Source organism: Bicyclus anynana, chromosome 4 (genome assembly GCF_947172395.1).
Source record: "Bicyclus anynana chromosome 4, ilBicAnyn1.1, whole genome shotgun sequence".
NCBI classification, from domain to species: Eukaryota; Metazoa; Arthropoda; class Insecta; order Lepidoptera; family Nymphalidae; genus Bicyclus; species Bicyclus anynana.
The window spans coordinates 6100847-6207169 of NC_069086.1; the positions used below are offsets into that span (position 1 = coordinate 6100847).

The 106323-nt window shown below is 37.2% G+C and overlaps 3 protein-coding genes across 14 annotated transcripts; 2 read left to right on the forward strand and 1 right to left on the reverse strand.

Moving 5' to 3' along the window:
* Nucleotides 1-780: 780 nt before the first annotated feature.
* Nucleotides 781-55780, reverse strand: LOC112058430 (GTPase-activating protein). The gene is made up of 16 exons (XM_024099272.2): nt 55220-55780; nt 39277-39397; nt 22468-23269; nt 21941-22056; nt 21223-21415; nt 20640-20788; nt 16369-16585; nt 14845-15048; nt 13404-13547; nt 11798-11892; nt 10091-10198; nt 9042-9190; nt 7726-7864; nt 6415-6593; nt 5718-5850; nt 781-5334 (listed from the first exon to the last, which is right to left on the reverse strand). Exons 1-16 carry the CDS (start codon nt 55302-55304, stop codon nt 3921-3923), a joined length of 4248 nt encoding a protein of 1415 aa, XP_023955040.2. The 5' UTR covers nt 55305-55780; the 3' UTR covers nt 781-3920.
* A 2744-nt stretch (nt 55781-58524) lies between these two features.
* LOC112058459 (histone-lysine N-methyltransferase SETMAR) lies at nt 58525-60549 on the forward strand. Its single transcript, XM_024099312.2, has one exon. The coding sequence runs from the start codon at nt 58667-58669 to the stop codon at nt 59486-59488; it is 822 nt and encodes a 273-aa protein (XP_023955080.2). The 5' UTR covers nt 58525-58666; the 3' UTR covers nt 59489-60549.
* A 5006-nt stretch (nt 60550-65555) lies between these two features.
* Nucleotides 65556-103250, forward strand: LOC112058428 (inter-alpha-trypsin inhibitor heavy chain H4). 12 transcript variants are annotated; one of them, XM_024099264.2, is made up of 29 exons: nt 65556-65713; nt 70444-70569; nt 71232-71434; nt 71643-71753; nt 72949-73202; nt 73684-73787; nt 74475-74618; nt 74952-75152; nt 76442-76607; nt 77206-77343; nt 77827-77964; nt 78850-79016; nt 79092-79238; nt 79753-79941; nt 80550-80637; nt 81410-81511; nt 83436-83483; nt 85494-85529; nt 85660-85680; nt 86269-86301; nt 87593-87610; nt 88660-88689; nt 88818-88859; nt 96664-96714; nt 98268-98327; nt 98882-98923; nt 101181-101362; nt 102362-102522; nt 103159-103250. In XM_024099264.2, exons 2-29 carry the CDS (start codon nt 70453-70455, stop codon nt 103202-103204), a joined length of 3039 nt encoding a protein of 1012 aa, XP_023955032.2. In that variant the 5' UTR covers nt 65556-65713; nt 70444-70452; the 3' UTR covers nt 103205-103250. The 12 variants fall into 12 exon arrangements, with proteins under 12 accessions (XP_023955032.2, XP_023955033.2, XP_052747594.1 ...); XM_024099265.2 differs by lacking the exon at nt 98882-98923; XM_052891634.1 differs by lacking the exon at nt 86269-86301.
* Nucleotides 103251-106323: the final 3073 nt, after the last annotated feature.

Genomic DNA, 106323 nt, shown 5'->3' on the forward strand with positions numbered 1-106323 from the left:
ACCCATCAGAATACAAAAAAACACCTGAATTTTGAGTTTAACCCATTAAATTATACTCCTAGATGTTTAAGTCTGTCGGATAGGACCGAAATTGTTTGTATCGTACTGCTTCTCGGGTGCAGATTACGGGGATAAAACAGCCTATAGCCTATAGCACTCGGGGATAGTGTAGCTTCCCAACAATGAAAGATTTTTAACATGGTTCAATAATTTCAGAGCCTATGCAATATAAACAAACAAACAATCAAATTTTTCCTCTCTATAATATTAGTAAGTATAGATAATTTTTATGCGGGTTGAGTATTTTTTACGGATAGAACATAGATGACATGGGGATCTTATTATTGGTCAATGGGATAGATGACATGGGGATATCATTGCTCATTATGCCTAATGCCATTATTATGGAAAACATTAATTACACTTTATACTTAGACGGTTGAATTTATAAATTGACGAAGGTCTGGGGTTCACGGGCTCTCTGTCTAATATCCTCGTAATTTTTTCACGTATCCATAGGCAACTGTTTAACCGGTAGAGGGTGGGTGGGGACACTTTAACAAAAAGTAGCTCCTAAAGCTTACTATTTTACAAACGGATAACTAAAAAGCCGCGGACAGACGGAATCTCAAAAAAATTCAACCAACTTCCAACACGAAAATTATCCTACCCACTAAACTATAAATATAGCAAAAAATAACATAGTATGTGCTACCTTCTGATAGGTTTGAAGGTACCAAACCAGTGATGCAACTAAAAAACCATAAATAAAAAACATAGTTAAATTGGAACTTAAATATGTAATTTTATTAACAAAGTGAAATAGGTGAAATAAATAACATAATAATATACTTTAAAGAAATATTAATTTGTACATTACATAAATTTTCTTACAATTAATTACTTCAATATTTATAGGACAACAATGTAATTTTGTAACAATTTTCAATTTCCTTCAATTATTTAGGTGCTTGTTATAAATTAAAAACAGCTACAAATCCATTTTATTTTGTCAAATAAAGTGCTTTGTATTGCAATAAAATGTAAATTTTATACAGAAAACACAATTATAAAATATCAGTTGAGTTTGTATAGTGAATCACAGTTTAAGTATGGTGTTCCTGAAGGCCATTGATACAGGCATGTTACAATGCTAAGGCCATCGTAAGTCATATAACATTTAGAATATGCATTATTAGCTTTAATAACAAATTCTCAATAAAACGTGAACCAAAATATTACATTAACAATATCACTTTTTAAGTACATCTTAGATTAGTGCAAACTTTTGATACAAGCATGTGTCATTTATATGAATCGGAAGTCAAGAACAATATTGTTTTAGGTTTTGTCTTCCACCTACACATTATCATTATTTGTTGTACTATATTACAAAGACAGACATTATAATGGTTAAAGTCTAGATTAAAGAGAGAACAAATATATCACATGTACACAATATTACGATACCTACTGCTTTATCACTTCCCTGAGCATGCAACTCACGTCGATAATAATTAAATTGTATAATTTTTTATTTAATAAAATTGCATTAAATAACATTTTATATTAGTATTTTTTTACAATAGTCAGTGCACGAAAGGTTTCTTTACCTTCAAGTTTTTATGGCATTATACTACAATTTACATAAAGTAAAATATACAAAATACATAATTAAAGTACCCTATTTAAATATAGATACTAGATAGATTAAATTTTTTTGACATCAACACCAATCACAGAGGAGACAGCTATTTTCTTTATTATACACATTGATCTTTTATAATAAAAGGACGCACAATCATTTAGAAAATTTCACTTAATAAATGGCCAATTTTTCTTTGACAGTTTTAGAATTATTGATAAAGAAAATTATGCCTAAAGTCCTTTATTTTATCTAGGCCTTTAAATATAGTCCAATATTCAATAAAATCCCAAATTCAGAGCAAATTCAACCTTAAGGATTGAGTTTAAGGTTGAATTTGCAAAATGCGACTAATTAAATTGAGTGCCAAGAAGTTGTGTTTGGCATTGGGGACGTTTTTTGGCCACTGATTGTGCATCCACTTTTTAATAGGAGATCGATAATTATATGTTACAATATCTTTGCTTTGCAATATTTACTGTGCTAGAGGAATGAGAGTGGAACCGCCAAAGTGGCAGTTAGTTTAAATACTTGGCACTTTTTGAGTATTAACGCTATCAAACTACAATAACATTTAACCGTATCGGTTAACATTCGTTCAAAAATACTTCTACAAACTAGAGGAGGCACATACTTCAGGTCTACGATAAGAAGTTCGAAAAATATAGCAATAAATACAACCATAGTTGAATAATAATTTACAATCGCACCGTCTTTACGTTACGCCTTATTATCTGTCGATGTTCGTAAACATGGACATTTTCCATAATCACAACAAATGTCTCCCACAGACTTTTTATATACATTTTGAATTGGTGTATGGTTATTAGCAAGAAGATGCGCTTAACAAATCTGCAATAGTGTATAGGGTAATGGTGTATGGTAAATAGGGTAGCAGGACTGACAAAATGCCACAAAATAGTCTGATAGTCTGTGGTCCGCAAATGAGCCTAATTTTCATAAATTTTGAGTGATTGAGCAGGTACCACCATCAAATAAAATTTTGGTTGCCTGTGGTGATACTCTATTAGACCACAAGCCTAGAAGACCTTTGAAATTTTATAAAACCTGAAAATTCATCAGGTCATAGATGTCATAGGCTTTTAGATAATATTGGGCTTACAATAATATAGCAGCTATCCTATCCATTTTTAACCAACTTCCAAAAAGGAGAAGGTTCTACGTTCGTCTGTATGTATGTTTTTTTTGTCTATACATTAATCAATGTAAACTACATACAATTTATATTGTTTGCAATATATTATTAATGATAATTATGTCATTTATGACTTTCAAGAAGGTTCTATGTTTGGCTGTATGAATGCTTTCTTTGTCAATTGTTATTGGTAGTTTTCATAATATATGAAATTAGAAATAGTACCAGATGTGTAGCTTTAGAGATTTAATAATACCAGCCCATCCCTAGTTCTACCTTAGAGTTGCCACTAGAAATAATGTTGTCATTAAAAAAATGGTTTTAAAGCTATCACATTTAATAATTTATGTCTTTTCGTTAAAGTGACAGGGAAGCATTTATATCCACTAGAACTCGTACAAAAATTACAGCTGCGACAAGTAGATATATTTGCGCGAGCGGAAAAATGGCAAATATCAAAATAATTTGAAAATGACCTCACAGATCCTTGTACTTACATTTCTGCGTTGACATTAAATTTGTTGATTTATATTCTACATTTCATATTCGAGGAAGTAAATTATGTATCAATCAGTTTGGGACTATAATACTTAACACTAAAGATGAAATTGGACACCACAGTCGCACAGCAACATATGGAAAATATCGAATTAATATAATACACGCTAATTACCGTATTCCTTTATGGAAATGCGAGACAGGCGCGTCAAACGCCAAGCACCCAATGAAAATGCCAATTCTATGAAGGCAAACCTTCATAACCTCACCTAAAGACTCATCCATTTGGGTGCATTTTTTTGCATGCTGCATATCGAAACATTTTGAACGACCGCACACGTACAATTGTAAGTTGGCTGACTATCGAACAACTAAATTGTTTTCTTTAACAATTTAGTCGGACAACTTTTTAATTGTACATAGTCGAAAGGGAATCGGGATTCTGGTGCAATAGGTTTCCAATTTATTAGTTGGAAACAGGTGCTGGGTCTCATATATCACTATTAGTTTTCTGAGATTTAGTCGGCCAACTTACAATTGTAAGTGAGCGGATGCACTTAATGTCATAGAAAACTGTTTCAGTTTCACAAAACTACACACAACACTGAGTACGTTTCACTTTCACAGTCTGATGTCCGTGGTTGCAGCGAGGAGGGGTCCGTGCGCGCGCCTCCAGCCCTCCTCCCCCTCCGCGCCAGCACTCGCCTCTTCCTCAGTGTTCCGCACGAACGCGTGGCACTGCACGTCATCCTGCGCTCCATATCGATGTAAGGTCAGGAATTTTAGATTCGCCACTATTGAGGAGTTGATGGGCCTTGTTGGAATGTTCACAGTAGTCGCTGAGCGTTCTATACGCTTTGTTTTACTCTCTGGTGCGAGCTCCAACGATTGTCCCCGTCCATAGAGTCGCGACTGACTGAACCGCGGCGTCAGCCTCCCAATCAGATTATCCTCTTTCCGCGAACTTTTAGATGCCTGGTCTTCCGGTGGCTTCGGTTTCTTCTTCAGAAAAAACGGCGTCAACCGCTCCGCCAGCGGCCTCGAGGAATGAGATCCGGCGTCGTGAACGTTCGATGTGGAGTTGGACGTCTTCAACGGTTTCATAGACCCTGACTGAGTTTTAATAGGGTTAGATTTCCGCTGCAGGCTAATCCTCGAGAACATCCCGCACTCTTCTTTTTCTTTGACCACAGAAGGCTCCTCGCTTTTGTTGTCCGCAGACTCAACTTCGGGGCTTTCGTCCTCGCACACTTTTAATACGCAGTACGTGTCGCGCTGCAGCTCATCGAGCAAACTGTCGTCATTGGATACAGTGTCTATTTTACTCGCAGGTCTAGATTCGCCTGCCTCGAAATTGGTAATTTGGGACCTTCCTTCCGGCAGACTGGTGGTCGAGCCGCATATAGCTTCGTGCCTGAACGTGGAATGCTCATCTGACTTGCTGACGTCGATATCCACCGGCTTGGGCAACATACGCACGCGCGGGGGAACCGCCGGCGGCGCGTCGTCGTCAGACGCATGCGAGTGGCTCATAAAGTTGGACATGAGCTCGTACTCCTTGCACCGGACAGTGACGTCAGTTTCCAGCCGTGTGAGCTGCGCTGATAGGAAAGCGAGGTCAGGGCGAGGGCGACGGAGCGGTGGCTTGAGTTCGACGTCGACGTACTCGCAGGCGGGGGGCAGAGGCGCGCGGGACGGGGATAGACGCGCTGGCTTAGGTGGACGCGCGGGGCGGTCGGCGGACGCGTCGCTGTCCTCGGACGGCTCGTGTTTGAGGCAGGACATGGCGAGGTACCCGCTGCCGGCCGACTTGGTGCTCTTGCCCGAGGAGCGCTCGTCGGCGAGGCGCGCCAGCCGCAGCGACTCGGTGCTGGAGCACACGTCGGGGGAGGTCTGCAGCGGTAGCGTCTTGCCGTCGAGGTCGACGGTGGGCGAAGAGCCGCCGCGCCACGGTCGCCAGAACAGCGAGCCGCTGTCCGCGTTCCCCGCGGCGCCGGCCAGCTGCAGGTAGTTGTCGTCGCCGATAGGGGCTTGTCTGCAACGATTCATAATAAATATTATTAATCTAATTTACGAGACTTATAGGTTAATACTCCTTGGTTTAAACTTATTAATGTTGTGACGTCGTCTGCTACATTTAGGTTCAGTATATTTCTCGCAGCCATCGAATTGAAAAACCAATTTATAGGACACCTAGGCCATTCATTGAACTAAATAAAAATCAACTGACCAAATAACTGATCGCAACGTTTAACAAAATGGCTATTTAACAATATCGCGAGTCATATAATCAATGATAATGCTATTGTCATTATTCTGTTATTGATGTATTTTTGGTTACAAGTTTCCAAATTACATAATTTGACATACCCAAAATTATCAATAAAAATAAAAGTATTCTAAATAATAATGACTCACTTGCTGCCATATTTAGTTTCTCTAGCTAACGATCTTCTGTATATACAATGTCGGTGCTCGAGGTCGAACATAATTTTTTGTAGTTCACGCAACGTCACCGCTTCACCTTCGCGCTCTTCAGGTGTTGCGTCATCTGCAATGGAAAATCTGCATTATCAATACTGCTTACTGTCTGTCTGTTTTCAATACTGCATTATCAAAACTGTGTATACTCGATTTTAGTAGTTTTAAATTTGTAAAAATACAATGAGTCTGGGCGCCTCCAAGATTAAGTTAAAGATTAAGATTAAAAACCCCACATCTGGGTGACGTCAGATATCAGGGACCGCGTCTTCGCCGGCGAAGACGCTGTGTAGCTTGTTTGTGTTGCCTGGGAAGCATTGGTGGTTGTCTTATGTTTGGAGGAGGTTGTGTAGGTTTTTTTAATTCTTCACAAGTTAGTGCTTGACTACAATCTCACCTGATGGTAAGTGGTAATGCAATCTAAGATGGAAGCGGGTTAACTTGTTAAGAGGAGGATGTAAATCCACACTCCTTTCGGTTTCTGCACGGTATCGTACCGGAACGTTAAATCGCTTGACGGTAGGGTGGTAACTAGCCCCGGCCGAAGCCCTGGATCAATTAAGAAAAACCTCAATCAGCCCAGCCGGGGATCGAACCCAGGACATCCGTCATGTTTGGTCGTGAGTCGCCGTACCTGCCGGGCGGTGCAGGCGCTCGTCGAGCCGGTGCACGTGCGCCACGAGCAGCGCGTGCAGCCGCTGCAGGTCGCGCGCGGGGTCCAGCCGCAGCGCCAGCGTCGCCGGCCCCCGCTGCGTGTCCGCCTCGCCGCCCGCGCCGCCGCACCCCTCCGCCTCGGGCTCCGTTCGCCCGCAACTGTTATCATGCATAATAAACAATCAAATCAAAATTCATTTATATCAAGTAGGCTCAATTTACAAGCACTTTTGAAACGTCAGTTGACTATTTGTAAAGATTCTACCACCGGTTCGGAAGGCAGGTTCTGCTGAGAAGATACCGGCAAGAAACTCAACAGTTGCTCTTTTGAAATGAAAAATACATACAGTACTATAATTTACAATTGATAACAATTACAATTTCTTATAGTTTTACTTCCTGTGTGATGGTGGATGCTGATCCAATGGCCTAGCACCTTTATCGTTAAGGAACTCATCAATCGTGTAGTAACCTCGACTAAGTAAATGTTTTTTAACACATTGCTTAAAGTTGTGCATTGGCAAGTCCATCACAGTCAAACAAACTTAGACCAATAAGCTAGTTGCAGTGGCGTAAACAGGGCTGTGCCACCGGTGCCCAGACACGGCGTAGACTCTCGGGAGCGCAAGAATAGACAGAATAAAGCATCAGAATGGGCAACGCATTTGCAGTAGTGAACCTGCGTTTGAGTTTTAGTGAGTGAGACACAGTGGATGGTATGATAGACAAAGGGTCTACCTAAATAGGGCGCAGTTGTAGAAGCTTTCACAGGGCGCGGAAAAGGCTATTTACGGCACTGGCTAGTTGGAACTTTTTTTTAAATACTCTTAAATAGTTCTAATAGTTCACTATTATTCTACTAGACTGAAAAAAAAATTTCATATTTTTTTTACCATATTTATCAAACATATTTTTTCGAGACATGATTACATGAAAATTTTAGTTTTTAAATATGTTTTTGACAATACATAGCCAAAACGCCTGCCGGCCATGACAGTCTATATTTGACGTCACTTTAATAAATCCCATACAAATGAAGCGTTTGACAAAAAAATTAGTTAACAATTAGTTCGACAAATAATTGATACATCAAAAGTGTGTTAGTGACGTCACAAAATGGACAACAGCGTTTTTGACGTTTGGAAAATTTGAAAAAATTCGTGATATTTTAATTAAGTTTTACGGAGGAAGGCTATTGGGCTATATATTATCCCTGTAATCCTACGGGAACGAGAACCACGCGGGTGAAACCGCACGGCGTGAGCTAGTATTTGATATCTGTGGTCCATACCAAGTCCACTTGCAGTCGGCGTAGTAGCCCTTGTGCGGCGGCGCCAGCGCGTGGCGGCACAGCGCCGACAGCAGGCGCAGCCACTCGGCGCGCTCCACGCAGTTGCTCGCTTGCACGAACAGCACGCGCTCGCGGTGCACTGCACACGAGAATTAACACTCAAGCTCATCTCTCTCTCTCTCTCTCTCTCTAAAACTCATCATGATCAACCCATATTCAGCTCACTGCTATGCTGCTACTGCCGAGCGAGTCTCCTCTCAGAATGAGAGGGGTTAGGCCAATAGTACCACGCTGGCCCAATGCGGATTGGCAGACTTCACACACGCAGAGAATTAAGAAAATTTTCTGGTACGCAGGTTTCCTCACGATGTTTTCCTTCACCGTTTGAGACACGTGATATTTAATTTCTGCACATAACTGCAAAGTTGGAGGTGCATGCCCCTGACCGGATTCGAACCGGAATCCGGAATCGGAGGCAGAGGTCATATCCACTGGGCTATCACGGCTCTCAAGTTTACTCACTAGTTATTTATTATGTAAGTTTTCAAAACTGTTGTTTGCTGACGCAAGGTTTGTATTTCGTGCGCTTTTGACCTTCTGTTACAAGTTCCTGAATTACAGGTGGTACATACATTCATTATGTATGTTATTGTAGAGGTATCAGTGTTGGTATAAATAAGAGGGTATTTGATGTCTTGAGCTCAGTTGTTTGTAAGGCAGCGTATACACCGTCACGCTGCCAGTCGTATTACTGATTTTGAGCTGTAATTATTGTTCATCACAAGTTGTTTAGTGTGAGCACGGACAACATGTCGGGCAGGGAAGGTGAATGTTTTTGCATTCTGAAGGGATTCTTTAAACCTACTCTCAAGGTCGCAAATAAAGAATTTCTAACTTGTGAGTAGTTACTGTTATCGCCGCGTAGACCGCTTTTTTTACATGTTTTTAATAAATAGTGTAGGAAATAGTAGTGTGTGACGGATATATCGCTCGATCTCGTATTGGCTTCAGTGTGCTCGTGGCGTTTGAGCCGTACACATCTCTTGTTGTGTAATTCTTCATGGGTTACTTGGGATAGGAGGGTAGTGACTTGAGTGGAAAAGGGGACAGATATCTGTCAAAGGCGTCTTTAACCCTACGCACATAGTTCACAAATACGTGACTTCACTCAAGGTCATTCTCTGCCATTCTAGGGTCTTACTTTGGTTACAGTTTGATTTGTTATTAAATTGTCCTGACAAGTGTTGTGAATCATAACCTTTGTTCGACATTAGTTTTCTTATATTTGTAATCACTTTTGAGACCTATAATATTACCTATCTGGAATATGTTATTGGCGTCGAGCGGCGCGCCGGCGGGCGGGCAGTCGACGGGCACGACGCTCAGCACGCCCGCCAGCGCCAGCCGGTGCGCGCCGCGCGCGCCCGCGCCTTTCGCGCCGCACCGCGACCACGACAGCTCGCCGCTGCAACGATCATGAGCACAATTCACAACTATTATCTAATTGAAGGATAATTATTGAAGGATAATCATCAAATTTAACATTGATTTTAATTTAATTTTCACATCACAACACACTTCCTTGAACCGTCCGATATCAGATAGCCTTGTCTCGTTTCTTTACAAAGTTTATGCTTAGGTTTACTCTTTTTTGAGAGAATGTGACAAATGCTGTGAATTTCTCTTTCTATGTTCAAAATATATATATATATATATATATATTTTTTTATTTTATTACAAGTTAGCCCTTGACTTCTTGAAAATCCACACCCCTTTTGGTTTCTACACGGCATCGTACCGGAACGCTAAATCGCTTGGCGGTACGTCTTTGCCGGTAGTGTGGTAACTAGCCACGGCGGAAGCCTCCCACCAGCCAGACCTGGACTAATTAAGAAAATCTCAATCTGCCCAGCCGGGGATTGAACCCAGGACCTCCGTTTTGTAAATCCACCGCGCATACCACTGCGCCACGGAGGCCATATATTGCGCGCAGTCACTTTGGATGTAATGGTATGATAACAAACCAAGCGCGTTTGTGTATAAACTGAAGCAGCGTTATCACTATTAACACACTAACACAAATGCTAAACGTATACCTTACCACTACATTCAAAGCTAAACAGACTCTCCAGAATAGTATAATGTATGTAGAGCAGTCAATATGTTAAAAAAAGTCTTAAATAGTATTAGCGGGAATGTGACACTTTATTGGACTTTGATCATGATCCCACCATGTAGACGTTAATCTCTGGATGTACAGAAACGATAATAATTATTGCCACGTTATTTGTGACTGTCATAGGGTCCATTTTATTCCCGTATTCCCATGGGAACAGGAAGTATTTGGGACAGTGTAGACACAAACCTGGTGAGCCTGAAGTGGCGCCGCTTGCAGTGCGCGTGCGCGGTGCGCGCCCAGCGCCGCCGCGGCGAGCTGTTGCCGCGCACGCCCTCCGACCGCTTGATCATCGTCCTACACAACACGACAACATTATGCCACACCGACAACTTGTTATTTTTTATTAGTGGCATAGGCAAAGATCTGCGACCATACAGCCTGTGAAAACAGACTACCAATCAATGGTTTATTATTGAAGTAAAACTCCTATAAGCACGCTGGAGTAAGCTGCTGAATGCATTACAAAAAGTGTAATCAGACGTTGACAGGATAAGCTAAAGAAGGTTTACTTCAATTGTGTGGTCTAAAGCACAATGTTTCTTTTTTGTTTTTATTATTTTCTCAGGGGTACAGGCAAAGATCTGTAACCAATACAGATCGCGCCAAACTTCGAGTCCACCCAGAAAACGAGGTTGCAGTTTGGTGTGACCATGGTAAAATATTCAACTGTTATAGATCTACAAAATGTAATGGCCTGACAGTATACCAGTCGAAGCATGGAAGTGTCTGAAAGTGGATGGATGGAAATGGCTGACTTTATTTTTCAATAAGTTGTTGCACGAGGAGTCAATCCCGGAAGAGTGGTCGTGCTGTATGGATCAGAATGTTGGACGGATAGTAAACGAATGCATGTGAACGAAATGCGTATGTTGAGATGGATGTGTGGTGTGACAAGAATAGATAAAATAAGGAATGAGTATATAAGAGGTAGTCTGAAGGTGGCGCCAGTGACAGAAAAATTGAGGAGTAGAAGGTTAGCTTGGTATGGACATGTAATGCGTAGAGAGGAAAGTCATATTACTAGAAAAATGTTGAATGTGCAAGTGGAAGGTCATAAGAGGAGAGGAAGGCCAAAGAAGAGATGGTTGGATTGTGTGAAAGAGGACATGTGTGTAAAAGGAGTGGATGACGAGTTGACGAGTAATAGAGACGAATGGAAAAGATTGACATATTTTTCCGACCCCACTTAAGTGGAATAAGGGTAAGGAGATGATGATAGATCTACAAAATGTACACGATGCCATAAATTTATCCTTAAGGAAAGCTTACTATACCCATTCTGTCTTCTAAAAACCAGCCAAGTGCGTGTCTGGCCACGCGCAGTAAATAAATAAGGTTAGCACCTCACATCATGGGTTAGACGATGACAAATTCATCCTCACATGTAGGTAAGGAACCCCATATTTTTTTAAATTGTGTAAATTAATCCCTAAATGGAAAAAAAATGATAGAAGACCCCATATCTTTCAAAGACCTATTCAACGATACTCCACAATATGAAACACCGATTTTCTCGCGGACGAAGTCGCGGACGTACGCTCTTGTTCATAATAGTTTAAACTTAAAAGGCTCCTTTCTATGCAAACGAACGAATACGTAACTTATAAAATGGTTCTTTAAAATTTGTTTAAAAAAAATCAATTCAACAAAAATACATACATGAGCTTTAGAACCATTCAATAATAAAATACAAAATCAAATACAGTATGACAAAGAAATGTATGAAAAAAAAATAAGGGTAAAAATCAAACATACATACCCATAACTGTTCCAAATGATGCACAAAAAAAGCAATAATATTCGATTATAGAATCATTCCGTAAGATAAAATGAAGTGCTAAATTGTGAGAGATAGAAAATTTAAATAAATAATAATTTTATTAATAAACTCACCCTTCTTTGAGTAGAACAGGCGTCTCTTGTATATTGTTGTTCTGTGTGTCCGAACTGGTTGATATTATTTCTAGGAACTGTTTTATAGCTTGCACCTGTAAATTGAAAGAATATTTTTTCATTAAAATCAAATTACAGCCCATTTTAACATATCACTACAGGCGTATGTAAAAATGTCATCCAGGGCTCACTGGTGGATATCACACAGTAAATGACATTTTGTCAATTGATTTGATGTTTATATTTAATAGGTTGTTAATAAAGCCCAAAATAATTAACAGAAGGCCTCTTATAATAAAAGGACGCACAATCATGTACAAAATGTCACTTAAAAAATGCCCAATAATGATTTGGCAGTTTTAGAATTATTGGTAAAGAAAATTATACCAAAGGCCTTTAAATATAATCCAATAAAACCCCAAATTCAGAGCAATTCAACCTAAAGAATTGAGTTTAAGATTGAATTTGCAAATGCGACTACTTGAATTGAGTGCCAAGAAGTTGTGTTTGGCACTCATTGAGTGGGGACGTTTTCGGTCGCTGATTGTACATCCACTTTTTAATAGGAGATTAATGACAGAAGGTCATTATTTATTTTTACAACAAAGGGCCAATGAGATGCCCATTGAACCGAAAGGTGGTTACAAAAACCCACGAAACTGAAAATTCCCAAGGAGGGTTGACGTCAGGCAGGCGGCCGGTCATAAAATCACTAGCCACAAGACTGTCATTTTTTGAGGATTTTTCTGACCCCACTTAAGTGGGATAAGGGAAAAAAGATGATTAAAAACTTATAATGTTAACAGTTGTTAGTCTTATAGACTTTAAATGGAAAAACTAATTTTTGTGACCTTATCAAACTATCGAGAAAACTTTTATAACAAACTATATACATACACGACATCGTCGAAACGTCGCAGCGAGTAGTGTATTTGAGGCTTCATATAGCAGAGGTACAACTTTAGACAACAATATCGATTATATTATTGACACCCTTTTGTTGTCGACATCCAGTCAACCCAAACGAAACATATTGCTTCAAGGCAAGAGTGAACAGGTATCTTCTAGGCAAGCACGCTTTATCTTGGACCTCATCATGGCTTTCAATCAGGCATGATTGAAAGCCATGAACATATAAAAGATTGCGTGCAAACAACCACAGCCGTATTTTATACATATGTATGTTGTCCTATTTTACCATATGAAGCTACTGGAGTGTCTCTCAAAAAGTTCCAAGTATTTATTAAACGCAAGCTTTTGGGAAAGGCTTATTATAGTGTTAATGATTATATTAATGATAAAAAAAGATTGGTATTAATCTGTAATATACGACTGTGTGCTTAGTTTTAAATAAGTTTGTAAAATGGTGGTAAACAAAAAGAAAACCTTGGCTGAGTTTGTTGTGGGCTCTTCTCGGACCAAGGCGCGTTTGGAACCCTCGTAACTTTAGTTTTAAGTTTTCGACTACTATTACCACCATTAGATTAAATTAAATTATGACATAATCATGACCTTTCAAAAGTGCTTGTAAAGTAAGCCTAATTGAAATAAATGAATTTTGGCTTTTGACTTTATAAATTAAAAAAAAGAATAAAGCTTGGCTTACATGTCGAGGCGTGCAGAAACTCCGGTACAGCTCGGCCATGTACTCCTCCTTGCAGACTTGCTGCGCCGACCGACTGCTCACGAGGTTGCCCAGCGACTGGATCGTCTTGGAGATCAGCGTCAGCGTCCGGTTCGTCTGGGGGTCCTGACATACATGAACCATTAATACAAGGGGACCAATGGGGTGACTAGGTTTGAATATACTGATTTTTATAAGACGTTCGGGTAAATAAGATCAATATTAAAACAAAGATTGATTGGATGTTTGCAAAATATTGGATAGAAGCAGGCGTTACTTTGCGGAAGTTCATCATGATTATATAATGATTTATTTATTTTGCTATCATCCGCGAAAAGTCGACGAACCCATGCGACAACGTCACCCAGGTCCGACAAAATACTCTCTACGTACGTTTCACCCCGAAACCGGAGCATCCTCAGGAGATGTTGACTCTACAACGTGCAATTGCAAAGTTGCACGTTGTTGAGAGTTGTCGCATGGGTTCGTCGACTTTTCGCGGATGATAGCAAAATAAATAAATCATTATATAAGTTTGCAAAATAAATAAAATTATAAAATTTTAATAACTACTAAAAATATTTTATTGTAAATAGATGAAAACATTTTTTGCTTCCTTCGATTAACTATAACTAACACAGATATATTATGTAAGATTGTTTGAACGCCCATACAAAATTAACGATCACTGTATTTAACTACGTCATTAATTCGTGCCATTTTGTATGGAGCATATTTCAGGTATCCGTGACAGCGCCGCAAATCTGACCCTTTAATCCCTGTAGCTCCGAAAGTAATGATCGCAGATATCATGTTACTTTTAGAAAATTTACTCCTAATTCATCCTCCTTCATCATCCCTATAGTTTTAACAAGGCTCTCGAGTCCATTTCGGTTGCAAGACTTAACTAAAGGTTAGATAATATAATCCACCCATCTTTCTCTATGGGGCTGAGACGTGGACCCTAAAATCTGCAGACCGCAAAAGGATTGACACTTTCGAGATGTGGTGTTGGAGGAAAATGCTCCGGATTCCATGGACTGCATTTCGGACTAACACATCTATAGTTGCTCAACTCAAAGTTAAAATAAGACTCTCTACCATATGCCTCAAGCGTATTTTAGAGTACTTCAGACACATTGTCAGAAAAGACGGAGATAATCTGGAAAAATTAGTTATTACTGGCAAGGTGGAAGGAAAAAGATCGCGGGGCGCAGCCCGATGCGTTGGTCCGACCAGGTCCGCAGTACACTCGAGTCAGTTTACGATGCGCTTCGCGTAGCTGGAGATAGGAAAAAATGGCATAACATCCTAAGGACAAGGATCAGAGATGGAGGTGGTCACGACCCTCACACATGAGGATTGCGACTCACGGAGGAGGAGGAGATAATATAATAGTTATAATGTATGAAGTCAAACTCACAATTTGCTCGGTGGTGAGGTCAAAGAGCCGCGGGCCGAGGATGGCGGGCGCGAAGAACCGCAGGAAGATGAAGCCGGACACCACAGAGTAGCGCACCTCCGCGTTGGCGGGGAAGTGGCGCACGGCGCACTGGCGCAGCGCGTCGAACAGCCGGCACATGGCGGCCGGGCACGACGCGTACGACGACGTGATGGCTGCGAACACCTGACACACGCAACATCGTCAACACCTGACACAGCCAACATTGTCAACATCTGACACACGCAACATACTCAGCAGCTGATACACGCAACATTCTGACACACGCAACATTGACAATTGACACAAATGACTTCACTGACACAGGCGACATAATTAACACCTGGCACACTCAACATCGTCAATACCCGACAAATGCGTCACAGTCAACACCTGACACACGAACATCGTCAACACCTGACACATGCGACATTATTAACAACTGACACAGGCGACATTATCAACACCTGACATGCAACAACATCAGTCTATTATGGTCAAAATATAGGTCTCTCTTCTTTCGCAATACGCAGTCTCTTACGACTTAATTACGTCATGTGCCAGGTGCCAGACCCGAACACACTTAAATGTTTGTAATTATACGCGTATACGTTTTAGGACCGCTGGAGGGGTGACGAAATATTATATTATTTTATTGTAGTCACAGAATAAATATCATCCAGAATGAGTCTTTAAAAGCAGCATTGTGAACCTGGTGAAACCCATAAAAAACACAAACGTCGCGCGTCTCCGTGATATCCGCATATACAAAGTTTTTTCAAAAATTGTATTTCAAAATTTAACACTAACAACATTTTTGTAAATTAAAATAATCAATAATTACTTCATTTTAATTCTTTAGTTTTTGTAAACAGTATTTAAAATATTTAAAAACGCTTCTGACTCCGTGACTCGAGAATGTATTCGTTTTTGAATGTGATTTTGTATTGTGAATTTGTATTGTGAATGAAATTTGTATTTCGAGCGGCTACGACACGGTGTTTTTTATTTTTTTTATTTTTTATTCCTTACAAGTTAGCGCTTGACTACAATCTCACACTTGATGGTAAGTGATGATGCAGTCTAAGATGGAAGCGGGCTAACTTGTTAGGAGGAGGATGAAAATCCACACTCCTTTCGGTTTCTATACGACATCGTACCGGAACGCTAAATCGCTTGGCGGTACGTCTTTGTCAGTAGGGTGGTAACTAGCCACGGCCGAAGCCTCCCACCAGCCAGACCTGGACCAATTAAGAAAATCTCAATCTGCCCAGCCGGGGATCGAACCCAGGACCTTCGTTTTGTAAATCCACCGCGCATACCACTGCGCCACGGAGGCCGTCAAACAGTATTTAAAATATTTAAAAACGCTTCTGACTCCGTGACTCGAGAATGTATTTGTCATTTGTATTGTGAATGAAATTTGTATTTGGAGCGGCTACGACACGGTATTCCATGCGCTCTATCTGCATATTATTGTTTAATCAGTGATTGTAGTGCACTGACCCGCTCGACGTAGTCTTTCAGGTTGGCGAGGTTGGCGGCGACGGCGGCGGCGGGCTTGACGCGCGCGGGGTCGATTTCGCAGGGCCGCCGCTCCGCCAGCACGGCGGCCAGCGTCGGCCGCAGCACGCCGCGCAGGTACGCCGCGCCCGTCAACCGCATCGCCTCGTCCATCATCTTCGACACCAGCGTGTTGCCGCGGAATATGGTCGTCGCGTCACTGCATAACAAAGATAATTCTTTATTAAAATAATTGACGAGTAGTACGGAATGTGAATCTCACATTGCACTGATGGAAAGTAGGCGTTACATTGTCCAAAGTAAACAGGACCTGTTTTCAAGAGGAATATAGGTAGACCAAACGAACGTTGGTCTGACACCTTTAACCGAAAAGGGGCTCATATATCATAACCATGTCTTACAAAACATTATAAAAGCATATTATCGTACTAACAACACCTTAAAATGTAAAGAGATTTGAGAATAAATAGCTTTTTTATTTATGGTATAGCTTGGCAACTTCATTTGTAACAGTCCCGATGTAGCGATGAATGAAAAACCCACGTCTGATGCACGTCATTCCCCGCACGCACGACTTCATACCCGTTTCCCCCTATCGCCCGCATATTTTGGGAGTGTTATCAATGAACTTGCCAGACTATAGGTATATTATTCATGGACCATGGTGGTAATTATAGTCGAAAACTTATAATTATAGTTACGAGGGTTCCAAAGCGCCTTGGTTCGAGAAGATCCCACAACAAAATCAGTTAAGGCTTATTTCTTTTTCGTTTACGACCATTTTACAAACTTATCTAGAACTAAGTACATAGTCGTATTTATTGTTCAGCAATGGACGTCTATCGGTAAATAATGATGATTGATGATAGACCATAATATTTCATCCCAACCCAGGAATTCCAGATCCAAAACCTGGGCTAACCACTGGGCAACGAGGAGTTTAATAAAATGCACACACAGAAATGCTTACTACGCTATCAGTAAACAATAATAATTCAAATTGTCGATAGGTACGGCACATTATCAGCGTTATTACATTCACTTCCTGTGGATACGTCGAGAGGACATCGCATTTGTTGGTATACGTACGTACATGTACGCAATTACTTGTCTTATCTTTGCGAAAATAGATATGTACCTACGTGTTTACATTCAAACAAAAAATGTTAATAAACCGCTTAATCATAAATACTGATAACATTACTTTGTAAGCATTATTTTTTTTTGTTTATTATTTTGATGAAGGAGATAGTTTAGGGCATTTTTTAACCGACTTCAAAAAGGAGGAGGTTCTCAATTCGGTCGGTATTTTTTTTTTTTTTTATGTATGCACACCGATTACTCAAAGACGCCAGGACCGATTTCAAAAATTCTTTTTTTGTTTGAAACGGTATAGTCCCCATTTGGTCCCATTGCCATCATGTCAAGATCTGATGATGGAATCCTGGAGAAATTGAGGGTAACTTTCGAAAATTATATGGCCGGTGTTGTCTTAATTTAAGCCATTTCTGACAGGGCCACATAAAACAACACTATCTGCAAAATCTAAATCTATAAGATATTCTCACATGGCTTGAATTATTACATCACCGGCTTAGCACCGCCTTCATACTGATCAGCAGGTAGAACATATTATGATGTTATTTTTCGCTTTTTAGTTTAGTGGGTACGTTTTTAGGTTTTGAAGTCGGTTGTATTTTTTTTATTAAAATTTTCATTATATTGTACCTAATGAATATTTTTCTTAGTAGGCAAAAAAATTCTCTTTCAATTTTCTCGAGAGAACAAAAGATCACCAGTGACAAATGGGAATTTTTCGAAAGAATTCTTTATATCTGTGTCAATAAAAATAATAACTAGATGTAAAATAAACAATTCGGAGATTTAAGTTAAGGCGATGTTCTTTTTATAAACACTGAAGAATAACACATTTGTTATTTTCAGTCAACATCATAATTTCCAATTGTGTAAGGACTTTGTTAGTGTGTTATATTTTTAGACTAGTTTACTGTTCGTTTAGGACTCGTCCCCGAGTACGGAGTGTTTAAAACTAATAATCTTTTTATCATACAAAAGGAACCGACTCCAAAACAGTATTTCAGTTATTTTGATTTTAACACAAAATTACTAAACCGATTTACATAAAATTTTAGTTATAGAAGTTCATAAGATAACGATATTAAGTATTGGGAAGTACTGTCAGCTTAATAAAAAAACTCGTTTTACTACAGGATAATTTTGAGTGCGTAATTAAAAATACGAGAATACATAGACGTGACATCCCAGTGGACATAATCTCAGCCTTCGATTTTGAGGGCGTAGGTTCGAATTCAGTCTAGTGGTATGCACGGTGGATTTACAATACGGAGGTCCTGGGTTCGATCCTGGGCTGGGCCGATTGAGGTTTTCTTAATTAGTCCAGGTCTGGCTAATGGAAGCCTTCGGCCGTGGCTAGTTGCCATCCTACCAACAAAGACATACCGCCAAGCGATTTAGCGTTCCGGTACGGATGTCGTGTAGAAACCGAAAGGCTAGGTAGGTACTCCTAACAAGTCAAGCCAGATTGCATCAGGTGAGATTGTAGTCAAGGGCTAACTTGTAGAGAAAGAAAAAGGAAAAAAAAACAATAGTAGGTATATGTGTAGGTATGTAGTGTATGTGTAGGTAATGTGGTCAAGGCGATTGTTGCGATGCGATGGAACGAAACCGTTCACAAAGTTCACACAAAAACGTCGCATTGCATTGTGAAGAAGGCGGTACAATTTCCACATTTTAGTAATTACGGACGTTAATGTTTATTACTCCTCTGAGATAGTCATCGTGTGCCCGCAACGATAATATGGGAGATTGGTCGCACGCACCCTCTATCTGTTTATTTAAACTTTATAATGACAGAGATTACACTTGTGAATGTAAGTGTACCGTGAGCTAACATTTATGATGAAAATATTTCATTCAACAATTTACTGTGTATTTAAATTATTTTTTAATGGCACGTTCACAGGTTGTTTGTGTTGTCACGCAAGATGTAATTTTGAGTCACTTTTTAGCAGCAGAGCGTAGTCTCTGAGTTCTCGAGAAGATTCCATAAATGTCGAAAAATGCCGGTGTAATCGAAAATATTACTCTGTCTTTTGTAACGGATGAAAAAGATTGATAATAACCCGTCTTTAAAATCCGGACGTCCTTTCTATACTCGATTTGTATAGTTATTATACGGCCAATACTCTGTTTGCGTGAAAATTCATTTTTCATAAATCCCATTAATCCAGGATCTGAGGCGCATTTTTACAATTGATTATACTATCAAGTAAATTTTCCATGAGTCAGAGCCACATTGTCCTAAAAATTGAGTGGTACATTATCTTCTACGCCCAGATGTTTTTATTACCTAGTAACCCTGTTGGCTACCAGAATCAAAAATTTTCGTAGATAAATAAGTTGAGCGTCTCATCAAGATGAAGATACCCTTGATTGAATTTGATATTTAGCAATTGTAAAGATGCTCCCCGGATTCTGGACTACATGGGAACCATGGGATACCAGGGTATAATTTATCTGAATACCAAAATTTATCAAAATCGTTTCATCGATTTAGCCGTGGAAAAGTAACATTAACTTTCGCGTTTACAATATTAGTCTGGATTTGTTGTTTGTGGTGTGTGTGCCGAGCTAGTGTAGCCCTAGGTCAAACCGCAACCTTCAGTTTAATTACATTAAAAATTAATTAAATGCCCATTCATTGCAACTAACACGGATCGGCGAGTGGTAAATGACCGGAACCGCGGAATTTGTATGGAATATTATTTTCCTTGAATGAAAATTATTACGTACGTAGTAAGGTAAAGGTAAGATATCTTTCAAATTATAAACTACTAAGTACTAGCAGACGTCCAATGGTTTTCAGTGATTTTAACGTAAAGTGTTCTTTTGATTGTCTGATTTTGAAACAAGTGGGAATGCACTAAAATCGATCGGAATCCAATATGATCAAGAGAATCCAGTAGGTCACGACACTATCTCACCCACTGACATAAATGAATGATTGATTGAATGAACCAATAGATGAACTCACGTCAGCACGGATATCTCGGCGTTGGCGAGCTCCTTGACGATGGGCATGATGAGGTCGTGGTGCGTGAACAGTCTCGCCAGCGGTTGCGCCGCGTCCGTCTTGCTCCACAGTATTTCACTCAGGAGGTACCGCTGACGTGAATGATCGAACGATTAAATGAACCAATAGATGAACTCACGTCAGTACGGATATCTCGGCGTTGGCGAGCTCCTTGACGATGGGCACGATGAGGTCGTGGTGGGTGAACAGTCTCACCAGCGGTTGCGCCGCGTCCGTCTTGCTCGACACTATCTCACCCAGGATGTACACTGCCGACGTCGTTATTGGCTGCAACACAAATGTCGATATGATTCATTCGTTCTGTAAAAGCGAGAGCCATACTTATGAAGGCTGAAAGTTTGAGAGCCCGCTCCTACCATGGCCACCAGTAGAGTTTGTTAAGAAGATATTTAGGTAGCAAGGTTCCAGATCCTCAACTGTCCAATTATAACTTGGTATAATATTTTGATGGTCTTTATAAATGGGATTCATCAGAAACGAAATGAAATCCAGAAGTGTGCCAGTTTCAATTCAAATCATAGGAGAGGAGATTTGGATTCGGATAGGATCATTATCAGCTGATGACCAGGACAGACGGCTTATCGTGCTCTTCGAGAAACGGCATCTTTCTAACTCTTTGCTGCTACTGAGAATTTGTTGGAACAAGTCAACGCGTGTGTGTCACAAAACCCATGTTCGATGGTAAAGAAGTGGCAAGTCACCTTCTGGTGCACGCTGCGCAAGAACAGCTCCTCCAGCTCGGTGTAGTGGTGCAGCGGGAAAACGTGGTCCACGGTGTACTGCAGCAGCAACCTCAGCGATCCCAGCGCCGCGCTGCCCGCCGCTGATAGCCGCGTGCCCGGCGGCGTGGCGCCTCGCGACAGCGCTCCGCCGGCGCGTGATCTCAGAAAGTACCTGCACAGGGAACATCATCATCATCGTCATCAGCCTATGAAAGTCCACTGTGGGACATAGATCTCTTGTATGGACTTCCAACGACCGCAGGAAGTACCTGCACACGACAGGACATCACCATTCGTGCGCAGATTTTCGAGAGATAACATCACAACAGCATCATCGTTCTCAAGCCTTAAATACAATACTCGCTTCGACGAAGTTTTGAAATCAGCCGGATTTCGGATTTGAATCTCGGATCGCTTCAAGTCCTTTGACTCAGACGCAAATTCGACAACGATTGGAAGTTGAACGAGGCGAGGCAAAGTTGTACAAAACGAAGCGAAGTTAGTTTCTACACTATCATATTCGATTAACTTCGATCAACTTCACGAGTATCTGTCTGGAGATGTCAGCCTCACATAGGCTTCTTGAGTAGACTTCTAAACACCATGGTTTCGAGCCCCCAAAATCCATAAGCTCCTGCAACTCGATTCACGTCGGTGTTCCATGCCTAGAGAATAACAATTCATTGAGATTTCTTACCATGCACATAGTGGTGAAGGGGCAGGCTGCCGTAACTGCAACCGAACTTCGCCGAGAAATACTGGTGTGGCTGCGTCGTGCCAAACGGAGACCCTCGCTTCGCACGCTACTCCTGCCTGCAATGACCATGTACATTAACTTTGAAGTGGCACAACGTTCTTATAGACACAAGAATCAAGACCTTATCATCATCATTTTCAGCTTACAGGGCCAGGACCTCCTTATAGGAGAAGGGGTATGGACCTTAGACCCAATGATCCAACGCGTGTTGGCGGGCGTAGGGTGATAATGTTATTCATTAACGACCATTATTAGATAAATTATGACCGGGACGTCACGTTTAACGTGTTCTGCGAGGCACGGGGGTGTAACACCACCAACTTCCAACCTCAAGCTGAGAATTCTCATCTGATAATTTCTTAGAAAAAAGAAAACTAAGTAAATAATAGCCAAACCCAGGATTCGAACCACAAAAATCTGAAATCACATAGGTTAAACACTGGACTAAGTTAAAGCAAGACACTTACCGTTTGTGAGCCGTCCTTGTCTTTCGGATCGGCTTCCATCACGAGATCGAAGCAGAAAATCTCATCAAACTGCGGGTTGACGGTTTTCTTTCTAGGCTTTGTACGTCTCTCGACTCTCCGCCCGTTCGAATACAACAACGTAACGAGAGCGAAGGGATCACACTGGCCGTTCTTCGTGGTGAGTTCCGAACATTCCAGAACTCTTAACCGTATCGTGTCGGGGCCGACGCGAGCCGCACAATGTCTCTCAGGGTCCGACCAGTAGTCGGCTGCGGTGGGTGTGGGGGATGCGTCAGACTCTGACATTGCGTGCATCGGGGGTTTTGTCCTCACCGCCCACTGCGCGCGATCTTTGAGGCTCTCTGATCTCGAGAGTGCCAAAGCTGGCTCCGTCGCGACCGTACTGAGCTTTTTGCTCGTAGAACTCGAGCTCGTCCCGAACCTCATACTTTCCTTACAATATTCTGACAGTCTGGTGAGATTGTTAGCTTTCGTCTTCGACGAGCTGTTGTCGGCATTCGGGTCCGGATCGGGCGGTTTGGGGTCCATGCGCAATCGTTTCCTCGAGTCCTCCAGCGTGAGCTCGATGTATGCCTTGCCCTGGACCTCAGAGTCCGCGTCCACCGGTCGCAAGGCGAACCAGTGGTCTTTGTTGTTGTATCGCTGCAAATCTTCGCGTTTGATCGCAACCTTGCCGAGCACCTTATCTTGTTTGAGATGTTTATCACGGTCGAACACGTATATGGATAGGTATCTGAATCTACGTGGTACTTCGAACTGGAATTCCTCGCCGAAAAATGGGCTGTAACAAATTTTTTTTATTGAATACCACAGATTCACAAAGTTATCCTAATAAAGTAAACAAATTATGTACGAAAACCTACATTCAATTAAACTGTCTGCCTGTGATTTAAATTATGATTATATAGAAGATTCAAAATAATATGTAACTGTGTTTTCGCATGTGCTTTTATAGTTATTTACACGATTAAAACCTTTTTTTGAAAATTTTATCTGTCTGTTTAACCGATTATAGTGGGTTTCACCGGAATATAGAGGTGGTAATTAAGTAACATATAGGCTATGTGAATGAGTAATTACAGACTTATTTGATTCAATAGATTGAAATGGTGTTCCATTATTTCTTATCGGCAACGTGGCAAGTGGCTACATAATTTTAAATATTTGCTTAGACATATTGGGTGGAGAACATATTAGAGCATTTGTAAGCAGTAAGCACGATATGTTTAAACAAATCATGGGTACATACAGCATGACACCTAATACCTTACTATGTAAGGATGTATTGGAAAGTAAGCAAGCGAGCATCATTATGGTAGTCAATCCCTTCGAAGTGCACATGATAATCATCGCGGCACGAATGTGCGTGGGCTCCCATCGTTCACGTCGTGGTGAAAGTTTCAACTCTCGCCTTTATTGTCGTACAACAGAAATTTTGATGCACAAAGACATAGACTTATAAAATAGGCAGACGGTATCACACTGTCAAACAACTGAATAACCATAATGGTGCCGAGTATCTATGTGTGAATATGAATTGTATTGCCAGGTATGTGGCGGTCTGTATTCATATGTGCATGTCGGCGAGTACGTATATAAGCGAACTGGCATCATTGGGGAGCGTCACTGTTTAGTTCAGGTGACGGTATCTGGACTTTTTATTACATCTATGCGCAAAGACTATTAGTGCAGGGACTCGTAATGTTTTTCCAATTGCCCTTGATAGACCAGCCGAAATTATGTCCTTAGGAGTGTCTGCAGGCTACACACGTTCAGTTTTATCTAATGATATTTCGATTAGACTGTCGGAACAGCTGTGCACTCTGCGCAGTTTTCAGTCTTACCTACACACAAACGTTTTAACTGTAGAGTTCGACTGATCACTTACAACGGCTGTGCAGTTACCATTGACACGCACAAAACGCTTAATTGAATTTTGCATAGCAAGCGACAGGGTAACGCCGACTAAACTCTACGACGGATAATTCCGTCGCTGAATGTTGTGTCAAACTTTCCTTAACTCAAAGACTTATTTTTAGGCTAAATTCTATCCCCGAATTCCTACGGAAACAGGAACTAATTTCGAAACTAGCCAGAGTCTGAATCTATATATATATTCAATATCTATACTTATAATAAAACTGGTCAAATTCTATACATTACTTCGCAATTTGAGATTTTACTTTTAAGTAGGGGTTGAAAGTTTGTATGGAAAGTCCATCATTTTTAGACTTACAGTTTTAAAAATTTTACACAAAAAATTGAGTGTCATATTTTGTCGTCGTATTCCCACGGGAACGGGAACTACGCGGATAAAATCGCGGGCGTTGTCTGAGATCATACACCTACTTACAAAGCATTTTTATTACCAAAGAACTAAGACGTTTAGTCATTTCTAAACGTAATGAAAGCGATGCCTTGCACGGATCCTTTGTCCAACGAGTGTTATTTTTGATGTTGTAATTAGCATGTGTCATATGACACGATGAGAACGTTCGTGATTATTCATCACAATCAATCACCACGCTGTTGGCAGTTTGACGTTGAGTAAGATCTTCACACATCAGATTGGAATAAGCTGCGTTACCCAGACTATGCCTAGCCTATGCTTCTATTATAAGTAAACTAGCGGACGCCCGCGACTTCGTCCGGCTTCCCTCGGGAACCATGGATTTTTCCGGGATAAAAAATAGACTATGTGTTAATCCAGACTATGATATATCTCAATACCAAATTTCAGCTAATTCGGTTCACTAGTCGAGGCGTGAAAGAGTAACAAACATTCATATCATCAAAATCATTAGTTTTCGCAAATCTCGGAATACCATGGATTTTTACGAGATAAAAAGTAGCCTATGTGTTAATCCAGAGTAAAATCTATTTCCATTCCAAATTTCAGCCAAATCCTTTCAGTAGTAGAGGCGTTAAAGAGTAAAAAACATCCAAACATCCATACAAACTTTCGCGTTTATAATATTAGTAGGATATGCCAATAATGGAATTTGGACTGTGGTGGCTTTAGAAGGTAGCAGATTTTCAAGGTAAGGACCTTCACCCGTCCAAGTTTAAAGCATAGATACTTTTTATTATTTTTGAATATAGAATACAAATCACGTGACTTAAGAATCACTAACAATAGCTATTTGGTAATTAACACGCTTCTATTAACTTCACTTGTAAACTATGTATGTAAGAAAATCTTGGAATCTTAATTTGACCCATTTCCCAATCTTTTGCACACGCTCTGAGTTCTATTGACAATAGATGACAAGCTAAGAAACGTCATTACAAATCCAATATAGCGGCCTCGACTACTGAAATGAATGAAATGGCGGACTGGTTGTTTGAAATCCACCCCCATGATATGGATATCAAATGGAAGGGTTTGCTGTCAGGAATACGAAAATTAGTGCGAGATAGAAGCGTGTTTTTAAGTTTTTTAAAGTATTATATTTTTATTTTCGTGTATATTATAGTTACTCAAAGTTAGAGAATCATTGACCTTCCAAAGTTACCGCAGTTCAAATAACATAATTGGGTACCGTACTTACTACTTGTATTACTTGTACGTACGTACACCTATGGTAGGGTCATCGGCTAGATATCTTTTAGCCTTTATAAAATGAAGTATGTGTAGCTCTCGCAGGCTCTCGTTTGAGATGCCTTGAGTCAGCGGATCAAGTATATCTTTGATATCAACTGGTACATCTTTTATTTTCAACATATATTAAAATTTATATCGATTCTATTGTTATTCTCGCATCGACGTATCTTGCTACACAGAAGATAATAATATAGACTAGCTGTGCCCTGCAGTTTCATGCGTAAAGACCCCGTTCCATTCTCATTGGTAACGGGGCATAGAGTACCCAGTCTATGTTCTATACCAAAACCTAGTGTAATAACGACAAAAATGGCACCAATCCTAGCTTAAATAAATAGACAGCATAGTGGAAAACATCCATGCTTATCACTGAAAAATTAATTTTTAGTTGGTGGAATCGAATCCACGTCGAATACAGAAGGCTGGGTCACAGCCCACTGCGCCACTCGGCTGCCTAAAATAATTCCTAAAGGCGTCATCCTGGATTATAATTGAAACAGGACACACCTATACTCCTTCTCATGGTATCAATCGTATAGAATGGATTCCACCTACAGATGTGGGAACCGTACCCACGTCGAATACAAAAAGCTGGGTCACTGCACACTGCGCCACTCGGCTGCCTAAAATAATTCCTAAACGCGTCATCCTGGATGATAATTGAAACAGGACACACCTACACTCCTTCGCATGGTCTCAATGATCCTATAGGACGGATTCCACGTAGCCGTACCAACTCGCACTCATCCCGTTTGATTAATGCAGAGTAATGCACTCAGAGCCGCCGACTGCCGGCTGCCGGTCGCTCGTTTGGACGCGATGATCATTTTACGCGCCACGAGGTTCCGGCGTCAATTTATCACTTATAAGCTTCCGCTAATGCACTACGAGATTTTAGTGTAAGAGACCACCACTAAACAGTCAATAGTGTGTAGTCGTTTTTGTACGTAATGACTACTACATCAAAACGTCCCGCAAATTTAATTAAATTCATTTAATATTTTCCTTGTGGATAAAGCAATAAAATAAACCCACTAAAATAAAATAATACCTATGCTTTGCGGTCGAACAAGCTAAAAATAACGCAGATTAAATATAGATTTATATGAATCAATTAACTCGTATGATTTAAATTAAAATGTTATAATAATAAGCTACATATTACGTAGCGGTGTTTATAAACACTATAATTAATGTTTCCCTTCCCAACAACTACGTGAAAAACAACGTACAATAAGTTGTAAAGAGAAGAATTAAAATCTAAGACATCTCACATTTGAGTCTGATGTATACGATGACGTAGATGTTTTAAATGAACAAGTTCGTCTCCTTGTCTATTAGGTTTTTACGACGTTCTCAAGTTGAAACGGCTCCTGGAAATGACTTCATACACTGAGTGTGCCCGGTTAAATATAGGGTTTCGTCCGCTCACTCCTTATTCATCAGCCCGGCATCCAATTCATTAATTATTATTATTGTAATACTTAATTGATTCGTCCGTAAATCACAAATTCTTGATAATTAACTGTAGACCTAATGACGTAACGAGTTTATAGGTAATGTATGTAGAGTACGCATGAATAAGTTATCCACAAAGATTGTCTTCTCGTTACAAGTATGACGTGGTGCAGTGCGCGACCTACACATCCGATCCGTTGAGGCTTAGGCATGTAAAGCATACCATTTGAATGTAAAATATTATGTGAACTCGGATTTTATGTAAGCGCAAAACGGTTTTAGTAACACGAGATCACATTATTTTTCGAGGTTTAGTGTATTTATTTTTAATTCTATACAGGTTAGCCCTTGACTACAATCTCGCCTTAAGGTAAGTGATGATGCAATATAAGATGGAAGCGGGCTAACTTGTTAGGACGAGAATGAAAATCCACACCCCTTTCGGTTTCGGATGTTTGGATGTATGTTTGTTTGGACGTTTGTTACTCTTTAACGCCGCTACTACTGAAGCGATTTGGCTAAAATTTGCAATGGAAATAGATTTTACTCCGGATTAATATATAGGCTACTTTTTATCCCGAAAAAAATCCATGGTTTCGGGAGATTTGCGAAAACTGATGATTTTGATGATATTAATGTTTTTTACTGTTTCACGCCTCGACTACTGAACCGAATTAGCTGAAATTCGGTATTAAAATATATTATAGCCTGGATTAACACATAGGCTACTTTTTAACCCAGAAAAAATCCATGGTTTCCGAGGGATTTTTGAAAAAATAAATTTCACGCGGCCGAAGTCGCGGGCGTCCGCTAGTTGGTCCAAAGTTTTGTAAGCATGTTGTTATTCCTAAACCATGTGAATCTGAAAATATGTTTTACTTTAAAACGCAAAATCGAGAACCAACCAACCAGAGGGAAGTATCCATATCCATTGTCTTGACATAGAAGAACAACCTTAGATACAAGTTAGACAGACATACATTTACCAAACACCCCCACAAAAACGCTCACGCTCTCTTGGGATACGACAGCGAGTCGATAACCCTTGTATAACATAACGCTTATCTAATACTTACAAATAGGCTAACGGTGCTGGGCCTGTAACAATGTTGCACGTCGATTCTCTTTCTACAAACGCTAACGCTACGAAAATTACAAATGTATGAGAATGACATTCACTATTCACGTGATCAAATTGTCGATCGGATCTGTAACTACCATACATTTTGTAAGTTTTCGAAGCGTTAGCGTTTGTATAAAGAGAATCGACATGCCACATGGTTAAAAGCCGTAAATGTAGGGTGAAAGAGTATAATAGGTGTTTTACTCATATGAAAACAATATGAGTAAAAATAAAGTTAAGGTATAGTGATAGTAGTACATGCAAATACAGTTGGATCTCACTTGATCTCAAGTGACTATGCAGTCTGATTTTGTATTACTAAGAAGCAGTATGATTTATTTACCGATTACCTTTCATTTAAGTAGCTACATGATATTGTTTTGTTGGTCCATGTACAAAGAATGTGTCACATGTACAAAGAAGAAGGCTCAGAGTCACACAGCGGGCGATGGAACGAGCTATGCTAGGAGTGATCAAATTGGAAATGAGGTGATCCGCAGATAAATCAAAATCACCGACATAGCTCAACGAGTCGTGAAATTGAGGTCCCAAGGTGCTGGAATGGCGTTCCCGCACTAGAAAGTGCGGTGTTGGTCGAACCCCTACTAGGTGAACTGACGACATCAAGCGAGTCGCAGGGATTCACTGGATGCAGGCGGCTCAGGATCGTGATGTTCGGAAGTCCCTACAAAAGGCCTATATCTTGCAGTGGACGTGCATTGGCTGAGATGATGACGATGATGATGATATTGTTAACCGAAAATTGCCGTTCGTATAGAAGCTATATGAATACTACACTACCTACCGAACAAATTAAGTAGCTTGGCTATAAGAGTAATGTTTCGAGTCACAGCCGAAACTTAGCATCAGAGCAGAACAGAACCAATTTGGAAAATATAAATTCCCAAATTGATTTTAGCTGGGAATGGAATATACTCGTAGGACCTCTCTAGTAAACCAAGGCATCAACTTCGCAGGAGTGGTCGTCGCTGATAAGGTATCACGAGACAAAGAACCCATTAAGTCGCTCGGAGTGATGTGCCGTTTCCTTCGATATCCTCGGTTGTGTCACCTTTCGGGTCACAAATCATTATCTCGCTTCCGCCCAGTCAATTAACAACACTATGATTTGTCTAATACAAACATTGTGTAACAAGCTACATACTCTGTCAGTAAAAGGAGTAACGCCATTCACACACAGTCAAGTCTGCAGTGCGCTTATGCGGGTTACAGATCTTTAGTTTTATCTAGTCAAAATTTCAATAAACAATCATTTGATAAAGTTGTTTTTTGTTTTTAAATTTTTTCTACACACGGACCTATTTTTGTAGATTATAAGGTTTTATAGTGCTAATCTAATCTACAGAACCCTACACTGCGCGTGACCTGACACACACTTGGCCGCTTATTCATTTTATCTTAGGGATAATATAAGAACTCATGCCCTTAGTCTGTCAAAAATAAGTTTACAAAGTTATGTACAGAAATAGTAATCAATTGTCAATTTACAGAATTCCTTAATTTAAATATGTCAAGTAGGTATTACACTTGATTTGATCGCTAACTATGGGCCTCATCAGAAGGCTTAGAGTCACACAGAGGGTGAGGGAAAGAGATGCTCGGAGTATCTTTGCGTGATTGAATCAGAAATGAGGAGATCCGCAGAAGAACCAAAGTCATCGACATAGCTCAACAAGTAACGAAGCTGAAGTGGCAATGAGCGGGGCATATAGTTCGAAGAGCCGATGGACGTTGGGGTCCCAAGGTGCTGGAATGGCGACAACGTACTATAAAGCGAAGCATTGGTTGAACCCCCCCACCTAGTAGACTGACGAAATTCAGCGAGTCGCAGGGATTTCACAGGATGCAGGCAGCCCAGGAAGTTCCTCCAAAACGCGTATGTCCTGCAGTGAATGACCATCGGCTGATATGATGAGGATGATGAAATAGGTATTAATTTAGGCCGTATAGTCGAAAAGTCGGCAGGAAATTAAGTTCCTCTTTTAAAACAAATGAAGTAGCCAAGCAAAATAAGGAAACTCTTATGAAAGTCAAGCAAGTTGTCTGTCTGTTGAGTAGTGACTGGATAGTCGATCATTTGAATGGCAGATTCTACGGACAGGAAACCGTTGTCCTCATGTTTTCCTAATCTCGTGCGGTAGAGCCCGTTACTAAGTAATGTTTATGATAATAGATTATGGAACAGTTGCATAATATGCGTTGATAGAACCAATTTTCAGCCAAATAGGTTCAGAGTTGCGGCGTTAATGAGTAACAAACACCCATACTAACTTTCGCGTTTATAATATTAGTAGGATGGGACTACTAGATATAATCTATACTATCTATACTAATATTATAAAGCTGAAGAGTTGTTTGATTGAACGCACTAATCTCAGGAACTACTGGTCCGATTTGAAAAATTCTTTCAGTGTTCGATAGCCCATTTATCGAGGAAGGCTATAGGCTATATATTATCCCCGTATTCCTACAGGAACGGGAACCACGCGAGTGAAACCGCGCGGCGTCAGCTAGTAGGCTGATATTGCTGGTGTTATGATCGTGGACGGTGCGGACCGGTAGTTGTTATAGATAAATGGATGAATGAGTCATCATTGTCTCGAAGCAATGGATATCCGCTGTTAGAAATAGATCTCTTGTAAGGATGCTGATGAAACTGTAAAATGATATTTGGTTGAATGCAACAGATGAGCTAGCTATACAAGAAACGTCACGTTGCTAGCGATTATCTTATTATTAATCTACTCGTAATTAACAAGTGCTTCGGCAAGATTTTTTAGGAATTTCGGAAAAATATGAATAAGCTCAAATGTGTTATTCGATTTGGAAGAAAGTGTTGATGTTTTTTTTACCGAGACGTCTGCAAATATCTTGAAAATTAATTGAGATTTTTAAAATAAAACATAAATTCAACAACATGGGCATTTTTGAATTTTGGCGTCTTACTTGATTTCATTCAGGTAATTTTCAAGTTTTTAGTAAATTATTTGTTGTAAGTCGATACTATTTGATTATGTATGAAACGGTATTTAAATAACTTTATTAGCATCACTAGCTCAGCGATAAGACCACTTGGACTCATCACCGGGGGGTGGTGGTTCGATCCTCGCCCCGTTGGTCTGTTGTCGTACCCACCCCTAGCACAGTCTACTTGGATGGGGAATGAGAATATTAGTAATATTATAAAAGATATGGCTAATATTCCTTTAAAAAAACATCGTATTTCTATCATAAAACTCAATTCGTTCGTTTTTTAAAATCCACTCGTGTTTTAATAACCCCCTATTATGCAACTGTTCCATAATCTATTATCATAAACATTACTTAGTAACGGGCTCTACCGCACGAGATTAGGAAAACATGAGGACAACGGTTTCCTGTCCGTAGAATCTGCCATTCAAATGATCGACTATCCAGTCACTACTCAACAGACAGACAACTTGCTTGACTTTCATGTAATATTTTTAAATTGATGATAATTTTAATATTTCTTTCTTGACCTAGCGACTTTTAACGACATATAATACGTTATTCTACAACCACTATGAGGCAACTGGCGGCAATTTTCATCGAATAAAAAAAATTGTTAAATTTATTCAGATAAAGACGTAATATTTTGTCTGTATTAAATATACACTTTTGAAACATATTAAAGCATATTATTTCTAAATCTAAATTATTATGAATTTATATATTTTTTAGGGGGACAACTCAATAATTAAGGCGATTTTAGGAGTTTTTGACAGAAACTTCAGGGATAAATATTTTGGAGAGTTGGTAACACTGCATATAGTAGGTATTAGAACGTATAAGTTCGCGCGGTCCGGGGTTATTTGTCATTCATTCCCGAAACTGAATGGCGCGAGGGGTGTACCGGAAGCGCCGCAACGCGCCGACGCACGCACGCCGGAAACGCATCCGGGACGTGGCGCGCCGCACCGCTCCGCCCTCCAGTACAACCCTCGATATCCCTAAATTATCACACGCTTCTCTTTTTACCCCGGCCATCGCAAAAACAGACAAAAACTGGGTATTTTCGCGTAAAATTAACTACATGTAGTCTCGTCATCTACACTATTATAAAGAGGAATGATTTGTATATTTGTATGTAACAAATAAATTACTGGACCGATTTAAAGAAAAGAAACCTACAGTATGAGGGAGGAACATCGACTATATTTTATTCCTGTATTCCCACAAGAAAGGTTCAGTTAACGTTCGTTCGTACAACCCTCGATATCCCTAAATTATCGCACGCTTCTCTTTTTACCCCGGCCATCGCAAAATTTTATTAGTATTTTCGCGTAAAACTAACTACATGTCATCTACACTGTTATAAAGAGGAATGATTTGTATTTTTGTATGTAACATATTGTATGTAACTGGAGCGATTTAAAATAATCTTTAAAACTTAGAAACCTACAGTATGGGGGGGGTAACATTGACTATATTTAATTTCCGTATTCCCACAAGAAAGGTTCAGTTAAGTTCAATTAAACGCATATTGTTGTTACTAGGTTAATTTATATTTTTAAGGTCAAAACAAATCTAAAGTAATATTTATTAGTTTACATTTGTTTTGACGTATAAAAGAGGTAGACTATTATAGAGAGGTGGAGTAGAGTAGAGTATTTTTTTTATTTTATATTCTCTAAAAAATCCCTTGACTACAATCTCACCTGATGGTAAGTGATGATGCAATCTTAGCTAAAAGCAGGCTAACTTGTTAGGAATAGGTACAACACAACATCATACCAAAACGCTTAATGTCTTTGTCAGTAGGGTGGTAACTAGCCACGGCCAAAGCCTCCCACTAGCCAGATCAGGACCAATAAAGAAAACTAAGCCAAGCCAGGGATCGAACCCAGGACCTCCGACTTATAAATCTACCGCGCACATCACTGCGCCACAGAGGCCGTATTGTAGAGAGGTTTGTTTGTTACGAACAGGCTCCTACTGGACCAATTACGAAAATTCTTTTACAAGTGGAAAACGACACATATTACATGTTATTCACGAGTTCGAACTGAAACTATGCTGGTGGTGGTGGGCTTTAGGTAGTAATAAAAGGATGAATAGTTTAGTCGCCACGGAGAAACATACATATTCGTATATACATGCTGCTAAAATCATGACCCTTTGTTTTGCATTCGTCGTAGCCGGTTAAAAACATATTTTATCGCTGTCACTCAATGTATGTGAGCATAAACTAAATAAACAAGCAAGAACATTGCAAACTTAGATTACCATAACAATAGGTCAACGTTCTACCTACTTACATATCTAAGAACATTTATGAAATTAGCATATTATCACCGACGCAGTTTCCTGCAGTGGTTATTGAAATGTGTCGTCATATCGGTATCTTACAATAATCTGTGACCTGTGAGGCCAACTTATAACAATAGATTCCATTACAATAGTAATAATATGCTCCCGACCGACTTTTCAGTCACGGCGGCTAATCTCATGGTGAGATTAACCATGTACGCAGGAGATTATTATAGTGCACAAGTGTGTGTGCACTCTCTCTTCCCTCACTCTCGAAATCCGACGTGACGGCAAACCGACACGACTGGTGAGAGATCAGGCGCAGGACCGACGGCTTTACGTGCTCTCCAAAGCACGGGGGTATACTAACACCGCCAACTTCCCAACTCCAGGCTGCTATTAAGATTTTTCTTGTAAGAAAAATCCCAAAAACATATTTTTTGTTTTATTGGCTTGACCCATATCTTACATGCTTAGGTGAGTTTCTCTGCGTGATCGAATCAGAAATAAGGAGATCCGCAGACAAACCAAAGTTATTCACTCAGCGCGTCGCGAAGCTGAAGTGGCAATAGGCAGGCCACATAGTTTAAAGAGCCGATGGACGTTGGGGTCCGAAGGTGCTGGAATGGCGACCCCGCACCTTAAAACGCAGTGATGGTCGACCCCCCACTAGGTGGATGTCGTATTATGCAAGAGGCCTGTGTCCAGCAGTGGACGTACATCGACTGATAATGATGATGATGATGACGTGCTCAGAAGCGCTTGAAAATTTTATGGGTATATGTAAGAGTATATTAATTACATGTAAGTCGGGCTACAGACCTTCAGTTTTACAGTTTTAACTAATCGAAATTTCTCTGCCTGCCAATCCGCATTGGGTTAGCGTGGTAGACTATTAGCCTAACCCCTCTAATTTTAGAGGAGATTTATGCTCAGCAGTGAACCGAATATGGGTTGTTATTGATGAATCTACATAGCTGTACTCGAGGCATGGCAGAAAGTTTTTCAATCAATATTTTTTTGCACCTACCGAAAAATATAACCAACTGCGCAGGTCCATTTTAATTTGTTATAGTAGTCGTAATATAAGAATATTTAATTAAGTGCCTATTCATTGCAACTTGCACGCATCGCTAAGTGCATATGAGAGGAAGTTATTACGCACGGCCGATGTGCAGTGGTACGAGCAGTTAAATTTATAAATACAAGATTCAAAGAAAGCAAGAGTGAGCCGCTTTATCGAGCAGATGAAATGGTTTTCATAATATGGACATACTAATAGAAAATATTATTTTTAAAAACCGTAGTTGCCTTAAAAAGAAATAAATTTAATTTTTTAAATATATTTTGAAAAACATGCTATAATTGTAACAGCAGCGGGTTTTCAAAGACAAAACTAAATTACTTTAATCTTATTCAGTGTATTATTGTAAAGAGGTTAAAGTTTTGGCATTGTGGATCTCTGGATTTACGGAACCGATTTTGAATTTTTTTTATAACTGGAAAACCACGTTATTTGTGAGTGTCAGCCTATTTTTTATCCCCCTATTCTCAAGGGAACGGCAACTATGCGTGTGAAACCGCGGGGCCTCGGCTAGTAACTTATAGAGCTACTTTCTCTATTAGCGGACCAGCCCTATCGTATTTGATAGGCAAGTTTATAAATAAACTAGCTGCCGCCCGCAACTTCGTTTATACATATACAATTTAGTTTTCCCGAATCCCGCGGGAACTATGTATTTTTCGGCATAAAAGTATAACCTTCTCTATCTTCCAGTAAAGGCTCGTTAAAATCGGCTCAGCCTTTCCAAAGATTATGCCGAACAAACATACATACAATAATTTTATTTTTCTTTTTGATATAAAAATGGAATCGACTTCAAACACGTATTTCAGTTATTTATATTTTAACAAAAAAATACTAAACCGATTTTCATGAAAATAAAATGGTGGTCCCATTTCAGTTTCATGACAATCTAGAATTACAATCTTTCAAACAAAAAAGGAATTTTCAAAATTAGTCAATAAATTACGAAGTTATGAGGTAACAAACGATAAGGACCGTTGAGCACCTCCTACTTTTTTTGAGGTCGGTTAAAAATCTTGGTTGTGTTTAGATGTCGAGAAAATAACTTGGGTATATTTCCATTTTGTTTATATGACTGATAAATAAATAAAAAATGTTAAATTATCGCGTATAACAGAGCAACACTCCATCTGGGAACACCTGCGTTACCCTGCGCGTGCTGCGTTATGATGAGACAAAGGTGTAAAGCCTTATGTGCCTGTGTATAGTGATTAGTGTAAATTCTCCCAGTGAGGAGGATTTAATAAACAATTGAGGTTATGGACGACCGCCAGACATATTTGCATATGACATATATTTTAGGAAGAATGAAAACAATAGTGTGCCAAATACCACAACACGCACACAAACAAAATTGCTGGAATGCTAGCGTACTCTTAATTATTCTTAATTCAACGGCTCCCTACCGTATAATTTTACATCCATTCACAAATGTTGTGAACCTTGACCCACTATTTATGTTTGACTCCCTATATTTAACGTGTTAGTGAGTAGGGTTGCCAACCTGACAACCGTCCGCGTGAAATTTAGTTTTTAACAAATCCCTCGGGAGCCATGGATTTTTTCAAGATGAAAAGTTAATATGTTTAAATATTTTGTTTATATAATAAAAAAATATGTTAATCCAGAGTAAAATCTATTTCCATTCCAAATTTCAGCTAAATCGGTTCAGTACTTGCGGCGTTAAAGAGTATCAAACATCCAAACATCCATACAAACTTTCACGTTTATAATATTAAGTAGGATGAATCGCCAAATGTTTCTAAGCGCTAAACCGATTTGGGGATTTATCTTTCATATTTTCGTTAAGGCAGAAAGAAGGTTCTGATGTAGGGGAAAAGCCAAAAGGACATGTGTCAGAAAGTAATTTCATGATAATGGAACAATATTGATATCTTTTCGATGATAATAAATAATAATGTAGCTTTCTGTAGGTAAAAGATTTTCTTTAATGAGAAATAAGCTCGCGCTTGACCACGATTTGGCTTGATGGTAAGTGTAGATGTAGCCTAAGGTAGAAGGCGCTTGCCTAGAATATGCCTATTCACTCACACACACTCTTTTTAAGATGCCCAGGCTGTAAGAATTAGGAAACACTGACTTCGGGAGAGAGTTCCTTACCCTGCCATGCGTATAAGAAACGAAGAACAAATCGCTGAGTACTAGTTCTAGGGATTTCAATGACATAGGGATGGAGTTTTGCAGTACGATGATAAAAAGTAAAAGTATGTACTTAATCAGTTCAGAACTTTTTGAGTTTATTCGTTACTCGTTCGATCTTTAATCTACTCTTTCCCCTTTATAATATTAGCATAGAAGAGAACAATGGGATCATTTTGAATCAAAATATATTTTTCTAATTAATATAAACTAGAATAGTTCCTGCTTTTGAACTAATATCTTATTTTCGTTAAGCATCAGGATAAATATAATTATAATTCTCAAAAATGATCTAAGTATATAATGACTGTTGAAATAAAATTTTACATTCAAGTAATAGAGAATAAACCATGAATATTCCCTAAGACCTTGGTTCATGGGGTTATTGTTTGTCAAAAATTATAGTTGACAACCCTGTCACTAACGTTTCCCATGCAAGCGGACCGGAAGAGAGGCCGGAAGCTTTACAAAGAGACCGTTATGTTAAATTTATAAATAAAATATTAATATTTTACTTATCCGTTTAGTTTACATTTTTGTACATAAAGGTGCTGACAGACTTGGTCATTCACTTGTAATGAGCATTCGTGCGTCGATGTTCTGTTACAAGTGAATGCTCAAGTCAGTCAGCACTTTAATACAAACATAATTACTATAGGTGAGTCTTTGCCCAGCGGTGGGCTATTAGAAATAAGCTGATAAGCTGATCAAAACATGTACCACATTCTAGCAAATAAATTATTTGATTGATTGATTGATTGATTGATAATGTTTGATATGATAGATAATAATCATTCTGTTTAAATAACACCAGCAAGCGAATGATATTTGATCGAAGTGAAGTAGCTGGCTAAAGATATCGTTGAGCCATTGTATTTTGATACAATACAAACGAAATGTAACTTTACACCGCCACGCTATAATATGTATTATTTGTGCATGTATAATGCATTGCTCGTATTGTTTAATGTAAATTATACCTATATAATATTAAATTACAATATTCATTCAACTTTTATCGTAATGTGAGTGAGTTGTTATTAAAAACTGAAACCACGACACGTACTCCAAATATGCCTACTTAAAGAATAGAGTACGTGGATTTTTTTGGTAATTCTTGGATTCTTGAAATGAAATAGACCTATTTATCGTCCCCGAAACTCCCTGCATACTATATTTCATGAAAAATATCTTATGTAAAGAAAAATGTTTGCCGAATTTATGGATGATCCATCACTACTGGCTAGAACGAATACGTATAATTCGAGCGCGTTAACTTAACACTCAGCGAGTGTCAAGTGATCATTCGAACCAGGTGTCAAGTTAATCCGCACGAGCTGTATAAGCTACGCTTGACTATAATCATGATTGATGGAAAACAATGACGAGGTTAAGGTTGAGTCCCACTTGCCTGGAAGGTACTGATTCACTCGTGTTTTGAAGGAGCACAAATCATACGAGTCAGGAAACTGATGTCGGAAAGGCATTCCACATCTTGGCTGTTCTAAATAAAGTGAAGTGAACCGTTTTGTGCGAATTTGTGCGGATGTCAATAACATATGAATGTAAATGTACCTAACACTGCACCAGAACAGAGATGGAGGAACTAAATGGGCTAGTTGACACTTTTTTTAATGGTTTTAAATAGTTCATTATCGTTCTACTAAATTGAAATTCTTTTTACAATAAATTGTGACGTCACAAAATAAACGACAGCGCCCTTGACCTTTGGAAAATTTTAAAATACTTGATTTTTAAATTACGAGTAATTTTTATAAGAAATTCTCAACTTTTATTATTAATTAATATCTATATATTTCGGATCCTTATTCCATGTACTATGTGAAATTAAAATGGTTTATTATATTAAATTTGATATGAGTCAACTACCTACAATTTTAATCGGATTAAATAAATAGTGAATACGAAATAGCTAGTTCGTATAATGTTCACTAACATAAAGTAATGTTAGTGAATTGGCCTGCTGAAAAAAATCTAACATACTCCTCTTACTTTGCCTAAGGCCCACTTCACTAAGATTTTACGAGTAATAGCATCACTCACTTAAGTGTTCTCTCCATTGTGGATGTGCGGAATATCTCTTCTTGGTCGAGGGACAACACGCAGTATATGTCGCGGTAGCAGGCGGCGCCATTGTTGCGAGCTGGGAGATTCTTGGCTTCACCTGTAACAATGATGAGGGAAATTAGCACACTTTTTGTTACCTAACTCTAATATGTGACAACAAAATTACGACTATATTAAGGGAAATTAGCGCGCCTTTTCTTACCTAACATTTAATATTAATTAATTGTCATGTATTTGACATGACAATTAATCCGTAAATGAAGACCAATCTGGTGGTGAGTATCTTTCATAGATTTAAGAGTAGGTATAGAGGTATCTTTATTATTTCCGGTTAGTTAGATTTTTGAAAAACGTAGTGAAATCAACATTATCCCTATTTAACAATAATTAACTGTTAAGTAGGGAAGCTATCGATTTCACTACGTTTTTCAAAAATCTAGTTATCATGAAATCTCGACGTTTTGCGGCCCTATATTGAAGGAATTATTTTTATGGTGGTGCCTGCCTGTCTCTCTGTATGTGATTTTTTAACTTCATCAAACACATTGAAAGAAATTTGCATTTTTGAGCTAAAAGAGTTCTAAGTTTTGACCTCTTATTATAAATTTAAGCGACATTTGGAATGTTTTGTACTCTACTTAAAATTAGCGGGAAGTTGCAGGAATGGCCTGGAGGGTCAATTAATTTACCATTTGTCGGTGTTATAAGTCGGTGGCACCACCATAGCCCCATAGCACCATAGAACGGATGAAGTGATTTTAATTTAGTTTTTTTTAAATGTTACTTGTCTGCAAATATACTCTCGAGTGAAAGAGACTAAGACATGATCGAGAGCGTAATTAATAATTTCATGACATTCGGGGGTTTTCCAAAGTGTTTGGAATATATAAATGTTTTGTCTTAATTATGTGCGGGTTTGAAGTTTTTCCATATCACCCGCGTAGTTCCCGTTTCCGTAGAAATACAGGGATAATATATAGCCTATAGCCATTCTCGATAAATGAGCTATCTAACACTGAAAAAATTTTTCAAATCGGACCAGTGGTTCCTGAGATTAGCGCGTTCAATCAAACAAACAAACTCTTCAGCTTTATAATATTAGTATAGATAGACGTCTTTAAAAAACCAACGAGCTATCGTAAGTATTTTTATTTGCAGTATCAAGATATTATCTACACGTTTTCATAAATGCTGATTAGGCAAAACCACATTATCCAAGGCACTGACAGATTATTTCATTCAATACACGTGTGCAAAGATGTAAACGTCACCTCACGAGGTATCTTTAATTACGCCATTGACCTACACCGTCGATAATAATCTATATTATATCACAACTATTGGTAAGTGGACAATTCAGGTGGACTGACCGACAAGCGAGTCGCAGGCATTCGCTGGATGCAGGCGGCTCAGGATCGTGATGTTTGGAAGTCCCTACAAAAGACCTATGTGCTACAGTGGACGTCCATCGGCTGATATGATGATGATGATTGGTAAGCGAAGAGAAAAGTTTGTGCAACTTATAATTTAGATACATTGTGTATATTTCTATTTATGTGTAATTCATCATCATCGATAACAACCCATACTCGGCTCACTGTTAAACACGAGTCTCCTCTCAGAAAGAGAGGGGACTCCACGTTTTTTACCACGTTGGCCCAATGCGGATTGGCAGACTTTACGCGCGTAAAGTTTCAAGTAAATTGTCAGGTATGCAGGTTCCTTCACAATGTTTCCCTTCACTGTTTGAGCCACGTGAAAATTTCTGAAAATGCATACAACTGTAAAGTTTGAGGTGCATGCCCTGTACAAGATTCGTATCTACGGTCTCCGAATCAAAGGCAGAGGTCATATCCACTGGGCTATCACGGTTCTATTATAAATTGATATTGATGATATGAATGCGGTTTATATAGTCTATGGCAGGACAACGTCAACGTCTGATAGTAATTTAAAAAAGATTCAGTACGCAGTTCGGCCTTCATAGCTACGTCTTGAGACTTGAATGAATGGCGTGGCTTTCATGAATAATGTTCATTATAGTAAATTGACATTTACGTGTTGGCATAAATGAGATAACGACTGGTCAAAAAGCGTGTCGGCACACTGTTAAGGGTTCTGTAGAAAATCCATACTAATAAGTATGATAGATGAGTTACCTTTACACGACCAAACCGCTGTATCGCTTTCGATGAATTCGTATTGAATTTACTTGTTTTATACAGTGAAAGACAGTACAGGGATTGCTAGAGATCACAGATTTACATTATGTTAACCAAAATTCTGAAAACACATGGCAAGGTACATTTGCTAGAAACGTCTATAATATACTGCCTTCGTCCATCTGCTATGAGGTATAGGTGTCAAACCAGTGCTTGTAATTTCACCAAGCAACTATACAATTCAGATAGGAACACAGTAATGTCGCTTAAAGCTCCACAACTTTTGGAACGGTTCGTTGCGAAATCGTGCGTTGCGAAAGAGGCCTACACGGAAATAATTAAGACCAAAAGTTGTAACGACACTTTTTACCCGACTGCGTAAGAAGGAGAGTAATGCTTAGTTGTAAGTCGTGACCTGAAGACATCTGGTGAGCTCCAGGGCCCTCCGACCACAACCCCCCCCCCTCCCCCCGACAACCGACAACAAAAGGCCCCCTCCCCAAATTACCCTAGCGTTTGCGGTAGCTAGTAGTAGTAAGTAGGTAGATACCAATAATAGTTATAGCGAAGGTTCCATCGTTCCATCCGGGTGCCCCTTGACATAGTTTAATGGACTACGCAACCCTAAAATATCCAGAAGTCAAAAGCGCAAGTATACGCGCAGTTATAAAATTAATAATATTGTTAAAATGGAAGGTCCAGTGGTTGTGCAAGTCCGTGACCTCGTCAGATATCGCTTTATATGGCGAAGCGAGGCAAGGCAGCCATCGTGCGTACCGTACCGTACGTACTTGATGCGGTACGCATACCGTAACTGAGTCAGGTCTGTAGTATGAACTTACTCGTTACATAACATGACCAATGATGATAACGCATCGATTTATAACATCCGTATTAGAAACGACCTTCACCCATCTGTTTAATGGATGAAATATCAAAATAGCTGACGCCGCGAGCTTTCACCCGCGTGGTTCCCGTACCCGTAGAAATACGGAGAAATATATAGCCTATAGCCTTCCTCGATAAATGGGCTATCTCTAACAATGAAAGAATTTTTCAAATCGGAACAGTAGTTCCTGAGATTAGCGCGTTCAATCAAACAAACAAACAAACTCTTCAGCTTTATAATATTAGTATAGATTTAGGATGTTGAAAAATATATTGCTAGTAGGTTGCCTCAGAAACTCCTCGCCAAGCTATCACTAATAATACTTAATAATAGTCTGGCCAGGAAATTTTTAGGCAACTTATTTTTAACGTACCAAATTCAATATAAAAAACTGTTCATCCAATAAACAGATGGGTGAAGGTCCTTTCTAATACGGATCATCTACTATAATAATACCTGACATGATAGAGTAATTAACAATTGAATATTGTATAGCTTGGCAAATTCGTTCCTAACACTCCCGATGGTCCGCGCGGGATGAAGGGCGTGTAGCGATAAATGAAAAACCCACTCGATACACGATTTCACATTTGCGCAGTCTTTCTCCCCGTCGCCCGCATATCATGGGAGTGTCATCAAAGAACTTGCCAAGCTATAGAGCAAACGTCTCCAGTAGGCCTAAGATGCGTACATCTCAATATGAGAAAATGACGAATGTCGACCAGCATTCGACCCAGAGTCGACAATATAGCTTTCTTTTTTGTTGCGTTGGGACGAAAGAGTGAGCGCCCCCGCCCTATTGGTAGAAAATATTTATTTTTCTCTTCACGAGATATGACGTCGCATGCTGCAAATATGCGATGCGCGTAAAAATCGCAACAAAAGAAACCGATATTTTCGATTCAGCCGCTATTGATCGACTATTTGTGTTCTTCTCTACATGAGAATCTCGTGATGACATATGTCGTGTCTTAAGCCACCAGAGGATGCTCCGGTTAAGGAGTGAGACGTAGACAATTTTCTGTCCGATCTGGGTTGCGGTTGTCGCTTATATTCTTGGTCAATAAGTATCGTTTTGTGATTGATTGAGTTTCTATACTAAACTAAATAAAGACGTAATAAGATTTTACTTTTCTATCTACGCGATTGAAACCGCGGGGGTTTGATAGTGGTTAATAATATACTCAGAGGCACAATATCATTCGCCTTCTTTAATATGACGCGAGTATGTTAAAGTGGGCGGATAATTGTGCTTCTGAGTATGCTATGGCTATGTATCCCATCAAGGGTTGTCAGACAATATCGAGACCACAAAAGGGATGTGACGAGCTGTGGTCACTGGGTATGCCGTATGGGTTCCATATATAAAAACCTTTGCCATTGTTATCGTACGTTTAAAATTTAATGGCCGACAAAAAGTACGTACTTCTTTTAGATTGCCAGCGTCGTGATCGTTAGCAGACAGGAAATCTTAATAGCAATTGTGCACTGTCTACTAAAAGTCTGCGACAGAATTTATTTATAAACTTTTTGAAATCGCCAGCCGCTCCGTTAACGTATGCAGGTTACAAGGTATGATTGGAATCTAAAGGTTTTTAGCATTTTCAGGAGAAGACTGATATTCTATTTAATCACGGATAGTAGATTTAGTTGATAATATTTAAATATTCATAGGTACTGACAATGCCTGTACTATTCGAAATAGTCATCTGGTACTCATACTGAACCATTGGCTTAAGTCCTTGGGCCAAGATGTACGTTAGGACTTGCAGGTAATTTTTTTTTTTTAAACTTTGACGTACCTACGCTAGTTGCAAATATACGAAATTGAGATTCTATGTAACAAATGTCATCCAGTGCCTACTGGTGGATATCATACAGTAGGTAGATGACATTATTGACATTTCTCAAATGATATGATGTTTATTTTAATAGATTCATTATAAAGGGCAAAATATTGAATAAGCCCCAGGCCTTCGTATTTTGCCTTTATCTTTCCCTGGATAATAAGCTGAAGCAGGCCATATTTGGAATTTCGCATTACAAAAATCATTATAGTTCAAGATATCAAAATATTTAGTCAAAGAAGAATATCATTACAATTATCTTCACGCGAATCTAGGCGAACGTTACGTCAAGAGTCGTTAAAAAAAATAATGTTTTGGGAAAGTGCGCCTAAGCAGAATATAAAAGATTTCACTTAAACGCTCCAACAAAATCGCCATTCATCATAACACATATAATGCACGCGACAAAGAGAGATCACAACGATTGTTAGGGCCCAAACAAAGACCTTGTGGCAACTTTAACCGCACACACTCCCACAAATTCGTAATAATAATAATTGGCCTGACGAGAGAAACTAGTTGCGACAACAAACTGTACATAATTGCTGATGCAAAAACAACAGTCATCACCAACGGCGGTAGCACACGACACCAAACTGGATCGTGGGAGTGAAACGGGAACCTTTTGAATAACACCATCGGTACCTGAGGAAACGCACAATATAACGCCTGCCAGACACGATCATGTTTACCGTGAAGCATTAAGTCTTCGCGTAGACCATGCTGTGCTGAGCGCTTTAGACATTTTTGGATGGGTGAAATGTCGTGCGTTCGCGTCAACGATATGCTTTTAACAGTATATCTGTAGCTATACAGGTGCTGTGTATACATTGATTTTACACTAGAGATATTATTTTTTTTAATTTATTTTGTACCAATATTAGTAACACACAAAAGTATAAAGAAAAACAGTGGACAAGGAAACACTTATCTCTATAAGAGATCTCTGCCAGTGACCCTTGGCAGTGGGAGAGATTTTAAACAAAAGAAATGGATAGGTACAACAGAAAAAAAGTGAGGAAACATATTATACTTAATACATATTATGTTTTCATTCGGTAGCCTCTTTAGCTGACAAAGAGGAATGCCCACCGATCAATACAACGTCGGCCCTGGGAACCCAGGCATGCCCCTATAAAAGTACATATGTATATGGAAATGATAATAATAATGATCTGCTTAAATAATTGTTTTATTAAAAGTATGTATCTTGAAGAAAATAACCTTTTCATTTATCACTCTTTTTGCTCAATAAGTTCGCCGGTAGACCAAAGCGACGAAGTAACATTTGAAGCTGTATTATATTGTTTTCTGTTACCAACAAGAAAACGAACAAACAAACCAATCTTCAAAAAATGACGTAAAACTCAGGCTGTATGGTCATCGATCTTTGCTTGTCCGTTGGGGGCAAATTAAAGATTAATTAGAAATGTCGTAAAAAGTTGTAGCGAACTTTTTTTGATAAAGTAATGATTTCATTGTTAAAGTAGAATTGTCAAGATTTTTTTAGATATTAAGTAAATTGCTTGGTGGTTTAGGGTAGGCCTGGGCATTTCCTTTTGATCGTGTGTGGCTGGCGTTACATTGTGCTCAGTGCTCACCGTGGGCTGTGCTACAATGGCGTGCCGTCATCGTGTTGAAACACTGTTGTGCGTAGCGCGAGTCGCGACTCTTTCGAAATCGAGAGTACCTAACAGTGTTTTAGGAATGCCGTACACAAATATGGGAATGCTGCGACTCCGGCAGACGATTTGGACATTTTTTCATATTGCATTATTATTACACAAACAAGATTCCATCTCAAGTTATTAGTAGCGTTTGTTAGCTTCATCTCTCAATCCTTTTAGGGTACGTTGTGGGTATGGTGACAGATCACGGTCGCGGTATTTCCCCTCCAACGGAAAAACCGACGACTGATGCGCCTGCAGTCGTCGGTTTTTCATTCATCGCTACACGCCCCCCGGCCCACGCGGCCCGTTGGGAGTGTTACGAACGAAGTTGCCAAGCTATAGTAAACAACACAACGAACAGACATTAATGCAGATATGAAATTGAGAGTGCAAGGCATCAAAAGAAAAAAAAATTAAATCCTTATAGAATCACTTTGTTTTCAGTCTGTTTGTATTTTAATGCCTTTATGTCAGTAACCACGGTTCCTTGAACAGTTGAATGTACTTTGAGTTATCGAGTTGAAATTATACATTTCAATGAACAACTAAAGGTTTGCTTATTATGAATATGGGTATAAGTCTTGGTACCCATTAATAGACCCTGGAATAAATCATTATAACATTAATTATACTACCGAATGGGTCATATTTCGTCCTACGTACAATCCAGCGACAGGTTTGAATCTAGGTCCTCACCCACATTACACCTTCCTATAAGCAGGTGGGTTGAGTAAGTCCATACTTTTACTTATAGCTATAACTATAAATTATAATTATTGTCTATACCATAACAGTTACTAGTCCGGAATGCCTTGCGCCCGTTTACAATATTATCCATCCAAGATTGAAAATTGAAATTGAAACTTGGTCGTTAAATATGGGCCGCATAAGCAGGTTCAAAGTCTTTTAGCTCACTGAGCCGTGAAGCGAGCTATGATAGAAGTATCTCTGACTGATCGAATCAGAAATGAGAGGATCCGTAAAAGAACCAGTCATAAACAGATCACGAAACCAAAGAAGAAATGTGCGGCATAGAGTCGCGAAACCAAAGTGGAAATGTGCGGCAAATAATTCGAAAAGCTGATGGACCTTGGTGTCCCAGGTTATTATAATATTCGACCTACACTGCGCTTTCTGAAGCGCAGAATAGGACATTATACGTGTTGAAAGAAAGGAAAGAAAGAAAATTTCAAAAATTGTGCAATATTTAACACCTATTGTAGTGCCTGATACCTAGACCAGGCAAGTCAAAAACCAAAAGTAATCTAAGCATCAGAACACCACTATGTTATTTTTGGCACAACCTTTAAAAAGATTCAGTTCAGCATTGTTGCAGAGAACTAGTCACAGAACTGTATTCGCTACAGACAAACAATCAAACAAAGTCGTTCCCCTATTAGTGTAGACAGGTACATACTAAAAGGGATTAAGGATTTACGTCCTACCTAAAAATAAGCGCCGGAAACGGTAACCTTCTTTGTTTACCTTTTAATCTAGAAAGGAAATCGATTCGTGCGAAATATCTTAAGCGTTTCCCATTAATCTATCAGATGCTTATAGCACGATAGCGTCCTATCTTATCGTAGATATTGGGTTTGAATGAAAAACGCGGCCACGTGAGTAGAGACGGCGAGGGGCGCGCATCGATAGCTGCGACAAATGAGGGCGTTTTTCATTAACGGAGCGACGGGTTTCCATGAATGGGCCGCTCGCACTGAATGGAAAACGCTAGCAAAGAGTTCGCCCCATTCACGGCGTAATGTGAACTACTTCTAACAGTCTATTCGCATAATAGCAAACTTGAAATTGTATAAGCTATAACTACTGTTAAACGAAAAGAGATAATTAAACAAAGTCTTATAGCAGTTTTATGATGTCAACGTTAAAAATCATATCATATACCGTATGACCGTAAAAAAGATAAAAATAAGTCTTCGAGTAATAGTGTTTACACTTGCAGTCTAACCATTTGCAGAATGTTTTTTTTTTACTACTACTACTACAATCTCACCCGATGGCAAGTGACGATGCAGTCTAAGAGGGAAGCGGGCCAACTTGTTAGGAGGAGGATGAAAATCCACACCCCTCTCGGTTTCTACACGGCATCGCTCCGGAACGCTAAATCGCTTGGCGGTACGTCTTTGCCGGTAGGTTGGTAACTAGCCACGGCCGAAGCCTCCCACCAGCCAGACCTGGACCAATTAAGAAAATCTCAATCCGCCCAGCCGGGGATCGAACCCAGGACCTCCGCTTTGCAAATCCACCGCGCATACCACTGCGCCACGGAGGCCGTCGATGTAAATGTGTTGTTATCTTGAAATTAAATATATCTATGGTTAAACGAAAAGAGACAAAAATAAGTCTTCTAGCAATATCATCATAGCAAAATGCAAAAGTGGTATTAACTTGGAATTAAATAAGCTTTAACCTAACTAGAGACATGATTAAACAAGTCTTATTTTATCACGTTAACGTTAAAAATCATATCATATGCCGTATGCTGACCGTATTTTTTCCCCTTGATTGATGAAAATAATGTATTCGTCCATACATGCATAAATGTTGCTTACCTAAAATTTACATGCACATCTTTTTACTCTGTTTTTATAGTGCCTGCATAGTTCATTTCACAGGTCACATATACTTAGCCAATACGAAGATGTATACAAGAACAATTTGTATTATTTATGAGATGCATGCATTTTCTTGATAATGATGCAAATACGAGTTACGACTTGCCAGCCAGCCGTTAGGTAGATACAGTTGCGAATTTCATTTTGAAACTCTTTTATGGTTGCATACCCAAAGATTTTATACTATTAGATAGGATACTAACGCGTCGAAACTAAAAAAAAAATATTTTAGAATTTAAACTATCGTGAGTGTTATTCATATTAATTGATTATGATGGTTCTTGGGTCGTGCCGCGATGCAAGAACCAGCTCATGACTAAGGGCACCGTATGGGTTTGAAACTAGTCGGGCATACTCCGACCTAATATCACGTGAGTTTTAGCCGTGTTTCATAATCAATTAATATAAAAAATATTTTGGTAATGTTTTGGTGTTAGGGGAGTATATCTCGATTTACTGAATTCTTTTACCACTAGAAAGCTACATTATTTGTGAGTGTCTTATGCTATATTTTAGCCCCGTATTCTCAAGAGAAAGAAAACTACGAGATTTTAAAAAGGCGTAAAATATACAAACACTCGTAACGAACTCATAACTTCTTCGCAGGCAAGTTATAAGCGTCACAGGTGACAGCCACGCCAGAAACAAAGGTGCGGTCTAGATAACACAGGCGCGGGCCGTAGCGGATGTTATGCCTAAACGTTAACCCGAGTTTTATCGCTTCGGGCATAACAATTTTGAAGATTTTTAAATACCTTTCCACTATTAGTTACTTACAAATTCTGACTATTTTTACGATGGTGTCTATCTGTTTGGCAAAGGTTTGAATTTGCAAACCTTTCATATCATTATCATATCAGCCGATGGACGTCCACTGCAGGACATAGACCTTTTGCACCAAACATCTCGGATACTAAGCCGCCTGCATCCAGCGAATCCCCGCGACTCGCTTGATGTCGTGGTGGGGGGTCGAAAAACACTGTGCTTTCAAGTGCGAGGTCGCCATTCCAGCACCGGACCCCAACGTACATCAGTTCTTCAAACTATGTGCGCCGCCCATTGCCATTGCCAGGTCTCGTTGAGCTTATGTCAGTGACTTTGGTTCTTCTGCGGATCTCCTCATTATAGTTACCGCAAAAAATACAAGACTGGTACCGAATCATACATGGATGAAGTCAGGGGCATCTGCGAGTCATTAACATAAAGCAGGCGGCGAGAGCTTAAAATTTGAAGTAAAAGCTTGAATTATTTGAAATATTACTTAAGACTTGCAAGACTTTATAACATCCATATTATCATTGTTTTAACTGCCTCATTGGTCCCGTGGTTAGCTGGTTCAGCTACGGACAATGAGGTCCAGGGTTCGAATCCCGGGTCAGGCCAACAAAAACAAATTGGGATTTTTCTTACAAGGAAAATCTTAATAGCAGCCTGGAGTTGGGAAGTTGGCGGTGTTACTACACCCCCGTGCCTCGGAGAGCACGTAAAGCCGTCGGTCCTGCGCCTGATCTCTCACCGGTCGTGTCGGTCTGCCGTCCCATCGGATTTCGAGAGTGAGAGAAGAGAGAGTGCACCTGTGCTTGCGCATACACTTGTGCACTATAATATCTCCTGCGTACATGGTTAATCTCACCATGAGATTAGCCGCCGTGACCGAAAAAAAAAAAAAAAAAGTCGGTCGGGAGCATATTATTATTATTATCATTGTTATTTAGCTTTAGAGTATGAATCACCACAATGATCTTATAGTAAGAGTACATGTCCAGCAAATTAGGTTATCTTGACATGTTCCTAATATAAACTCTACCTACACATATTCAACATTGTATTTATAGCACATATAAATAAATATGTGAGAATTATATATATAATTTGTGAGAGTTAGGTACTATAAAAATAAACTAGTTCACCTATTTCAGATATTTTAAAGACTTAAATTGATATTTTATATTACTTTGTAAGTTGTTTTAAGTACCTAATAAGTATGCTGCCAAGTCTGTGTGTGGCTGACCTTAAATACCATCTCACCTGATATTAAATGGTATGTAACTTTTTTAAGCTGTGATAGCCCAGTGGTCTGCCTCCGATTCCGCAGGGTGTGGGTTCGAATCCGGTCTGGGGCAAGTTCATTTTAATTTATTTTTTTAATATAATGTTTTGCACCTTCTTGCTCTTTCTTTGCAAGTCCTCTTGTCAGGGGTTGCCTGGTAGAGATTAGGTACTTATAGTAATAAGGCCGCCTTTGCATGCTAAGTGTATGTTCATTTTGTATGTTTTTAATTTTTATTGTATTGTTTGTATGCAATAAAGTATTTCCTTTTCTTCTACATCCAGTATCACAAAAAGCTCGTATAAAATTATAAATTTGACTCAAACATTAATAGCTTTACTAACGTCTTGATATTGCATGCACTAAGTTCATTGTATGATATATCTAACAGTTCAGTTAAAAGGGCCAGGGGTCATGCTCCGGAAGGCATACTGCACCCTTATCGCGTCAGACACAGTTTGCTTTATTTATCTAAGGATTTATGTGTTCACGCGCTACTGACAAATCAATCATCTGCTCAGTCATTTATTTTATTCTTATTGAACCGAAAATAAAAAATGACTCCATACATTCATGAAATTCTAGTGCCTTGAAATACGTAAAGAAAGATTATCAAACGCACTAGTCGTACGATTTTTGAAAGTGTCCCTAGATTTCTCCAGGATGCCATTGTCAGATCAATGAATAAAATGGGACCACATTTAAAGTGGTGAGTGAGCAAGTGAATTTTGAGCCGAATTAAAAAAATTAGAAAAGAACGAAACAAACAGAACAGAAAAAGTAGGGCTAACCTTTAAGTATGGACACAATTTTTTCTTAATACTACTGTGGATGTGGAGTCTCACAGAGTCCTATATGCAGACACTTTTTTAGAAAATTGATATAACATCACTTTAAAACTGACTGAGTATTAAAGTTATGGGATTCAGCATTAGGATAACGTGCTAATAAAATCAACTTTTACTTCAAAAATTATAGAAATTTTAAAAATCAAAAATGATGGTACTTTTCAGTCTAAATCTACATTTTTAGGTATTGAAAACAGTCAACTTATTTCTTTAACAAAATGAGTAATTTTTGTCAAAATATAGTATAATACAATCCAAAAACGTAAAACATCTCTTTCTGGTAACAAATGTTAAAAATTTTGACAACAGTCTAATAACATAAATTTACTGACAGGCTCCGGTCAATATTTCAATGGTTTTTTATTATGTGATATGCATCGGAAGGCACAACCTCCTACCTTGTTGGTAGTTTTACAACTAAAACAGAAGCTACTAAGCCACTCAATTGCGGGGAGTGGGGAGGTGGAACTAAGAAAACGAAAACATTGAGTATCCTGTGAGACTACGCTCATACTTAAAGGTTAAAACTCAATCTAGAAAAATCTAAGAGTGATGAAAAACGGAAGCAAAGAGACGGTACACCTAGGAAACATAGGACTGTACACCTAGGCTGAAGAAGATATTGGAGCTTGAAAGAGGCTATGTAAAACAAAAATCATCATATTGACATCAAGAGCAAACTGCTTAACAGCTGCATATTACCCTTAGTTGTGTATACTGTCAGGTTTTTTAGTGTTACATTATGAAACGAAGAAATTGTCAGAGATATGGAGTAACCTTGCTCTCTAAACCTTCTTTTATTATGCAAACAAAATTAATTACAGGACAATCTTAATTTATAAAATTAAGTAATGACAATTGAAACTTTTGTTGTGTTAATATTTAATGCATATTATTAACATATATTAACATAATTACACTGTACTTAATATTGGTTTAAAACTGGTATTGGATTCATGTTGCATATATCAGTAATTTACATTATAGTGATAATTACATGCTGTTATGACAAGTATTATAAACATAGTTGAGAATTCATGGTACAGATATAAAGGTTGCTTTTAGACCAGCAAACATAAAAAACCAATCTGTCCCATGATCTACACCATCTGATAAGAGTAAAAAATGAATCCCCACATTACATGTAAGAACATTTTATGCAATTAAAAATATATATGTCTACATTTTTAATTGCATCAAAGCAGGCTCAATGTCAAATTCGTCTAGTAAGCCCTATTCAATACTGGATTCTGCACCTGATTGGACTTTATTAGTATGAAAAACTTTATATAATCCCAGTCGCTATATTGAGAGCAGATCTTGAGACATTTTCCTTTTGTCCAAACAAACTAAGCGGATAGTACTTGTTGAGCATAGTGAGCCATGGGAGGTTAACATTCCGAAGGACCACAGTATAAAAGGGAATAAATATTATGACCAATTAAATGAATTAACTAAAAATATGTATGTGGTTAGTCTGTACGCCGTAGAAGTAGATGCTAGAAGATTACCAGCAAAATCTCTCTATAACTTGCTAAAAGTCTGGCCAGTGGAAGTCTCCAGAACTGCAGCAAGTTCTACATTAGAACTGATATCCAAAACTGCAATAATAGCATCTTACCAAATTTGACTAGACAGGGAGAACAACATGAGCGAAGAAGGGGAGTTTTAATTGATTGTCAAGGAATTCCAACCCTATTGAATCCATGGATATATATGGCCACATTGGGGCAGAGTGGTGAGTCTAAGCTCCAATTCCCCTCTACAGTAAGGAGGGATCACCTCCACACATCTATTAACTGCAGTTTATGTTGCACCATGGTTAGCCTTAATTTGAATATGTATTTTGTAGAATAATAATAATTTTAGTTTTTTCTTCTCGGTTTATTTATTATATCAATAAAATAACTAAAAGCATGTTCTATGATAACTTTGCTATTCAAGTGCATTCCCCAGGGAGATCATCCCCTCATTGTTATTATATTAATAGATTTAAATAATATGCTTCCTTTTAAGCCTGCTCTGATATGTTCTGTGAATCAGTTTTGCAGTCAGAACTTTTGGATGACTCATTAAAGCTGTCAATCTCCAGTTTTCAGCTTTAGGTGCTCGTGAACTAGTCATTCTTTATTGACAACAAAACACCACACACTTCTCAAAATAAGTTTTGGGTCCTTTGCAGGACTGATATGTTAGAATTACTGGAATTCCCCATAGCTCAATGCCATACATCTAGACCAGCTTCAATATTACTTTACAGAGTTTGTTATCAATCAATAGTTTGCTATTCCGGCCTGCTATCCAGTGTATGTTCTTATATCTTAAGTTTACCTCTTGTCTTTTAGTTTCGATATGGTGGGTGCCAGGTCAAACCCCTATCAACGTGCAATCCCAGATATTTGACAATCTCTTTATGTAGAAGATCAATTCTATCTAGGAATACAGGAGAACAGTTTTCTTTACGCAGCATATAAGTGACTTGCGCAGACTTGGAAGTGAATAATAATAATTAAATAAATAAAATAATTTCTCTAATACATAAATGCAACCTGAGTCTAATGATAATCTGCAATGACATGCACTCCTAGAGATTTTCAGGTAAGAAATTGCCTGTAGCTACAGCAAGCTGTACTGGGGAGAAATCCAATTATTGATCATGTTACAATGAAAATGTCATGGATCATCATAATCAACCTACATTTGGCTCACTGCTGAGCTTGAGTCACCTCTCAGAATGAGAGGGGTTAGGCCAATAGTCCACCACTCTGACCCAATACGGATTGGCAGACTTCACACACGCTGAGAATTGAGAAATTGTCATGATGTTTTTCCTTCGCTGTTTGAGACACAAGATATTTAATTTCTTAAAATGCACACAACTGAAACATTGAAACACTGAAACAAACTCCAATACGCTTCCTGGAATCAGAGGAAGAGGTCTGGTCTCTACTGGACTATCACAGACAGATAGTAGATCAAATAGCTGCTCTAATTATTATTAGAGCAGAGTAAGTTAATAGTGAGTTTGAAGGGAGTTACAGAGCTTAATATACTTATTCTTGGGCATAATATTAACTTATCAATTAAATCACATTAGCATATACATATAATTAGCAAGTTAATTTCTATGAATATCAAATATAGGTAATCCATGAAATTCAGATAACCTTTTTAACCGACTTCCAAAAAGGAGGAGGTTCTACGTTCGGCTGTATGTATGTTTTGATTATATCCTTATCATAGATAGCCCAGGAAGCTTGAATCGTAGTGGGCCCTAAAATAGAATGATGACTATGATAATTACGATAAATTTTAATTTTATATACATTTTTTTTTATATTTTTCCATAGACAAACCGCCTGCTTGACACTCAGATATTACAACTAGAAAATAATGAAAGAAATCACATTCGCAAATCGGTTTATGTATGCGATATAGTATGTACACTGATATCTAATCTAATATCATCTAAACATGAGTTCATTGTGTTTCACGGCAATTCATTCATAAATTGTGCGCGAACTGTCAAACCAACCAAGGATAAAAACAATGGAATCACGATTTGCTACGCTATCGTCTAGCGATTACTATCATACAAACATCTGGTTCTAAATACAATTTCTTTTCATTATACCCACTTGGACACCTATAAAAACATCTGGAAAGGAAATCTCAAGTTCTAAGTACCACCTGTTCGTCATAGTGACAACAACATATTAGCAGGCGCAATGAAATATGTCCTACCATTAAAATGATCTGTACAGCCATTAAACTATAAAACTTAGTGCTAACAAGTAGAATTATTAAAAATATTACATACCAATCTTGATTTTCAATCTTTCTTCTACTCGCACTTTACGCGTTTCGTCCGCCATGTTAAATCCATAACTGTTTATCTCTTTCATCCGCTGTTATCTCTTTCGGAACGAGCCCCTCGGCCGGCTTGTCCCGCCACTTCCGGAGTGTCGTAATGTTCTACTTAGGCCTGTTTTCAACGAGGTAGAGACAACAAGACAGTTCCGATTCGAACAAAATGAAACATGAATACAAATTTTATATTTCTACATTTTTCAAAAGCACAGTTAAAATTGAATGAATTCACAGATGCAACGCGCATGTGCTTAATAGCTGCTATTAAATTTATCAATGAATGCACTTCAAGAGTATTTAGTAAACACAATTTTTCACATCACTGTACTAACTAATTGGAACACTCATACAGGAGTTCACTTGGACATTAGCAGTCGTAATTTGATTTACACAACACTTCATCAATAAAATATTTGTTTCATTGAATGAACAAAAAAGTATGAATGGACAATTACGTCACGTCACAACACTGCGCCTGCGCGGCCTCGTATTCATGTTCAATGTGCATAGAGATTGTAGCATAGACAAAAGATTTCTCTTTAATTTGAAAGTAAAATGTTGCCATTCAAAATTTAGAACGTAATATTTATTACAAAGTGCTACCACAACATGCCAACTCTTAGAGGGAAAATAACTAAACCGATATGCCAAATAATCATCATCATCATCATCTAATCATCAGTCGATGGTCGTCCACTGCAAGACATAGGCCTTTTGTAGGGATTCCCACGATCCTAAGCCGCCATCATTCAGCGAATTCCTGCAACTCGCTTGATGTCATCAGTCTACCTGGTGGGGGTCGACCAACTCTGCGCTTACTAAAAATTAAAAATTAATGAAATATATAAATAAATAAATAAATAATAGGGTAAATTGGCTCTTCGAACTATGAGCCCTGCTTCCCATTCCCACTTCTGCTTCGCGACTCGTTGAGCTATGTCGGTGACTTTGGTTCTTCTGGGGATCTCCTCATTTCTAATTCGATCACACAGAGATACTCCGAGTATAGCTCGTTCCATCACCCGCTGTGTGACCCTTCTTATGAGGCCTATAGTTAGCGACTAAGTCTCGAAACCATATGTTCCACCGTATGATCACTGGCTACACGCACTGTTCGAAGACTTTTGTCTTCCATCACTGAGGAATTTTGGACAAAAATATATCGTGGAATGTTCCAAATGCTACCTAGCTGAGTTGGATGCGACTGTTTTCCTCTTTCTTGAAATTGGACCTACCCAACTGGACTGTCTTAGGTATATGTATTCGTCTACAATTTCGAGTGCAGCGTTCTTAACTATATCTAAGTTGAGCGAAACATGAGCGTTACACATTATTTTTGATTTGGCCTTGGTAATTTTCTAAATATATTCCATATGCTAAATATTATGCTTTAATAGTATCATAAGTTGTTTCTGACTACTATAATTACAATGGGCCAGAACTAATGTAGCCCTTTTAATTTATTGTTTCATTCTAGTTTGTTTTATCTTTTAATCATCATTAACAACGAACGACGATTAACGAAGAACAGTAATACAAACACAACAGTCATAAGCCACCAGCATCCAGCGCCTCCCTGCAACAAAACAACACCAGAAGCTTTTATTTTCATTTAAAAGAGACTTGCTCTTTAAAATGAAAATAATTAGGTATTGTTGGAAAAATGTAGTCGGAGGAAATATGTTCGGCTATATAGCATGGCTTAGTTCTATAATAGAGCGGGGTGTTCAGGGCTGCCGTAGTGGAATCTTGCCCAGTTAGCTAGGAGCGGAGAATGACTTGAGTGAAAAAAGGGAGTGCTAATTAATTTTAAAGGACGTCATTAATCCTACATCCATCGGTCACAAGTCCGGAACTTCGCTTAAGGTAGTTCTCTGCCACTCAAGGGATCATAATTATTTATACCTATTTTGCCCTTTCCACTTCTGATGTCATCCCTTATCCGACAGTATTGTCAGTTTCCCAATTTATGATTTCGATTTAGTAATTTATAAAACGTTTGATGAAATTTATTTATTCCGCTGTGTAGGCAAAGTACCTATTTATAGATTTATCAAAAAGAAAAAGGGCAAGGATCCTGGGGTTAATAAATTGGAGAGGTGTGGCGACACTTTACGGCATTGTATTCAAAAACATGGGGCTCACGCTCAGAAGAATAGATCCATGGACGTGCACAACGATAGTTTCACTGAATAATATTGTACGTTAGACCCTGTAAAACCAGGCACTATGAGGTATTAAATGTGCATAATTCGAGGTCCGCATTCTATTCAGAAAAGCGTGCAGATTATGATTCTGCATGTTGCTAGGAGGTTTGTTGGTCCAGTCTTTTTTATAGACTACCTTTTGGTGTTGAAGGTATGGACTGAACAAATAGTTTGTATCAGTTTTATTGCTTACTAGCGGACGCCTGCGACTTCGCCTGTGAATAATTAATTTATGCTTTCAACCCTATTTATTTATCATTACATTTTACATTTTACATTTCACCGATAGTCAATGTATCTATTACCGCAAAGATAGCTCGCAAAGGAAAATTCAGCCGATTTCAATAACATCAAAACATTGCCACATAATTTTAAAGCGAAAAATAACACCTATAATAGGTTTAATTACTCGCTGAATTTTTTACCCCTATTAAATTTTTACATAGATAGTCAATCACTACCTGAACATAATTGAAAAAAATTACAGACTTTCAAATTTCAACTCCTATTTATCCTATAAGGGTGAAATTTTCGAAGTTCTTTTTTGTTGAACCGACCATTTTTCACCATTTTTTTTATTTTAAGATAAATTTCAACCCCATTCAACAATCCTTTAAAATTCAACTTTAGGGGTTGAATAAAAAAATGTGAACTGTTATTAACTACTATACGTACTATATACTATATAGTATTATAATTTTTATCAACTACTACTAAACTCTTATAAGTCGCACTCAAGGATTTTAATGGTCGCACTATAGTGTGTTAGGAAAAATAAAATCTTGAACTTTGACATTATTAGATCTGGAACATCACGGCACGCCAGTGGTCTATTTTTATTCAGTCTGCGCCTTTGGTCTGCGCCATGTTAAGCATAAAATCCTTGGTCTGTGCATCCTCTATGACAGCACTCCAGCGCTTTAATAACAGGTACTCAGGGCCGTAAAATAAATTCAAAAAAAATAAAATTAGCTATGACTAAACTATATTGACATTGACAACTTCATTTGACATTTGTTTTGTGATTGACAATTAATAATGACATTGACTAAATTTGACATAAAAATTACTATTTTGTAATTTTGTATTTGTATTTTTTTAAGGAAACATAGAATTAGAAATAAAAAAAACACTCATCTAAGTCCAAGAATCATCTAGAATTAATTTACACTGCACTGACAAGGACAACCATGATTGATAGCTACGCACATGCCACTTTCGATGTTATGTACGTTAGTGAAAATATACCTGGTCCAACAGAAGAAACCCTGGAGGGTTCTGATATAGCTAGAAATTTCAATTCTCAGTTAACGCATTGCTGTACATGCAATGACAAATGCCTGCAAGATTGTTGCGAATGCCTTAAAATATCCGGCGGCGCTAATTACACATTAATCCAAAATCATACAAAAGGCGTATATATCATGAACAGAAAAAACAACGTAACATGCACCTATCCAGTTATAGAGTGCAGTGAACTGTGTAGATGTTCAGATAACTGTGGAAATAGGCTTGTTCAGAAGGGGCCTATAAATTCACTTTATGTAAAACCATCAGAAAATAAACTAAAAGGACTAGGCTTGTATACAAACACATACATTCCAAAAGGGTCTTTCATATGTGAATATGCTGGGGAAGTTTTAACTAAAAGCCAAGCTATGTCTCGTTACCATTACAATGAAAAACATGGACGGATGAATTATATATTCTGTTTGAATGAGCATGTAGCTGGTAAAACTACTCAGATGTATATAGATCCAAGTAGTTTTGGTAATATAGGCCGATATATTAATCACAGCTGTGAGCCTAATTGTGAGATAGTACCAGTAAGGTTTTACTATCCTTTGCCGAGACTCGCTGTGTTTAGTTTATTGGATATCCAGCCTGAATCTGAAATAACTTTTGATTATGGTTCCGATGACATAAACAATTGTGTATCTGAGGTAACTCGAAAGCTCTGTTATTGTAGCAGTAATAAATGTAAGGGATTTATGCCCTATCTTCCTTGTTAAAATAAATTATTATGTAATTTATGTATTTATATTTATATAGGACTGGCTGACGCCGCGAGGTTTTACTTGCGTGGTTCCCGTTCCCGTAGCAATACGAGGATAATATATAGCCTAGGGCATTCCTCGATAAATGGGCTATCTAACTCTGAAAGAATTTTTCAAATCTGACCAGTAGTTTCTGAGATTAGCGCGTTCAGTCAAACAAACAAACTCTTCAGCTTTATAAATATAAATTTAATATTTATAAATATAATATTAGTATAAATATAAATTTTGTAATATAAACAATTCTTGTATGTAGGTATAATGTACATTTTGAAATCTTGGGAACAGAGGAGATGATGTGGTGTATCATAAATCTAATCTTATAATAAAACTGTAACAGGTCAAATTCTGTACATTAAAGATATTTTGAAGATTTTAGTTGAGAAGGCATATAATTGTCTGTGTGTCCATATTTATTGTATATTTTGCATCACGCTGAAACTACTGAATGAATTTAAATGAAACTTGGCACTATTTGAGACTAATTTGTGGAAGAGTTCTAAGATACTTTTAATAGTGAAAATTATATCAAGACAGGGGTAAAAGTTTGCATGGAAAGTCCTTCATTTTTCAAGTTACATTTGTGTTTGGTATGTGTACTACCAAAAAATACTGAAAATAATGTAACTCAAGATTTTTCATATTTCTACCCCTAATTGGTTCATAAGGGGTTCAAATCGTTCATGATATAGATTCATTGAGTTTTATGTTTGTAAAATGATGAGTGGATGTAATGACTATTTATTATACTTATCACATGCAAAAATATAAATAGAAGGGTGTAGGGGTTGAAAGCTTATATCGATTTCCACGTGGATGAAGTCGCGGGCGTTCCCTAGTATTCAATATAAATGTATGTTAGGGTATTAAAATAAATAATCAGTATTGAACTAGCATTGTTTTATTGAATGGCGACAAGTTATTCCAGTCGTTTTAGGTTTTATCTGGGGAAAAATTCCTAGTGAGCTGAATTTATGTAACACCTTAGGAGTGACAATGACCTCTATTGACCTCTGAGCAATAGGTCGCGAAATATTTGCGAAAAACTGATTTTCGTGACCATTGTAACTTCTTAGCCTTATATTGATGTCGATTTTTTAACCGACTTCCAAAAAGGAGGAGGTTCTATGGTCGGCTGTATGTATGTTTTTTTAACATCTTCTTAATAACACCGTAATAAAGGTAGAATACAAAAATTCAGCTAACTAGGAATTTTTCCCCAGGTTGGGGTTAAAATGCCTAAAATTACTGGACTATTAATTAGTATTTGGAAGTTTTGATACATTTTCTTTTTATACAAGGCAAGTTTTTAATCCTTGAATTTATCTAAATAGCTTTTAAGAAACCATGATGAGGAATTAATAAAGTATTTGTTTACTACTATTTTTACCGAACTACGGTGAAGCCAAAAGGAAGGGTAATGATTTTGGCAGTCTATGTATGTTTGTATGTTCCACCGTAGCACTTCAAACTACTGAACCAATTTTAATAAATGAGGTATCAAAATATTTGTAATAATGGCCCTGGTGACTTAAGCTATATAAATTTCATCAAAATACAACAGATTCTATTCTCGAAAAAAATTAAACCTAATTTCTTATGATTACCAAATAAGATCTTGGCAAGCAGAAGCAAATATTACATAGGAACGCCCTCCGGAATCGGAGGCAGAGGTCATATCCACTGGGCTATCACGGCTCTGTTTGAAATCATTCGATTTAAATTACCCCAAATATTGTTAGCGGAACACTCGCAGATGTTACAGATGACACTTCATTCTATCTACCCCTGCGACTGATTGTTACAAACTCAGAATAGCGAACGAACTGTTAAATTGGTGCGGCGTGGTGGGTCTAAGCTCCATAATGAGGAGGGTTTGATCAGACTGTAATGGACCGTTAAAATATACTGATAATGACGAATACTGGTCCTGGGTTTCAATCTTCAAATTTCAAACCTCAATCGCCGGCTGGGGCGATTGAGGTTTTTTTTTAAATTGGTTCTGGTTGGAGACTTCGGCCGTGGATAGTTAGGTAGGACCACCCTACCGCCAGGCGATACGATACGATTCTGATACGACGTCATGTAAAAACCGAAATGGGTATGGATTTTCGTCCTTCTCCTAACAAGTTTGCCCGATTTCATCTTAAATTGCATCATCACTTACCATCCGGTGAGATTGTAGCTATAGACTAACTTGTAAAGAATAAAAAAAAAAACCAACGAATCCTTAGTAAAATCCTATTGATTGGAACATTAACTAATAACGACCATAATACCCCACTAATGATCTTCACATTCAAATTACAACGAAGTCGATTAACGATCGCATATTTCAATAAAAAGGATCCATAAATATCATTCATAGAATTTGACGACCTCTGTAGCGTAGTTGATTACGCCTTGTTTACTGGTGGGTAGTCTCGGGTTCGGGATTCGGGACTTATTTTCATAGCCACGGTTCGGGGACCTAATAATTAGTAGACGACCAGTTTAGGTAAACTTAAACCATCATTTTTTTTTACTTTTAAAAATTAACCCAGTAATAGGAATGCCTCGGTAAACATAAGCTGTCTGTTACCTATGGTTCCGAGACTTGGTCGCTTACTATGGGCCTCATAAGAAGGCTCAGAGTCACACAGCGGGCGATGGAACGAGCTATGTTAGGAGTATCTCTGCGTGATCGTATCAGAAATGAGAAGAACCAAAGTCACCGACATAGCTCAAAGAGCCGAAAAACTGAAGTGGCAATAGGCGGGGCACATAGTTCGAAGAGCCGATGGACGTTGGGGTCCCAAGGTGCTGGAATGGCGACCCCTGAACTAGAAAGCGAAGTGTTGGTCGACCCCGCACCAGGTGGACTGACGACATCAAGCGAGTTGAAGGGATTCGCTGGACGCAGGCGGCTTAGGATCGTAATGTTTGGAAGTCCCTACAAAAGGCCTATGTCCTGCAGTAGACATCCATCGGCTGATATGATGAAGATGTCGGTACCAGGCACTAGTCGTTATCATTAAAATCAGCTGATAGTGGTCATTATCTTGACAAAGGTGTTACTTGAAATCATGAAATAATCGAATTTTGATATGTTTTCATTTATTATGCTAGAGGTCAAACGTTATTAAACCTGTCCGTGGTACTATGGATCTCAAAAGCATTAAAAAATGGATTCCTTGATTGAGATTTAATCTTCCAATCAAGTACGCTTACCTAGCTGACTATCATTTTGGCGAAAACGTATGTATCGTGAAGAGATTTAGTTATACGATGCCACATAGAAACCTGTTTCTTGTATTGTATCCCGCGTAGAAACCAGTCGGGGTTGAATAATCTTACCTCGTTATCTTCTGAGACTGTATGGTCAATTAAAATTAAAAACAAATAAAAAAGATGTTATTGGTAGATGGAGGAATCGTGTTTATTTTAGGTATATATATATAAAGTTTCTTAGAATGACCTGTAAAAAGATACCGCGCGGTTTTACCATGTTTACTAATACACGTGAAGGACTGGCTGGTTGTTTGTAATTACGTACCTGATTTACCTGTATCCACCCTTACAAGAATTGATAGAGATTCCTCAATACATCAATTCAATATATGCAAGTTAAATTGAAGAGTCTGTCTGTCATTTAAATAAAACTGTATTTTCTCAAATGCAAACCTTTTTAGCCCCCGACACAAAAAGAGGGGTATTATAAGTTTGACGTGTCTGTCTGTCTGGTACTATAGCTCCCGAACGAATAAAGCGATTTAAATTTAGTTTTTTTTTTGTATTAAAGGTGACTTGCGCATTGAAAGAGAATATTGATGACTTGATCGAGACTGTAAATAATAATTTCATGACATTCGGGGGTTTTCAAAATTTGTACCTATTCAATTTTATTAACACGCTTAGCTTCACTTGTAACGTATGTATGAAAATCTTGGAATCTCAATTTGACCCACTTCATGGTCTTCGATTAGGATGAAATTTTGCACACGCTCTGTGTTCTGGTGACAATACTACATCACTAGCTAAGAAACGTCTTTACAAATCCAATATGGCGGCCTCCCAAAGATGGCGAACTGGCTGTTTGAAATCCACCCCCCTGATATCAAATGAAAGGGGTTGCTGTCAGGAATACGAGAAAAATAGTCACGTAACTTAAACCCAATATAGCGGACGTCCAAGTTGGCGGACAGGGTATTTCAAATGAACCCCTATGATATGGGTATCAAAAAAAAAGGGTTTGCTGTCAGGAATACTAAAAAAACCATTTGTAATTTTTACTACGTGCTAAAAACGTGTTTTTTAAACTATTATGTTATTAAACTTTTTATTTGTTTGTCCGGTCTCTGGAATGGCTGAATCAATTTGAATGGGACTTTCACTGGAAGATAGAGGATATTTTGACAAGTTACCCCTAGACTGCGATCTCACCTGATGTCAAGTGGCGATGCAGTCTAGGACGAAAGCAGGTTTACTTGGAAGAGGTAAATGTTTATTCTACCCATACTGCACTGGCTATTTCTAGATGGCATCGTACCGGAACGCTAAATCGCTTGGCGGTACGTCTTTTCCCGTAGAATGGTAACTAGCCACGGCTGAAGTTTGTCACCAGACCACACCGGAGCCAATTTAGAAAATGTTATTACTCGTGCTGGTAATCGAACCCAGGACCTCTTTCAGAACCGTAGCACTACCATCTGCGCCAGAGAGGTCCTCAAAATTATTCAGTAACATACATAATTATATAGCTTAATAATGTAAAACCCACGACTGATGCACCTCACTTCCCCGCAAGCACAATTTCACACCCGCACAGTCTTTCCCCCCGTCGCCCGCATATCATGGGAGTGTCTTCAAACTTGCCAAGCTATAGACATTTTTTTTTATCACAGAAAAATCAATAGTTCCCGCGAGATTTGTAAGAAATTTAATTTCAGACTGATAAAATCGCGAGCGTCCTTGTAATAATATTTAGATTTATGTAGCAAAATTTTGAGTGAATCCTTTGGTGAAAAAATTAAGTACCCAAGCCTGGAAAGTCCCACGAATGATGATACTGCGAATGATTTAAATACAATATAATATTATTCTGAGTATGTAGTATCTAATATTATAATTAATATTTGTGTCCGTTTGTGTTAAATCTCATTATTGGATTCCATGAGACTTCCTTATGCTAAAAGTGTAATTATTCGCGCGTCATGGGGACTTATTAGATTTTGTAGATTAAAGGAAGAATTGGTTAAATACAATTTTCGTTTTCAACGGTGGGTAAAAAAAACTATACTTACCTATAAACTTTAAAGACACAAATTGTTATTCCTTGTATTTATTTTCACTTTTTCGATTGGTTGTCTGGTAGAGATCGCTCATTAGCGATAAGGCCGCTAATTGTACATTAGTTTTTAATTAACATTATAATAACATTATAATTTATAATATTTTCTACGTACTTAAGCCAAGGTTCTGCCAGCTCTTCAAGCCGAACTTCGAAGTATACCTTATCCATTAAAAAATAATTATCAAAAATGGTTAACTCCGTAAAAATGTGGTCTTACATTACAATTTTCAATTCTACAATAAATTAAAATGAGTAAACAATCAATCATCCCATGTTTTCCTACCCTTAGGGTTAGATTCTTTTTCCAAAATATGGGACTAACTTTGGGTTACACCTTTTCCAATAAAAAAAGAAATACGAGTATCAAAATCGGACTACAAATTTACGCGTGGATATACCTACATAAAAATACTATATGCTTCTTTAGATTATAATCTATCTATGTGCCTTCGAGCGTAAAATACTAACTTACATTCGCATTTATTAAATTAGAATAATTTTATAATGCAATCCGTAAATGGTAGTTAACGGAGTTTTAATTTGTTCGAACAAACCGAATTACGTATCGCTTTCAAGCAAAGCTGCGAGCTTTGTCCAGTTTAGCTACAAGCGGCTAGTGCGTCGTGGAAAGCCCAACCGTTAATAACAAACAACTGTATAGTTATAAAGTATGAGCAGATATAAACACAGGCGAGCGACTGCTAACAAGTTCCGCGCCGTAACACGGTGGGGACGGTCGTCTCGTTTGTATCGAGTAACGAGTTATATTTACCTTCCACCAGGGAGTGGAAGAACGTGCCAGAGTTTAAGTGATTGCTGCAATCATCTCGTTGAGCGTAAACAAACCAGTGAGTCCCATTGAGCATTCGTTACCTTTTATGTAACATAACATGCCGGCCGGTGATGTTCATTGTAACCTTATTGTAACTGTGTTTACAATAAAATTATCGGCTCCATTATTTATGCCTATAAACTTATAATAAGAAGTTAGTCATTGTTGTTAATTATGTAATCTTTTAGCTTTATCGTCTTTTAAGTAGTACGTTTTGGTTTTTGTTTAGCTATTATGATAAATATTGTGTTTAGCTTGAACTTGATGGTCAACCGGTTAGGATTGTTTCGTAGATTGTCCTCATCCATCTTTATGTTTACATGCATACTTACCAGGTATGTTATATATAGACAGACATTCCAGACGCGGTTCATAGGTAGGACATAGAAACATTCTAATAAGACGTAAGAAGTAGATGAATTTATGAAAATAGCTCGGTACCTTCCTAGATACTTTGTAATTAATATTTATTAGCAGAAGCCCTCGACTTTATCCACGTGAAATCCAGTTTTTCACAAATTGCGCGGGATCCATTTACAATTCCGAAAGAATTCCAGGACATTTGCTATCGACAGGTCACGTGATTAAGATCTGTTATTCCCATACATTTTTCTAGTTTTCGAAGCGTTTGCGATCGTAGAATGAGAATCGACGTGCCACTTGGCTAGGGTGGCAAAAATGAATCTTAGTTTTTTTCGATATTTTACTACGTACCTAAGTATACCTACCTACGAGTAAGTAACTGTGATTCTTTAATTACCTTTATACCTCGTCATCATTGAGGAAATTTATCACTTGTTGCAGTTGACTAAGTACCTACCTGGATGTGGAACTAATGTACTACATACGTTGTGTATTGTAATTGTATCGTACGATTTGTTGCCGACGATTACTTAGTAGACTAGATGACGCCGCGCGGTTTCACTCTCGTGGTTCCCGTTCCCGTAGAAATTCGGACATAATATATGAGTATAGCCTTCCTCGATAAATGGGCTATCTAACACTGAAAGAATTTTCCAAATCGGACCAGTTCCTGAGTTTAGCGCGGTCAAACAAACTCTTCAGCTTTATAATATTAGTATAGATACATTATCGCTGGACATACATAAAAAAAAACATACATACAGCCGAACGTAGAAACTCCTCCTTTTTTGGAAGTCGGTTAATTATAGTTACAATACAATATAGGTAGTGCAGCTAGAGCCATCCACGGTTATAGTACGCGGCCTATAACTTGACCTATGTGTAGTTTCGGGTTTCAATAACGCCTGTGAATAAATTTGAGCAATTCGGTTTTTTCAAAATAACTTTTTTTCTGTACGTCCGATCTTAATGAAACAAAGCCCTGGACTTTGCTTAATCTATCAGTGAAAACTGCATCAAAATCCGTTTCGTAAAACCAGAGAATAGCGCGAACAAACAGACAGAAGGACAGACAGACAGACAAGAAAATTAAAAAAAATATTTTTGTATTCTATTGCTTATTTCTAATCGCCCTAACTTGATTTTTGTTAAATTTGGTCAAAGTACAGACACTCGATTTCTACTCTTTTACTATAGTATTTTAGATTTTAGATTTTAGATGATAGTATAGATAGAAGATAGATAGATAGATAGATAGAAGAAGATAGATAGATAGATAGATTATTTTTCGTCTGTCGTCTGTCTGTTGCATTTTACGTATATAAATAAAATTTGGCACGATATGAAACCATAATACGAAAAAGGTTAACGAATACCTTTTGACGCGAAAACAAAATCAGAAGGGAAATAGGGATTGAAAGTTTGCATGAAAATCCTTCATTTTCAAGTTACTTACATATGTAAAAAATGGTATGAGTACTACCAGAAAACACATGTAATTCAAGATTTTTTAATTCTACCTTTAGTTCTACCTAAAAATGAGTTGAAGTTTTTTTTAATACAAATCGTTCATGTTTTTATTTATATTTTTGTAAAATTATTATTGTATATATAAAACACATGAAAATATAAATAGAAGGGGGTGGTGGTGGGTGTTTAAAGTTTACATAGATTTTCACGCAAACGAAGTCACAGCATCCGATATAGGTTTATATATGACCGTATATCGACCTGACCTTATACCTATTCCAAGCTATAATTTCTCAATTTGTAGCTGCACTGTCAAACTTAAGTTAAAGCACAGAATATGTAGGTATTATACCTCGAACAATTAGTTGTCTTCTGTCTGGCTATAATAATTTATCGGTTTCTGGGGATACAATTAATATTCATACTCGTTTCTCGGGGGCTTTAAACTCCCAGAAAGCTAATATTATGGCTTAGCAACATCTTTGACGCACACATTTGCAGGCGTGGCGAGCAAATAATACCTATAGTGTCTATCATCTAACCTCGAAAGCTTATAAGTTTTTATGTGACTGAGTAATAAATAATCAAATATGTTATGTTATAAACATTTCGAATACCTACTTTTTATGATAGGGAATACGTTTCTAATAAGAACAGCGAAGATGTGGAATGCCCTACCAGCTTCTTATGATTTGTGCACCTTCAAGACAAGATGAACATACAATTGAAAATTTTGAAAAACCCCCGAAGGTCATGAAATTATTAATTACGCTCTCGATCAAGTTACTCATTCTCTTTCAGTGCGCTTTTTTTGAGACCCCGCTCGAGTATATTTGCCGACATTCGGTTATTCTTCCCTACTTTAATCCCCCAGAACTTATCAAACATATCTAAGAACACACGCACATAAATCGCTTTTCATACAAAACAAATTAAATTTAAATTGCTTCACTCGGGAGCTATGGAGCCACAGACAGACTGACAGAAAGGCGTCAAACTTGTAACACTCCATTTTTTGCGTGGGGGTTAAAAAGAAATTAGGTAAGTTAATAATACCCGTATGTAATCAAGACGTAATATGTGGATATATTTACAAAGATATGAAAAAGGGATAACTTAAACCTGCTGCCGTATGCATGACAGAAAATGAAACCAGAGTGGCGTAGTAACACGTTACGTTACGAATTACTTAATGAAAATGCTCCGAATTACTATCGTAAATATACTTATGTAGGTAGGTATGTAAATTATTAACAGATCGCTTATTACGTAATTATTTAATAATGAATTTTTTATCTAAATAGCGTTTAAAAAAATGAAAGTTTATCAAAAATGCTAGGTACTTATTTGCACTAATCATCAACAATGTTATCTCAAGCTGACCTTTATTATTTAACATTACATAACAGTAAACGTGTATGATAGGTATAGATCCCGGCAAGTAAGTTGAACCTTAATGACAGTTTTCTGTGTAGGTAGTAGGTACAGTAATAAAAGCCCGGTACTCTTAAAGATGACAAATAATGTAAAAATTTATAAGCTATTGTAATCATTTCATATGCGATTGTAATAGTACATTATGATATAAAAGCGGTAAGTTGAAAATTACAGCCGAGGCGATATTGCAGCTCGAGCCACGTATGTCATACGACGTTTTATAACACATTTGCCCGTCAGCGCCAGACCTTCGTCATTTTATAAAAGCTGAAAGTTTGTAAACTCAATTATGGAGTTTGAACCGTGGTGGCAATCGTCAAAATCAATCTATCAATCGTCTAAGTATAAAGTGTATTTTTTATGTTTTCCTCGGCATAATATGAGAAATTATATTCCCAGTCGCCACTCACTTAACTTCGTGGCAACCCTTCGAAAACACTATTTAATTTAAAACTTCAAGGGTGTTTAGCGAAAGATTGCCATAAAGCCAAGTATCTGGCGAATGCCGATAAAAATATAAAAAAAATATACCTTATACTTGGGTGGTTGAGGGTTTGGATGCTTAAAACCTGCTATCTCCCAAAGTCACCATGGTTCAAACTCCATAGTTGGTTACGGTACTTATCTATAGTAAGAGCATGAACAATGACAATCTTACAGCTTTTATAAAATGACGAAGGTCTGACTGTCGCTGGCTCTCCGTCTATTACATTTGTATAATTATATCAATTTCCGATTAGACAGCATTCTTGATGAATGCTCCCAGGCAGCTTGACTTTTTTCAATACCTAATACTTCCAACAATTATTATCGTCATGTTTAAATTTTACACAAAATCGACATACCTAGTAAGTATATAACGAAATCTTCCCCATAATCACTATGTATTGGTTGGTCAAAACCGCATGAAAATCAGTTCAGTAGTTCTTAGGACAGACATAGAGACGCGTTGGAGGACTTACTTTTTAATATGCTGAATAGAAAATGTTCATTGCTTATAAATAAGCGTTTTTTTTAAATAAGGAATTAAAAATTTATAACATCTCGTATCGAAGCGATTCGCAACAGGAAAAAAGACTAGTTTGTGTTTTTAAGTAAATTTTCCTGTGGTTTTTTATAAGAACCAGAATTTAAAGGTCGAGGTGGATATCAGGCACGACTTTTAATAATTTAAGTGTGAACTGTAAAATAATTAATAACGTTGTGTTTTTAAACGATAACGTTACCATATCTGATCAATATAATGTACGGTTTCCTCTTCAAATAAGCAAAACCTTGAGGTTTGAATTACTTTTTCATCTCCCTTGCTAGGAAAAGTTTCTTTTCATCACTTGTTTGCAAAACTAGCTTATAAGGAGAAGAAGAAGCAACTCTTGTAGATACCACATATATTTTTATAAAATGTATTCATATCTATCTTTTCAGACAGTTTTCAGATATTAAAATGTATTCATAATTTCTTATCTTTCTTTTCAGACAGTCATCATGAAACCAATGTGGCCAATGAAAGCGCTATGCCTACTTGCATTAGTGGCAACGGTGCTCTCGGCTGCAGTCCCTGCTAAAGATGAATACGTAGTATTTGCGACGAATAATCGAAAAGTATGTACTAATTACCTGTTTTATTTATACTATACGACGACCATCAAATGCGACGCGGTTTCATCCACGTTCCAGTTCCCGTGGGAAAATGCTTTGTGAAATATATTTAGTCGATTGAGTAAGTTTTCGTCACTTAAAATTAAGGGCGCTACAATGGTTAATGACTGAAGGATTGGGCGTCTTCATAATATTATGTTTATGATGGTGGTGCCACCTAGGTATTACCCGACATACTACGTGATCTAATGAAAAAAGCACAAGCTAAAATCAGCAAAGCTTAAACACACAGACACCCTTTTAGTCGTTATTATACCTATTATTGCGTCGTCATCGTCCTCTGAGAGTTTTATGTACAAGTATAAGTACCTAGTACATAAAACTCTCAGAGAAACCTAGTAATAAATAATTATTATTTAAAATTGTATTACTCTTCTTCCTCTATCATTTATTTATTTCATAATTTTACACGTAAATAATCGACAAAAGTAACGAGGATCAGAAAAGACAGCATATCTGTAGTAAGAGAACGATCGAACCTATGCCTGTATTATTAATTATTTAAGTAAGATGTTCAAATAGATACTGTCTGTTGTCTGATTATATTTTAATTGAAATAAGGATATAATGATTGAGAAAACGATGTACCTTTGTAACTATTGCAGAGTCGAACAGTATCTACTGATGAAACAACAGACAAGCCATTCAAGCCTGTAAAAATGACAGAGATGCGCGTGCGCTCCGAAATAGCGCTGCGCTACGCGCGCACGTCAGTGATCACACACGTTACGAACCCCGACTCTAGGTCGCAGGAGGCCACCTTCCGCATGCTGCTGCCCGAAACCGCCTTCATAGCAGGATTCACTATGTATGTATATAATAACAGAGATGTTCGTGAGCTCTCATGCGTTGCAAAACTCACAACATTTCAATTAAATATCTCGGGCTAGTCGCGAAACAGAAAGTAGGTACGTTTTTATCTCTGTCAATGTTTCGATTTCTGCCACAAAATCGGGAAAAAGTAAAAGGACATTATTGCAAAGTGATGAGATTTAAAATTGTTTTTGTTATTTCAGGATACTTAGCGGTAAATCCTACAAAGCCTATGTAAAAGAAAAAGAAGAAGCTAAGCAGATTTACACCCAAGCAGTGTCACAGGGTCTCGGTGCAGCTCACGTTGCTACGAAGTAAGTCCTCTGTTTTTTATTCTATGACAAGTAAGTTACAATTTTAATTTTTTTGCCTGTCTGTTTGTTTGTCTTTCTGTATGTCCGGGCTAATCTCTGGTACCCTTGAACCAATTTAAATGGGGCTTTTACTGGCAGATAGTGCAGGTTATGGGCTACTTTTATCCAGAAAAATAAAAAAAACCCGAGGGATTTGTAAATAACAGAATCTCTCGAGTACAAATTCACAAGCATTCGCTAGTGTAAAATAAAATTAATAGGTAACAAATTTTTTATTGCCAGTCATCGTAAAACCTGACAAAATCCTATTTGTCAGTGTTATTATTTTGTGTATTTGCGTATAAGGACATCCCATAATATGGAAGTAGATACTGTTACTTTACAAAGAAAGATCCGGGAAAGATGATAAAGGTTATCGAAGGGAGTTCAAAAACACCTAAGCGGTTGCTTTTATATATTACCACTTATTTTGACTCGCTAAGGGAAACTTGGAGCTAGTTTCGATTATCCTCGATCATCGTTCTTGATGGATTAAAGTCATTGACCTCTTAGTGATTAAAGTTAAATATTAACGGAGGCCCACGACTTCGTTTGCGTGAATCTTATCTTCCATGCGTGAAAGTTCTATAAAAACCCGTTTAACAGTTCCAAACATTAGCCCAGACAAACAGAAACACAGCCAAAAATTAGAAAAGTGTGTAGTGTAGTAATTTAGTGCATAGCATAAGCATAAGATTTTTAAATCATTTTTATAGACACTTAAATTTTACTAGAGCACGCCCGCGACTTCGTCCGCGTGGAATTTAGTTTTTCACAAATCCCTTGGGAACCATGGATTTTTCCGGGATAAAAAGTATGTCTAAGTTAGCGTATGTGTTAATCCAGGCTATAATATATCTTAATACCAAATTACAGCTAATTCGGTTCAGTAGTCGAGGCGTGAAAGAGTAACAAACATTCATATCATCATAATCATCAGTTTTCGCAAACCATTGTTTTTTTCGGGATAAAAAGCCTATGTATGAATCCAGAGTGAAATCTATTTCCATTCCAAATTTCAGCCAAATCGCTTCAGTAAAGAGTAATAAACAGCCAAACATCCATACAAACTTTCGCGTCTATAATATTAGTAGGAAGTAGGATTTACATGAATTGATTGATGTATTGATATTTATTGAAAGTTTAATATAAACAGGGCACGAGATTCTAATCACTTCACGGTGTCAGTCAACGTGGAAGGCAACACAACTGCGGTCTTTGACATGAGATACGAAGAGTTTCTGTTTCGCCGTAACGGGTGTTACAATCATGTAATCAATTTGCATCCTGGCGTCATTGTGCCAAATATGCAGGTCGATGTACATATCAAGGAATCACAAAAGATTACTACACTACGAGTTCCTGAAGTGAGAACTGGCAATGAAATTGATGCAACGGAGAAAGACCCACGTGAGTACAAAATCTATCATAACCTTCATAGCTTATGGACTCTAAATGAAACGAAAATTTCCATAGACATTAAATAATAGGGCTGAGACCTTTTTTAAGTAATTCTGTGTCTTAAGATCTTGCTCTTTACAACATTATAACTAGGGTATTTACATTTATAGTTACAAATTTTAATGAGTAGTTGACGAATTCATCCATGCGTCAGGTGACCCAAAAGAGCGGGTGCTCGTAATAAGTAGTACAGCAAAGCACTATTTTGCCTCTTTGTTTCTGATTTGCACTGCAAAGTTATGAAATGTTCTTCCACCTTTCGTTTTCCTTACCACCTGCAACAATTTTTTAATGTTTTAATAGTTATTCTGCTTTTTTGGACAGACAAATCTAACAAACCAAAAGTCCAGCCATTTTCAAACTGTAAATGGTTTGATTAACTCAACTTTGTTTGATAAATGTAAGATCATGTTAAATTTAACTATTACAGAAAATTCGATAGCAGTTATCACTAGAGGTCGTAAAGAGCGCGAAGCAACAATAACCTTTACTCCTGATGAGAGAGAACAGAGGAGGCTTGCTGCTATATATGTGGTATGCAAGATTTTGTACCTTTTTTTCCTGTCTGAGTAAGTGCCAATGGCTCCATACGGGACCACTACAGCATCACCGGGGGGTTTGGGCGACCGCAGAAGCATCGCCTGATGAGACCCGAAGTCTGAAAGAAAGACAGAGGGTGGAACGACACTCTAAGGGCGTCTCCTGTGAGACTCGGACCTCGGCTTACAGGGACGTTCTGGAAGGGTGATTGGCCTGAGTGAATCAGTCCGAATGCCTCCAAGATCGTGAATTAGAAAAAACCCACGTCCCGGTGACGATAGATATCGCCGACGAAGACGCTGTGTAGCTTCTGTTTGTGTTGCATGAGAAGCATTGTCGGTCGTCATGTCATCGCCTGGATCGTAAAGGACGTTTTTGGGACCCCTCTGATTTTAGTTGGCGTTAACTACAATTTACATAAAGTTATTTTTGCTTGAAGATTGCTATAGTTTGTTAGTTATACCCATAGACGTAATAAATAGACAGATCTCGCTGTGTAACAACTGAAGCACCATAATGTCGCCGAGTATCTTGCATAAATGTGCGAAGTCGATATTTATGGCGCTCGGTCGGGCCGAATGTGGACATGCGAACGGGGCTGAATATGGGAACCTCACATTTTAGTTCAAGAGATGTGTCTACCTAGTTATTACGTCTATGGTTATACCTATATTTTTTCAGGAAAAAACTAAAGAGAAGTCTTCGTCTGAAAAATTCATTGGCTACAGTAGCGATGAAGATGAACAAGAGAGCGAAGACGGTAAAGTGCTTGGACAGTTTGTCGTGCAATATGACGTTGAGCGAAACAACAATGGTGAAATTTTGGTATGTACAATCCCTTTGTTGGATGTGAATCATTCTATTATGGAAATTACTATAAATATATAAATGTGATTCGTACGACTAGCTTCTTCCTTCTATTAACATATTGATAGCTTCAAGATTAATCACCTTTAGCGATTCGAGATTAAAAATAAGTAATTCATTTTGGTTATGTGCCTACTTCCGCAAAACTACTATAACCCGAATCTATTGAAGCTGATCCCTCGGCATGCAGGATGTAACCCCTTCGCGTTACATGTTCATTGCAGAATCTCTGATATGTAGGGCCCTTCAATATATACGAGAGAACAGATACGTTATTTAAAAATATTTCAGGTTAATGATGGATATTTCGTACACTTCCTGTCTCCGTCGTCGCTTCCTCCACTGAGCAAGAAAGTGGTGTTTGTTCTGGACACTTCAGGATCCATGGCGGGCCGCAAAATAGAGCAGTTGCGTGAAGCCATGATAGCCATACTCTCTGACCTCAATCCACACGACTTTTTCAACATCGTCGAGTTCAACTCTTATGTTAAGGTAAGCTACATATTAAAAGTCGTACTGTAAGACTCAATATAAATAAAATAAAATTAAATAGCCTTTATTCATGAAGATTTAGGTACACTTTTTCTTAAGTTATATAGGTACAGTTAAATGATGTCCCTAATCTCATTGTGCCTAATAGCAATGGCCTCCTCCAGCTCCCGCCAGCTTTCTGTCCAGAGTTACTCTTCTCCAGAATGGGCCAGCTGTAAGCTTCAGCTCATCTTCCCATCGTGTATGCTGCCGTCCCTTTTTTCGTCTCCCATTGCGAGGGTACCATTGTGTGACAAGGGTACTTCACTCTTCTTGAGGATCCCGAAGCATATGACCTGTCCATCTCCACTTAAGCTGACCCTGATCCTGGTTAAAATGTCGGTAACTCTGGTCTTTTTCCTTATATTATTGTTTCTTTTTCTCTCTCTCTTCTTTTCCCACCATGCTGCGCTCCATTGCCGTCTGGCATTTCTGAAGACTATCCCTCTGGGCCCTGTTTAGCGCCCAGGTTTCGCAACCATATGTTATGCTGGATAAACCACATATATCAAAAACTTTTCGCTTTAAATTTATGGTTGTTTCCTTATTTTTCATGATTTCTTTAAGTCCCCAGTGCTTTTTCCACCCCAAATTTATACTCTTGTTTATTTCTTTTGCTGTTTGGTTTGTTTAAGATTTAATAGCTCAAGAGTCATAGGTCGTCGTTAGATCCCCGCCCCGCTGGACTATTTAATTGTTGTATCCACTCCTAAGTCCTAACACAGTCTTTTCCGACTAGTTGGAATATTGATCATGTTTAAAACAGCTTAACCGGGCTTTTTGGTATTCTGATAATGGGACCTAGGAACAGGACGTAGGCTACATTTGTCACTAATATAAAAAGATAAAATGTGAAATTAGGATTAAAAGATTGAATGAAAAGTCCTCCATTTTAAAGTTACAGTTATTTTTATTTTTGAGTTACAGAAAAATATGTATAAACCATGAAAGAAAATAGACTACTTTTTGTCCCTAATATAAAAAAGAGAAGATGGTGAAATAGGGGATGAAAGTTTGTATCTTTCCATACAAACTTTCATTCCCTATTTCCTTTACTTTTAGAGTTACAGTTATAAAAATGTGTGCATAAATCATGAAAGAAATACGAAATGTTTTGTGATTCAAGAATTTTTAAAAATCAACCCCAACGGTTGAAAGGGGTAGATGAAAGCCAACAGTAATTATTTGCGGATGAAGTTGAAGGAGTCCGTCCAGTAATAAAAAAATAATGCTTGATCATTGTTAAACAGGTCCATGATCTGAAGGAAGCAGATGAGGAGCCTCCACCGAGATATCAGCATTATTCGTACTACAACACGCGTGACACGCCTGTCACACTGGTGCCCGCGTCCCCTGCCACTCCTGAAAACATTGCCAAGGCGAAAGTTGTTGTGAACAGACTCTATGCGAGTGGAGGTATGTTATGACCATTTTTTTTTTTTGTACACAATAATTTTGATATTGTTTTCAGTTATTCAACTCACAAATGTTTCATTCGGCGTTGACGGGTCGTAATAATTTATCGAACAAAATTTAATTGTTTTTGTGCTTAATTTTGCAGAATATTTACTAATAGGTAGTAACTGTATTTCGATATATCTGTCCGCCCTGGGTCCGGGGTATGCACTTCCAACTTTTCAGTTATGTGCATTTTAAGAAATTCAATTTCAATGCAGATGTTTTTCCTTCACCGTTTACATCGTGAGGAAATCTACATACCTGAGAATTTTCTTAATTCTCTACGTGTGTGGAGTCTGTCAATCCGCATTTGGCCAGCGTGGTGGACTAAGGCCTAACCCCTTTCATTCTGAGAAAAGACTCGAGCTCAACAGTGAGCAGAATATAGGTTATTAATGATCATGATGATATATCTGTATAGAGCCTGCAATAAACGGTTTTATTTTTAACCAACTTCCAAAAAGGAGGAGGTTCATATATATATTCTATCTTCTATTCTATTCTATATCTATATTCTAGTCTGTATATTTATATTTTTTTTTTATATTATAAATAGGTACCAACATCCAAAGCGCATTAGAAGTGGGTCTAAAACTAGTTAGAGAGAGTGTTAAAAAGGAAAATGGAACGAAAGCGTCGAGCGGAGTCACCGAAGCCGCTGTTGCGAAGATCGAAGAGGATCTGAAAAAAGATCGTAAGTGTCATCTTTGTTCTAAGTAATTTAGGCTTTCGTACTTTTGTTAGTGTTGTAAGACATTGTTTCATAAACACCATGATCAAATTTTTAGTACCAAACGTAGGATTGTAGATCAACAGTTGAAGGTTGTCAGTATCATAATTGACGTCCACGCGATTGACATCCACTGGCCACTACCCCTTTTTGACTTCCATCGCATCCAGCGACTCCCTACAACTCGCTAGTGTCGTCACCCCAGTAGGTGTGGATAAACAATACTTTGCCACCGACCGACGGGCAAAGAAATACTAAAACTACGTTTATCACCACCTGCAGCATCATTAAATTTAACTAATTTTACTTAAAACTTGTTTTTCTCTTTTCAGTTCATTACTTTCTACAAGACTTCAACAGTCGGGTTATTGTTTTTATAACAATATTTCTTTTGCTAGGACTTGTTTTGTTGTAATTTTTTTTTTTTTAATTAAATAAAACTTTCAGAATTGGAGCCCATCATCATCTTTTTGACTGACGGCGACCCGACCGTCGGTGAGACAAGTCCCAGCCGCATCATCTCCTCCATTACTGAACAGAACACCGGCCAGAGACAACGGGGAGTAATCCACTCTCTTGCGTTTGGTAAGCGTATACTTTTTAGTGCAATGGCGTTAATAACATCATTTTCTACCAATAATATGTCATTATGTCGGAAAATTTGGTTTAGAAATGCAAATGAACCGAGAAAGCTGAATTTTGGACATAAAGTGAGGGACCTAAAAAGCTGAACTTAAAATTCTCTACCGAGATTTTCTATGTGCATTTTCCGCTATCTTGAAAAGAGAGTTGAATTCAGTTTAACAATGACTTGGTTTTCTTTTTAGATATGAAAAGGAGAATGGCGAGGTTGCATGTATTTTGGGACTAGCAGATAGAAGTAGCGTACATAATGGAAACCCATTAATAGTTGTTAATCGTGATTAAAGTAAGAAAAACGTAAATGGTAACCAATCTTGAAAAGCAGGGAGAAAAAAGATATACCTTAAAATTAGAAGGTACACTGTCTATGCATACGAATAAATGTAAATTTTATGCTGAAAAACACCGCCGCTTACGGTCGGTCTCAGGCAACAAGTAGAACAATTTTACTATGCTAAGTATAGAAGTAATCTTGATTCCCGTTCTGTAAAAACTTAATATTTTTTTACAAGTATCTTATAAAAGAATAGTTTTAATTAATACAAATATATGAGTGTACGACACTTCTGAGTGTGACTCCCACTTTCGCCATCCTCCTTTTGTTGCTCTTTATAAGTTAAAGTTCTCTACATTTTTCACGAGTCACTCATCGTTATTCATATATTAAGATGTCAGAAAATGCACATAATAAATCTTGGTTGAGAATTTCAAGTTCAGCTTTTTAGTTCCCCTTATATCTGCTAAGGTGGAGGCGCTCCCCCTCATCTCCCCAGGGTTTAAATAGGTCTAAGAATATTAAAATAAGCCTATGCTGATATGTATCCACAGGCGAAGATGCCGATCGCGGTTTTCTGCGCAAAATCTCCCTGAAAAACGACGGCTTCATGCGACACATCTATGAGGGTGCCGACGCAGCGATGCAACTGCACGACTTCTACCGACAAATCTCTTCGCCACTCCTCTCTGGTGTGACGTTCACATATCCTGAAAAGCAGGTAAATACATATAATACTAGCGATCCTCTCCGACTTCACAAGAGTGTAGATACTAATATTCTTTTGTTTTTCTAGATAAAAGAAGGCTCTGTCAGTCGTACGCAGTTCCGTACAATCAATGAAGGCTCAGAGGTGGCGGTGGTAGGGCGGCTCGCTGAAGAGGCCACCGAGCTTACTCCAGAAGTCAGCGGCTTTTGCGGCGACGAAGATGGCGCTGGGAGAGTAAGACCGACTCATTATATTTTTTTTGACATATATGTCGGCGGAGCTGACTAAATTCCACTTCTGATAACGGAGAAGCCGTAGCCTCAGAGCAGGTTCTAAGATTAACGTGTCAAGGATGGCAGATACACAATGTCCACAGACAAACAACTGACAGATAAATGACACGTACTCCTTGACGTTTCTAAAGATATCGCTACCTAATTAGTTACTCTAATTAATGTAAGATGGCGCTACTATCTAATCTAATTGTTTTTTTGGGTACTTCTAAAGGAACAAAGGAACCCTTATAAGATAAGCAGGGCTATTTTGTAACGATGTTTTATAACTCGCTAGTGCGAGTTTCGAATTCGTCTCTATCTCTATCTGTCTACAATACTATAGACAGAGAAAGATAGAGGTGAATTATAAACTCCTGCGAGTTGTACAAAATACGTCACGTCTCATCCTAGGTCTAGTGTTAAAGGATAGGTATTAAGAAGAAGAAAGGATAACGTAGTATTTTTTTCTCTAGAAACGTTATCGTGTAACTCCGAAAGTGGCCGTAAACCGCACCAAGGACGAATACTTGCCGCTAGAGCGGCTGTGGGCGTATCTCACCATCAAGCAACTGCTAGACAAGCGCGACGCCGGCGACGACAACGATGATAGCATTGACGACTCTAACAAACCTGAGAAAAAGGCTCTCGCTATAGCACTTAAGGTACGAATTGACGAGACATCTCGTGAAGACAAATTACATACTGTTGAACAATAGCGGCGGATAAATATCGTTCTCTTTTTAGATCCATCGAAAGAGAAAGAGCTATATTTTCGAATCGATATATGCCTTTGACGCATTTTAAGTCTATGAACTGTATTTTGCATATTTGAATTATAAATAATTATGCATAAGGGAGATGTTTTATGCATGGATTAAGATTTAAACCTCAATCATCTTCAAAGTAAAGTGAACTATAATTAATAGTAATGAGATCCACTTTACTTGAAAATTGAAGTTAAAATCTTATTCAATTTTTATAAATATGACCGAAAGGGCAGCGTTTTCTATATAAGCTCACAGACGACTTATCTTTTCTTCCAAAATATATAACAAAACTTTCTTTATGAATCACTCTGTAGCGCCTTTTATTAGAAGCACTCCGATCACTATTAGAAAATTTATAGTTCTCTATCTATTAACTAACAACTGCATAAAAACCGTCCAGTAGCGAATAGACAGACAGACGCGGCGGAGGATTTTGTTTTATAATATGCAAAGATATAGACAGATAATATAATTAGTATTATTTTGTTTCATATATTTCGCAGTACGAGTTCGTCACACCTCTGACCTCACTAGTAGTAGTGAAGCCTGAAGAGAGTAACGCTGTGGACGTGGAGTCCGTTGATAAAATATGTAAGTAAAAAGATTTCGTCACTTGATAATCACTATACTCGTGAGTAATCGATAATCGAATCTTCTAACTCGTACTCGTGTTTGTACGAAAACGTCACTATGACAGTCCTAATGTAGTATCATACAGATACAGTAGTACAGAGTGCAACAGGGAGATGTTATTTCCCCGATGCTTTTTATAATCGTACACCACGCATTATTGTAAATGAACGTAGGATGGACAACGATGTAGTTGTCTTCGCAGATTGTGGATGATTTTAGTATTCAAATACATTAGAGTTTCACAGAGGATGGACTTTAATATTGACACGAGTAAGAAAAAGATCATGCACCGCTCCACCTTGATATTGTTAAAAACTTTGCATACTAAAATTGTTAACGAGTATGTACCTAATATACAATACAATGGTCCAGTGATATCCCCGAATAATCTGGTTTTTAAAAAAATGAAGCATAGAATCCTACGGGAAATTCCTTTCTTTAGAAATTTCTCAGTGACTGAAGACCTTTAAGCAGGGTGTCATGCCAGTGATGACTTACGGATATTGAACCTTATTACTAATTTCGGGTCTCTTATGAAGGTTCAAAGTCACGCAGTGGGTGATAGAGCGAGATATGTATATCTGTGTAATAAAATCAGAAATTAGGAGACTCGCAGAATACCAATCATCAACATGCAAGTTGAAGTTGCAATGGTCATATAGATCAAACAGTCGATGTCGAATGCGAATTTCTTCAATCTTATTAGTCTAATCTATTTTATAATTTTTAGCTCAAGACGCGTCAGGTGCTTTTATACCCCTTTCGGGCCCACCATCAGCACCAAACAATGCGTATTTGACCTCTTTTGGAGCATCCTATGCTGCACTCCCAGGTAAAGGAATATGTTTCCTGTTAATACATTTAACAATTCATTATAACCTTCATTGATAACTGTCTTGTCGTTTACTATTTACTACTTACTTATTACTTTTAATACTTACTTGTTTCTGGGAATGGACTTTAACTTTTTCATCAGTCAACACGCTGGTTAATTAAGTTGGTTTGTGTTTTTGTAACTTATAATATTAATACCTACCATTTTCATGTTAGTACTGTACTTGCTCTGTTTTAACATGCAATAAGTATATTACTCTATTATGTGCTCAGTCATTATTGTGACTAGTGTATTATGGTTTGTTATACTTTTATACATATTGCGTATATTATGCTTTACTTACTATTATATAACATACAAACTAGACTAATACAAAGTACTCGTATACCTTTAAAGAAACATTATAAGTAAGACAATTTTTTTTCTCTTTTATTTTCTATTTTATTGCTAACTCTCTAACTTGCTATTGTTAATTAATAAACGGGTTTTACTAAAATGCATAATGTTTTATTTTGGTCAGTTGGCAGTAAATATAATAAATCTCAGTTAAAAACACAAAAAGAACTTTTAGCTTTCTATATCTCGTGCGCTTTAACTTGGCTACCAAACACAACCAAACAAACACAATACAATTGCAAACATCATTCGAGCCAGGTGTTAAGTTAATCCGTACGAGCTGTACCTTCTTTATTTTTCAGCTAAACTGAATTTATGTATCATACTCGTAAATCATTTTTACATAAATAATGAATCAGGCTTTAGTTGTTCTTCAGAAACCTCAATAAATATATTAAAAAATTTGAATTTTATTTAAAGTTAAGGTACTGTGGACCAACTTTTGTGGCGTCTAGCGTAGGAGATTGTACATGTTAGGTACTTATTATAAGCAAAATATAAATAAAAAATATAGGCAAAATGAAATTCTGCGAAAGTGAGATCATTTAGTTATTTTTACCCGACTGTGTCAAAAGGAGATGTTTAAGCAAAACCGTTACTTTGATGATAAAAATACTTGGTACAAAAATTCAACGTCATGATGCACAATTAATTACAGTTATAATTAATTGTTCTTTGATCTTTTTTGTCAAACATTAAAAAAATGTTATTAAAAGTCGATGGTTTTAGATTTAAGTTGCACTCATTCAGTATTTAGGCTTATCGCTAATTTATTTAGTCATATTAATGGCTGTGTCAAAATTTTGCTTGGTTTGCACTCAAGCTGGCTCGCACGAGGCATTATGGGGCTTACATTTCATTCATTTATAGGATTGCCTGGGCCTCCTGCATCACATGCGTTTTATGCATCCGGTGTACCCCTCGCTCTCGATGCAGCAGCGTTTTCGGATATTCGGTTTGAAGATGAAGCGGATAGCGGTGAGAATGGTTAATACAATTTCTTTAGTTTTCTAGAGTTACTTTACTTATGACGACAGTACGCAGTTTGATATTGTAGGAATGTGTATACTTTCAAATTCTTCTATTTTGTGTAACTTTTCTAATTGTTTTTTTTTTGTATAAAAATTGGAATTTTGTCCATGTAAATACGACATCATAGGAATACCAATTAAAAGTAGGAATTACATTGTGCTGTTAGGATGAAAGTTTACAAAATAGAAGAAACTGAAATTTTGTGCAAATGTGAACTACGTTAAGATGGTTAACAATAATGAAAAGATGATGACGATGAATGGAATGGAATAATACACTAAATAATGTAAGCTTTTTACAGATTTGAGATAATTTTAACGCTGCATCATGCATGTTCCGTGGAATCATCTTTGGGAAACGCTTCTGCGATGTCATCGAATTCACTGGGCACAGTAGGTTCCCTTTATTTTAGTACCTATCGGTATTTATGAACTCTGACGTCTCTATATCATTCATCAGTGACTATGACGGAAAAATTGTTTTGATTTAACAGATTTTGCAAATCCTGGCAGGACAGTCGCTTTGTTTACGAGTACATCCAGTAAGTTCGTTACTTTTTCTTTAGCTACAATTATTTTTATATTTTTTTTTATTTTAAATACTATTTTTTAAATTTCGATATTGCTAATATACTTAATAATTATCATCATCATCGCATCAGTCGTTGGACATGCCCTGATGGACAGGGGACTTTTATATTCATTAATTTTTTACAGGCTTTTTTTTAAATCGGTCATCTTAATGAAAGAAAAATAATTATTGCACTCAAAGTTCTTCTACAAAGCAAATAAAATGTTATTTATAAGAATAGTACTTATGTACATTGTTAATTTAATTCTTAATGTTTTAAAGAAATCAGATCTTTAAAATCTTATCCCGTGGTTTCAGCAGAAGCTTCAAAAGTGGATTTAAAAAATAAGAAAACCAATGTCGAACAAAGGTTATGATTCACAATATTTGTCAGGACGACTTAATTAACAAATCTAACTGTAACCAAGATAAGACTCTTGAATGGAAGAGAATGACCTTGAGTGGAGTCACGCACTTGTGAACGTTGTGTGTAGGGTTAAATCATCCTTTGATAGTGTACTAACACTCCTCTTATCCACTCAAGTCACTCTCCCTGCCTATCCCAAGTACCTATAAAGAATTACACAACAAAAAATGTGGATGGCTCGAACGCCACGAATTACCGCAAATTTTGTTCCCACACACACTCTTCGTTCGCACGTTTGCTAAATGTTAAGCGTAATAAAAGCCAGACACCGTTTCTTTCCTGGCAGGACAGTCGCTTTGTTTACGAGTACATCCAGTAAGTTCGTTACTTTTTCTTTAGCTACAATTATTTTTATATTTTTTTTTATTTAAAATACTATTTTTTAAATTTCGATATTGCTAATATACTTAATAATTATCATCATCATCGCATCAGTCGTTGGACATGCCCTGATGGACAGGGGACTTTTATATTCATTAATTTTTTACAGGCTTTTTTTTAAATCGGTCATCTTAATGAAAGAAAAACAATTATTGCACTCAAAGTTCTTCTACAAAGCAAATAAAATGTTATTTATAAGAATAGTACTTATGTACATTGTTAATTTAATTCTTAATGTTTTAAAGAAATCAGATCTTTAAAATCTTATCCCGTGGTTTCAGCAGAAGCTTCAAAAGTGGATTTAAAAAATAAGAAAACCAATGTCGAACAAAGGTTATGATTCACAATATTTGTCAGGACAACTTAATTAACAAATCTAACTGTAACCAAGATAAGACTCTAGAATGGAAGAGAATGACCTTGAGTGGAGTCACGCACTTGTGAACGTTGTGTGTAGGGTTAAATCATCCTTTGATAGTGTACTAACACTCCTCTTATCCACTCAAGTCACTCTCCCTGCCTATCCCAAGTACCTATAAAGAATTACACAACAAAAAATGTGGATGGCTCGAACGCCACGAATTACCGCAAATTTTGTTCCCACACACACTCTTCGTTCGCACGTTTGCTAAATGTTAAGCGTAATAAAAGCCGGACACCGTTTATTTTGGCTGGACACGGTACAGAAAACATTACTATGTTCGGCTTTATCTGGACACCTGGCAACACTGGGTATATGGAAGTCCTTATAGAATATGTCCAATCTGTTGACGTTCATCGGCAGATGATCATGATGGTGTTACGATGTTCATTAATAACCTGACCCGTAATTTGCCGTGTCATGACAAAACACTGTATCTATAAAACATAATTTGTTAAGAAAATGCACTTCTTTGTTTTTAGTCCACTATTATTTGTTGGAAACAACGTATATGACCTAATTAACTATTAATGCATTTCTCAGTGTTTTAAAAAAATTTGAATGCCAGTATATGTACGTACGAGGGAATCAATTATGGGTGTTTCAACGAAACACTGTATTTGAATATACAGTGTATTGTCATGGTACGGCAGCGTTGGTCTAGCCTAGTGGTTATTCTAATTTGGCTTGATTTGTGTTAGTATGTCGTATGCAGTACTTAATCTTATGTATTCTCTACCTACTTATTACAGGTAGACGGAGAACTAATACGCCTAATACATATTATGGTAAGTTTGTAAAATTTTTCTTTTATCATTATGTTAGTGTAATCGTTGACATTTTCTCGTTTCATTTCTTAAATATAAGTGTGATATATATTTTTATTAATTTTGATTTATTAAAATTTACTTTTCACAGATCGACGAAACCTGGGTGAAAGTAAGTACAAACAATGTCGTTTTAAAAGAATAATGTAGATAACTATTTAGCTATCTAGTATAGCGATTTTATGCATAGAACGATTGTTTTTTGTTCGTCAATTAGAACTCTTTAAATAACCAACCCACAACCTATAGTATTATTTATAAACAGGAGAGAAAGTTTGTAGTATTGTAGGGGTAATATCTGGATCTACTGAACCGATTTCAACCTCTAGAAAGCCACGTTGTTTGTGAGTGTCATAGACTATTTTATCCCCGAGGGATTCTCACGGGAACGGCAGCTTCGTAACTGAAACCGCGTGGCGTCGGCAAATATTATCCCTACTAATCCAATCCCTTGGATTTGGAGTTAAAAGAATCATCCCAGCTTTACATGTAGTATTCTGTAACTTTGCCAGCCTGTTTAATTTTAACATAGGCACTGTTGAACATTTTAACATAGGCACTGTTGAACATTTTAACATAGGCACTGTTGAACATTTTAACATAGGCACATTTGGTGAAACTAAGGGTACCCCTAAACCCTAAAAAGTACAAAACATCAAACGACAGTTATTTTGTCTGACAGTTGTTTGTTTTTGTTTAGAAGGGGATCGTCCAAGTTTTGGTTTCCCTGGATGTGAGTATACATAAATATTATTACCTATATAATATACTAAAGGACGCCCGCGACTTCGTCCGCCCTAAGACCTCCTCAATCCGACCCTCTCGCAAAATCCGTTCTAAGTGGACCTCTGAATTAACTCCCTGCCAAATCTCAACTTTGTACGTCAAGCGGTTATCGAGATATCTTGATGAATGACCTTTCGCATTTATATATCAAGATTTTAATGCTTATTCACCATCATTAATGCCCATTTTTAATATTCTACTAAAAGGCACTAGTATGACATGATGATTAGTAACAGTGATTGTACCATCATTTTGTGGTAAAATAAACAAAACCAAAAAAGACTTACAAATGAAACACCTACTTACGAGAAATTTAATAAGTGGAGAAAAGAACAACAAGTGCATTCACTTAAGGATGGTGTTTTTTTAACAACTATCTCCCATGTTTACCCCTTATACTCATTATTCAATTTCACAGTAATCGGAAATTAAGTTACCGGGTAAAAGCATCTCCCCTAACATCCAAAGTTGTAGCTTTTTGTACCTACATTTAATTTTCAAATAAAATAAAACATTGAATACTGTACCGAGTTATTTTATTTTCTCGCAATCGTAGTGAAAAGAATGGGGATGATGACTAGGTTTGAATATATTGATTTTATGATACATTCGGGTAAATAAGGTCAATGTTAACTAATTTATACATAAAAAGCAAAGATTGTCTGGATATTTGCAAAATAAATGAGATTATAAAATTTCAAAAACTACTAAATTTTTTTTATCGTAATTAGATGAAAATTCATACAGTTTTAGCTTCCTTACATTAAATGTGACATTTTTTAATAAATGAACTATAAAGATAAACGCACAAATAACAAAGATATTAGTAATTTTGTTTGAACGCGCATACAAATCTAACGATCATTACATTGCCTATGACGTCATTTTTTCGAGCCATTTTGTATGGGGCGTTTATCAGGGATCCGCGGCAGCGCCGCAAATCTGACTCTTTAAATCCCTGTAGCTCCGAAAGTATTGATCGCAGATACCCTGTTCCTTTTACAAAATTGCTTTACTATTAGTATACTCTTAATTTATATACAATTTAAAAAACTGTCATCATCCCTATTGTGTAACACGCGGGGTTGAACCGATAATAAACTCGTTTTCTATTTAGGCGGCTCTTGCCCTAAAAATACCTCGTTTAAAATGGGTTATTTTAGCCCCTTGTATAACAATCTACTATATTTTTTTTGCTGGCAAAATAAATATATATACTAACATTGTCTGTATTACAGATGCTGGTCAGGATGATTGTGAGTATGAAATTTATTTAACTTCTTATTAATTCGAAATTGGTTCTTGTTTTCTTAAAAGTACGAGTTTTATGGTGGCGGGCTTATAATACAAAAGAAAATAATTTATTACTTATATACGTGTATTTAACTGAAATTTTTTAAATAATAAGCCTTTTGTTAAGCTTTTAAACTTATAGTTAGTTTTTACGGTGGTGGGCTTCGGCCGAATTTAAGCTAGTTATTAACACGCGGCAAAACTGTCAAGCTTTTAAGCTGTCAAAGCCTTTTTTTAAGCTGTCAAAGTTAGAAATGAAACTGCGGCTTGATCTCGATGGGTTGGGTTTATTTAAACAAACAATGTAGGTACCAATAACTGAGAACATCAACAACTTGGCAAACCGATGGCTTGCCTCATATACCCTAGTATGAACAAGTCATAGCGCGATCCAAAGTGTGAGTGGCGCCATCTAGTACCACTGCACGTAAACAATAACAAAGATTTTATACCAATAGATATGTCAGCAAGGGTATGGTGACAGTTCGTTTCGCTTTTGAAAGTTGGCCGCGTTTCTCAATAATAATACGTATTATGAACGTCATAAGGCAACTATTACCATACCCATGCTATCTGAAAAACACTTTAGCGCGTCGAAAAGTCATATACACAAATAAAACCTAAATATTGTCGTGCACATGTGCGTTCAGTGGAGTAGCTAGTGGCATGCGTGGTGAATTTACAAAACGGAGGTCCTGGGTTCGATCCCCGGCTGGGTCGATTGAGATTTTCTTAATTGGTCCAGGTCTGGCTGGTGGGAGGCTTCGGCCGTGGCTAGTTACCACCCTACCGGCAAAGTCGTACCGCCAGGCGATTTAGTGTTCATCCTCCTAACAAGTTATTCCGCTTCCATCTTAGACTGCATCATCACTTACCATCAAGTGAGATTGTAGGCAAGAGGTAACTTGTAAAGAATATAAAAAAAAAAGCTAAATCGGATCACTTTTTGCGGTGATTAATAATAACCAAATAATATTTGTATAATATCTTATTACCTATTTCTTTTTCACAGTTCAGGCGTCTTTCTTAAGTTTCGGAGAGAGTAAGTTAATTTGTACAATATTAACAGTTTAAAGCTATGTATTTATACAATCGCTTTCGCCTATTTTATTTCAATTTGTGCTTTTGCTGGAATATTTTAATTGTAAACTCTCCTTTATTTATTATTAGCGAAGGGTGAGTCTGGGTCATCAGAGGATGGTGGTATGCGGGGTGAGTAAGAAATTTTTTAATGTCGATATGATATATCGATATTCGATATGTCTATAACTATTATTAATTGATTTTTTTCATAATTTACTATGGGTAATTTATAAGTTTTGTTAATATCTTCTACTTCCGGTAGTGTGTATAAGTTGGAATGTTAACGATGTTATAAAAATGTTTGGGACAATTTTAAACAAATATAGGATAAATAATATTTATTTGCCAAATACTTTACGATACTTTTCGAAGTAAAGGTGTTACTGGTCCTTAAAATCGAGACTCTTCAGAGCGATACAGAAATGAAAAATGTACTAAAAATCTTGTACATTACTTCATTTGAATCTTAGACGAAACAATAATAGCCGTAAGGGAAAATAAGCTGATTTCATTATTTTCACACATCCACCTTTACAAATGTTTATTCACTGATTGATTGTCAGCTGTCTTTGAAAATGCGCGCTGTTAATACTGCGACTTAATAAAGCGAGATTAATGATCGTTATTTGTTTATTCTCAATTTAAATCAGTATTTGAATAATGTTAACTATGTAATGAGTTGGATAAAGTCTCATAAGAGTCATCCGGTGTCTCATTCCAAATTTTCAAAGTTTGAACCCTTTACATTGTGGTATGGATAAGGTAGGGTAATATTTTCTGAGTGACATGCACGTGCATGTCACTCATGTATGGAATGATAGATACGATAGACAATTTGATCACTTCTTACACATTTTTTTAATTTTCAAAGCGTTAACGTATGTTAATGCTAATACATTCTCGGGTCAGTCTGATACGAACCGTCGCATCAGTAATTTTCAATATTATTCAAGAAAAATGGCGTCTTATTTTTTTTAATATTTTAAAAACTGTTCACTAAAACTAAAGAAATAAGATAGAGTATTTCTTTATATGTTTTGATTATTATATTAATTTACGTAATTGTTGTTGTATATGCGGTTTTAAGGAGATGCGTGACGTTTGTTTTTTTTTAAATGGATTTCACCGGCTTCAGAACGTTGCTTGTAATGACTGACTCTGGTTACTCTGTGGTGGCACTGTACATATAATATTTTATATAATGATAAACATTGATGAATAACATAATACATTTTAACGGCGTAACTAATACTTTACCTATACAAACTTACCAAAATAATCTAGTTCATCAACACCGTCATCATCATCTTTGTATTTCGGTTAATGTCATCTCTACTAATGAACTGAGAGCATGTTAGAGCTAGACATACCTTATTTTGGGGCTGCTGAAAGTCAGAGTATGCTCCACACCCTCAGACCAGTTAATTATTGTATTGGACATGCCTCTAGACTTTTCTGACAAAGTATATGATCAACGATTGATTGCCATTTATTGTATTTATGTTTCATAGTTGGAATCGTGTTCGTCGGATAAAGAGCTCTGTAAAAATACCTTTTTGTGTAGTTGAATGGAGTAAAAAACAGGCAAAACTTCTAGTTTAGTATAAGATATATACCAAATCTAAGCTTGTTTTCCTTAGATAATGACAGACAATTTTGTTCACTAACTAGGGTGCGATACTGGTCCTTTCTACGAGTGTAATTGGTCTGAGTCCACACCACAGGTAGGTAAGTATTTAACGGTGGTGGCCAACCATGGAGTTTGTTATAGCATTTCAAGAGTCCAGACTCCAGACCATCAACCGTCCAAGTATATGGCGTATTTTTAATATTTCTAAAATAAGATATGTCTGGCTTTAGCTCACGGTCTATAATACTTCAACACTCTTAAGAATTTAGGGTATATTTTTAACCGACTTCAAAAAGGAGGAGGTTCTCAATTCGGTCGGTTTTTTTTTTTTTTTTTTTATGTATGTACACCGATTACTCAAAGACGCCTGGACCGATTTCAAAAATTCTTTTTTTGTTTGAAACGGTATAGTCCCCATTTGGTCCCATTGCCATCATGTCAAGATCTGATGATGGAATCCTGGAGAAATTGAGGAGATCTTTCGAAAATTATATGGGTATCTAGTGTGTTCGTATACTTTTCCATTTAGTACTTTTAAGCACTTGATTAATTTGTATTTTTGAGACCTTTCCACATAGATAGGTTGTGACTTTCATTTAAGGGTTTGGTGATGAAGACCAAGGACAGTTAAGGGAACTCTACCCGCACCGTCGTACGATTAACATTGTTTCACAGTTGCTCCGTATTTATTTATTCTAAATCATATGTTAAAGTTATCAAAGTCACACAAGCAATATATTTTAGTGTAGTGTTTGAAATAACCTTGCGAATAGTGATTGAATCGTGAAGATTGGACGAGTGAATCGTGAGTTATTAACATTTTAAGAAACCGAACGGTTGGTCATTTGATTAATTCCTGACCTACGACAACTCGCAAAGTTACCGCTTACGTCACGAACATAATCCACGCACTGTTCTGCACTTTAATTTAGCGCCTGATAATTATTAATAGCGCTGCTGTTAGTCGGGACTTTTGATAGCATATTTCAATCAGTAATATAATATTACCAAATGAGTACCAAAATTATGAAATCCAAAAAGTGCGCTGCATGCTCTGTAGATATAGAATCGATAGAACAACTTAAGTGCGTCACGTGCGGCTTACGCTACCACATCGATTGCGTTAGTTCTATTAAAAAGAAATATAAAGAGCTTACTTCGGAGTACAAAACAAAATGGGTGTGTCCATCATGCCGATCAAAGCAGCCAAAAGGAGATAACACTAACACACCTGTACGTGGTACAAGCTGTTCACCTCATGAAACGGGTGCTTCTTATGTTACTCATAGACGCCTACAGCCCCAAGAACAATATCACGACGATCTCACACTGGATAACGTCAAGCACCTCATCCAAGAAGAAATGAAAATCTTATTAGGTAACATAGAAAAAAATATTACAAAAATAATAGATAGCAAAACGAAAGAAATGGCAAAGGAAATCACCGAAATAAAGGATGCTATTTGTTTCATCAATAACCAATATGAAGACTTTAAAACGGAATTACAAGGAAAGATTACGCAAGTAAATATTCTCAAAGAGGAAAATGAAAACCTGAAATCCACTGTAAAGGATCTCAACAACCGACTCAATGTAATCGAGCAGCACTCGCGTATGTGTAATCTCGAAATTCAATGCCTACCAGAACACAAAACCGAAAATTTACCTAGCATCATTGCGCAAATAGGCAAGGTAACGGGAAGCTGTATTTCAGACATGGATATACATAAGTGCACAAGAATTGCCAAAATAAACCCAGATAATGGACGCCCACGATCAGTGGTTGTAAAATTCTCTAGTCCGCGCACTCGTGATACATTTCTTGCTGGAGTAATTAAATTTAATAAGAAGCACAAAGATGACAAACTTAATACTAGCCATATTGGTATAGGAGGAGACAAAAAACCGTTATATGTCGTAGAACACCTAACACCTGAGCTAAAAAAAATACACGCTTTTGCTCGATCAACGGCAAAGAAATTAATGTACAAATTTGTGTGGATAAAAAACGGTCGTGTATTCCTGCGAAAAAGTGATGTATCTGAGCATATTGTGGTGCGAAGTATTGAACAACTGGAGCAATTAACTTCCTAGATTATATTTATCTTTATATGCTTAGTCTCTAATATTTATTCTGTTAACATACGATAATTTAAGAATATACTATCAAAATGTTAGGGGAATCCGTAGCAAAACACAAGAAGTGAAACTAAATATTTTATCAACTGATTTTGACCTTATAATTTTTACTGAGACCTGGCTTAACGATGGGGTATTTGATGGTGAATTTATCGATAGCCGCTACACAATTTATCGTAGGGATAGGAATCAAACAAATATAAACAAAATAAAAAATGGAGGAGGAGTTTTGATCGCTGTAAAAAATAACTTAAAATCATGCCGTGTCAATACCTGGGAAAGCACTTACGAAGACTTATGGGTTAAAATTGAATTAGGTACCAAACAAGATGAAATAAATCACCTAGTCATTTGTGCTACATATTTGCCACCCCCCCTCAAAACTGCTTCATTTAATGATTTTTTGAATAATACATCTAAATCGATTAGCGAAGTTGATAAAATCTTACTAATAGGAGACTTCAATTTGGGTACACTACAATGGTCAAAAGTTCCAGAACTAGAATGCTTACACCCCACCAGTAACTGCAACTTAGGTTCTAGCTTTATTGACTTCATGGAAGAATGCGAACTAAAGCAATTCAACTCCGTTGTCAATACTAATAACCGGATACTTGATTTAGTTCTATCAAACATAGCACAAATTTCAGTCAACGAAAGCAATCCTATAAGTGTCATTGACAGCCATCATCCTCCACTATACATAAAGTTCAAATTGGATACTGGTACAAATTTAAAGGAAAAGTCTGCTGAAAGGTTTAACTTCTTTAAGGCCAATTACAACGCTATAATAAAGGATTTAGATGATACACCGTGGCTAGATATATTCCAAAACATAAATGATGTCAATACCATGCTTACTATTTTCTACGACAAATTAAACTCAATTATTGAAAATCATGTTCCGAAAACCAGACCTAAAAATCATAAATTTCCGTTTTGGTATAGTTATAAATTAATCTCTTTGTTAAACCTAAAGAACAAATTTAGAATTAAAGTTAAAATTTATAAAAATCCTTTAGATAAACTGAAGTTCGAAACGTACAGATCAGAATGTAATAATTTAATTCAAAAATGTTATGATGCTTATATCAACTCAATTGAATGTAATTTATCGAAAAATCCCAAATACTTCTGGACACATCTTAAAAATATAAAAAAGACGCCAAATACGTATCCAGCTGATATGGTTCTCAACGATAAGAAGGCAACAGATGGCTTAAGTGTATGCAATCTTTTTTCTGAATTTTTCGCCTCCGTCTTCGACAACATTGACGTCACTGAAGATTATTCTTATCCAGTGGATCAGATTAATAACAATTATCTATGTTCTATAACTATCTCACGTAAGGAAGTTATTCAAAAGCTAAAAAGACTCGATATTAAGAAGGGTGCTGGTCCTGACAACCTACCCCCATTATTTATTAATAGATGCGCTGTCCCTTTAGCACTACCTGTTTGTTTAATCTTTAATAAATCTCTTCATACAGGTTGTTTTCCCGATTTGTGGAAATGCGCAAGGATTGTGCCTATTTACAAAAAAGGTGGCCGCGAAATTATCACTAACTATAGACCCATTTCTATTCTATCAGTGCTGCCGAAAGTATTTGAATCCCTTATACATCCTGTACTGTCTCGTCACGTCCAGCACACTCTTTCTGATGCTCAGCACGGTTTTGTTACTGCCCGATCCACTATTACAAACCTATCAAATTTTGCAACCTTCATAACAGATCTAGTCGACTCTCGCCAACAAGTAGATGCCATCTACACCGACTTCTCCAAGGCATTCGACAAGGTCAATCACAAACTGTTGGTTGTAAAACTTTCATCGTTTGGCGTGGGTGGATCGCTTCTTTCGTGGCTCTCTTCGTATCTATGTGATAGGTATTCTTTCGTGGCAGTTAAAGGTCATACATCCAAAACTTACAAAGCACCCTCGGGAGTTCCCCAGGGTTCAATTTTGGGTCCATTATTATTTAACATATTCATAAATGACATAACAACTTGCTTTCATAATTCAAAATATTATATTTTTGCTGATGATCTAAAATTTGCCAGAAAAATCTCCGACAGTAACGATTCTGCTTTACTGCAAGACGACATCAACAGAGTCACGGTTTGGTGTAAATGTAACGGCATGGAGCTGAACCCAGCCAAATGCTCTTTTATAAGTTTCACGCGAAAACGTACTTTGTTTGATGCCAGATACGCAATCAACAATAGCTACCTACGAAGAGTGGATTACATCCGAGATTTGGGAATAACCTTTGACACCAAACTACGTTTTAACTACCACGTTGACACAATTTGTAGATCTGCGCGCAAAATGCTAGGGTTCATCATTAGAAACTCTAAGCCTTTTAAAAAACTAGAAACTAAAAAGCTTCTGTTTAAAAGCCTCGTCAGAAGTAAACTCGAGTACGGGACAGTAATTTGGAATCCTTCATACCAAATCCACAAAGATCGCCTAGAAAGCATCCAGAGACGTTTTACACGCATCCTCTCTGGACCAAATAATAGAGCATCCTACTCTACTCGTCTTACAAAATTCAAGTTGATTTCGTTGTCAGACAGGCGTAAGATGCATGACATTATGTTTCTATACAAGCTTATAAATGGGACCATAGACGACGCAGAGTTGCTAGGCCAGGTCACTTTCAACATTCCTCGTCGTATGCCTCGGTACCCGATTCATACCTTTCGACAAAAACACTACAAAACAAACCTTGGCAACCACTCAGTTTTACCCCGGATTTGTAAACTCTACAGGGAATTCATTGCCAAAAATAAGTCCATTGACTTACACAGTGACAAGTTGCATCTTTTCAAATCCAAAATTTTAAAAACTTTTCTTAAGAGCTCCGTTCAATAATTCGATCTGTAATATTCTCATCATAAGTTGTGACTTAAAAAATACCTAATTTATGTTTTTATTATTTTACCAATGTATAATTAATTAATTAAGCCATACTGTTATAATTGTAATTTTTATTCATAATTTGTAAAATGTATAATTGTAATTCTCTCATAATCATTCTTCATTTTATAAACATGTAATTCTCTCTCCACTTATAATTTTAAAATTTTAAAGTTCTCGTTTAAATTTTTTCTTTTGGTTTTTGTCAAAATGTGTAAATTCAAATTTATATTTTGTTTTTTTTTCTTTCTATTTGTCAATTTTAATTTCTATTATTCGTACGACCTATACTTTTTGCATGCTGTGGCTACCTATAAGTAAAATTATATGTGTTATGCTACCCTTATTTGTAAAATATTTTATATGTGTTCATATAATTTTGTTGGTGGTCCAAATAAATAAATAAATAAATAAATAAATAAACTCCTTAACAGTTTACAGTAACTACCTTGTGTTTGGCCTTGATTAATTCGTATTGCTGAGAACTATCTATCTAGATGAGTTGTGTCTGTTATTAGGGGTCTGATGATGAAGACCAAGGTCAATTGTCAATTAAGGGAACCCCTTAACGGTTTACGGTAGCTACCTTGTGCTTGGGCTTGATTAATTTGTATTGCTGAGAATTTTGTACCAAGATGGGTTGTGCCTGTCATTAGGGGACTGATGTATTCGTTTGAGATGAAATTTTACACTAAAAATGGAAAAATAATAAAAATTTTAATAAAAAAAATACAACCGACTTCAAAACCTAAAAACGTACCCACTAAACTAAAAAGCGAAAAATAACATCATAATATGTTCTACCTGCTGATCAGTATGAAGGCGGTGCTTAGCCGGTGTTGTCTTAATTTAAGCCATTTCTGACAGGACCACATGAAACAACACTGTCTGCCAAATCTAAATCTATAAGATATTCTCACATGGCTTGAATTAATACATCACCGGCTTTGCACCGCCTTCATACTGATCAGCAGGTAGAACATATTATGATATTATTTTTCGCTTTTTAGTTTAGTGGGTACGTTTTTAGGTTTTGAAGTCGGTTGAATTTTTTTTATTAAAACTTTTGTATGTAGAAATAAATTCCACAACCATCGTCTGGATGCTTGATTGTTATATATCAACTTCCAGCCGATTTAAAAATACTTTCTATATTTTAATGTTTTTAGTAAATAAAACTACCTACTATTGATGCTACGTTTATATTTTTGATTTTTTAAATTAATTTTTATGTGATTTCTTAGGGAGTGGAGGATTTTCTGGACCAGTAGGTCCTTCTGGCAGTTTTTACCAGGGTAAGCTTAGTACATACTTAAATAGCATACATATTACATAACGCCCTTTCTTCTTATCTTACTTATCTTTCAAACGATGGCAATATTAATATCTAATACTGATACTTGTGAAAACCGCATAAAAATTAGTTTGGCAGTTTCGTAGATTAACGGAAAGACACAGATAAATTAATCAGTAGACAAAAATATTTTTTGTTGCTTTTTACTTTTTTTATTGCCCACTCTTAATTTTGGTGTTGAATTACGCACTCACTATAAATTCGTTTAAAGTCCAATGTGTTTTTAGTGCGTACATTTTTCAGTATATTTTGGACTAGCTGACGGCAGTTTCACCCGCGTGGTTCCCGTTCCCGTAGGAATACGGGGATAATATGTAGCCTTCCTCAATAAACGGGCTATCTAATACTGAAAGAATTTTTCAAATCGGATCAGTAGTTCCTGAGATTAGCGCGTTCAAACAAAAGAACTCTTCATTTTTATAATATTAGTATAGATTGCGTATATGCCTCCACTTCAACAGCATTTCGTTAAAGGTAATTTTGGTTACAATTATTATCTATCAGGCGTCCACGTGGTTGATTTTAATGGATAATGGATAACTCTATTCCGCATGTCCTTTTTATTTAAGTAGACAGTGGGTAGTAGGTCACTACTCAAAGATAAGCATAATATATTTTTAGCAGAAGCTTCAAAAGTGGATTTAAAAAATAAGAAAACCAATGTAGAACAAAGGTTATTCACAATATTTGTCAGGAAAATTTAATTAACAAATCAAACTCTAAGCAAAATAAGACCCTAGAATGGAAGAGAATGACCTTGAGTGGAGTCACGCACTTGTGAACGTTGTGTGTAGGGTTAAAGACGTCTTTGACAGTTAACTAACACTCCCCTTTTCCACTAAAGTCACTCTCCCCGCCTATCCGAATTAACGCATATAGAATTCCACAACAAATTCAAGTCTCTAGTCTACTATTCTTTCTTTCTACAATATTATAATTAGGTATCTACATTACATAAATGTGTTTTACTCTTAAAGTTTGATCCGTCATTGATTCCTCTTATTTTTTATTGGGTTTTTGATTATTGTGACACAAAGTCTTATCTCAAAGAACAAATTTGTCAATGGTTTAGAGTCAGTGTGAACAGAATGACTCTGCATCTTTTGATTTTCTTTTATATCTACTTAATCTATACTAATATTATAAAGCTGAAGAGTTTGTTTGTTTGTTTGTTTGTTTGATTGAAGCGCTAATCTCAGGAATTACTGGTCCGATTTGAAAAATTCTTTCAGTGTTAGATAGCCCATTTATCGAGGAAGGCTATAGGCTATATATTACGGGAACGGGAACCACGCGGGTGAATTATTACCATGTAGATTGTAGATATACTTCTTTCTACTGTTTTTTTACATTAGTACCTATATTTTTATTATTATATTTTTGTATTATAGGTAAAACTGGAGTAGGTATATTTTTACAATTTTTAGTATTTTTTGTTTCACTGTACATATTTCATAAAGTTTACAAGTTATAGATTGTTTGTAATATTTTTAGGTGGTGGAGGAGGAGGAGGAGGCTACGGTGCTATCCATGGAAGCTATGGTGGCTACGGTGGTAAGATAACTAATATAATTCCTCTTGATAAAAATCTAATCAAGAATAAATTATTACTGTAGTCATGTCAATAGTTATTATTATTTCAACTGTTGCTTTTATTTGTTATATCTATCACTACTACTTTCTGTTTTTACTGATATTTTTTTCTTAATTAAACACTCGCAAATTAAAAAAAAATTAGCAAATGAAGAAATTATATTACTGTAGTAATGTCTATAGTTATTATTATTTCTATTGTTGCTTTTATTTGTTATACGAGTATCTATTATTATTACTTTCTGTTCTTACTGATATTTTTTTCTTAATTAAACACTCGCAAATTTTGAAATATTAGCAAATGAAGAATAATATTACTGTATGCATGTCTATTGTTATTATTATTTCCACTGCTGCTTTTATTTGTTTCATCTAATTTCTGTTCTTTCTGAAAATTTTCGTGTCACAAAAGTTGGTATACACTTTCAAATTTTAATAAGCAAATTAAAGTTCAATGTGCTTTATTCGTGTGTGTAATTTTATATTGTATTTTGAATTACGTGATTTTCTCATAGGATTACCAGCCTTGCCTCCGCGTGACAGTTATTTTGTAAAAGGTAATTTTAGCTACAATTATTTTATCTACGGGGAACCTTCGACATCGTGGTTTATTTTCATGGGTAACTCTTTTCCGCATGTCTATAGTCGTATGAGTTAATGTTCTATATGAGTTTTTGTTCATGATTAGCTGAAATATAAGTTTAATAATAATTTATTTATGAAAATAGCATGAAAGTCTTTAATTGCTTGTTAAATGTCCAGCGAGAAAGACAGAACTTTGACAAAAATCGTTTCCTTAATCTTATTTTATATTGTATACTAAAAACTCGTCTCCTTTTACTCTTCTTTTGACTTCCTATTTTGATTTGGAACTGCAATGTGTTTTATAATATTGTATCAATCATACAATATTTTAGATTTAATATTTTGTGTGCCCCAATTAAACTTAAGGTAAAATATACAAAACGGTTGTAAGATCTGTCGTGCTGTATGGATCAGAATGTTGGGCGGTGAAAGGGACGGATAGTAAACGAATGCATGTGAACGAAATGTGTATGTTGAGATGGATGTGTGGTGTGACAAAAATAGATAAAATAAGGAATGAGTATATAAGAGGAAGTCTGAAGGTGGCGCCAGTGACAGAAAAATTGAGGAGTAGAAGGTTAGCTTGGTATAGACATGTAATGTGTAGGGAGGAAAGTCATATTACTAGAAAATGTTGAATGTGCAAGTGGAAGGACATATGAGGAGAGGAAGGCCAAAGAAGAGATGGTTAGATTTTGTGAAAGAGGACATGTGTGTAAAAAGAGTGGATGATGAGTTGACGAGTAATAGAGACGAATGGAAAAGATTGACATATTTTTCCGACCCCACTTAAGTGGGATAAGGGTAAGGAGGTGATGATGATGATTTTGTGTGCCCTAATTGTCAATTTGTCCAAATTTACATAAAAAGGCGTCTGGCCTGGTCGATATTATTAACATTCTCTATAAGTAAAACTAATTTAGTTTTCTTTAGTTTGAAATTGTCGGACCAACCGTAATCTAAGCCCAAAATGATTTAGCTCTAACATTCTTGTGCTGCGCATCCGAAGTAAAACGTAAGTACCTACAACAATGAAGGTAATTTAGGTTATATTTAAGTTAAGAAATTATTTGCTTATCAAACGCTCAAGTACTGTCGTCATAAATACAGATATTCTGAATTAAAAAGTAATTTTAAAACCAATTTTCCACAGTATCATAATTGTTAGATACTTATTCGAACTTAATAGCAGGAGGATTTTAATTCAGAATGTTATTAATAATTATTATAGACTACCTATTTACCTAGTATTTAGTTATTACTTACCTGTTTAACACATTTTCATTTAATGACATAGTTGTTGAAATCTACTTAACAATTAAAGTGCTGATAGACTTGAGCATTCACTTGTAAAAGACAATCGAGCATTCGGCGTTTTTATATTTGTCAAACTGAACAACGAGCCGAGCCAAGCATAGAGCCAAATATTGCTACCAACACCTTGAGAATACTAGCAAATGTTCCAATCGATGCTCGTTAAAGATATTCTTTGCCGGTGTCTATAATATAAAAGCTACAAGCAAATTTGCTCGTTAGAATGTTCGCCAGAACGCTCGATAGTAAGCTCGTTAAAATGTTGTATTTTTCTGTGATGTAACATTCGCACGAATGCTCATTACAAGTGAATGCTCAAGTCTATCAGCACTCTTAAAGCAAGTACACATTAGGCGTTATGCGGGCGTTAATAGCGTACATACACCACGCTCATCATGGCGTTATACGAGCGCAGTCCAGGTATCCATACTACTGGTTCAGTACAGAAATGGACGTCGAAGCGCGCGCCTAAATGTGCAACAACTTCTTCTTCTTTGTCGCTGCGCTCTTGACAGAGCGGTCGTGGTCTTTAGGACGTGTTGGAGGCAGAATACGCCTCACGAGCATTCGCCACTTCTCATTTTGACAGAAACAGGAGCGCATGCTTGCGTGTGTATACCTTCGAACCAGCGCCGGCGCCGGCGAAGTAAATTTTAAAATGGAGCGAGATCCAATTATGGCGCCTCTCCTGTTTGCTCCTAATAATATGCAGACCTATGCCAAATTATGAGTGTAAAGTAAGAATGGAACGCGAAGATCTCGACCATACTCTGGTGTGACCAATTGAAAATCAGGCGCAGTATCGTCTAGGATTATCAAAGCGCGCGCTTCGTAACGCCTAATATGTACTCGCTCTTATGTTAATGGTGCTCAAAAAATTGTACTGTTGTATAATTATCATTATTTCTTATATAGGATCTCAGTATACAACCACACCTCCCCTGTATACAACGTATCTCACTACACCTCGGGATATATCTCCGTACCACCTGGAACACTTTGATTGGACCAGCTCGTTACTCAACGACGCCAAGGACTCGATCGTGTTCAACCTCAATGGGACCGAAGTCATCCTGAAGCTGTCTAGAGATGTTGACGTAAGCACACTCTTAGTACTTTAAAAAGGACAACGGGCACCAATGTTTGAAAACTATACTTAGGCCGTTATGTGAAATATTTCATTTTACATAACGGCCTTTAACTGAATAGATAGAATAAGAACTTTACGATAACAAGGATGCTTAATTGCCACGTTATCTAGCTGTCGGAATTGTACCTACGGCCTTACATGCAGAAGTAAAGGTCATTATCGACTTGGTCAATACCAAATACTAATATTATAAAGCTGAGGAGTTTGTTTGTTTGATTGAACGTGCTAATATCAGGAACGATCCGATTGGAAAAATGCTTTCAGTGTTAGATAGCCCATTTATCGAGGAAAGCTGTAGGCTATATATTATCCCCGTATTCCTGCGGGAATGGGAACTACGCGGTTGTAACCGCGCGGCGTCAGCTAGTCAGATAAAGTACTCGTCATAATTAAATTCATAATTATTAAAGCTGTACCAATATATAGTGTAAAATCCGTTTAACCATACACTCCCTAAAACGTCGAAAGAACTTGACGTCTTGGCCATTATCATTATCATATTCTGATAGATTCCGTTTCAAAATCAAAGATTATCGCTCCGTATTCTATACTCATAGCGGGGGAGAGATCAGGGTCTGTAGGGTCTGATCGATCACGTAACCTGTCGATAGCAAATGTCCTTTCCATACATTTTTTTATATTCGAATAGTTTGCGATTGTAGAAACAGAATCCACGTGTCACATGGTTACAACCCTGGTCTTGTAATAGTTCTTTAAAATATGCTAATATTATTTCAAAATTATGTCGCAGTACATAGGCCTTTTCAAGATCAAGAGGCCTATGTCCAGCAATGGACGTCTATCGGCTGATAAGAAATGTCGTAGTAAAGTAATAAGACCAAGGTACTGGATGCTCGCACTTTGAAAGTCCATACAAAAGGATTATGACAGTAAACGTCCAGTTATCATTGTAACTGATATTAAAAAGCTTTAATGGTTTGAACAGCCGCCGAAAGCTGATGATGGAGACAGCGAGTGTTCAAGCAGCAAGGCTCAAGTGGGAGACGATGGAGCAGGCAGCGTGTGCGTCTACATAACGCGGTGCTACGCTGCTCGTAGCATCACCGCTTTAGACTATCAGAAGAGCTACTGCGTTGTCAACAACAGGTAAACAAAATATTTGTCGGTCGGCTCGTGTCGTCATGAGTCGAGATAGTACGAAGCTAGGTGAGAAGTAGTGGGAGACCGAGTGCTGGTGGTATAAGAGGTAGCTCATTCTTGTCGTGGCGTTCGATCCGTCTACACCAGTGATTCCCAAAGTGGTCTATATCGACCCCTAGGGGTCTATGACAACCTGTAATGGGTCTACGTCAGCGAAAAAAAATTTTGTTTGTTAAATTTGGGGGTTTAAAAAGAAAATGGGGTAATTAAAAAGAAAATGGGGGTCCACGATAGTGGATCTCAACACATACACTGATACTTACATCATACTATCTTATAATATGAAAACATATACATTATTTATAAAAGTACCTATGAAGTAAAAAAAATATTATATATGTTTATAAAATTGTGTAAGTTGTAGGATGTTGGTATTCGCTTTGTGGTCGCAATACATTTTGAACTTTTAAAACCTGAGAAAATAAAACATTTACTTTAAGTTTTTAACACTAACCTTCACTACAGTTAGAAATTTACAAGAAAGGAGGCTTGGCCCTGTAGTCAAAACAGAGAATAAACTGCAAAGACAGTCTTATTGCTTTTTGCAAATTAAAACGACTAAATCTAATTTCTGTTCCTCAGGTATGCTGGAGTTTGCTGTGCAAGATCTGACGTTGACAAAAATTAAATTAAGATAACTTTTATAAATAAATGTTTAAATATGACTTAATAAATGGGCTATTTTTTCTAACCACCACTACACCACCACCAATAATTTATCATCATCATCATCATCATCATCATCATCATCATCATCATCATCATCATCATCATCATCATCATCCTCATCATCATCATCATCAATACATATACAGAGTGTTGCCGAGTATTTCATAACTTGAAGTTTTTTTAACTAACAAAAAAAGCTTTTTATGTTTTCACACAAAGTAATTCAAATAATTCCTACTATCCATATCGTAGTGTAAAGACTGTCGATATCGACGAGATATTGCAACTGACACTCCGCACTTCACTTGTAAGCTACTTCATGATATTTATCAATGAATAAGTTTGGCTAGGTCATAATTTTAGGATTCAAAGAACATAATTTAAGATCTATTAACAAAAGAAATAATTTCACTCTGAAAATATTCATTTTAGAATACATGTTTAGACATTTTTAATGAATTAAAGAATATAACCCTAGAGTTATGGAAAATACTCCCAAACATCCTGTATAAATAAATTTAAAGTATCTGTCTATGATTGTAAAACAACTGTGTTTTCTCAAGTGCTTCTAGTTATTTACACTTTTTTTTAATTTTTGTCTGTGTGTCTGTTTATCCGTGCTAACGGACGGCTTTGGAACGGCTGAACCGATGTTAATGGGACTTTCAATGGAAGATAGAGGCTGTTATTGAGCAACATAAGGGCTACTTTTTATGCCGGAAAATTCATCATTACCCATGTGTAAAACTGAAATTTACGTGACGAAGTTGAAGGCGTTTGCAATTATATCATAATAAATATCATGGTTTTTTAATCTATCTATACATATAATAAAACTGTAACAGGTCCAGTGCTGAACATTGAAGATATTTTGAAAATTAAGTCAAAAATATATTTTTTGTCCGTCTGTTCTCCTTTTTGTTGACTGGGCATCACGCTGAAACTACTAAATAAATTCAGATGAAACTTTGCACGACTTTAGACCTTAATCCGCAGAAGGCGGTAAAGAACTTTTGTTGCGAAAATTTTTTTTATTTATTTATTAATTAATTTTTCGAGTTTTACTTGTAAACATTGATATGTGTACCTACAAGAAAAATATTAATAATATTGTAATTCAAGATTTTTCAAAATTCTACCTCTAAAGGGTTAAAAAGGGGTTGAAGCTTTTTAAATACAAATCCTCATGTTTTGAGTTATAAATGTATATAAAATTACTATTAATAACTATTTATTATACTCCCTTCTTTTTATATTTCCGCATATCTAACCAGAGGCGTCTTTATCTATAGTGCAAGGCCCGGGCGCCGCGATCTCAGGGGGCGCCCGAGCGCCACTATTTTGTTTTCAATTAAACTTTTTTTAAAAGTTAATTTCACCCATAAAGTTAATTTTATCCTTGTAATTACAGTGGGTGTTACATAACTTACATCTATCATCTCAAAGTAAAACTATTTTTCACAGTTCCAAAAATTTACTACCTGCGAGACCTAGTGTACCCACCTAGTTGTTTCCAGACAAATATTTAAAATTTACTTTTGAAAATAGGCAACTAAAAAGGAATTAGTTTGCTACACAGACTGTTGTGGTAACTTGAAGTGCTCTTTGTACGTACATATTCCATTTTAACAGTGTTCAGCACGCTTAGTTACTAGAGGGCGCTAGGGTGATGATTGCCCCGGGCGCTACGAGAGCTAGAGACACCTCTGTATGAAACATGCTAATATATTTTAGATTGATGAGATGGGAAATAGGGGTTAAAGTTTACATCTATTTTCACGCGAATGAAGTCGCGAGCATCCGCTGGTGACAATATAGTAGACTTAGAGTTTGCGATATTCGCAACTGTAGAGGAAGCAGAGGTGGTATCCAAGTATAAAACGTTTTTGTTTATTTCTAGCTATCACAGACTCTCATTTTACAAAAACAAAAGTGCAAAGAGCATTTTCAAGAAACACTCTGACACTCTTCTACAATGTAACTTGAAACACGGACGATTTATATTATTTCTTTCATAAAGGACATGGCCGATTTTTGTATGAGTTACTAATTTCAATTTACACAAATGATATTTGGTATTTTATAATGCTAAAAATTGGTATATTAAATTACTATAAATATTAAACTCGCAGAAGTTGTCATTACAACAGACTAGACTTAAACATGTCATGTTTATTTCGCGCGAAACGTCCGCTCCTATGTACTATGTTGCATTGCAAAATGGTGAACCGCGCTGGCTCGCTGACCGCTGATCGTCGTAGGCTCGTCTTCCAAATAATGACGAGCTCTAGGTATTGCAAGATTTATAAGTAAGAATATATTTATATTTATTTATAGTATAAATAAATAATTATTCTGATAGTAAAGCACTTATGACGCTTCACAATATCATACAGATGTTGAGAATTATTACGGTAACCTGACATGGATTAAGTAATAGTAGGCCACATTTTTATCGAATTATTCAGAATCGTACACCGAGAAAAATATCCACCGCTGAAAATGTGACCTACTAAAACCACTAAAATGTATATACAAAATAGGCCTGAAGTTCTGATCAGGTGGTAGATAGGTGTATTAGTAGTGGCTAATTATTGAGACGACGAGACGTACCTATCCCCAAGCGATTTAGCGGTGTAGTACGTGACATACCTGTAGATCTCTATGTGGCAAAAAAAAGGTAGGTACATCTTCGTTTATTATTATCTATAAAGCCTACCTACAAATAATTGTTACATGTTTAGAAGTACAGTGCTAAAATACCTATGAGCTTGTTTAAATCAGATTATTTTAAGGTTTATTAAGGTTTTATAGTGCTTCATTAATAACATGAATTGGTTGCTCTCTATATAACCAGACGTATAAACATATAAAAAAATTGATGTGTATGTAGTTATTTACACGAACCTAAGTCCTTTAGACATGGTATGGATTTTATTTTGATTACTAGCTGACGCCGCGCGGTTTCACCCGCCTGGTTGCCGTTCCCGTAAGAATACGGGGATTATATATATGCCATAACCTTCCTCGATAAATGGGCTATCTAACACTGAAAGAATTTTTCAAATCGGACCAGTA

What these genes read in the sequence shown, in the direction of transcription:
- LOC112058430 (XM_024099272.2), bottom strand. Translation starts at nt 55,304, where the DNA reads ATGAAAGAGATAAACAGTTATGGATTTAACATGGCGGACGAAACGCGT. An exon ending in CCTGTTCTACTCAAAGAAGG is followed by an intron (nt 10,199 to 11,797) that starts GTGAGTTTATTA and finishes CGTGTTGTGTAG; the next exon opens with GACGATGATCAAGCGGTCGG. An exon ending in GCGCCTGCACCGCCCGGCAG is followed by an intron (nt 5,851 to 6,414) that starts GTACGGCGACTC and finishes TTTCCATTGCAG; the next exon opens with ATGACGCAACACCTGAAGAG.
- LOC112058459 (XM_024099312.2), top strand. Translation starts at nt 58,667, where the DNA reads ATGATTGATAGCTACGCACATGCCACTTTCGATGTTATGTACGTTAGT.
- LOC112058428 (XM_024099264.2), top strand. Translation starts at nt 70,453, where the DNA reads ATGAAACCAATGTGGCCAATGAAAGCGCTATGCCTACTTGCATTAGTG. An exon ending in TCACATATCCTGAAAAGCAG is followed by an intron (nt 79,017 to 79,091) that starts GTAAATACATAT and finishes TTGTTTTTCTAG; the next exon opens with ATAAAAGAAGGCTCTGTCAG. An exon ending in AGCTGTCTAGAGATGTTGAC is followed by an intron (nt 101,363 to 102,361) that starts GTAAGCACACTC and finishes TGGTTTGAACAG; the next exon opens with CCGCCGAAAGCTGATGATGG.